General features: G+C 40.3%; 1 protein-coding gene across 1 annotated transcript; it reads right to left on the bottom strand.

Annotated features, from left to right (window-relative positions):
• Nucleotides 1-1,255: 1,255 nt before the first annotated feature.
• DARS1 (aspartyl-tRNA synthetase 1) lies at nucleotides 1,256-68,887 on the bottom strand (the record flags this gene model as incomplete). The annotated part of the gene is made up of 16 exons (XM_080689910.1): nucleotides 1,256-1,445; nucleotides 4,766-4,837; nucleotides 4,989-5,100; nucleotides 6,745-6,825; nucleotides 9,015-9,057; nucleotides 12,448-12,594; nucleotides 18,179-18,326; nucleotides 20,367-20,501; nucleotides 22,975-23,086; nucleotides 29,636-29,695; nucleotides 32,199-32,279; nucleotides 34,492-34,594; nucleotides 48,218-48,320; nucleotides 60,739-60,831; nucleotides 66,903-66,960; nucleotides 68,822-68,887. The coding sequence occupies 16 exons, from the start codon at nucleotides 68,885-68,887 to the stop codon at nucleotides 1,354-1,356; spliced, it is 1,506 nt and encodes a 501-aa protein (XP_080546036.1). The 3' UTR covers nucleotides 1,256-1,353.
• Between the last annotated feature and the right edge of the window lie 36,224 nt (nucleotides 68,888-105,111).

The raw sequence follows: 105,111 nt of genomic DNA, 5'->3' as shown, positions 1-105,111 counted from the left end.
GCTACTGGGGATTGAACCCAGAAGCATTCTATCTCTGAGCTATACTCCAAGACCTATTTTATTTTGAAATAGGGTCTTTTTAGGTTGATGAGTCTCACTACTTGTTGAGGCTGCCTTGGAACCTGTGATCCTCCTGTCTCAGCCTTCCAAGTACTGGGATTACAAGTATGTGCCACCACACTTGGCTAAAAGATAATATATGAAAACTGTCTTGTGGTTACTGGTCTCAGGTTTCAAATCATCCTTACATACCTCTCCCTACCTATTCCTCATCAAAGTCTCCTATAAAGGAGACATTGAAGTTGGACATGGTGGCGCATGCTTGTAACCCCAGCATTTGGGAGGCTGAGACAGGATTGCGGTTCACAGCAAGCCTCAGCTACTTAGTGAGTCCCTTTGCAACTCAGTGAGACCCTGTTTCAAAATAAAGAATAAAAATCAGGACTGGGGGTGTAGCTTGGAGGTAGAATGCCCCTGTGGTTCCACCCCCAGTACTATAAACAAAACAAAACAAAACACCCAAAAACAAGAGTTATGGACCCCCAATACATCTCTGAGTTTTGAGGTGGCCTGCATTTTTCCGTAAATGTGTATTTCTTGCTTCTACAAATAAAAAGCCCTGTGTCTCTGACTGACAGTGCTGAAATCCTCTCCCTTCACGTAAGCCAAAGACCTCACTGGTCCTGAGTTGAGTTCTCCTCACCTCCCCATTGGCAAATCCTCACACCTTTCACAAAATTATTCCTTCTCTTATGATGGATATTAAATCAGACTGTCAAAGTTACACAAAGACAAACTAAAATTACCTTTCAATTTTTATTGAAATTCAGGTTTAGAATTTAACAATTTAATACAATATTGATTTAACATTTTCTAACTAATATTTGCACCTGCTTTACATGATTCCTGGATATAACTTTCAAGAATTGATACTTTCTAATTGTCTGTGGAATACTAATGACATACTTGTTAAAATCTTAGATATTTCTCTAATTGTTCTCATATCAATGTCAAAAGTTAAAAAAGTTCAAATGTTGAAAATTTAAGATATTTGTATTCTGGCTACTGTAATATGGAAAAAAATTGAATTAATATTAGCTGCTTAAAACTCTCAAGAACATTTAGTGTAGTAACAGCATTTTAGTTTTTAACATAACCATATGAACTTCTCATTAAAATGTTCAAGCACTTCCTACTGAAGCATGTTCAGTTATAAAATTTCTTTTAATCTATACTGAATTAAAAATAACGGTGGCACTTTAGATCAGACATTTACTCTATTGCATATTTCCATACCTAAAGTACAGCCTGATCAATAGCAAGTTATCTGGAAAGAACACAACGCAGTTTTTTTCAAGGAGTCAGTCGTTTGGGGTCACGAGGGAACATTGAGGTCTGACGCACATTATGCAACCCCAAAAACAGCATGGTCACCCGTTCCAACCCTAAGGGAAAAAAAGTAATCATTAGTTCTTTTCTAAAAACCTCTCAGAGTCTTACTTACTTAGAACTACTAATATAATAATACTGTTCAACAAAATACTTTTTCTTGCTAGGAAAAAAAGTTTGTTATTTTGAGCTTATCTAAAATTGAATGTTTTGATTCAGAAATAGAGATGCTGCTCTATGTGGGAAGGACTAAATGAGATACTCAATATGGAGTCTTAAATGTTAACTATAAAAATCTATAAACTATCTGGGCATGGTGGTGCATGTTTGTAATCACAGTATTTGGGAGGCTGAGACAAGATCACAGGTTTGAGGCCAGCCTCAGTAAGTAGTGTGACTCATCAACTTAGTAAGACCTTGTTTCAAAATAAAAATAAAATAAGGCCGGGCATGGGGGTGCATGCTTGTAATCCCCGCGCTTGGGAGGCTGAGACAGGAGGATCGCGCAGGTTCGAAGCCAGCGTCAGCTACTTAGTGAGGCTCTCAGCAACTTAGTGAGATCCTGTTTCCAAATAAAATATAAATGGGCCTGGGAGTATAGCCCGGAGGTAGAAAGTCTTTGGGTTCCACCCCCAGTACCACCAAAAAAAAAAAAAAAAAAAAAAAAAAGGGCTGAGGGTATAGCTCAGAGATAGAATGCCCCTGGATTTAATCCCCAGTTCCACATACATACATACATACATACACACACACACATACACACACACAAAAAAAAAAACAACTATAAATAAACAAAATCTATGATTTAAATAAGAAAAACTCTGGCCAAGTATGGTAGAGTACACCTGTACTTTAGAGGCTGAGACAAGAGGATTGTAGGTACAAGGCCAGCCTCAAAAATTTAATGAGGCCTTCTGCAACTGAGTGAGATCTATTTCAAACTAAAAAAATTGGGATGAGGGTATAGCTCAGAGGTAGAATGAACCTGGGTTCAATTCCTAGTAAACACACACACACACACACGCACGCACGCACGCATGCCTGGCAACAACATACAAATCTACTAATACAAAGTTGGTTAGCAAAATTATGGTGTAACAAGCTTGGTGTGGTGGCCCACGCTTGTAATTCCAGTATGTAGGAGGCTGAGACGGGAGGATAATGGTTCAAAGATAGCCTCAGCTACTACTTAGTGAGGTCCTTTGCAATTTAGTGAGATCCTGGTTTCAAAATAAACAATAAAAAATAGGAGCTGGTGGTGCATGCTTGTAATCTCAGCATTGGGGAGGCTGAGTCAGAAGGATCACAGTTGGAAGACAGCCTCGGCTACTACTTAGTGAGGAGGCCCTTTGCAACTCAGTGAGACCGTGTTTCAAAATAAAGAATAAAAAAGAGGGTTGGGAGTGAAGCTTGGAGGTAACATGCCCCTGGGTTCCATCCCCAGGACCACCAAAAAAAAAAAAAAAAAAAAAAAAAAAAGGCTGGGGCAGCTCTGAGGTAGAATGCCCCTGGGTTCTATCCCCAGTACCCACTAAAAAAGGTATGTCCAATGCACCTCAGTTTATAGACAGACTTACAGAAAAAAAAAAAAAAAAAAAAAAAGCTACTTGGGAGGTTGAAAAAGGAGGATTACAGGTTCAAGAACAGCCTCAGCAAGTAATGAGGCTCTCATTATCCTAGTAAGACCCTGTTTCAATATAAAAAAATAGGGCTAGGGATGTAGCTCAGAAGTAGTATGCTCCTGTGTTTAATTACCAGTACAAGAAAAGAAGTTGTGTAGTCATTCTCATTATCCATCTCTGTAACTCTTTTAAGACTTCATAAAACAAAACTTACCTTTTTTTTTGTTGAACTGGAGACTGAACCCAGGATATTCTACCTCTAAGCCACACCCCAGACCTACTTTATTTGCAGAAAGCTTTACTAAGTTGCTGAGGCTGGCTGCAAACTTGCCAGCCTCCTATCTCAGCCTCCCTAGTACTGGAATTACAAGTACGTGCTATGCCAGGCTAAAATTTATGAGCTTTACTAGGGAGATAGGCAGACAGAGACATACATACATATGTACAATTTTAGGTGGTAATGGGGATTGAACCCAGGGAACTCTGCCTCTGAGCCATACGTCTTTGTTCTTTTTTGTTTTGAAACAGGATCTCACTAAGTTGTTGAGTCTCACTAAGTTTCTGAGGCTGGTCTCAAACCTTCAATCCTCCTGTCTCAGCTTCCCAAGCACTAGGATTACAGGCATGTATCACCATGCCCAGCTTACTGGTGATTTTTGTGTGTGTGTGGTAATGGGATGGAACCCAGGGGCATTCTACCTCTGAGCTATGCCCCAGCCCTATTTTTTATTCTTTATTTTGAAACAGGGTCTCACGAGTCACAAACGGCCTAAAGTAGTAGCTGAGGCTGTCTGTGAACTGTGATCCTCCTGTCTCAGCCTCCCAAATGCTGGGATTACAATCATGCGCCACCACACCCAGCCTTCTTTTATTCTTTATTTTGAAACAGGGTCTCACTGAATCACAAAGGGCCTCGCCAAGTAGCTGAGGCTGTCCGTGAACTACGATCTTCCTATCTCAGCTTCCTAAATGCTGGGATTACAAGCATGTGCCACCATGCCTGGCTTTTGAGCATTTAAAATTCACTTTCTCAGCAATTTTCAAGTATGCGCTATTATTATAACTGTAGTCATAATGCTGTGCTGTTTTGTTTCTAACTAAAATTCTGTTTCCTTTGACCAACATCTCTCATTCTGCTTTCCCCATTTCCAAACTTTGGTACCAACCATTTTTCTCTGCTTCTGAGTACAACTTTTTTTCTTGGTACTGGGGAATAAGCCCAGGGGTATTCTACCTTTGAGCTACATCCCAGCTCTATTTTATTTTTAATTGTGAAACAGGGTCTTGCTAAATCCCAGTTTTGGTAAGCTGTTTCAGGAGTGCACACAGCTGGCATACTTAACATCTTTTTCATGTGCCTTGTGGCTTTTGTATATCTTCTTTGGAACAATGTCTATTCAATTTCTTTGCCCATTTTCAAACTGAGTTTTTATTAATTGTTGGGTTTTTGTGTTCTTTATATGTTAAGAATATTTCATCTCTTATCAGGTACATATGTGCAAATATTCGCTCCCGTTCTGTGGGTTGTGCCTTTTTACTCTATTGATAATGGCCTTTCTTCCCCTCTTTCTGTAGTGTTGGAGATCAAAATCCAGGGCTAGGAGCTTGCTAGGCAAGTACTCTACCACTGCGACACCCTTAGTTTTACAATACTTTGGAAATCAAATTTTCACTCAGTCATAATTCGCTTTAACTCAAATTTGTATTACACATAGCACTTAGAGAGTTATTTGTAAGCAATAACAGAGCATTACCAATGCCTCCACCAGCATGAGGAGGGGCTCCAAAGCGGAAGGAGTCAATGTAAGCCTTAATTTTCTCCAAATCTACAAAAACAAACACAACATAATTTGTCATAAAAAGTTACAAATCAATAGTGTTCAATGAGGATTAAAAAGATTTTGGGAAGTGTTTAAAATCTTTACAAAGTATTATTTTCAGAATAAACATATCCTAAATATATTTTAAATTGTTTACCAATTCCATGATGTAAAGCTCTCTCTGTTAGCAGTTGAGGATCATGTATTCTTTGGGCTCCTGATAATATTTCTTCTCCTCTCATGAACATATCATAAGAGTTGGATTGTTTCTGTAGTAAAAATAGCAAACACCACTGATCAAGTGCCGTTTCAAATTATAAGTGTGTGAGCAAAAGAAAAATCCATGTTGCATGAAAAACAAGTCCATATTTTCCTACAACTAATGATGCAACTTTCTTCAATGAAAATAATTTGCTTTTTAAAGGAGAACTACTGTGGGTTGAATAATTTCTTTCTTGCCTATATCAGATTGTCCTCTCCTCTCACACACCCCCAAAACAAATAAAAAAACACATCTAAAATTAAGTAGTGCTGATTTTTATTTCAGCTTATTACCTAAAATGTTATAAAGTGTGGAAGAATTTTTGGAACTCAAATTATCAACAGGTATCTATTCTTTTAATTAAGAAATTTATTTTTACTTTTTTTTTCTACCTTCGAGTTATACCCGCAGCCCTTTTTATTTTGAAACAGGGTCTCCCTAAGATGCAGAGGCTGATTTCGAACCTATGATTCTCTTGTCTCATCCTCCCAAGTACTGGGATTAAAGGTGTGGATAACCAAGTTTCAGCTTCTTTCTACTTTTCAAGCTGGGGGTGGTGGTGCACGCTTGTAATCCCAGTACTGGGAGGCTGAGACAGGAGGATTGCACAGGTTCAAAGCCAGCCTCAGCTACTTAGTGAGGCTCAGCAACTTAGTGAGACCCGGTTTCCAAATAAAATATAAAATAGGTCTGGGAGTATAGCCTGGAGGTAGAAGGCCCCTGGATTTCATCCCCAGCAAACCCCCCCCCCCCACGGTAAACTCACAATCAATTTATCAATGCTTTATCTATTTCCTATCAGGTATTTGATAATATCAGTTTTAACTTATTTCTACTGTCTTTCCATAAAATAATGGTTCTCAAAGTGTGATTCTTAGATCAGTAGTTTCAGTATTACCTGGGACTTGTTAGATGTGCAAATTATCAGGCCTTTTCTCAGACCAACTAATCAGAAATACTGAGTCTGGGGCTTGGCAATGTGTGTTTTAAAAAGCCCTCCAGGTGAGGAGGGCATGCTTGTAATCTCAGGGCTTGGGAGGCTGAGACAGGAAGATTACACAGGTTTGAAACCAGCCTCAGCTACTTAGTGAGGCTCTCAGCAACTTACTGAGACTCTGTTTCCAAAAAAGTATAAAATAGGTCTGGAAGTATAGCCTGAGGTAGAAAAGCCTCTGGGTTCACCCTTAGTAACACACATACACAAAACACACACACACACACACACACACACACACACACACACACGCCTGAGGTAGAAAAGCCTTTGGGTTCCACCCCTAGTGCCTGCCTGCCTGCCTGCCTGCCTGCCTGCCTGCCTGCCTGCCTGCCTGCCTGTCTCTCTCTCTCTCTCTCTCTCTCTCTCTCTCTCTCTCTCTCTCTCTCTCTCTCACACACACACACACACACACACACACACACACACACAACTGAGTTACTAAGGCTGGTTTTGAACTTGCAATTTTCCTGTCTCAGCCTGCCAAGCACTGGGCCTGGCTTACAATTTATTTACTGAAACTGAAAATTATTAATAAAGATCATTACTCTTATTACAAACTTGACATAGTGGCAATAAACTTTCCTTTTCTCCCCAATCAGTTTATTTAAAATCAAATGACTTAAAAATTAAAAAAAGAAACATCGAATTACTCACAGGATTCCTTGGGTCCGGCATGGTATAAAAAGGTCTTACAGCCAATGGATATTTATCAAGAATGTAAAAATCTGTATCATACTATAAAAAGAATAACAGCATTTAAATTATTTTTAAAAGAGGCTTTTTGTTAATTAACTTTTAAAAATATTGTTATATTACATTTATTTACATAGTTTAAAGCTGAATACTCCAATTAACAAGTGTGTCAAAATACTGCTACTCCTTATCTTCTTCTGAGGCACAATATTAATAGTAACTACTCCCATTAACTTAACTATATTTGATAAAAATTAACTCTGAAGTCATCTGTTATGCATGCTTGTAATCCCCGCGCTTGGGAGGCGGAGACAGGAGGATCACACAGGTTTGAAGCCAGTGGCGCTGGCTTAAGAGACCCTGCTTCCAAATAAAAATATAAAAATAGGTCTGGGAGTGTAGCCCAGAGGTGGGTTTCCAGGAACCCCAGTAACACACACATACACACACAAACACACACACACACACACACACACACACACACACACACACAAAAGCCATCAAATTAGAAAATGTAATTTCACCAAAATATCAGTATTACAGAAATTAATCTGTGAATTTTATCATTTATATTTAGTAATATTCTGTCATCAGATTAGACTTCCAGATAACATTTTAATATATAAATGTTTGATTTTAAGAATTACTGTAAGCCGGGTGTGGTGGTGCACGCTTGTAATCCCAGCATTTGGGAGGCTGAGACCAGAAGATTGTGGTTTGTGGAAAGCCTCAGCTACTTAGTGACCCTTTGCAACTCAGTGAGACTCTGTTTCAAAATAAAGAATAAAGAATAGGGCTAAGGGTGTAGCTCAGGAGTAGAATGCTCCTGGGTTCCATCCCCAGTATCACAAAAAGAGAGAGAAAAAGATAACATTAACATGAAACTAGCCGGGCGTGGTGGCGCATGCTTGTAATCCCGGTGCTTGGGAGGCGGAAACAGGAGGATCCCGCAGGTTCGAAGCCAGCCCCGCGCTGGCTTAGGAGACCCTGTTTCCAAATAAAAATGTAAAAAGAGGTCTGGGAGTGTAGCCCGGAGGTAGAAGGGCTTCCAGGAACCCCAGTACCACAAAAAAAAACAAAAACAAAACAAAAAAAAAAACAAGAAACTATGACACAGAATACTCTGTGACCAAGATTTAAAAAGGAATGAATTACATCTCAACTGTTTTTTTTTCTTCCCCCCAGTATTGGGGATTGAATCCAGGGACATTCTACCTCTGAGCTATACAACCAGCCCTATTTTTTATTCTTTATTTTGAAGCAGGGTCCCATTGAGTTGCAAAGGCCTCACTAAGTAGCGGGGGCTGGCCATGAACCACGATCCTCCTGTTTCAGCCTCCCAAATGCTGGAATACAAGTGTGTGCCACCATGCCTGGCTCATCTCAACCGTTTTTTTTTTTTTTTTTTTTAATTGGTGGTACTGGGGGTGGAACCCAGGGGCTTTCTACCTCCAGCCTATACTTCCAGATCTATTTTATATTTTATTTGGAAACAGGGTCTCACTAAGTTGCTGAGAGCCTCACTAAGCTGAGGTTCGCTTCGAACCTGTGCAATACTCCTGTCTCAGACTCCCAAGCGTGGGGATTACAAGAGTGTGCCACCATGCCCGGCATCTCAACTTTTTGGACTTTAAACATTTTTGCTAAAAATGGGGAGCAGAGAGAATGTCAAAGAGCTGACAAACTATAATAGGGTCTGTTGAAAAAACATTTCAAGGTATACATTCACTATTGTATGGTTTCAGAGATATCTGAGTTCTCTAGTCAGTTTTTACCGTTTTAAGTGCAACCATCAGGAGGAGCTCAAGGACTTTTAAATTTCTTTACATCATTGTCTTAATTCTTTGAGAAAACCCCTATTAAAGTTTAGCTTCTATTCTCTTTGGTGTTTTTTTAGGAAATGAGATAATAAGCAGAAAGGATGCCCATTTATCTTCAAGTTTCATTAAGAGTGTAGGGATACTGAGGAAAGACCTTTTAAAAATAATTGCAAGTAATTTTGAGGTCTTTTTAAACTAATCTGACACAGTTCTCACTTTTAGAGAAACCTCAATATAACTTAGTACAAATGTCAAATAATAAGCTTATCAAACTGCGCAGAGCCTATTTTTCATTTTCTGAAAGCATACCACTGTAGGAAGAGTTCTAGAATCTTCTGCAATTGTTCTCTTATATCAGGATATATTTCAGATATAGAAAACAAAATTCAGCCATGTACAAGAGAGTCATACCTTTTCCTTTACCAAACGACCCAACAATTTTTCATTTGGTGTACTGAAAAAAAAACAACAACATGAGACTGGAATATTAAACAACCTACCAAGTTCTAAGTTAATAAGGTACTTCTCCATTGAAGTACTTAAAGGATAAAAGATTTAGCTAAAACACATAGTTGTCTATCAAGTTTCTTTTTCAAAAGGCATGTACTATAGAAAATCACCTATGAATGTGATTTAGAAAGTTTTAAGTTAGTAAGGTACTTTTTTTTCTTGGTGGTACTGGGGATATATTCCAGGGGGCCTTCTACCTCCAGTCTATACCCCCAGACCTATTTTTATATTTTATTTGGAAACAGGGTCTAAATAAGTTGCTAAGAGCCTCACTAAGCTGAGGAGGCTGGCTTTGAACCTGCATGATTCCTCCTGTCTCAGCCCCCCAAGTACTGGGATATAAGTGTGTGCCACCATGCCCAGCTAGTAAGGTACTTTTTCATTTTGGGTACTTAAAGAATAAAATATTTGGTCAAGCTCAGCGTGGTGGCACATGCTTGTAATCCTAGCATTCGGGAGGCTGAGACCAAAGGATTGTGGTTTGCGGACAGCCTCAGCTACTTAGTGAGGCCCTTTGCAACTCAGTGAGACCCGGTTTCAAAATAAAGAATAAAAAATAGGGCAGGGGGTGTAGCTTGGAGGTTGAATGCCTCTGGGTTCCATCCCCAGACAAGCAAAAAAAAAAAAAAAAAAAAAAAAAAAAAGGTCAAAACACACACTGAAGCTGGTGTGGTGGAGCATGTTTGTAATCCAGTAGTTGAGACGCTGAGACAGGAGGCTCACAGGTTCAAAGCCAGGCTCAGTTACTTAGTGAGACCTTGTTTCCAAATAAGAAAATCCAGCAGGGAGTATAGTTTGGAAGTAGAATGCTTCTGGGTTCAAACCCTAGTACCACAAAAACAAACACATAATTGTCTCTCTAGCTTCCTTTTCAAAAGACATGTACTACAGAAAATCACCTATGAATGTGATTTAGAAAAAAGTAGTTGCTACTCCAACATTTAATTAAGATAAACAGAATTCAGCAATTCATTGATTCAGAAATTCCATGGATGGAATTTGCAATGCCAGTACTTGTGAGGCTGAGACAGGAGGATCGCAGGTTTGAGACCAGCCTCAGCAACTTAGTAAGGCCCTCTGCAACTTATTGAGACCCTCTTTCCAAATAAGTAAAATAAGTAAACAAAATAGGGTTGGGGGTATAGCTCAGAGGTAGAGTGCCCCCTGGGTTCAATCTGTAGGACCAAACAAAACCAAAAAAAAAAAAAAAAAAAAAAAAAAAAGAAGGAAAGAAAAAAGGCATGCCATTAAAATGGCCTGATTTCCCTTTTTGTGGTACTGGGAATTGAACCCAGTTGAGTTCTGCCTCTGAGATAACTCCCAGACCTATTTTAATTTTTATTCTGAAACAGGATCTAGCTAAGTTGCCGAGGCTATCCTCAAATCTGCAATCCTCCTGTTTCAGCCTTCCAAGCACCGTGATTATAGATGTGTGCCACCAATTCTGGTGATCTGTCCCCTTTCATTTTGTGGTACTGGGAATTGAACCCAGGCCCTCATACAAACTAGAAAAGTACTCTACCATTGAGCTATATCTGCAGCTCTGATCTCCACTTTTTATTCTTTACTGAAGGTTCATCAAATAAAAAGCAATATATCCAGGTTATTAAAACATACTAGTGTTTATATAGGTAAGTAAAATTTCTTTCTTTCTTTTTTTTTTGGTACTAGGGATAAACTCCAGGGGCTTTTCTACCTGTGGGCAACACTCCCAGACCTATTTTATATTTTATTTAGAAACAGTGTCTCACTAAGTTGCTGAGAGCTTCACTAAGTAGCTGAGGCTGGCTTCGAAACTGCACAATCTTCCTGTCTCAGCCTCCCAAGTGGGTAAGTAAAATTCCTATAGTCAAGAGATAGCTTCTATCTTACTTCAGGACAGTTTTGAAAATACTGCCCAACTAAAAATAATTATAAAATTACCTAGGCGTGGTGGTGCACGCTTGTTATCTCAGTACTTGGGAGTAGGATCACAAGTTTGTAGCCAACCTAAGCAACTTAGGGAGGTTCTCAACACACACACACACACACACACACACACACACACACACACACGCACGCACGTTTGCTTAAAATGCCATCAGCAATAAAGGGGATGTTGAAAACCATATGTATTATGATTATTATTATTTTTTTATGAAGTTCTTTCTTTCTTTTTCTTGTTCTGGAGACTAAACCCAGAGGCATTCTACCCCCTCCCCTTTTTTTTTTGCGGGTCTGGGGATGGAACCCAGGGGCATCTGACCTCCGAGCTACACCCCCTGCCCTATTTTTTATTCTTTATTTTTTATTTTTATGTATTTATTGTGCTACTGTGGTTCCTGGAAACCCTTCTACCTCTGGGCTACACTCTCAGACCTATTTTATTTTATTTATTTATTTGGAAATGGGGTCTCTTAAGTCAGCAACGCTGGCTTAAACCTGTGCGATCCTCTTGTCTCCGCCTCCCAAGCGCGGGGATTACAAGCAAGCACTGCCACGTCTGGCTTATTCTTTATTTTTGAAACAGAGTCTCACTGAGTTGCAGAGGGCCTCACTAAGTAGCTGAGGTTGTCTGCAAACTGCGATCCTCCGGTCTCATCCTCCCAAATTCTGGGATTACAAGCATGTGCCACCACACCTGGCAGCATTCTACCTTTTTAAACTTTATTTTGAAACAGGGTCTCACTAAGTTGTAGAGGGCTTCACTAAGTAGCTGAGGCTGACCTTGAACCTGCAATCCTCCTGTCTTAGACTCCCAAGTACCAAGATTACAAGTGTGAGCCACCATGCCTGGCTGTGATATTTTTTTGGACAACAAAAACACAAAAACAAAACCCCAACCCTAAAACACAACAACAATTATTTCCTTTCCCTTCCACATATATATGTGAACTGCTGTGAGGGCTTGACAGTAATTTTTGATCTTTATTCAACTACATAATTTGTTTCAAAATTATAATTTGCATGATCTGTATTTAGAAACTTTTGGAGATGTTAATATTTTCATGCCCTAATTCTGTATGGGAGTGGATTAGACTGGTCTCTATCCTAACCCCAATGATTTGGAAAGAGAAGTAGTGTTTTGATAAAATCACAGGCAAAACTTTCTATGCTTTTTACAGGGTTACAAATATGAGAGGAGAAAGTGAAATTTATAAACAATTACTGAAGCTTGGGCAAATTATTTAAACAAAATATTTTTGTTTCAGCTCATACATTACATAAAACTGTATCATATTACATACCAAAGTTAATAAAACTTATGTTAGGTGAAAAAAGTGATTTATTAGTATATTCATTTTCTTATACCTTAAGCCTATTTACTATTATTTTAAAAAGCATGCAGACAAACCTCAGATCTTCTTCATCTCCCATTTCAACACCAGCTTCTTTAAGCATAGCCAATGCTTCACAGTACTCTAGTCTTAAAGTTGGCTCCAAAAATTTGAATGGCTCAGATGGGTATTGCTTATTCACTGTTTGAATTTCAGTCTGAAACCTGTATGCAAAGATTTAGTTAACAAAAAGTGTATGTTTTTCCCCCACAAGAGGTCACTGTGGTAATATACAAAACTCACTTGAATCCGTCTGAACCAGGTAAAAGCACTTAGTTACATAATAAAATTTATTCACTTAAAAATTTAATACCAAGTTCTGGGAAGATGGCGACGGAGAAAAGCAGGGCTTACGAACCCCGCTAACAACCAATCTCTATTACCACAAAATCAGCGCCTTTCATAGCCAGAAAACACCATCAGCAGAGAAACAAAAAAATGTAATTTCAAGGGACAGAGAAAAAGAGGGCTGAAAAAACGAGACACTAGAAACCAGACCGCAGTGCTGCAGCCGGAGCCACGGCACAAAGCGGTGGGCGCCATTTTCCCTTCCAGCACCAGGCCTCAGAGAGGAGGGGAACTCATAACGAAGCTCAGAACCAGAGAGGAGATACGCCGGCCTCACGCCCAAGGACGCAGCAGCAGCACCTTACTGCCGGCGGCAGCGGCGAACTCACCGGACGGCACCAGACCAACGCACTCAACAGCCCACTAGGCTCCAGAGAGGAGCGGCAGGCAGCAGCCGAGGTGAGCCACTGCGGATCAGCTGGGAGGAATTCAGCAAATTTCTCGGCACAGGGAGCATCTAAAGCTCCCAGAGGCTGGGCTCAGCACACCCTGCAGGGACTCAGAGCAGAGCTCATAAACAGAAAAGAAATACACCAGCCTCACAGCCGAGGGCGTGGCAGCGGTGCCATATTGCCAGCAGTGAATTCAATGAGCCCACGACAGCTCCATCTGCGCACTCAACAACAGTGAGTCAAATTGTGGCCCCTAGAGGAGAAATCCCAGTACTGTACTCCAAGGGACTTGACCCAGTGGGGGAGTGGCGGTGGCAAAGATATCACACCATAGGAGAACGCACAACTTGGCACCCCCCATGGTCTAAAGCAGCCTCGATTGACTCCCAGGGTCTGAGACTCTGCGATACAACCCAGTAAAGGAGTAGTGGTGACTGAGATACCACAGACTCGAGATCCAGAGCACCTTAAGTGAAGTCGTAGTGACCAAGGGAAGAACCCAGAGAAGGCACAAACTTCTGTAATCATGGAAAAGAGGAATAAAAATGGAGCAATGAATGCTCACAACCCCACAACATCAGAACCCAATAAAACAGAAATTCAGAGATTTCTAGAAGATCAAATCAGGAAAATAACTGTAGAAATAATAGAGGTGTTTCGAAAAGAATTCAGAGAGGGCCAAAGAGAGTTAAAGATGCAATTAATAAAGTAAAGGCCTCAATTCAAAGTACAAACAACCGATTAGACCACATGGAGAATAGAATCTCGCTCCTAGAAAAGGATCATTCAAAAAATGAACGCATAGTTCCTAATTTAGAAAAAAAAAATATCTGACATCAGGAATCTGACATTGAAGAAATATGGGCCCATTTTGAGAGGTAACCTAAGAATAATTGGAATAGAGGAGGGAAAAGAAGGTGAAACCAAAGGATCAACAATCTTTTCAAAGAAGTAATAGCAGAAAATTTTCCAAACATAGAGCAAGAGGTCAATACACAGGTCCAGGAAACTTAGAGAACTCCCTTAAGAGAGGATCAGAGAAGAGGATCCCCACGCCACATAATTGTCAAAATGACCAATGTGGAAGCCAAGCAGAGAATCTTAAAGGCAACAAAAACAAAGGGCCAAGTGACATTCAGAGGCAATCCAATTAGAATCACTCCAGACTTCCCAAACCAAGTCATGAGAGCCAGAAGGGCTTGGAGTAACATATTCCAAACTCTGAAAGAAAACAACTTCCAGCCAAAAATTTCCTACCCAGCAAAACTTTCTATCAAATTAGATGGGGAAATAAGAAGCTTCCATGACAAACAGAAACTGAAGGAATTTATGTCTTCAAAACCAGCGCTAGAGAAAATACTCAAGGAGATTAACTACAAAGAAGAAATAGGTAACACACACCAGAACCAGAGAAACAAGATTTTCCATCCAACAGACAATTAAGATTGGTTATCTGTGGAGATTCATTATTTGTTAGTCTTTTACCTATCGCTAAATTGTATTGTTTGCTTTTATTGTTGCTAATTTTTAGGATTTCTAGTTGGAATATTAATATACCTTCAGATATAGCATTTGGAAATATTTTATCCCATTCTATCAGTAACTTTTAACTCTGTTTACAATGTCTTTGGATATACAATATTTTTTTATTTTTTAGGGAGTTTATTTACCCTTTTGTTGCCTGTGCCATTGAAATCATATCCAAGAAATCACTGCCAATTTCAATGTTGTGAGGTTTTATGACCCAGATTTTCTCCTAAAAGTTTATAGTCTTAAGATTTATATTTAGGTCTTTTATCTATTTTGAGTTAATATTTGTATATGGTGTTAGGTAAGGGTCCAATTTTATTCTTTTTCATGTAATTATTATTTTTCAACAATATTTAGTTAAAAGATTAGTATTTCCTCCACCAAATATTCGTGGAAACCTTGTCAAAAATAACTTGACAATATATGGAAGAATTTATCTCTAGGCTTTTATTTAAATCCAATGGTTTATATATCTGCCTTTAGAATAGTACTACACTGTTTCAATTATTGTAGCTTTATATGGTTTGAAATCAGAAAATATACATTTTCTAGCTTTGTTCTTCGAGATTGTTTTGGGTATCTAGAGTCCATATTCCATATCAGGATAGATTTTTTCTGAAAAATAAATAAATAAACGTATGATAGTTTCACCTAAAAAAAAAAAAGAAAAAAATATTCTCTGGTAAGAAAGAAAGCAAAAAGAAATATTGAAATGTTATCTTTAAGTCATCAAAAGCTTGGTATCAGACAAATGAAACTGTTATGTGAGATTATCATCGTTAATATTGGATAAGTTGCTATAATACTAGATGTCAACCACTAAGCCAAGCATGGGAAGGAGGAATGGGGAGGGAACGGGGTGGGGATCGGGTAGGGGCTAACTGGGCGATGTGTGCATGTATGTCTACAAAAGTATTTTCTTTATACCATTATGATGTATGAATACATTGCACCAATAAAAAATAAATAAAAAAAAACTGCTAACAAAAAAAATTTAATACCATTTTTAGTCTCATGTTCTTATAATTAGAGTAGAATTAAAGGATAAAGGATAAAAAGTTTCCTTGTAACTTGTGTTAGGTAATGTTAGAAACATAAAACACTTGTTTTATGAAGCATTAAAAAACTAGCTTTCTAACCCTTTAGCAACACTTATGATTCTCAAGGAAGACCAAATTAATGGTCTTGTTCCCATTATACTGTTGTAAATTAATTTAGGGGAGTGCCAATTTCTTTCCTATTTTGATAATCCCTATGGAATAACGCCTACCTATATATAGAAGGTCCAAATGTTAACTGAATTGAACTGAATTTTTGCTGTAGAAGATGATATTTATTTTTGTTTGAGTTTTTTTTTTTTTTTTTTTTTTGTGGTACTGGGGTGGTACCCAGGGGCTTTTCTACCTCCGGGATATACTCCCAGACCTATTTTTTATACTTTATTTGGAAACAGAGTCTCACTAAGTTGCTGAGAGCCTCACTAAGTAGCTGAGGCTGGCTTCAAACCTGTGCGATCCTCCTGTCTCAGCCTCCCATGTGCTGGGATTACAAACATGCGCCACCACGCCTGGCTTAAGAGTATACTTTTTACTAAAGCACTTATGGATGAAAAGACAGTGGAGTTTTGCTTAAAACTTAAAAAAAAAAAAAAAAAAAAACACATTAAAAAAATAGGTCTAGGGATGTAGCCCAGAGATAGAAGGCCCCTTGGTTCAATCTCTAGTACTACAAAACACAAAACAAAACAAAAAAAAAACCCCACTCCTGACATGGGCTTAATTTACATGCAGACAGATTCAGTAAGAATTACAATTGGTAGACTGAAGGAATATTTTACCTCTGAGGTGATAAGTAATACTATTTACATTTAGTAGCTCAAAAAACTATAGACATAGAGACAACAAATTTGTATAGGGTTACACAAATGAGTAGCAGAGCTGGTATCTGAACTCAGTTTATCTGAATGTAGCTGATCTTTAGTTTTTTTTTTAATTTATTATTTGCAGTACTGGGAACCCAGGGGCATTCAACCTCCGAGCTACACCCCCTGCCCTATTTTTTTTTTTAATTCTTTATTTTGAAACTGGGTCTCACTGTGTTGCAAAGGAACTCACTAAGTAGCCGAGGCTGTCCACAAACTGTGATCCTTCCGTCTCAGCCTACCAAGTGCTGGGATTACAAGCATGTGCTACCACACCTGGCTTGAACCTTAGCTTTTAACTATTACATACTACCTCTCAAATAATAAACTGCTATAGAAGCAACACATGTTCCATCTTTTCAGACATTCAGGATGTCAGTATATATATATATATAGTAAATATATTGAGCTGTTCACAATCTGGTGGACTTTATCACCAAACTAAAGTTAACTCATTAAGGTCCCAATTGACTTAGATCTAAAAGTATCATTAATATTGCTTTTGGGGTGGAAGACTGAAGAATTGAACCCAGGGGTGTTCTATCACTGAGCTATATCCCTAGCCACTTTATATATATTTTTAGTTAACAGGATCTAAGTTACTACATGCTGGCCTCAAATCTGTGATCCTTCTATCTTAGTCTCCCAACTACTGGGATTACAGGCATGTATCACTATGTCTGGCCCATATGCATTATTTTGTTTTTGCGGTAATGGGAATAGAACCCAGCAGCATTCTACTTCTGAGTGGTATCCCAAACCTATTTTTTATTCTTTATTTTGAAACAGGGTCTCACTGAGTTGCAAAGGGCCTCATGAAGTAGCTGAGGCTGTCCTTGAACCGCAACCCTCTTGTCTCAGCCTCCCAAATGCTGGGATTACAAGCATGCTCCACCATGTCCAGCCAAATATGATTATTTAAAAAGAACCTAGCAGGGCCTGGTGGCGCACACTCTTAATCCCAGCATTTGGGAGGCCGAGACGGGAGGATCGCAATTCCCAGACAGCCTCAGCTACTTAGTAAGACCCTGTTTCAAAATAAAGAATAAAAAAATAGGGCAGGGGATGTAGTTTGGAGGTCGAATGCCCCTGGGTTCCATCCCCAGAAAAAAAAAAAAAAAAAAAAAAAAAAGGGCTGTGGGTGTAGCTTGGAGGTAGAATACCCCTGGATTCTATCCCCAGTGCTGCAAAACAACAAAAACACCCCAAATCCCAAACTGAGTTGACATTAAGGCCATTTAGGGCTATTGTTTATTATAATACATATTTTTATATATATCTCATATATATATGTGTGTGTGTGTGTGTGTGTGTGTGTGTGTGTGTATAAATGGTGTTGTTATTATTATTTTGGTACTAGGGATTGAACTCAAATGCATTCTACTTCCAAACTATACCCCTAGCCCTGAGTTTTAAATTATTTTGAAACAATATCATGCTAGTTTGATGAGTCTCACTATTTGCTGAGGCTGCCCTTAAACCTGTGATCCTCTTATCTCAGCCTCCCAAGTACTGAGATTACAAGTGCATGCCACCACGCTTGGTTAAATATTTTACCTTTCTTGAAGTCCTTTGAATATCTGTACGAAGGTGTCAGCAATATTTTCCAAAACTTCATGGTAATGATAGTTAAAAGCCATTTCAATGTCCAAACCAACAAATTCAGTTAGATGTCTGTGGGTATTGGAGTCTTCAGCTCTAAAAACTGTGAAGTTAATAAAAAAGAAAAGAGCAAATATTGTTTTAAATTTTCGATTAAGTTTTGTTTGGCTTTTTTTTTTTTTGCAGGTCAGGGGATGGAACCCAGGGCATTCAACCTCTGAGCTACACCCGCTGCCCTATTTTTTTATTCTTTATTTTGAAACAGGATCTCACTGAGTTGCAGAGGGCCTCACTAAGTAGCTGAGGCTGTGAACTGTGATTCTCCTATCTCAGCCTCCTGAATGTTGGGATTACAAGCGTGCACTACCATGCCTGGCTAAGTTGGGGTTTAAACACAAAATTCAACTTAGTAGTGCTTAAGTGGTACTACTTCCATACATTATTATAGGACTAGAAGGACCTTTGATAAACCATCTGCCAGCATTCTCTTGGGCAGCAAGTTCATTATAAACTCTTACAGTCACAGAGTAAAGGCTGTACCATATGTATAAATAAACGAGGCTCATGAGAACCACAAGGGAATTCATGATCCTGAGATACCTCTTCAATAATTAAAAATAGATTCAATTATGACCTATATAGTGTGCTCCTTTCAATTTTATTAAAATGTGACTCGAGCTAAGTGAGACTGTACAAGTGAATTAACATTATACACATTCCAGCCATTAATTCCGCCCAGCTCTCATTATCCTCGCTGTTTTCCTTTCTAGGCTTCCTGACTCTGGCTCAGCTCATCTTTCACATCACAATCAGATTAATATTCCTATAATACATCCCTGTTCAGAAACTTGCAATGGTTCCCCAAGGACCATGTAATAAGAAATAAAATGATAGGCTGGGCATAGTAGTGCATGCTTGTATTCCTAGTACTTGGGAGGCTGAAACAGGAGGATTAAAGGTTCTTAGTGAGGCCCTCTTGCAACTGACTGAGACCCTCTTTCAAAATAAATAAAATATAGAGCTGGGGTGTAGCTCAGAATGCCCTTGGGTTCAAGTTCAATTCCCAGTTAAAAAAAAAAATGATAAAAGCCTAAAATCTTTATGCTTCTACAATTTAATCTTAACCTGTTTCTTTTCTCCTCTTCTGTGGTACTGGAGGTTGAACTCAGTGACATTCTACCTTTGAGGCACACCTTCTGATTGATTGATTGATTGATTGATTTTTATGGTGCTGGGGATGGAACCCAGGGGCATTCTACCTCTGAGCTATGCCCCTAGCCTTTTTATTCTTTATTTTGAAACAGTGATACTTTATTCTGAAACAGATTCTCACTGAGTCCTGAAGGGCCTCACTAAGTAGTAGCTGAGGCTGTCCACAAACCACGATCCTCCTGTTTCAGTCTCTCAAATGCTGGAATTACAAGTGTATGCCACCAGGCCTGGCTTAAAGCACGTGTTTTTAGAATGAGATGGTCTCAGCCAGGACTGGTGGCACATACTTGTAATCCTAGTACCTGGGAGGAGGTTGAGACAGGAATATCACAGGTTCAAGGACAGCCTCAACTACTTAATGAGGCCCTCTGCAACTCAGTGAGACCCTGTTTCAAAATAAAGAATAAAAAATAGGGCAGGGGGTACTGCTCGGAGGTTGAATGCCCCTGGGTTCTATCCCCAGACCCGCAAAACAAAACAAAACAAAAAAAACCAAAATATAATAGGGCTGGACGTGTAGCTTGGAGATAGAATGCCCTCAAGTTCAATCCCTAGTACTCTTCCCCAAAAGTGTTTGTAGAATTAGTAGATAAAAGACTTTAAGCATTCCTCAGGGCGTGGTGGTGCATGCTTGTAATCCCAGTGCTTGGGAAGCAAAGACAGGAAGATCATGCAGGTTCTGCAGGTTCGAAGCCAGCCTTGCTGGCTTAAGAGATCCTGTTTTCAAATAAAATATAAAAAATAGGTCTGGGAGTGTAGCCTGGAGGTAGAAGAGTTCCATCCCCAGTACTACAAACAAACAAACAAACAAACAAAAAAAAACCTTAAGCATTCAAAATGCCTGTACATTATTAATGTAAAATGTGATCTAACATCACAATTATTATATAATTAATGAACTCGAAAAAAACCATAACTAACAAAATCTTACCTGGTCCAATACAGAAAACCTTCTCAAAATCAGCACAAATACACATTTGCTTATACAGCTGTGGAGACTGAGCAAGGTATGCATTATTCTTAAAATATGACACAGTAAATACATTGGCTCCTCCTTCACTGGCAGCTGAAATGTAAACATTTATATTATCATCAATTTTAAGTTTATTAGTATAAACTGTGAATCAAAAACAACATGTACTTTAAATTCAAATAGTTAACTTGGAAAATCAAGAGTTGCAAAAAATCAGTGTACTTACATCTTCTTGTACATATGTGATTTAATAAATGTGAGATTCTACATAGCATATGTGTGCATGTATATATATTATATATATATATATATTTTAAAAATTTTAATTCTTTTATGTTTTTGCAGTACTAGGGTTGGAGCCCAGGAGCATTCTACCTCTGAGCTACACTCCCAGCCCTATTTTTTATTCTTTATTTTGAAATAGGGTCTCACTGAATTGGGTCTCACTAAATAGTAGCTGAGGCTGTCTTCAAACTTGGATCCTCCTGTTTCAGCCTCCCAAATGCTGGGATTACAAGCCTACACTACCATGCCCAGCTCTACATAGTATATTTTTAAGCCAGAGCTTTACTTCATTGATATAAATACTCCATTTCTGCACTAATTTCAAATGTACCACAGCTACTTTAAAGTTGTAAAAAAGGAAGGAAAAATGAAGAAGAAAGATAACCACTGCATTATTAAGAATGCAATGCTCCTTGGGCACGGTAGCTTATGTTTGTAATCCTAGTACTTGGGAGGCTGAGATAGGAGGATTGTAGGTTCACTGCAGTCAATCTCAGAAACTTAGTGAGGCCTTCTGTAATTTAATGAGAGACTTTGTTTCAAAATAAAAAAGATTCTGCTTAGAGGCAGAATGTCCCTGGATTCAATCCCCCAGTATCACATTAAAAAAAAAGCAATGTTTATTAATTTTTCATTTGTACTGCGATCCTCCCGTCTCAGCCTCCCAAATGCTGGGACTACAAGCGTGTGCCACCATACCTGGCTAAACATCATTTATAACACATATTTTAAAAGAATTACCTTAGCAACTTTTATAGGGGTAAATTTTTATTTTATTTTATTTTATTTTAGCAGGTCTGGGGATGGAACAGAGGGGCATTTGACCTCCGAGATATACGCCCGTCCTATTTTTTATTCTTTATTTTGAAAAAGGGTCTTACTGAGTTGCAGAGGGCCTCGCTAAATAGCTGAGGCTATCCGCGAACAACGATCTTCCAGTCTCAACCTCCAGAATGCTGGGATTATAAGCATGCGCCACCATGCCCGACTTAGGGGTAAAATCTTAAGAAAAAATTCTCATATAAGAATGAGAATTGAGCTGGACATGGTGGCATATGCTTGTAATCCCAGTATTTGGGAGGCTGAGACAGGAGGATCATGGGTCAGTGTGACCCTGTTTTAAAAGTAAAGAATAAAAAATAGGTCTGCGGGTGTATATTGTTTTTCTTTTTTTTGGTGGTACTGGGGTTCCTGGAAGCCCTTTTATCTCCGGGCTACACTCCCAGACCTATTTTTACATTTTTTTTATTTGGAAACAGGGTCTACTAAGCCAGCACGCGCGGCTGGCTTCGAACCTGCGCGATCCTCCTGTCTCTGCCTCCCAAGCGCGGGGATTACAAGCGTGCGCCACCACACCTGGCTGCAGGTGTATATTGGAGGTCAAATGTCCCTGGGTTCCATCCCTAGTACTGCCAAAAAAAGAAAAAAAAAAGTAAAAAAAAATTCGAGAATGAGAATTGGGGCTGGGATGTAGGCAGCTCAGTGGCCAAACAAAGCACATGACTTACAAGTACAGTGCTCTGGGTTTATTCCCATTTCAAAAAAGACCCCCTAAAAAAGAATGAGAATTAATGTGATTTCCCCAATAATAAGTATTTAGCAATTGTACAGTGCAATTTCTACAAGACAAAATTACATTAGAAAGAAACTTATAAGAAAATAGTCTCAAGTCTAACCTATATAATAACAATCATACTACGTGTCATTGCCTCATTTTAATCATTATCATAAAACCTGGGGTAAGGCCGGACGTGGTGGCGCACGCTTGTAATCCCTGCGCTTGGGAGGTGGAGACAGGAGGATCGTGCAGGTTCAGAGGCAGCCTCGCTGGCTTAAGAGACCCTGTTTCCAAATAAAAATGTAAAAATAGGTCTGGGAGTGTAGCCCGGAGGTAGAAGGGCTTCCAGGAACCCCAGTACCACCAAAAAAAAAAAAAAAATAAAAATAAATAAATAAATAAATAAATAAATAAAAATAATAAAATAAAGAATAAAAAATAGGGCAGGGGGTATAGCTCGGAGGTCAAATGCCTCTGGGTTCCATCCCCAGACCCGCAAAACAAAAAACAAAACAAAAAACCCTGGGATAAGGAGATATAGTATTACTGATATAGTGATACATGACTGTTGGCACATAGCATGGGCTTTGAAATAAGGAGTCCCATGACAATAAACCTTAAAGGATACCTGATATTCTTCAGTATTAAGAAAAAATTAGTATAAGCAACTTTGGGGAAAACAAATTTATTCCTTAGGTTTAAGGAAAATATTTTGGCTCATACCTGAAATAATTTTAGGAGTCTGGATTTCCACAAAATCTTTGTTAATTAAAGTTTCTCGGAAGAGCTGGCAAATGCCAGACTGGAGTCGGAAGATTGCCTGACTAGTTGATGTCTGCAAGACAATAACAAAAGCTAATTAAATCAATTTTGACACATTTATTGAGTACTTACCATGTGTAGTCAACAATGCTGGAAACCTAAAGGTAAATAAAAATACTCTTGCTCTTGTCATTTTTTAAATTTACAAGTAGGAGAGAATCAAACACATACACACAAGGCAGAAGGTGATAAAGATGTTGGATGTCAGGACTATATATGATCATATAAAGTTATTCTCACTAGATATTAGTGAGCAGATTTATCTATCTAAATATCTTCCATCCATCCATCCATCCATCCATCCATCCATCCATCCATCCATTCATCCATCTGTGGTACTGAGGATTGAATCCAGGGGCATTCTACCTCCAAGGTACACCCCCAGACCTGTATTTTATTCTTTACTTTGAAATACGATCTCCCTAAGTTGCAGAGGGGTCCCTAAGTAGCTGAGGCTGGCTGTGAACTGGCAATCTTCCAGTATCAGACTCCCAAGTACTGGAATTACAAGCATGTACTACCACACTTTTATTTTGTTTGTTTATTTATTTTTTTTTGCAGGTCTGGGGATGGAATCCAGGGACATTCGACCTCCAAGCTACACCCCCTCCCCTATTTTTTATCCTTTATTTTGAAACTGGGTCTCACTGAGTTGCAGAGGGCCTCACTAAGTAGCTGAGGCTGTCCGCGAACCGCGATCCTCCGGTCTCAACCTCCCGAATGCTGGGATTACAAGCGTGTGCCACCACGCCCGGCCATACTTTTAATTTGTAAGAATTCCATAAACAAAAAATATTTCTTAACAATTAATGGCAACATCTTGTGAATTCTCTTAGTACATTTATTTATTTATTTACTTACTTACTTATTTAGTGGTACAAGGGATTGAACCCAGGGCCATTCTACCTCCAAAAACAACCCCAGCCCTATTTTCTTCTATTTTTTTGGGAGGGGCAGGTCTGGGGATGGAACCCAGGGGCACTTGACCTCCAAGCCACACCCCCTGCCCTATTTTTATTCTTTATTTTGAAACAGGGTCTCACTAAGTTGCGGAGGCCTCACTAAGTAGCTGAGGCTGTCTGCGAACTGTGATCCTCCGGTTTTAGCCACCCGAATGCTGGGATCACAAGAGTGTGCCACCATGCCCGGCTCCTATTTTTTCTTTATTATCATTATTATTATTATTGTTTTATGGTATTGGGGATGAAACCCTGGGGCATTCCACACCCCAGCCATATATTTTAATCGTTGTAATTTTTTTTTTTTTTTTTTTTTGGTGGTACTGGGGTTCCTGGAAGCCCTTCTACCTCCGGGCTACGCTCCCAGACCTATTTTATATTTTTGAAACAGGGTCTCTTAGGCCAGCGCGGCTGGCTTCGAACCTGCGCGATCCTCCTGTCTCCGCCTCCCAAGCGCGGGGATTACAAGTGTGCGCCACCACGCCCGGCTAATCGTTGTATTTTTTTGAAATAGGGTCTTACAGAGTTGTGAAGAGGGCCTTGCTAAGTACTGAAAAAAAAAAAATCACTGCAAAAACAATCACACTATGCTACTGAATTCAGATCAGGTATCTCTGCTGGTTGGAAAGCAAAAATTTAAGCTGTAAGTAATCCCAGTACTTGGGAGGCTGAAACAGGAGAATCACTGGCTTGAGGCCAATCTCAGCAATTTAGATTCTATTTTAAAATAAAAAATAAAAAGGTCTGTGGGTGTTGCTCAGAGGCAGAACATTTCTGGGTTGCATCCTGAACACAAAAATAAATAAACAAATAAATAAGATTAAAAAATGTAGTATCAGGTGATTTGACTATCCCTTTAGGGATATTTATCCAGAGGAAAATGCTATCCTCAAACCTAAGTTGGTCAATTAATTTAACAAAGGAAAAGTGCTCAGTTTGAGTCAGAGTCTAAGGAACTTTTTGTATCTATTGCAGAGTCATCTTCAAACATTTGGCCTTCTTTCAAAAAATATCATTAGAGAACAACCAGAGTACTTGAAAGGAAATTTTCCCTTCTTTGGTCAAATTAGCTTATTCTGGGTAGACTATATCTAAAGAGAAAGAAATAAATGTTTTTAAATAGACTCATTTAAAATGGTTTCCTAATTGCATGCTGATTATAACAATCGATTTTTACATGTGTATAAAAATTTGATGGTTAAGGTAAAAGTTAATTATCTCAAATAAGATTTCAGAGTGTTTTAACAAGAAAATGTATGCTTAATATACTTAAACCCATTTTAAATAAATGTGATTGAACCCAATGTGCTTAAACCCATTTCAAATAAAGTGCACCTAAAACACAGCACGTAAAGTATAAACGTGTGTGGGGGGGACTGGGGTTATTTATTTACTTATTTTGTGTGATGCCTGGGATTGTACCCAAGGGTGTTCTATCTCTGAGCTACAATCCAGCCCTATTTTTTTTTTTTTTTTTAATTTGGAAATAGGGTCTTGCTAAGTTGCCCGAAGCCTTGTTAAACTGTCAAGGCTAGTTTCAAATCTGCGATCCTCCTGTCTCGGCTTCCCATGTATGGGATTACAGGTGTGTGCTACCATACCCAGCTGGTTCTGAGGACTGAACCCAGGAGCTTTCTACCTCTGACCTACACCCTTAACCTGATTTTAGTTTTTGTTTTGAAACTTGGCCTAACTAAATTGTGGAGGCTGGTCTCAAATCTGTGATAGTCTAGTCTAGCCTCCCACATACTGGAATTAAAGGCATGCACCACTGTGCCCAGCTATGTCAATTTTTTTTGGTGCTAGGGTATGATCCCAGGGGCATTATACCTCTGAGCTATACCATCCATCCCTATTTTTATTTATTTACTTTTGGTACTGGGGATTGAAATCAGGGACATTTTACTTCTGAGCTATACCTCTGGCTCTACTTTATTTTTATTTTGAAACAGGATCTCAGTAGGTTGATGAGAGTTTCAATACTTACTGAGGCTGTCCTTAAAACTGCCATCCTCACCAGACGAGGTGATGCACGCTTGTAATCCCCGCGCTTGGGAGGCAGAGACAGGAGGATCGCGCAGGTTCGAAGCCAGCCGCGCACTGGCTTAGGAGACCCTGTTTCCAAATAAAAATGTAAAAATAGGTCTGAGAGTGTAGCCCAGAGGTAGAAGGGCTTCCAGGAACCCCAGTACCACCAAAAACAAAACAAAACAAAACAAAACTGACATCCTCCTGTCTCAGCCTTCCAAACACTGAGATTACAAGTATACACCACCATGACCAGCTAATTAAAAAAAAAATTAAACAAGTTCTCACTAAATTGCAGAGAGCCTCACAAAGTTGCTGAGGCTGGCCTTGAACCTGTGATTTCCCGTTTCAGCCTCAAATTCTAAGATTATAGCCATGTGCATTACTCCTGGCTCAACCACATTTTCAATTGGCTAGGAATATGTAAATACTTCGTATACAGTTTGACTATCCATTCTCTTAAATGCTTTGGATCAGAAGGTTTATGGATTTTGAATTTTTTTTCCAGAATTTGGAATATATATGTGTACATATGTGAGATATCTTGGAGGTGGCATCCAAGTCTAAACATGAAATTCATTATGTTGTATATACAGTTTTTTATTTGTATGTATGGTACTGGGATTGAACCCAGGGCCTCATGCATGCTAGACAAGCATTGAATTACCTCTCTAGCCCCATTTTATTTTGAGACAGGGTCTTGCTTAGTTGCCCAGGTTGGCCTTAAACTTGCAATCCTCCTGCCTTAGCCTCCCATGTAGGTGAGATTACAGATGCGTGTTGCCATGCCTAGCTAATATACACATAGCTTGAAGGTACTTTTACATAGTATTTTATACTAAGGATTTTTTTTGTGTGCGAGGACTGTATACTGCAGCACAAATCAAAAAGCTTTCTGGCTGTCTGCTAGTTATGCAGAGTGCCATCATATACTAAGGTTTTTTTTTTGCTTTTACATAGTATTTTAAATAATTTTGTGCATGAAGCAAAACTTCATTGTAAAAATTTCCACTTGTGGTAATCCTGTTGGTATTCAAAAAGTTTTATATTTAGGCTCTTTTCAGATTCTTGGATGAGGGATACTCTATTGATACTTAATTTACCTTTATTATACTTACTCCTTTAAGATATATAAATGAAAGAGAAAAAAGGAGCTATGGGTTCATAGACAGACTCAGCTACTTAGTGAGGCCCTCTGCAACTTAATGAAAACTTAGAACAATAGTCGGGCGTGGTGGCGCACACTTGTAATCCCAGTACTTGGGAGGCTGAGACAGAAGGATCACACAGGTTTGAAACCAGTCTCAGCTACTTAGGGAGGCTCTCAGCAGCTTAGTGAGACCCTGTTTCCAAATAATATATAAAATAGTCTGGGAGTGTAACCTAAAGGTAGAAAGCCTCCCGGTTCCATCCCTAGCAACACACACACACACACACACACACACACACACACACACACACACACACAAAAGGGCTGGGGGGTGTAGATCAGATTTCATCCCCAGTACTGCAAAAACAAAACAAAATAAAACAACACAAAACTATGGATGCTAGTTGGGCATGGTGGCACACATCTGTAATCCTAGCACTTGGAAGTTTGATATTATAGGTCTGTGGCCAGCCTCAGCAACTTGGTGAAACCCTGTTTCATATAAAAACAAACAAACAAACAAACAAACAACAACAAAACAACCAAAGAAAATGTGGCTGCTTATAAGGACCAAATAACATGAATGAAATAAAAGATACTTCGTGAATGGACAAAGCATATACATCTAGCACAAAAGCTTGTATAGATCCAGTACTGCCAGATTGTCTCCAACTTTTCAAGAAATGCCATTCAGACTTTAATGTAAAAACTCTTTCCTTCCTCCCCTCCCTTTCTTGAGACTGGTACTCACTATATTGCCCAGGTTGACCCTCCTGAGTAGCTGGGACTCTACGTGCATATAACACTGTCCCTGGTAAAACTCCCATTTTTTCAATGGTGGCAATTAATTAAAATTAAAAAAAGAACAACAACAAACAACCCAAAACTCGTTGGGCTAAACGTTAGAGGCACAAACCATTAAGAAGTGTGTGGACAAATAGCATGAGCAAACATAGGATGATGTCTACCTTTTGTGGTCAAAACATGAAAAACCTGAGGTTTCTTGGTAATATCAAGAAGACTTTTGATTACTGCTTGCTTTTTTCTAAATAAATTAAAATGGAGATGGTAATAGAAGGCAAAAAGCAAATAATCAGGAGTAACACTGATTGTATTATATGGGCAGATTTACACGACTGCAGACGAGTTGAGAACTCTTATGGTGACAAAGAATTTTGATGTTAGGCGCATTATTTAAGTAAACGAGGAAGATGTGGTCAGGCATTGAGAAAGATGACATTGGTTTTACAACAATGATGAAACCACTGAAATCTTTCACTTACAACCAAACCAAAAGAAAAAAAAAGACTCATGAGGCTATCATATAAACCACCAAGTCAATTACTTCTTTAATTTTATGCTCAGATCAAATTCAAAAGATTAAGGCATGTGCCGGGCGTGGTGGCGCACGCTTGTAATCCCCGCGCTTGGGAGGCGGAGACAGGAGGATCGCGCAGGTTCGAAGCCAGCCGCGTGCGCTGGCTTAGGAGACCCTGTTTCTAAATAAAAAATATAAAATAGGTCTGGGAGTGTAGCCTGGAGGTAGAAGGGCTTCCAGGAACCCCAGTACCACCAAAAAAAAAAAAAAAAAAAAAAAAAAAAAAGATTAAGGCATCAATTACTCATCCGCACTTACTTGCTCTTTTTAAATTAATTAATTATTTTTTTTCAGTATTGGAGATGGGACACAAGGACATTCTACATCTGCGCGACACCCCCAGCCCTATTTTTTCTTCTTTATTTTGAAACTGGGTCTCACTAAGTTGTAGAGGGCCTAAGTAGCTAAGGCTGTCCTTGAACTGCGATCCTCCCATCTTAGCCTCCCAAATACTGGGATTACAAGTGTGCACCACAACGCTTGGCTTTTTATTTTATTTTATTATTTTTATGGTACTAGGGCTTGAACACAGGGGCATTCTACCTCTGAGCTAGACCTCCAGCCCTATTTTATTTTTTATTTGAAAAGTAAAGTAACCACTCACTGCCTTAGAACCTGAATCCTCCTGTCTCAGCCTCATAAGTACTGGGATTCCAGGCAGATGCCATTGCACCTGGCTGTACACGGTTGTTCTAAAATGTGCTTATAATCCCTTTCACAATTTTGAAGCAATATTGGTAGCATTTCCAATTGTTGACTAAGCCTTTCCCAAACAGCTACTATCTGAAAGTGAAGCCATCTATTTGCTTCATGATCACTGTCATTTTAAAACAAAGCAAAGTCAGTATCCTGTGAACTAATAATACTTGACTGTTCTTATTGCTGATTATTCTTTTTAGGTAGAGGGTCAATCAGAAAGGTAAATTGATTATACTTACACATAGGCAAATGCCAATTAGCTTTATAAGCCTGAAATAATAAGTATGGTATCCCTTCTCATGTCGATTTCAGCATAATTACATTACTTAATAAATAAATCAAGCATACCCTAAGATCAATCACTCTGTTGTCTAATCTTGTATCTTGGTTGACAGTAGCTCTTCCTTCCTAAAAGAAAAAAAAAAGAATAGAAAAAATTCATTTTACTAATTTTCTGGAGAAAATATATATATTTTTTTGGTGTGTGTGTGTGTGTGTGTGTGTGTGTGTGTGTGTGTGTGTGTGTGTTGCTGGGACTGAACTCAGGGGCATTCTCCCTCCAAGCTACACCCCTAGCACTATTTTTATTTTTAAATAGGGTCTCACTAGGTTGATGAAAGTCTCAGAACTTGCTTAGGCTTTCCTTGAACCTGTAATCCTCCTGTTTCAGCCTCCTAAATACTGGGATTACAGGCTTGCACCACCATGTCCAGCTTCACAAAAAACACTGTTAGAAGCTATGCCTACATTTTAGTGATATGTATGTGTTAATTATGTATGTGTTAATATGTTAATGTTATATATGTGTTAATGTGTTATTATTATTTATGTGTTAATATTACGCATGAAAAACAGAGATACAAGATAAGAGAAATAAGAGGCAGGGCCAGAGAGAAATTAGTGTTAAAAGATAGAAGGATGAAGAGAAATGAGAATGAACAGATGCTAATGCTTTCTTTTCCTCCTCCGCTCCCTAAAGCCCTGCCTCATTATTGGAACATCAGAAGAATTAACCACCCGCACCTTTATTGATTCCTGGATTTACGCTGTGAGCCCTGGGTTGATGCAACAGATAAAAGCTGACACACAGTAGTGGGCCTCAAAAATCAGGGAATTCATGAAGTCAAACCTATTTTTGCATAATAATACTTTTTTGTTCTCATTCTTCATGAGTGTACTGAGGAGCTCTCTAAAGGTTAAATGAGAAAACTATCAGAACACTGAATTCTAAGGCAAATATCAGAATCTAGTTGTTACATATTAAGACAGACATTACAAAGATTTGTAGATATATAAAACAATGTCAACTCTTTTTTTGTTTTGGAAAATACAAAATGTTCTTTATTGTGATTTTATTATTTACACAAAACATGCAAACTTATAGCACATTTATGTTGTTTTTAATAAGTTAATACTATAAAATGTTTTAGCTTCTAACATTATAAATACTATAGACATACCAATAAAACAAAAGCTTGGGAGATGTCTTTAGTTTTGTGTGTATGTGCGGGGATGGAATCCAGGGGCACACTACCTCTGAGCTATGCCCCCAGCCCTATTTTATTCTTTTATTTTGAAACAGGTTTCAGTTAAGTCTCAGAAGGCCTCACTAAGTTGCTGAGGCTGGATGCAAACCTGCAGCCTCAGCCTCTCAAGTACTGGGATTACAAGAGTTTGCTACCACGCCCAGCTTCAATTATTTTTATTTGTTAATTATTATTTCTGCAGTACTGGGGATGGAACTCAGGGACATTTTACTTCCAAGCTCCATCCCCAGACCTATTTTTTATTCTTTATTTTGAAACAGGGGCTAAGTTGCGGAGGGCCTCACTAAGTAGCTAAGGGTGGCCAAGAACCTGCAATACTACTGTCTCAGCCTCCCAAGCACTGGGATTACAAGCATGTGCCACCACGCCCGGCAGCTTCAATTATTTTAAAGGCTATAAAAAAACTAGCATCACGTATAGTGGCACATACTATGATCCTAGTACTTGAGAGGTTGAGAAAGGAGGATCCATGTTCATGGCCAGCTTCAGTAATTTAGTGAGGCCCTTTGTAACTTAATACCTTGTTTAAAAAAAAAAAAAAATAGGGCTGGGGGGGGGTGTTCAAACTCCCTAACACCCTCACCCCCTGCAAGAAAAAAAAAAAAAAAAAAAAAAAACAACAACAACAAAAAAAAACCTAACAAGTGCAAGGCCTGGGATCAATCCCTGGTGCTGCAAGGGGAAAAAAATAAATACATAAACGAAAAAGAACCAGAAGGAGCTCTCAAGATCAAAAAGTTTGAGAATTGTGGGTTTAAGAGCAAATTAATTAATTAATTTATTTTGTGGTATTGGGGATTGAACCCAGAGGCTCATGCATACTATCAAGCAGTATATTACTAAACTGTATCTTCAATATCTATAACAGTTCTTTTATTTTTGAGATCAACCAGTCTCAGAAAGTCAAGAGTAATATGTATTCTTTCATATGTGAAAGTTAGAAAATAGAAAACCAAAGGGCCTCCAGAAAATGAGGAGAGAGACCAGTAGAATAGTGGTAGGAGATTGCGGGAAGGAGGAAGGGAAAAATGAGGATTGAGGAAGGAACAGTTCAGAAAGTTATGTCCATATATGAAGGTATCACTGACTAGTCTCATTAACATGCATAGGAGAAAAAGGAGGAGTAGGGCTGGATACAGCAGGGAATACACTAAGTGATGTGAGTATGTATGTTTCTATCACTTTGAATCTCATTATGATGCACAAATGTAATATGCCAATAAAAGTATATTTAAAAGGTAAATTAAAAAAATTAGCTCAAATCAATTTATATGCACATATAACACAAAAGTAGGATATCAGGTTTTCATTATTTTTCAAACTAAATATATAGAGAAAGCATATTTCATAAACCTAAATTGTACCTCTTCTCCTTCCACCTCAGGCCGACTGGCATCATCCAGCTGCAGGGGCAGGCGGGGCTCAGCCAAACTGATCACGTAAATCTGAAAGTGAGATATTGCCAAAATAACCCAAAATAGCAGGAAGCATACAAAACTTGGTATCTTTTGCTTAAAAAACAAATCTACAGTTGACTTAAATGTGAAGCAATATTTGCATATATCTTTAACTGAAACCGCTTGCTGAAATAAAAGATGATGACGTGCATTTTTCATTTATAAAGTGGGTTATAAAAATGCCTGTATGAGTTGTTAAAACAGTCAAATTATATATACATATATATGAACACACACACACATATACATACACACTTTATATATCTTAAGGTACATACCATAGTAATAAATAATTATGGTCTAGTTTTGTCATACAAAAGCTGTTAGCAGAATCACTTAATCTCAGACCTTCAATGAAAATGAAGTCTCTGTAGGAATTAACCATTAACATATGAATTGCTATTATTGTTAGCAGCTTTTGACCACCATCTCTAGGACCAAATCCAATTTAGCTCTCTACATATCTCTTTCGCTTTCTCATTCTTTCTTTTTCCAAGTATCCTTCATTGTCTCCTCTTGTCAAACATGTCACAAGTGTTTCATACTTTTCCTTATGTCACTGTGGCACTGAAAAAATGGCTGCAATAATTCCTCCTGCCTCTCCTCTCACCAAGAACTGAAATCCATTTCTCCACCCTTTATATCTGAGTTTTGCCATGCAAGACTTTGACCAATGAGATTTCTTTCTTTCTTCTTTTTTTTTTTTGGCACTAGGGATTGAACCCAGAGGCATTCTGCTTCTGACCTCTCAGCCGGATTTTATTTCTTATTTGGAAATAGGGTCTCACTAAGTTGTGGAAGGCCTCGGTAAATTGTTGAGGCTGGCTTCGAACCTGCGATCCTCCTGTCTAGCCTCCCAAGTGCTGGGATTACAAGTGTACGCCACCACACCCAGCTCAACCAATGGGATATTTAACAAAAGGGACACAAATAGAAGCCTGAAAAGTGTGTGCCCACATGGCTTTCCTCACTTGCCTCTGGGAACCATCCTGGTTTCATATCAACATGGTCGAGTTACCCTGCTGGATGAGGAAAGGCCACAGGAAGAGATGCTGGGATACAGTAGTGAGCCCAGTAATTACCATGTAGAGCACATGACCCAACCCAACTTGCTCAAGAAGTCACAAGCAAATTGATGTGCGTTGTACCAAGTCACCAAATATTGAGGTATTTTCTTTCTTTCTTTTTTTTTTTTTGTGGTACTGGGGTGGAACCCAGAGGCTTTCTACTTCTGAGCTATACTCCCAGACCTATTTTATATTTTATTTGGAAACAGGGTCTCACTAAGTTGCTGAGAGCCTAAGTAGCTGAGGCTGGCTTCGAACCTGCGCGATCCTCCTGTCTCAGCCTCCCAAGTGCAGGGATTACAAGCGTGCGCCACCACGCCTGGCCTTGAGGTATTTTCTTATATAATTTAAGCTAATTGTTATGAATCTCTGTATTTTTTCTTATGGTGCTGGGTACTAAACTCAGGAGCATTCTACCTCTGAGCCACACTCCCAGCCCTATTTTATTTTTCATTTTGAAACAAAGTCTTCCTAGGTTGCTGGGAGCCTTGATAAGCTGCTGAGGCTGGCCTTGAACTCCTGATCCTCCTGTCTCAGACTTCCAAGTACTGCAATTACAGGCATGTGTCACCACATTGGCTGAAATCTCAGTATTTTACATGAACTCAAATTATTAAAAACATATAGAGCTGGGCGTGGTGGTGCACACTTGTAATCCCTGCATTCGGGAGGCGGAGACTGGAGGATCACAGTTCAAGGACAGCCTCAGCTATTTAGGCCCTTTGCGACTCAGTGAGAGCCTGTTTCAAAAAATATAAAAAAAGACTAAAAAATATAAAAAAAGACTAAAAATAGGACCAGGGGTGTAGCTCCGAGGTAGAATGCCCCTAGGTTCCATCCATCCCCAGGACCACTTAAAAACAAAACAAAAAACAATATATATATATATATATATATATATATATATATATATATATATATATGAATGACATGGAAAGGTTTAACAACTACTCAGATGTGTGTGTCTATATGTGTGCATATATATATATATATATGCACATACATATAAAATGTGTTTATTCCGTTTAATTTTTGAGGTGCTGGGGACCCAAGCCAGGACCTTGTACATGGCTAGGGAAGTGCTAGACCACTGCGCTACCCAAGCCCTCACAATTTTATAATTTGAAAGTTACCTTCTGAACATGTAACTCAATATCCTGCTGTGTACAGCTTCCAACTTTCTGATTCACTTTTCTCACAACGCCTTCTACATCTACGATGCTTTCTTTGTTGATGCTGTCAAGAGATAAAATTTCCAACTTGAATCATCTTATTAGAAGTCAGAAATCATTTGATGTTTAAGCACTAGAGCTGAATATGCTAAACTTTTCTTTAATACAGTAGCCATTTGAGATAAAGCCAATCTATTTAACCTACTTACAATAAGTTATTAGGTAGCATACTTTTAAAGAATCCTTGAAGAGATGATTTTTTAAATGTTATAGTTTGGTTACCACTTATACTCTGGGCATAAAAGGCAACAGAACCAAACTGAATTGTGAAAAGCAGTAAAGTCTTTCAATTATTTATGAAAGAACATTTTCCTCCCTATGCTCGAGATTCACTAAGATCAGCATTTTCTATAACGAGAAACACTGGCTTCAATAAATGCAATTACTGGTATGTAATGGAATTAAATAATAGAAGAAGGTCAACTGAAAAGATCTCAAGGTAATAAAAGGACATTAGGGTGCTGTTTTGCAATTAAATCTTTACTGCCTAGAGTTTCTGAGTACACTTTGTCACTGGGGTGTATGACAGCCTACTGGATTATATACTTCCACATACAACAATGCTCATTTGAATGAAGTTTAATATATGATACATGTACAATAAATACATCTTCTAGGTAGTTTATTCTTTAAGAAACCCGAGTTTTAAACACCAGACACTCAAATTCTGGAATATGAATTCATGAAGTTGCTTATTTAATAGCTAATTAATTTTTTATCTCTAGGATGAAATGGTAGACATTTTTAAATCTCTGGATAAAATTTAAATTTCTGGATAAAATTTTTTAATCCAAGGATGAAATGGTAATTCTCATACAAAATATGCTAGTTATACTTTTATATATATTCTTGTTTTCACAATATATATAAAGAAAAGGGCAATATTTAATTTTCATGGAAAAATTCTATTCATTCTAATAAGGAACTGATTTCATGCTGAAGACTGAATTTAGGGGCATTTTATCTCTGAGCTATAACTCCAACATTCATTCATTCATTCATTCATTCATTCATTGGTGGTACTGGGGATGAAACCCAGAGGCCTTCTACCTCCGGGCTACACTCCCAGACCTATATTTTTTATGTGGAAACAGGGTCTCTTAAGTCAGCTGAGGCTGGCTTTGAACCTGCGCAATCCTCCTGTCTCAGCCTCCCAAGTGCTGGGATTATAAGTGTGCGCCACTACACGCGGCAACCCTTTTTATTTTGAAACAGGGTCTTGCTAAGTTGCTGAGGAAGGCATCAAATCTGTCACCTTTCTGTCTCAGACTCCCAAGTACTAGGATTATAGGTGTATACCACCACACTTGGCTTGAATTGAGTCTTTAGTAGTTGTAGCGCTATTGGATATATTCTAGAAACCCACAGGACACTTATTTTACATAAGAAGACACCATAATTCATTTCAATGAACATTTGCTTAAGGTTGGAAAGGAGTCAAAATGAGAAAAATAAAGAGTGGTAAAGTAAAAAAGAAAATTTTTTGCCTCATTTTGCTACACTGTCTAGAATTCTCTGTTACCAACTATCTTTAAAAAAAAGCTTCAAGCTGGGTGTGGGGGTGCACACTTGTAATCCCCGCACTTGGGAGGTGGAGACAGGAGGATCGCACAGGTTTGAAGCCAGTTGCGCTGGCTTAAGAGACCATACTTCCAAATAAAAATAGGTCTGGGAGTGTAGCCCGGAGGTAGAAGGGTTTCCAGAAACCCCAGTACCATCAAAAACAAAACAAAACAAAACAAAATAAAAAACTTCAAAAGTACACATTTCTTTTATTCCTAGTTAAAATGTTGTACACTGAAGAAACTCACAATTTATTACTGCAGAAATAGGCTCCTCTGAGACTTGAAGAGATCAAGAGGCTTTAGTTTACTGTTAAAAAGGCTTCCCAGTATTGGCAATCTAGTGTCACTGAATCTGTCTCCAAGAAGACTTCCACTTACCAGCTGCTTCATCTTTTTTTTTTTTTTTTTTTTTTTTGGCAGTACTGGGGATGGAACCACCCAGGGGCATTCTGCCTCCGAGCTACACCCCCAGTCCTATTTTTTATTCCTTATTTTGAAACAGGGTCTCAGTGAATTTCAAAGGGCCTCACTGAGTAGCTGAGGCTGTCCAAAAACCTGGATCCTTCTACCTCCTGTCTCAGCCTCCCAAATGCTGGTAAGTACAAGCGGCGCCACCATGCCCAGCTCCGCTTCATCTCTTTACGTGAGTAAGCTTCATGCCTGATATTATGATGCAGCTCTTGTGAGCATTCTATTGTTGGTCATATGTCTTCATGAGGGAAGTTTATTCCTCCTCCTGGTTCAGTCACCTGCCCTATCCCAACAAGAGCTCCATAGGCTACCTTTCCACTATGACTCCAGTCCCTTGAGTTCTTTTACTTTACTCCTTTTGACTCCCTTGTGGAAGGCAATTAATTGACCTCTAGACTTTTCATTACCAGATAGTCTTTCTCAAGCCAACTCAGGTTAAATATATCTACTCTTCAGGATTGAGTTTCATGTTAGTTTCCTTCCAGAAAGAAGATAGAATGTAGGTTGTGTGTGGTGGTACATGCTTGAAGTCCTAGCATTTGGTAGGCTGAGACTTGAGGATCGCAGGTTTGAAGACAGCCTAAGCTACTTAGGGAGACCTTGTTTCAAAATAAATGATAAAAAAAATAGGAGCCAGGCATGGTGGCACATGCTTGTAATCCCAGCATTCAGGAGGCTGAGACTGGAGGATCATGGTTCACAGAGAGCCTCAGCTACTTAGTGAGGCTCTGCAATTCAGTGAGACCCTGTTTCAAAATAAAGAATAAAAAATAGGGCAAGGGGTGCAGCTCAGAGGTAGAATGCTCCTGAGTTCCATCCCAGACCCCCCCCCCCCACACACACACACAAAGAGGGGATAGAGATGCAGCTTAGCTCAGCTCAGAGGTAGAATGGCCCTGGGTTCCATTCCCAGTACCACCACCACCACCACCACCACCACCACCACCAACACACACACACACACACACACACACACACACACACACACCCAACAACAACAAAAATAAAAGGTTGTAATGGTTGTAATGTTGTCCAAGATACTCTGCTCAAGACTGGCTAGAGAGCCAATGAATGAAAAAAAACAAACTTTCTCTCCCCTCACTCAAAAATACCAGATGACTTCATTCATTCATTTATCGGTACTGAGGACTGAACACAGGGCATTCTACCTCCAAGCTATGGCCAGCCCTATTTTTTATAATTTTATTTATACTCCCAGACCTATTTTATGTTTTTATTTGGAAACAGGGTCTCTTATGCCAGCTGAGGCTGGCTTCGAACCTGCATGATCCTCCTGTCTCCGCCTCCCAAGCGCGGGGATTACGAGCATGTACCACCACGCCTGGCTATTTTTATTTTTTACTTTTATTTTTTTGGGGGGGTCTGAGGATGGAACCCAGGGGCACTTGACCTCTGAGCCACACCCCCTGCCCTATTTTTTATTCTTTATTTTGAAATAGGGTCTCACTAGGTTGCAGAGGTCTTAGGTAGCTGAGGCTGTCCGCAAACCATGATCCTTAGGTCTCAGCCTCCCAAATGCAGGGATTACAAGTGTGCACCACCATGCCCGGTTGTTTATTTTTTAAACCTTGTATAATTTAGTTCTAATATCTCCACATACCTAAATCTATGTCTCTGTCCCAATTTGTAGAAATGAGTGAATTCGGGCTGATACAGAAGGACTGTAGATTCGAGGATAGCTTCAACAAGTACTGAAACTGTCAGCAACCCAGTGAGATAAAATAAAAATAAAATAGCCGGGCATGGTGGCGCATGCTTGTAATCCCCACGCTTGGGAGGCGGAGACAAGAGGATCACACAGGTTCAAAGCCAGCCGTCCTGGCTTAAGAGACCCTGTTTCCAAACAAATAAAAAAATAAAAAATAAAATAGGGCTGAGGTAGGATACCTCTGGGTTCAATCTTCAGTATGAAAGAGAGAAAGAGAAGAAAAAGAAATGAGTGAATTCAGAAATTAAAACAACAAAAAGCCAGATTTGTAAAACTGCTAAAATTAAAACCTGCTAGGTAGAACTAGTAAAAGGCTATGAGGGTTTTATGTGTGTATATATGTGTATATTTATAGACACAAACACACAGAATCAAAGAAGGATAGGAATACTTAGGTATGTTTCTCCCAGTAGGATAAGATTCTACTTTGATTGTAGAAATAGTCTAATTAATGTGACTGAAACTGACTTATTTGTGAAAATGGCAGAATGTTTAGTGTACATGTTATAGTTTGACTGCTATCATAAAGAGATTATTAAGGTTTCAGTTTTACATTTTGAAATTAATATGCTAATAGGCAACTAGCAGCCTTGGGTTTTTACGGAGGATGTAGCAAAGAAAACTATCATTGGTGGAAAGTAAAGGAACTCCTGGGAACTATTTTATTGCAGAAAAAAATGTATGAAGTAAATTAAACATGTCCTTTCAAGAACTAAGTCAGCTATTTTTATTATTAATCCTTCCCCCCAAACACACTATCACTGCACTGCGTTTCATATCTGTCATTTTCCAACCACCTTCCTGACCTTCCATATAATTAATCACTCAACGAGAAAGATAAATTATTATAGCCTTAATATTAAAATGCCCTAGCTAATAGGTACAACAGATTTTGTGTCATACATTAGGAACTGTCAACCATCCATTTAATACTTTAGTTCTAACTAAAACTGTCTTTATAGAATACAACAGTATCAAGCACCATCCTTTGTGTATTTTATGAAAATATTTTGAATTGGTTATCAAGCTTTTAAAAATATAAATGATACAATGTATGGTTAATTTAAATAATTATAAGACATAAAGCCTGGGAGAAAACAAACAGTACCTAGTTAACTGAAGGAAAAGAATGTGGGATATATATTCCAACATATATCTATATACATATATATCTATATATACACTATATTTATCTATAAATTATGTACATGATTACTAACTTAGGTATTATGTTTAGATAATTATAAAATTGGAATAAACTCATAGTTAGCAATAATGAATGTATGCAAATTTATATTTAACATGGTCTTCTCAATAATATAAAATATAAAGGATACTGACATCTCAAATCAAATTGTCTTTTTTTTTTTTTGCGGTACTGGGGATTGAACCCAGGGACATTCTAACTCTGAGCTATGCCCCAGCCCTATTTTTATATTCTTTATTTTGAAACAGGTTCTCACTAAGTTTCAGAGGGCCTTACTAAGTAGCTGAGGCTGGCTGTGAACTTGTGATCTTCCTCTTAGCCTCCTAAGTACTGGGATTATAGGTGGGTAGGTGTGTGGCCAGCTCGATTTATTTTGAAATAATGTCTTTCCCCAAGTTTTTAATGTTGAATTGGACAGGGCTAAATATAGCTTCTTCTTTTCTAACAGATATATATATATATATATATATATATATCCTATTCTAACAGAGGCATAAACCACATATGTACAGCTGTTCACGGAGCTGCAATACACAGCTCCTTGAAGAGTTTAATGGCCTATCCTATGTTGAATAACTTATCTATATAAATACCTTTTTTGGACCTCAACTAACATGTCTCTGCATCCTACCCTTTCCTTTTTCCAAAATTAAGTTTCTCATATAATATAGGCGTCTTATGTAAATATATGTATACTTAAGTACAGCAGAGTGCATGGGACCAGAGCAGGTACTAAATAAAATTTTTCTATATCAATGACATTTTAGAGTATTATTTTTTGCCAATTTCCAAATCAGTTAATGTAGCAAACTCAAATTTAACCTACCAATTTGTGAAATACCTATTTTTTGGATGAAAGATCTAGAAAGGAAAGAAAATAAACAAAACTAGTATGTAACTAGGTGACTCAGAAGAGAATGAGAAACATACTGTGACTCATCAGCTATCAATATATCACTTGACCACAATGACTAATACAAAGAAATTAAATAAAATATATGTACACAAATAATGGTATGAAAATAAAGCTTTCAGAATCAAAACCACTATGGTGTGTGAAGGGGTGTCATAAGCACAAATAGCAATATATAAAAAAACTGAACTTTTTTTTTGCAGTACTGATGATGAAATCCCAGGGGCATTCTACCTCCAAGCTACACCTCCAGCCCTATTTTTTATTCTCTTTATTTTTATTTTTTTGGTCATACTGAGGTTCCTGGAAACCCTTCTACCTCTGGGCTACACTCCCAGACCTACTTTATACTTTTTTTTTTTTGAAACAAGGTCTCTTAAGCCAGAGAGGCTGGCTTCGAACCTGTACCTGCGTGATCCTCCTGTTTTCGCCTCCAAAGCATGGGGATTACAAGTGTGCGCCACCACAACAGGCTATTCTCTTTATTTTGAAACACTGAGTTGTGGAGGTCCTCACTAAGTACCTGATACTGGCCGCAAACCATGATCCTCCTGTCTCAGCCTCCCAAATGCTGGGATTACAAGTGTGCGCCACCACACCTGGCTTAAAAACTGAAATTTATATTAAGTGTAATGCTTTATAGTGGCCACTTCAATGTCAGCCTTAAAGCTTTTTTTTTTTTTTTTTTTTTTTTTTTACTAGGGATGGAACCCAGGGGCATTCGACCTCCGAGTTACACCCCCTGCCCTATTTTTTATTCTTTAGTTTGAAACCGGGTCTCACTGAGTTGCGGAGGGCCTCACTAAGTAGCTGAGGCTGTCCGCGAACTGCAATCTTTTGGTCTCAGCCTCCCAAATGCTGGGATTACAAACGTGCGCCACCACACACGGCCTTATTCTTTTACTCTGAAACAGGGTCTAAATTGCAGAGGACCTCACTAAGTTGCTATGGTGGCTGTGAACCAAGCATATGTCACTCTGCCTGGCTAGCCTTAAGCTTTAAATTAAACTGTGTTTATGTCCATGTTGTTTTCTACAGAAATTATACAAAAAGGTTTCCACAACCGCCTTAAAATAATCTCCCTTTATAATACTCAACCATAACTAATACAAGCTACTCTGTGACTTTCAAATGGCACTAAATAAACAATAATTTTAAACTGAGTATGGTGGTATATGCTTGTAATCCCAGTATTTGGTAGGTGGAGACAGGAAGATTGCAGGTTTGTGGCTAGCCTCAGCTACTTAGTGAGGCCTTCCACAACTTAGTGAGCCCCTGTTTCAAGATAAAGAATAAAAATTAGGAAGCCAGGCGTGTTGGTGCACACTTGTAATCCTAGCATTCGGGAGGCAGAGACCAGAGGATAGTGGTTTGCAGACAGCCTCAGCTATACAGCAAGTTGGCAAGGCCCTGTGCAACTCAGTGAGACCCGTTTTCAAAAATAAAAAGACTAAAAGATAGGACTGGGGGTGTAGCTTGGAGGTAGAATGCCCCTGGGTTCCATTCCCAGTACTGCAAAAAAAAAAAAAAAAAAAAAAAAAAAAAAAAAAAAAAAAAGGGCTGAGGGTGTAGCTCGGAGGTAGAATGCCCCTGGGTTCAACCCTCAGAACCGCAATAAATAAATAAATAAATAAATAAATAAATAAATAAATAAATAAATAAATAAACTTCTTGCCTTAACTCCAGTATTAGCTAATAAATCAGATAATTAATGTGAATATTAGATGGTGATCCAGAAACATTGGCCTAGATAAGTGTTACAGCTTCCTGCTTTCAAATAAATTTCTCTTTTGGGATCCTGGAGATTGAACTCAGGAACATTCTATCTCTGAGCTATCTGCCCAGTCCTATTTTTATTTATTTATTAACTTTTGTACTGGGATTGAATCCAGAGGCAGTCCACCTATGAGCTAACACATGCAGCCCTTTTAATTTTTTATTTTGAAACAGGCTTGCTAAGTTGCAGAGGCTATCCTCTAATACATGATCCTCCTGTCTCAGCCTTCCAAGTACTGGAATTACAGGCACATATCATTATGATCATATTTTTTTATTTTGAAACAGGGTCTTGCTAAGTTGCTGAAAGCCTTGCTCAATTGTAGAGACTAGCTTTAAATCTGGTCCTCCTGTTTCAGCCTCTTAAGTACTGGGATTACAGGCATGTGCCACTACACCCAGCCAAATGTCAAAGCATTTCAGACATAAAATTAACAATCTGTTCTTAAAATCTCCATGGAATTGATTGTGACAACCCCCAACATAACTCATTCAGTTGCTTCATTTTTATATGCATTCAGCCACAAGAAAATTGATCTTTCCAACAAACTGATTAATATAATGTGTTGAAGAATCCTGTGGTACCTAAATCCAATTAGTGAGTCAACTTTTTAGATTAGTATACCAACAAATTGGATATTCCAAAGATAGATAATTTTTGGGAAAACAAATGATCCCATATCAAACGCTAATGTTTCTTTTTAAGGAAAGAACTCAAAGCTAAAAATGGCCAGCAATATAGTCTAGTAAATAAGGCAAAAGATAAGCACTTCAAATTTAATATCTTAAGTAAATGCTAAGATCATTATCTACCTAAAACATTAAAAGTGACCTCATATTTTGCCTTTTAAATGATTTGGAAACCCCAGCTGGAACTATCTGATTTGATATTTTTAATAGTGAAGTACTAGCTTTTTTCCACCTGGTATATGGCCAGAGGGAATAGAGTTAAATGTAAGGCCTCATGGAATTAACATATAAATACCATTATTTTTCTCACTTTGTTGTGTATGAGTTCACATGCTCAGTGTCTTTGAGTAGTAACATTCAAAATGGCCACAATTTGAGACTAAACAGTCCTTAGGTACTCCCCTAGCAGTAAAGACAGGATCACAAGCATTCCATTAAAAAAAAAAAAAAAAGATCCGAGGTTGAAGGAGGACTATAAGTTTGAGACAAACCTCAGAAACTTAGTGAGGCCCTGTCTCAAAATAAAAATAACAAGGGCTAGGGATATAGCTAAGTGGTAGAGCACCCCTAGGTTCAATACCTCCCCCACCCCCAAAAAAGATCCAAAACAGAATAAAAACTAAAGTGATCAAAATGGCCTTTTCCTCGAGAACATATTTACATCCACACCATGTCCCAAACCACATTCTAACAGAATAGTTGGCTCACTAAGCAACTGGCTTCCCAAGGAAAATGTGTTACAAAATATTATTTTCAATTACCTCATGCTTCACTGGTCCTCAAATTTCTAACATAAGCTAAAAACATTTATAAGGGAGAAATTTCATTTTATTTAATAACGGAATCAACCAGAACTGGTTTAGATGTAGTGGGCTATATGCTGTTTTTTTTTTTTTTTTTTTTTTTTTAACAGTATGGGGGTTGGAACCCAGGGGCATTCTACCTCTGAGCTACACCCAGCCTCTATTTTTTATTATTTAATTAATTAATTTACTTATTTATTTTTGTGGTACGGGGGATGGAACCCAGGGGCCTTCTACCTCTGGGCTACACTCCCAGACCTATTAGTTTATATTTTATTTGGAAACAGGGTCTCACTAAGTTGCTGAAAGCCTCACTAAATAGCTGAAGCTGGCTTCAAACCCGCGTGATCCACCTCTCAGCCTCCCAAGTACTGGAATTACAAGCATGTGCCACGACGCCCGGCTATTCTTTTTATTTTGAAACAGGGTCTCACTGAGTTGCAAAGGTCCTAAGTAGGCTGAGGTTGTCGGTGAATCGCCATCCTCCTGTCTCAGCCTCCCAAATGCTGGGGATTACAAGCATGTGCCACCACGCCTGGCTTATGCTGTTTTTAATAATAGAAGGCTACTAAAATATTAAGCAGTGGACTCAGAGTTGTCTAAATTTTTCCTTTGTAGTTATACTTAGGAAATAAAGAATAAAGAGGATCCTGAAGAGTTCAGTAAAACAACGAACCGATAGTCCACAAACCTTTATTTTCATTATAAGGTAGAATATACAGTATTGGGCCCAGGTGAGGAATGGAAATCAATTACTATGCCGCAAATCCTACACAATACACTCACATCTCAGTGTGAGACATGGAAACAGCCAAAGACGACCACAGGAGGGGGAATTTGTAGCAAGGCAGGAGAAACAAGAGATGGACAACAATGGATAAAGGTACAGAGACAGTAGTTCTAGAAATGGAATATGGAGTTGCATGAGGTCTGAAGGAGGCTGAAAATACTTGGGGAAAAGGGAAAAAAACCTCATAAAAAGGCTAGAAGTCTTGATGAAGTCCATTAGAAGGCCCAGAAGAGGTAGAATGATAGAATAGTCAGAGGATGCCACTGGAGTTTAAAACGATGAATGAAGTTCTGGGAGGTGAAATTCAAGCTGTGGCTAAAGGAACTGTTAAAATGGAGTGATGGTAAAGACAGTGGAGAAAACACTTGAACTTAAAAACTGAACCTTGCCTTAGTTACTCAACACATAGATAAGCTTTGGAGAGCCTGCTGCTTATTCAGTCAATGCCCAGCCCTGCTCGGTATCCAGTCTATTTGGCCAAGTGCTCTAAGAGAGATGAGCTCATCCCATGCCCAAAGAGTGGGTCATGTTTAGTCCCAGTCCATCCTGACAACTTACTCCAGATTAAGTGTCATTTCCACTTAACTTTCTCAAATTAGAAATTTAATTTTCCACTTTATTTCTTTCATTCCTACACATGGAGCAGTCAGCAACAACAGAGAAGACCCATGCTTTTAACACAGCCATTGAGGAAACACCATTATCTCTTTCAAGAGGAAATCAATTTTGGTATAGCATTTGTTTAAAAATGTGACTTTGTCCAATACATTTGGTATACTAACAATAATGTGAGCAAGAGAATGTTCTACTTATCCATGGCAGATTTCATCAGTGAGAAACACTAGGGCAATGCCATAGTAGAAACATTAGACAATGGTACTTGAGTGAACTGAGCCACATGGGAATATTCAAAACACATACTTCAGCTGGGCGTGGTGGGGCACACTTGTAATCAATCCCAGCACTTGGGAGGCTGAGACAGGAGGATCACACAGGTTCAAAGCCAGCCTCTGCTACTTAGTGAGGCTCTCAGCAACTTAGTGAGACCCTGTTTCCAAATAAAATATAAAAAATAGGTCTGAGAGTGTAGCCCAGAGGTAGAAAAGCCCCGGGGTTCCACCCCCAGCACCACACACACACACATAAACACACAAAAACCCCACATACTTCAAACATCTATCTGTGGTCTGAGGTATGAGCCACAACCATCCACCTGGTGCTACAACTTTCCCTTCAATTTCAGACAGCCTTCTTTCTACTACTTCACAATAATTCACAAACTGCATTTCTTTTAAAACAAAGTAAACAGGAGATATTTTTAAAGGTAAAGCAAGCTGGGCATGGCGGCGCACGCTTGTAATATCAGCATTTGGGAGGTGGAGACAGGAGGATCGCGCAGGTTCGAAGGCAGCCACGCTGGCTTAAGAGACCCTGTTTCCAAATACAAAGTATAAAATAGGCCAGGGAGTATAGCCCGGAGGTAGAAGGGCTTCCAGGAACCCCAGTACCACCAAAAAAAAAAAAAAAAAAAGTGTAGTTGTTTTTAGTTCCCTAAAAATTGGACTTTATACAGTTAGCAATATGTGGGAAAAGGTTGAGCTATTGCAAAATATAAAGCATTTGATTGGTTATATACAAGTGAATGGAGCCAATTTTATACAATAGGTTTAACATGTGGTACTTAGATTATAAAAATTTTGGCACTAATATGCTAAGGAATCAAACCAGAGGAATTAAGAGAGGTTGTGTTAGTAGCTTTTGTTACCTTATGAAAAAGGATAATTCTCATGACTAAGGCTGAAATAAATGATAAGTTTTGAGTTTCGGGGAGAAAGTTTTCTTAGTAACATTGGTTCAAGCTCCAGAAAAGTCATCACCGTATCTTTTTCATGTGCTTTTGGACTACAAAGTAGTTCAGAAATCTTGATCCTTGGTGGAAGACTAAGGTCCATGTCTTGTCTGGCAGAAAGTATAATAATATAAGTAATATAAGTATATTCCACAAGCATACTCACTGTGTATGAAATCAAATGTCATGGGAGTGGCAGTGTCTGGGCTGCAGGTCTAGCAGAAAGGAACAGATGTGGCTTCTAGACTAGTAATACTAAACCTACTGAATCTTTAGTGAGTTATGTTTTTCATGGTCCCGAAATTTTTAAACCTGGGTACAGGTGTTACTATGAAGTAATAAAACTGAATTTGATAAATCTATAAACCCAAACAGTATATTTAAAATATTGTGCTTGGGGGTCAAGGAAGGCCCAAACATAAATTAGGATGATAAATTAGATCAGTTTTAGTTTCTTCCTAATTCTAGAGTTCATAATTCCATCTATATTAACCCATCTTTGAAAGCATATACCTAAAGAACAGAGATTTTTTAAAAAATCAGTAGAAAAACTTTGGTATTTACTCTAAATATAATTTTCTTTTAAAAGACATATGTATGAGGTACTCTATTACTTAAAAAGTAAAGACCAGCCAAGTGTGGTGGCCCATGCTTGTAATCCCAGTCCTTGGGAATCCGAGACAGAAGGATCCAGGTTCATGGCCAGCCTCAGCTACTTGGTGAAGCCCTCCTCTACTTAGTAAGACTCTATTTCCAAATAAAGGATAAAACATTAGACTGGAGGTATAGTTCAGAGGTAGAATGCACTTGGGTTCAATCCCCAACACCACTACCACCAAAAAAAACAAAAAACAAAAAACTGAGACCATCTATTTTCCTATGTCTTCTCTGATTATGATCACGGGCATAAAATTCCAATTAAATTGAGAAAAACTTATAAGCTAAACTGGCCATGTCACCTGGCTTGGTGGTGCATGCTTGTAATCCCAGCATTTGGGAGGCTGAGACCGGAGGCTCGAGGTTCGTGGACAGCCTCAGCTACTCAGTGAGACCCTGTTTCAAAATAATGAACAAAAAATAGGGCTAAGGGTGTATGTAGCTCAGAGGTAGAATGACCCCGGGTTCCACCCCTAGTACCTCAAAACAAAAACAAAAAAAACCTAGCCATGTAACCAACTACCAAGTAAAACTCCTCTCATACCCAACAGCCATGGCATGCACAACCACCTTGCTTTTCTATTTTTATATCCTGTCTCCTGCAAAATGAACAAAACAATGCACTTCTGCAGGAACTCTGAGCCATACAGCAAAACTTTTTCAGCTTGGGGAAAAAACAAGTTTTACCATTTTCCCTCTAACCCTTTTAGTGTGGTCATAACACATTGTAATATGTGCTTTATTTCCTTCAAGAAGAAATGATTTGTAAAACTACTTTCTTTTATAAACTTTTATTATTCAGTTAAGAAACTTGTTGCTTAATATGCATATCTCAAACTGGGGGAGGGAGAAGGAAATGAAACTCAACAAACAAAACAAAATAAAGTTACTCTGCTGCGTTGAGGCTGCCAGGCTTTTTGTAACTCTACTTGAAAGTAAATGTGACTTGTCTGTAAAGAGTGCTGCTTCAGCAGTTCCAAATGAATTTCAAGCCTGTGCTCCATATTTTCTCTTTTGTAAGTTTAATGTATTCAGCAACACTGAACTGACAATTTAAATAACTACATTTTTAAACAAACGAAGCATTGATGTTAATGTATGAAAATGGTCCAAACCCCTGGGAGTCTTGGTTCCCACCATTGTTTATTCTGACAACAGGATATAATTGCTTACTTACTTGGCAGCAAACTTAACCATCTGCTTGCTTGCATGGTCTCCCACTGCCACAAGAGCCTGGACATTAAACTGCTGCTGACGTAGGACTAAGAAGCACTGCTTCCCTGAACAAGAGAGAAAGAACACAAGTGTATCAAGGACACACTACTTCAGGTTATAAAAAGAAGAAAAATACTTCTCTACTTTAAAATTGGGCCAAAATTTACTCTACTCAGCAGGCATATACACACAAATACCCATCCAGCTTCCAAAGCCAAAATATTCACATTCAGCTGACAACTTTTATAGAAACCCAAGTTCCTATGATAAGTAACAAAAAATGTTTTTAGCTGTTTGCTATGAGAACATATGCAAATCACTAATTAAAAAAAGCAAATCTACAAGATTTGTCCTATTGAACAAATTTCAAATACCTTCAGGTCGTTTCCAACATTCATTCACTATATTTTACAGGCAAAGGTACCTCACTAACTACCATGGAAGCTTCAACGGTGCAACCACAGAAGTGCCAACCAAGTGCTTAAGAACACAAGAACAAGAATAAGCATTCCATACAGGTGGTCAGTTCTTCCCATTTAGAGGCATTTTAAAGAACATTTGGATTGACAGGCCAGTTCCTTTCATGTTCTATATTCCTTTATCACCTTTCCAATCCTTCATAATAGTCTCACATTTTTGAACTTCAAATAATTACCTTCTGTTTATAAAAGATTATTCACTTGAAGCCCTATAATAAGATTTGTTATAGTAATGGGGATTGAACTTGGGGACATTTTACCTCTGAGCTATACCCCCAGCTAGCTTGCTTTCTCTCTTTCTTTCTTTTTTTCCTCATGGTACTGGTGATGGAATCCAGAGGCATTCTATCTCTGAGCTACACTCCCTATCCTATTTTTTTTTATTCTTTATTTTGAAACAGGGTCTCACTAAGTTGCAAAGGGCCTCACTCAGTAGCTGAGGCTGTCCGCAAACCGCGATCCTCCTGTTTCAGCCTCCCAAATGCTGAGTTTACAAATGTGTGCCACCATGCCTGGCTATTTTTGTTTTTGAAACAGGATCTTTCTAGGTTGACAAGAATCTTATTATCTGTTAAGGCTGTTCTTGAATTTGGGATTCTTTTGTCTCAGTCCCCTGAGTACTGGTATTATAGGCTTATACCACTATGCTCATCACATATTTTTACATATCTGACACCTCTTGATTTCTCCTTCTTTAAGAGCTGTCATTCCTTATTCTTAACCTGAAAAATATTACTCATAATAAATTTCTGTCATTTGTACCCTTGTGACTCACATCCCTTTTCCTCCAAAGCAGAAAGCACATCCTTTTTAAGTTTCTAATCAAATTCTAGGGAACTACTTCCTCATAAAAATGAGTTAAATCTTTTCAATACTACTTTTCTCATTAGACTGTCTTATGAAACACCAAGAGTTTTATTTTTAAACTGAGAATCATCTGGCTGGGAGTGGTGGCATGCAATAGCAATCCCATTACTTAGGAGGCTGAGACCAAAAAATTGCAAGACATCGAATGAAAGCTTCAGCAACTTAGCAAAACTCTTTATCAGGCTAGGGAGTCCCCGTTTCAAAACAAAATAAGAAAGAGCGGGTGTGGTGGCTCAGGCTTGTAATCCTAGCATTCAGGAGGCTGAGACCGTTTGCAGACAGCCTCAGCTACCTTTGCAACTCAGTGAGACCTGGTTTCAAAACATAGGGCTAGGGGTGTAGCTTGGAGGTAGAATGCCCCTGGGTTCCATTCCCAGACCCGTAAAAACAAACAAACAAACAAACACCAAACCAACCAAACAAACAAAAAACAAAAACAAAACAAAGAAAGGGCTGAAGTGCAGCTCAGAAGTAGGATGCCCCTGGGTTCAAATCCCAGTACCTAGCTACTCTGGAAGCTGAAGCAGGATATTGCAAGTTTGAGGTCAGTGTAGGCAACTTAGCAAGACCCTGTTTCAAAATAAAAAGGGCTAGGGACATAGCTCAGTAGTAGAACATCCCTGGGTTCAATCCCTAATAACTCAAAAAAATAAATTTTTTTTTTTTTATACTTTGTGACTGGATTATACTCCAAAAGGAAAAATTAGTGTCCTATTAGTGATAAAACCTGTCAATCATATATGACTCCAGAGCCAATAGATTATATCCATGTTAACACTATCATGCAACCTTTTTTAAAATTCATGATTACTATCTGATTTGTATTTTAAAAATACTGTCTTTCAGCCTGGCGTGGTGGAGCACACTTGTAATCCCAGCGCTTGGGAGGCAGACAGGAGGATGGCACAGGCTCGAAGCCAGCCTCCGCTACTTAGTGAGGCTCTCAGCAACTTAGTTAGACCCTGTTTCCAAATAAAGTATAAAATACATCTGGGAGTATAGCCCAGAGATAGAAAGCCCCTGGGTTCCACCCCCAGTACCACCAAACACCGCCCCCCAAAAAAAACAACAACCGCCCCCCTGTGTTTGAGGTTATGTACATATGTGAGAATACAATGCCAACCTCAATATCATGTATCAACTTCATGTATGGGGAAGTGGGGAAGGATGGGATCACCAAGCATGTATGTCACTATCAATCTGATCTATATTATGATGTGAGATGAGACACTACAATATACCACTAAAAGTATATAAAAAAAGGAAAAATAAAGTACTGTGATGAAAGTAATTTTAGTCTGCTTACATTTTTCTTTGTTTTGATTATTTTTTCTTTTAGCAAGGATAGTTCTTTAGTATTGGTGGTGAAACCCAGGGTGGGGGGGTTCTACCTCCAGGCTATACACCCAGATGTATTTTATACTTTATTTGGAAACAGGGCCTAAGTTGCAAAAGACCTCACTAAGTAAGTAGCTGAGGCTGTCCACAAACCACGATCCTCCTGTCTCAGCCTCCCAAATGCTGGGATTACAAGTGTGTGCCACCACGCCTGGCTTATTTTTTTTATATTGAAACAGGCTCTCATGAGTTGCAAAGGGCCTCACTAAGTAGCTGAGGCTGTTGTGAATTAGTGCCTCCTGACTCAGTCTCCTAAATGCTGGGATTACAAGTGTGTGCCACCACACCCAGAGCAAAGACAGTTTTTCTGTGTGTGTGTGTGTGTGTGTGTGTGTGTGTGTGTGTGTGTGTGTTACTGTGTGTGTGTGGAACCCAGGGGCTTTTCTACCTCCGGGCTATACTCCCAGACCTTATTTATACTTTATTTGGAAACAGAGTCTCACTAAGTTGCTGAAAGCCTCACTAAGTAGCCGAGGCTGGCTTTGAGGCTGGCTTTGAGGCTGGCTTTGAGGCTGGCTTTGAACCTGTGCGATCCTCCTGTCTCATTCTCCCAAGCGCTGGGACTATAAGCGTACACCACCACGCCCGGCGCAAAGATAGTTTTTAATGGGAAAGTTAATTCTCAATTTTGTTTTTTTTTGTCTTGATTTTTTATATTGGGGATTGAACTCAGGAGTATTCTATCTCCAGTCACACCCCGGCCCTTTTTTGTTTTGTTTTGAAACAAGGTCTCACTAAAGTGTCAAGGGCCTCACTAAATTGCTGAAGTTGGCCTTAAACCTGTGATCCTCCTGTTTCAGCCTCCCAAGTACTGAGATTACAAATGTGCTCCACCACTTCATACTCTTAGTGATAATTTTTACCAAATCCCTTTGAGTTTGTTTAGTTTGAACAATTTTTTAAATTTATTTATTTATTTATTTTTTATTTATTTATTTTGCGGGTCTGGGAATGGAGCACAGGGGCATTCGACCTCTGAGCTACACCCCCTTGCCCTATTTTTTATTTTTTTATTTTTTATTTTTGGTGGTACTGGGGTTCCTGGAAGTCCTTCTACCTCCAGGATACACTCCCACGGGCTACACTCCCAGACCTATTTTTTTTTTTAACATTTTTATGTGGAAACAGAGTCTCTTAAGCCGGTGAGGCTGGCTCTGAACCAGCGCGATCCTCCTGTCTCTGCCTCCCAAGCGCGGGGATTACAAGCGTGCGCCACCACGCCCGGCTGTATTTTTTATTCTTTATTTTGAAACCTGGTCTCACTGAATTCCAGAGGGCCTCACTAAGTAGCTGAGGCTGTCTGGGAACTGTGATCCTCTGGTCTCAGCCTCCCGAATGCTGAGATTACAAGCATGCGCCACCACGCCCGGCTGAACAACTTTCATTTTTAAGGTTCTGCTTTGCCCTGGGCGTGGTGATGCAAGACAGGAGGATTGCAAGTTCGAGGACAGCCTCAACACATAGTGAGACTCATTAACCTAGTGAGACCTTGTTTCCAAATAAATAAAATCAGGTTGGAGGCATAGCTGAAGGTAGAATGCCCCTGGGTTAAATCCCCAGTACCACAAAAACAAAACAAAAACTATCACAAAGAAACTTGTGGGTGGATTAAAATGACATTATTCTAAGAGCTACTCATGAAAATATAGCCAAGCCGGGTATGGTAGCACATGCCCAATCCCAGTACTTGGAAGTCTAAGATAGGAGGAGTATAGGTTTGTGGCCAGTTTCAGCTACTTAGTGAGGCCCTCTGCAACTTAGTGAGACCCTCTTTCAAGATAAAGAATAAAAAAAGGGCTGGGGTGTAGCTCAGAGGTAGAATGCCTGTGGGTTCAATCCTCACACTGCAAAAAAAAAAAAAAAAAAAAAAAAAGAAAGAAAGAAAAGAAAAGAATGGCCAGACACTATCCCATTTAGAACAAAATGTGAGTGAGAATGTTAGATAATGTGTATATTAGCAGTGCTAGACAAAGCCAGGATTCGGAGTATTTTCTCTAGTATATCAGAGAGAAACACCCAGACCTAGCTGTCTTTCACAGCAACCCCCCAGTGATGATAACACTGAGGAACTCCAACAAAGACCTTGAGAGAGAACAGAGAGGAGAGCTCTACAGGATCTAAACAGGGGAAGCACAGGGAAATGTCTACGGCCCAGCACTAGGAGTAACATTTAGCTTAATGATTTGGTAGAGTAAAAGCTTTGAAATAAAAAAGCCTGGGCTCGCTGGCGTGGTGGCGCACGCTTGTAATCCCTGCACTTGGGAGGTGGACACAGGAGGATCGCACAGGTTCGAAGCCAGCCTTGCTGGCTTAAGAGACCCTGTTTCCAAATAAAAATATAAAATAGGTCTGGGAGTGTAGCCCGGAGGTAGAAGGATTCCATCCCCAGTACAAAAAAAAAAAAAAAAAAAAAAAAAAGCCTGGGCTCATATCCTCTCGCCTTTTATGAAAGGGCCTATGGAAAAATTATTAAACCACTTCATATCTCAGTTCTTCATCTATAAAATAGGGACAATAATAGCATCGTATCGACAGGGTTTTCTTTTATAATCTTGAGGATGTTTAAAGTTGAGAAAGAGTCCCATTAATGTTAACTATTAATGTTTATTATTTTGTGGTACTGAAGATTAAATTGAGGCATTCTACTTTTGAGCTACATCCCCAGCCCTATTCTTAAACTTTTTATTTTGAACTATTGTGGGCTTATGGCCAGCCTTAGCAACTTAGCAAGACCCTCAGCTACTTAGGTGAGACCCTATTTATGTATGTATGTATGTATTTATTTATTTATTTATTTATTTATTTATTTATTTATTTATTTATTTGGTGGTACTGGGGTTCCTGGAAGCCCTTCTTCCTCCGGGCTACACTCCCAGACCTATTTTTACATTTTTATTTGGAAACGGGATCTCCTAAGCCAGCGCACGTGGCTGGCTTCATACCTGCACAATCCTCCTGTCTCTGCCTCCCAAGTGCGGGGATTACAAGCGTGCGCCACCACACCCGGCATGTGAGACCTTATTTAAAAAAAAAACGGGGGGGGGGGCTGTAGGTGTAGCTCAGAGGTGGTAGGATGCCCAAGGGTTCAATCCCCAGTACCAAAAACTAAAAATAAATATCTAAAAAAGAAAGGAAGAAACAAAGAAAAGCCTATTTGTCACACGTGTGTGTGTGTGTGTGTGTGTGTGTGTGTGTGTGTGTGTGTGTGTGTTACTGGGAACTGAACTCAAGGGCATTCTACTGCTAAGCTAAATCCCCAGCCCTTTTATTTTTTGTTTTGAAATAGACTTGCTAGGTTGTTCAGCATCTCCCTACATTGCTGAGGCTGGCCTTCAAACCTGTGATCCTCCTGTCTCACCCTCCCAAGTACTGGGATTACAGATGTGCACCCTCACACCTGGCTTTGTCATACTTTGACACTTCAATTTCCTTACTCATGCTTTCCTAGAACTTTGCTCTACATGAAATTGGCAGTTATTTCCCTCCAAGTCCAGCTTTAATGTGTCTCTAATTTCTGGCTTTACAGTATACAAATGATTCCAAATAAGTCACATTTATTGTTATAATTGTTCCTATGTAAAATACAGGAATAAGGAAACAGTAGCAATTTGGGTTTTGTGAATTCAAAGTAGAATATTTATTTTTTAGATAATCTGCATTGTCAGAAATAAAAAAATGACAACCACTATTGCTATAGATATAAAAAATGGTACTGTGACATACTTATGAGAACATAATTGAGGAAGTAATCTGGTATTAGAAATTCTAAATAAGTGTATGCATACCCTTCAAACTAGCAATTTCATTTCTAGATAACTATTTTGGAGAAATACTGGCCCAAGTTATTCTATAAATAGAAGCATAGGAAGATTTCTAAGAAACGTCAATTGACAGTAAAATGTTGAAACATGTAAAGTACAAGAAAACTAAAAACACAAAACAGAACAAAACTACAAAACTCTAGTTGTGTGCTTGAACACATGCATTAAAAACAAAATTTAAAATATTAATAAATGGAAGCCAAGTGCGGTGGTCCAAGCCTGTAATTCCAGTACTTGGGAGGCTAGAAAAGGAAGATTGCAGGTTTGAGGACAGCCTCATCTTGTAGTGAGATTCTCAACACTCTAACAAGACTATGTTTCTAAATAAAAGTAAAAGAGGGCTGGGCATGGTGGCACACGCTAGTAATTCTAGTACTTGGGAGGCTGAGAAAGGAGGATTGCAGATTTGTAGCCACTCTCAGTACTTAGTGAGGCCTTCAGCAACTTAGTGAGGCCCTGTTTCAAAATAAAGAATAAAAAAAGAAATAGGCTGGGTATGTAGCTTGGAGGTAGAATGCCTCTGGGTTCCATCCCTGGTATAAAAAAAAAAAAAAAAAAGGGGGGGGGGGCTATAGCTCAGAATTAGAAGGTTCCTGGGTTCAGTACCTTCCCTCCTCACACACAAAAAATCCAAGTTTCAGATTTTATAGCATTTTGTATTTTGGGATAGGGATGCTTGGTTTATATTATTACTTAAAAACCAAATATGATTTTCCAGTTAGAAATGATGAATCATAGGTATAAAATTCCAAAAACCTAAGACTAAAGTATAACTAACACATTAAAAGATTACCACTCAAACCTTTACCAAATTGTGTTTATTCTAAAAATCCAAATGTGGAAAAAAAAATCCAAATGTGGTTTAACATTAAGAAATTCATTATTATAAATCACTACAAGCCAGGTGTGATGGCTTGTAATTCCAGTACTTGGGAGGCTGAGACAGGAGGATCACAGGTTTGAGGTCACCCTCAGCTACTTAGTGAGGCCCTCTGCAAATAAGTAGACCATGTTTCAAAAGAATAAAAAACAGGGCTGGGGGTGTGGCTCAGAGGTAGAATGCCTCTGGGTTCAATCCTTAGTACAATAAAAACAACAACAAAACTATAATTCAAAAAGTTGATTTTTGTTATTTATGGTAGTTCTGTTGCCACAATGCTGAGTTAGCAAATAATGACTCACTGCTTCTTGGAGAAAGACAGGATTAGGTACCTTTATGCCTATGGTCACAAGATTTTTGTCAACTGATCAATATATATGCTTATTTTTAAAGTGCTTCTTAAAGTTATCTTATTTAATATATATCAACATTAACACTAATATATGATATATTAATATAATTAATATAAAAATTACATATTATATACAATACATTAATATATAACATATTATAAATTAATATTATATATCAATTCGTATATTAACATTATTAACACTAACATTAAACTCAAGTCAAAGAGCACTGATTTTATCTCATGGCTGAAGAAGTGTATCTGACACAGGTATTTTCTCTGGAGGGTACAGTCCAGCCTTCTCATGTGCAGGAACACTAAAGAACAGTTCAGCAATATGCTTGGGACCATTTTTTTTTTTAACATGCTTTTACTGGAGTTTCAATTTCTCGGGGACCATTTTAAAGAGTAAATCACTAACAAAAGGCACAAGACTGTAGAAAACATGGCATAAAATATCAACTTTGAAAAGAATATGTGTTTATAGTATGAGAAATTGAAACAAGAAGGCTGAGCACAATTGTGTTTGACTTTAGTTGGGGATGCATGCACTGGGTAGCTCAGCTTTTCTTTGCTGCTCTGTATATGGACAGATCTGGCATGACTGAGAATGATCATGAAAGTGTAGCAAATACATAGCCTGTGGGCTTGCAAATATTCAATCCATAAATAATCAATATGAACTGTATTTTTGTTCTCTAATATATGGAAAACTTCAAACACAAAAGCTGAGCAAATAGTATAATGAACCTCTATAAACAGTAATCCCTCAGGATGTGAGAGGGATGGGTTCCAGTACTCCTGTGGACACCAATATTCAGATACTCAAGTCCCTTACCAAAAACGGTGTACTATTGGCATATACTCTCTCAATCTCCTCCATTGTACTTTAAACATCTCTCAGGTATAACATCCAATTCAGTGCAAATGCTATTTAGTTGTTATACTGTATTGTTTATAGAGAATGACATGAAAAAAATCTATATAAGTTCAGTACAGATGCAATTATTTTTCTTGAATATTTTCAAACCATGTTACTTGAATTGACAGAGGCACAACTCATAGACAAGGAGGGCTGAATGTATAGACATCACTCAACACAATCATATTTTGAGGAAAAAAATGCTGGAATAAAGTCTGATAATTAACATCTGTTACTAATAAACCAAAAACTTTGACTAGAAGTATCTTTTAAGCCGGGCTGGTGGCACACGCTTGTAATCCCAGCACTTAGGAGGTTGAGACAGGAGGATTGTAGGTTGACAACTAGCCTCAGATACTTAGTGAGGTACTCCACAATTTAGTGAGACCCTGTTTCAAAATAAAGAATAAAAAAATTGGGCTAGGAGCTAGGCGTGGTGGCGCACGCTTGTAATCCCAGCAATTGGGAGACTGGGACAGAAGGATCAGGGTTCGTGGCCAGCCTCAGCTATTTAGTGAGACCCACTGCAACTCAGTTGAGACCCTATTTCAAAATAAAGAATAAAAAACAGGGCTGGGGTTGTACCTCGGAGGTAGAATGCCCCTGGGTTCCATCCCCAGTATCACACACACACACACAAAGAATCTTTAATTTACTTATTAACTTTTGGCTGTGTGTGTGTGTGTGTGTGTGTGTGTTGTGTGTTTTATAGGGGAATGAACCCAAGGCCTCACTCAAATATGCTAGGCAAGTGCTCTACCACTGAACTACATCTCTAGCTTTTTTTTTTTTTTTGCGGGTCTGGGATGGAATTCAGGGGCATTCAACCTCCGAGCTACACTCCCTGCCCTATTTTTTATTCTTTATTTTGAAACCGGGTCTCGCTGAGTTGCAGAGGGCCTCACTAAGTAGATGAGGCTGTCTGTCCGCAAACTGCGATCCTCCAGTCTCAGCCTCCCGAATGCCTCTTTTAATTTTACTTTGAGACAGGTCTTGCTAGTTGTCCATGCTGACCTCGAACTTCCAATGGTCCAGCTTCAACCTTGTGAGTAGCTGGGATTACAGGCATGTAATACCATGCCTAGCTCTAATGACATTTTTATATAATCTCATAAATCTTAAAATAACTGATCAGGAGGTTGAAGTTTCTACTGTTTCTCTGTCCTGTGTTTTTCTTTCTTTCTTTTTTTTTTTTTTTGGTGGTACTGGGGTTCCTGGAAGCCCTTCTACCTCCGGGCTACACTCCCATACCTATTTTTACATTTTCATTTTGGAAACAGGGTCTCCTAAGCCAGCGCGCGGCTGGCTTCGAACCTGCGCCATCCTCCTGTCTCCGCCTCCCAAGCGCGGGGATTACAAGCGTGCGCCACCACGCCCGGCTATCTGTCCTGTGTTTTTCATGTAGGTTGGTAATTAGACTTACAGGCTTATTAAAATTTGGGAACAGGGTGAATTCATTTGAAACACCCCCACCCCCATGCCACTCCTGAATGGCATGGGGCTGTAACTGTCTTCTGTATTTCTTTTTAATAAACTCCTTTAAATCTTCAAAAAACAAAAACAAAATTTGGGCACAATATTTAGGGTAAGACTTTTTTAGAGGTGGTAGTGTGTGCTTCCATGAATAGACATAAAATGTTTCTGGTTGTTTCTCTTTTGTGACGGTAGCAATCATTGATAACCAATGCCTAAATCATACACTAAAGGCAAAATGGTGATGTTCTAACATTCCTTTGTCATTGATGGAATATTTTTGGGTTTTTTTTTTTTTTTTTTTAGTTCTTTTACTTATTTATTTATTTTTCCTGGTACTAGGAATTGAACCTAGGAGCATTGTACTGACTAGCTACACCACCAGCCCTTTTTATTTTTTTTTTCTTTGTGGTATTGGGGAATGAATCCAGGGGCATTCTACCTCTGAGCTACACCTCCAGCTCTATTTTATTTTTTATTTGAAAACAGGGTTTTCTTAAAATTGCAGCAGGCATTGCTAAGTTGATGAGATTGGCTTCAAACTTGTGATCCGTCTATCTCAGCCTCCCAAGTACTGGGATTACAGGTGTGAGCTACCACACCTGGCCTAGAAGAGACACATTAATACTGTAGAAGTAAAGAACTCTGCCAAAAAGACAGAATCTTAGAAGTTCTGGATTCTGTTCATGCCTCACCAGTTACTATGTGACTTTAGGCAAGTAGCTTTATCATTCTGAGCTTGTCTCACTTGTAAAGTGAAATAGCAATGCTTCTGACTACTTCACACATCTGTAGGGATGATCAAATGTGAAAAGTATGTGAGAAATATAAAGTTGCGAACTAACAGTGGCTTCTATTTTTAGACAATGCTCAACACTAAGCCAGGTCAACTCTCCACAAGAAACTGAGGCTTGCTTCAACCACCCTAATGTTTCTTCTATTGTAAATGTTAAATTCTTAGCACTGTTCCAAACAACTTTCTACAATGATCAAAATAATCTGAGCCAGGGGTGGTGGTGTGTGCCTATAATCCCATTACTTGGGAGGCTGAGACAGAAGGATCACAGGGTCCAGGAAAGCCTTGGCAAGTAGTGGGACTCTCATCAACCTAGTGAGAACCTGTTTCAGAAATAAAAATAAAATAGGTTGGGGAAAAAATAAAAAAGAAAGAAAAAATCATCTGTATTTATGTTGTCTGTACAAAAATAGCCAATGGCCACATATTAAGCACTTTTAACAGAGCTAGAATGAATGGCCTACTAAATTGTTTTGGGGGACACTGGGGATTGAACTCAGGGCATTCTACCTCTGAGCTACACCCCCAGCCCCATTTTATTTATTTCTTAAAGTTTTTTTTTTTTTTATTTTTTGTGGTGCTGGTGCTGGGGAATGAATCTAGGGACCTTCTACCTCTGAACTATATCCCCAGTTCTACTTTTATTCTTTTTTTTTTTTTTTTTTTTTTTTTTGTGGGTCTGGGGATGGAACCCAGGGGCATTTGACCTCCGAGCTACACCTCCTGCCTTATTATTTTTATTCTTTATTTTGAAACCGGGTCTCACTGAGTTGCAAAGGGCCTCACTAAGTAGCTGAGGCTGTCCGCGAACCGCGATCCTCCAGGTCTCAGCCTCCCGAATGCTGGGATTACAAGCGTGTGCCACCATGCCCGGCTTTTATTTTTAAAGGGTCTCACTAAGTTGCTGAAGGTCTTCGCTGGCCTCAATCCTCCTGTCTCAGCCTCCCAAGCGCTAGGATTACAAGGTGTGCGCCACCATGCCAAGCCTATTCTTTATTTTGAAACAGAGTCTCATCAAGTTGTAGAGGGCCTCACTAAGTAGCTGAGGCTATGAGTGTCCTGTCTCAGCCTCCCAAGTACTGCGATTACAACTTGTGTGAGCCATCATACTGGGCTTCTGAATTATAGTTTAAATAGCTACATGAAGCCAGTGGCTACCATATTGGACACCCTGATCTTAGCCTTATCTTTCTCCCACTTCCCATCCAAGTAATTACAAATGTAATATATGAGAAGAGTCTTAAAAACTCTTCACTTAAATAATTAAACTTTTGAGATGCTAGAAAATACTTTGAAATCTTAAGATTTCAATGACGTCTTTAGCCTTTAAAGATGGCTTATATGAGTCTAAAACTGATTAACATGATGAGTATTTTAGTTATTTAAGAAGAAAGGCTACTTGTTTTTATAGATTTACTTTGGTCTATGAGGAATTTGCAAGACAAAAAATTTAATATCCTTATCAAAAAAGCTATAACCATTAAATCAATCTTACCTTTAGCTCTGCTTGTATGAACTCTAGCACGTACCCAAACAACTTGATCTGCTTTTTGTACTGTCAAGTCTCTAACCAGAACCAAAATTCGATCTGCAACAAAGAGTAAGCAGTTTTTAAATTCAGAACTTACAAAGAGATCATAATTATTTTTCTGACAGGAAGTCTAAAAACTTGGTATCAAATTAAATAGTTCTCAATCTTTGATAACACTCAATCTTTGAAAATACTTTCTTCCATATGAAATTTGTCTCAAGTTTTGTGAATTTTACTTTTAAAATATATCTCCAGCCCAGGCATGGTGGCGCACGCTTGTAATCCTCGCGCTTGGGAGGCAGAGACAGGAGAATCGCGCAGGTTCGAAGCCAGCCATGCTGGCTTAAGAGACCCTGTTCCCCCCACCCCCCCAAAAAAAAGTATAAAAAAAATAGGTCTGGGAGTGTAGCCTGGAGGTAGAAGGGTTTCCAGGAACCCCAGTACCACCAAATACACACACACACACACACACACACACACACACACACAGAGATATGTATCTATTTATCTATATATACATCTCCAAAATCCATCCAATTCTCTACCCTTTTTCACTACCACCATTATAAAATAAGCCATTACCTTTTGCTTAAACAGCAACAGCTTCCTCATTGTCTCCTACATCAGTCTACACGCAGTCAGTCAGTTTCAAAATGCAAATCTGCGGAACACTTCAATGACTTCAAAGCCCTAACACAGTCCTCACCTACTTATCCTAAATGAAATGACATTTTGCCATTGTATGTAAATCAGCTAGCCATAAAGGAGAATAAGTGGACATTATTCCATAGTGGTACCTTATTCCCCAGAAAAGTGACATCCAGGGAACAAAGGTATGTTACTCAAGCTGAGCTAATCAAAGTCCTTCTTTAGAAGGACTTATTGGCTGCTAGTGAGCCCTGATGATTATGTATCCTTAAATAGAGCATTCTAGAGTTGCCCCAATAAAAAAATGTTACTTAAACAGACCTAAGTAGTCCTCCTCTAGAATTTAATAAACAGATGCTGGGAATAAAACTTCTGAAATGCTGTTCCCTGGGCTGAGATGGTCTTTCCCACCAGCATAAATATGTAGGAGGAGAATATGAGGCCAAATCCTACAGGAATTAGAGCTAAGAGGTAGAGAAAATCCCGAAGTTTCTTGAACCACTAAATCCAATGCTGCTTGAGGGCCATTCTCATACTTTGTTTCCTATAATTCCGTGAGCCTTTTGGTTGCAAGTGAGCCCCAATGATTCTGTATCCTTAAATACAGCATTCTAGAGTTGCTCCAGCAGAAAAATAATGACAACTATTATGTAGATATCACTACGAGGCAAGGTATGTATTTTAACTATTTAGCTTAAATGTGTTTCTTTTTTTTTGTGTGTGTGGCACTGGGTATTGAACCCAGAGGCATTCTACCTCTGAGCTAAACTGCCAGCCTGATTTTATTTATTTGGAATCAGGGTTTCACTAAGTTGCAGAGGGCCTCGCTAAGTTGTTGAGATTATCTTTGAACCTGTGATCCTCCTCTCTCAGCCTCCCAAGTACTGGGATTACAAGCATGTGCCACCACACCTGGCTTTATTCTTTTTTATGAAACAGGGTCTCGCTAACTTGGAGAAGGTCTTACAAGTAGCTGAGGCTGGCCTTGGACTTAAGACCCTCCTGTCTCAGCCGTCCATGTACTGGGATTACAAGTGTGCGCCACCACACGGGGAGCTTAAATGTGTTTCTAACTTGTCTCTTGAAACAAAGATGCAACTGTATAACTACAGGAGAATACCATGAGCAAAAGCAAAGAGAATGAAAGAGGAGTTTCAAATCACTGGAAGTCATAAGAAGACTGCAGCAAAACACTGCCTGTATGAGGCAAGACAGCTTCCAAGACTGCTGTGTAAACTTAGGCAAAAAAAGAAAGAAAAGAAAAAAGTGTGAAAAGACAAAGCAGCAAAAGATTTGAAAATGCCAAGACTCAAAAAGTAAAAGGAGCTTTGGGAGGCTGAGACAGGAGGATTGCAGTTCAAGGACAGCCTCAGCTACTTAGTGAGGCCCTTTGCAGCTCTTTGAGACGAGACCATTTCAAAATAAAGAATAAAAATTAGGGTTGAGGGTGTAGCTGGGAGGTAGAATATCCTTGGGTTCCATCCTCAGTACCGTGAAAAACAAAAAAACCCCAAATGGCTCACTAACTAGGTAGTCACAACACAAAACTAAACAAAACAAAAGCATAAATCTTCAAGAGTGCGACTACTTTCAATAGTAATTTGGAAAAAAAGGGTAACGGCTCTTCTTTCTTATAGCATACCAATTAATTAATGCAAGGGTTTTCAACCTTTAATACACCTCAACATACTTGAGACACATCACACACCTATTAGTATGATTAGCTAACTGAAGCAATGATCAGCAGTAGTAGATTTTAGTTTAAAAAAAAAAAAAGCCTATCACAGTATTTTATGAGTCACTATAGTAAAGGAATGTGGAGAAACAGAAGCAAAAGGGAATCCTAATACGCTATCTTGAGCACAATATATTGATTTTTATAGGTGCCAAAGGAGTCAGAGATCAAAAGACCCCTGGTCTGTAAAGTCAAATGACTACGGTTTCAATTCCTGGCTCAGCCTGGTAGACTCTTGCTGTAGAAGGTAAGGTTCTTATCTTTCAACTTTGGCTCCTTTCAGTTTTTAAGGACATTTTCAGCTCTGAATAAAAAATAAATGCTTGGAGGACTTCCGGGAAGATGGCGACCGAGAAAAGCGGGGCTTAAGAGCCCGCTAACAACAAATCTCCATTACCACAAAATCAGAGCCTTTCATAGCCAGAAAACACCATCACCAGTGAAACAAAAAATCACCAGGCTCCAGAGAGAAAGCGGACTAAGAACAGAGCCACAGAGGAGATACACAGGCCTCACGCCCGAGGACGCGGCAGACGCGGCAGCAGTGCCATACTGCCGGAGGCACCAGCGAATTCACAGGACTGCTACAGCAAACCGAGGTGAGCCACTGCAGAACAGCCAGGCGGGATTTCTCCACGCAGAGAGCATCTAAAGCTCCCAGTGGCCGAGCTCAGCACACGCTGCAGGGATTCAGAGTGAAAATAAAAACCAAGAAGAAAAACGCCAGCCCCACAGCCGAGGGCGTAGCAGCGGCGCCATATTGCCACCGGCGGCAGCAGCAGCGAATTCAGCGAGGCCAGTACAGCTACATCTGCATACTCAAGAACAGTGAGTCAAATTGTGGGCCACAGAGGAGAAATCCCAGTACTGTACTCACTGGGACTTGACCCAGTGGGGGAGGGGTGGTGGCAGAGATATCACACCATAGGAGAACGCCCAACCTGGCACCCCCCCACAGTCTAAAGCAGCCTCTATCGACTCTCTGGGTCGGAGACTCTGTGATACAACCCAGTAAAGGAGTAGTGGGGTCTGAGATACTATTGACTCGAGATCCAGAACACCTTAAGTGAAGTCATAGTGACCCAAGGGAAGAACCCAGAGAAGGCACAAACTTCCGAAATCATGGGAAAGAGGAATAATACTGGAGCAATTAATGCCCACAACCCCACAACATCAGAACCCGATAAAACTAAAAATCAGAGATTTCTAGAAGATCAAATCAGGAAAATAACTGTAGAAATAATAGAGGTGCTTCGAAAAGAACTCAGAGAGAGCCAAAAAGAGATAAAGGATGCAATTAATGAAGTAAAGGCCTCAATTCAAAGCACAAACAACCCATTAGAACACATGGAGAACAGAATCTCGCTCTTAGAAGATGAGCAATCCAAAAATGAACGCATAGTTTCTAATCTAGAAAAAAATATCCGACAGCAGGAATCTGACATTGAAGAAATATGGGCCCATTTTAAGAGAGCTAACCTAAGAATAATTGGAATAGAGGAGGGAAAAGAAAGTGAAACCAAAGGGATCAACAATCTCTTCAAGGAAGTAATAGCAGAAAAATTTCCAGACATAGAGCAAGAGGTTGATACACAGGTCCAGGAAACTTATAGAACTCCCTTTAGACAGGATCGGAGAAGAGGATCCCCACGCCACATAATTGTCAAAATGACCAATGTGGAAGCCAAGCAGAGAATCTTAAAGGCAACAAAAGCAAAGGGCCAAGTGACATTCAGAGGCAAACCAATTAGAATCACTCCAGACTTCCCAAACCAAGTTATGAGAGCCAGAAGGGCTTGGAGTAACATATTCCAAACTCTGAAAGAAAACAACTTCCAGCCAAAAATTTCCTATCCAGCAAAACTTTCTATCAAATTAGATGGAGAAATAAGAAACTTCCATGACAAACAGAAACTGAAGGAATTTATGTCTTCAAAACCAGCACTAGAGAAAATACTCAAAGAGATTAACTACAAAGAAGAAATAGGTAACACACTCCAGAACTAGAGAAACAAGATTTTCCATCCAACAGACAACTAAGATTGGTTATCTGTGGAGATTCATTATTTGTTAGTCTTTTACCTATCTCTAAATGGTATTGTTTGCCTTTATTGTTGTTAATTTTTAGGATTTCTAGTTGGAATATTAATATACCTTCAGATATAGCAATTGGAAATATTTTATCCCATTCTATTACTAACTGTTAACTCTGTTTACATTGTCTTTGGATATACAATATATTTTTTTTTTTTTTAGGGAGTTTGTATACTCTTCTGTTGCCTGTGCCATTGAAATCATAACCAAAAAATCACTGCCAATTTCAATGTTGTGAGGTTTAATGACCCAGATTTTCTCCTAAAAGTTTATAGTCTTAAGATTTATATTTAGGTCTATTATCTATTTTGAGTTAATATTTGTATATGGGATTAGGTAAGGGTCCAATTTTATTCTTTTCCATGTAATTATCATTTTCTAACAATATTTAGTTAAAAGATTAATATTTCCACCACCAAATATTCGTGGAAACCTTGTCAAAAATAACTTGACAATATAGGGAAGAATTTAGCTCTAGGCTTTTATTTAACTCCAATGGTTTATATATCTGCCTTTAGAATAGTACTACACTGTTTCAATTATTGTAGCTTTATATGGCTTGAAATCAGAAAATATATATCTTCTAGCTTTGTTCTTTTTCAAGATCGTTTTGGGTACCTAGAGTCCATATTCCATATTAGGATAGATTTTTTTCTGAAAAATAAATATATAAATATATGATAGTTTCACCTAAAAAATAGAAAAAAAATATTCTCTGGTAAGAAAGAAAGCAAAAAGAAATATTGAAATGTTATCTTTAAGTCATCAAAAGCTTGGTATCAGACAAATGAAACTGTTATGTGAGATTATCATTTTTAATTTTAGATAAATTGCCATAATACTAGATGTCAACTACTAAGCCAAGCATGGGAGGGAGGGATAGGGAGAGAATGGGGTGGGGACTGGGTGGGGGCTGACTGGGAAAAGTGTGCATGTATGTCTACAAAAGTATGTATCCTACTATGATGTATGAATACAGTGCACCAATAAAAAAAAAATACTGACTCATAGCCAGGTTTAAAAAAAATAATAAAAAAATAAATGCTTGGAAACAACTGAACAGAGCAAGACTTTAATAAAAAATAGCGAGGCGTGGTGGTGCACGCTTATAATCCCCGCATTTGGGAGGCTGAGACAGGAGGACCACACAGGTTTGAAGCCAGCCTCAGCTACTTAGTGAGGCTCTCAGTAACTTAGTGAGACCCTGTTTCCAAAAATAGGTCTGGGTGTATAGCCCAGAGGTAGAAAGCCTCTGGGTTCCACCCCCAGTACCACAAAAAAAAAAATAAATAAATAAATAAATAAAAATAAAAAATAGACAAATGTAAGTAAGTAGAATAATGAAAGTAACAGCTTCACTAAAGCATGCAAAAAAAAAAAAAGGCTGCATGTGTTAAAGGCTGTTATTAACCACTCTTCTTAGAGTTAATTCTTATCTAATCATTTCAAAAATTTAAAAATACCATTTAATCTACAATACTGATTTAATGTATTTTCTCTTTTCTAGATTAAGAACCCTAAACTGACAATGTTTACACAGGGTGATGACATCTACTTGGTTTGAATGTCACTTAAGATTTTCAAAGTTGTTTCTTTAGAGTTAGGCCTTTAGTTACATCAACCCTACTAAAAACTTCATATAGCTACTAACCTGGTTTTTCCTGGGACTGTATCATTGAAGATATTCCATATCTTTCTTTAGCATAATCCTACAAAAAAAGTTTTATATCATGACTTTTTACTTAGACATGTAAATACAAACAACCAAATATAAAAACAAGGGCCAGGTGTGGTGGTACACGTCTGTAATCCCAGATAATAGGAGGTTGAGACTGGTTTCAGTAACTTAGCGAGATTCTCAGCAACCTAGTGAGACCCTGTTTCAAAACAGAAAATAAAATAAAAAAGGCTGGTAGTATATCTCAGAGGTAGAACACCCCTGGGTTCAATCCCTAGTATATCCCTTTCCCCCACCCCTGACTGTTTTAACTTTCAAGATCATTTAATTCAGTCAGCAATTTTAATATGGAAACCTGCCATTTATTTACATATGTCTATAGAAAAACAAAAAACACCTAATTTCTGGTAAGCTTGTTTTGGAGATCACAAATCTTGGATGAATATGCCATACATAATAGCACTCTCAGATAAAATTTACATACATGTACAACACATCCTAACTACCTTCTTCAAAAAGATCAAACTACTTCAAAGCAGAGATATAAGTTTCATTTGTGAAGGGAATAGGATAAAGACCCAGTTTTATTAACTTCCTATTATAGGAAGAGATGTTCAGAGTGAACCAATGCTTTGGGTAAGCATTCTGAACATCAGATGTCCAGTTTTTAGAAATGTGAGATGTTGGATACAAGCAAACTACAACTCTTGTTTTATTAAACATCATCATAAAAAAAAAATTCACTGTCTTGTTTCTAAAAACCAACTTCAGGACAACTGGTTATAAGGGTCAGACATGAAAATATAATGCCAAATTTCTTGCTATAGATTTAGAGTTAGGAACAGGAATAAGGAAATGTAGGGTCCAGGATATTAATAAACTATACTCATTAAATATGGAAGTAGCCTTCACCTCTAAAAAATTTGGTATGTTAAGGTGCTTATTTTATTTTTTAATAAAAAAAGTACACTTGAAAGACAAAATGTCACCAGGGAAACAGTAGATGCTGTCACATGAAGATGCCTGAAGGTAGCATACATAGGTGAAAGTGTGAAGACAAAGGTGTCACCCCTCCTGTAATTGTATTAATCATATCTCAGCAATCTTCTTTCATTTATTACTGAGATGGTTTACGACAAACTCAGAATTCCTCCAATACAAAAAGCAGGAGTCAGGCATGGTTGGCTTAATACTACTGCAGCACACAGAACTTGTGAGATGGTTTAAAACTTTGACTTCTGAAAAGCCTTAATGGTTCCCTGAATGTTCACCTAAAAGGCATCTTCTGGCCGGGCATGGTAGGGCACACTTGTAATCCCAGTAAATGGGTGGCCAAGACAGGAGAATTACAGGTTCGTGGCCAGCCTACTTAGTAAGGACTTCAGCAAGTTAGTGAGACCTTGTTTCAAAATAAAGAATAAAAAATAGGGATGGGGATGTAGCTTAGAGGTAAAATGCCCCGGAGTTCAATCCCAAGTACTGCCCCCCCAAAACAAAAAAAGCATCTGCAAACTTCACTGGGTCATTGGGAGGGAAAGCAGCTAAAATGACGTGCGTGTTAAAGCTGTCACAAGGAAAAATGGGCACTAAACCTATCGCTAGGTGATTCTGCCAAGTACTGTCATGAACTTTCCCGGGGAGTAGGTGGAGCGGGGCGTGCAATCCGTGCCCAGCCCAGAGGCTGGCGGTGGCGCCGCCCTCCTCTCCTCGCGGGCCGGGACTCCCGGGCGGCCCCGTGACAGTGAGGCGCGCACGGGGCTGGCCTCGCTGCCGGGCGGCTGCCCCGGAGGCCGGTGGGCGCCGGGACCCCGACGACCAGCCCCGCTCGCCCTACCCCTCCGCGGCGCTGCGCGGCCGGGCCTGCCCCCAGGCCCGCGGAGGAGGACACCCACTTCCGCCGCGTCCATGATCTCCCGCGGCCTCTCCTGACTCTTGCGGTTGGCGCTGGCGCTGGGCATCGCGACACTGAACCGGGCGCGGACACCACCCTTCCTCGCAGGCTCCGTGAGGCAGGCCAAGGGGCTTCTCCCTCCTGCCTGGTCCACGCGCGGACGCCGCGTGCAAGGCCGGCTCCGGAAGGATCGCGAGACCCGCGGCTCTCGCGAGATCTCGAGTTCTCCTGCCCCGCCCCCACGGGGTGGGAGGAATTCCCGGGAATGTGGCGTAGTCTCGCGAGATTGGCGTTGAGGGGCGGGGCCCTAGCGAACTTGTTGGCCAGCCTGCGAGGTCCAACCTCATTCCTCTTCAGCTTCCTGCCACCTGTCACGTCCTTTCTCTTCTCCCGACAGCGCTCCTCTCCAGGCTTTAATCACAGACCAGTCACCAACACACCCACCCAAGCTCAGGCCAGGGCTTTCCCCCCTACATCCTTGTACTGCGCCCCGCGAGGTGGCCCCCTGGGGTCCAGGAGCCTTTTGGCCTACCTTCTCTGTGGTGCCTAAGCGATGAGTGAGGGAGAAGACGGTGACAACAGCAAAACCCACGCAATTGTGCTGATCGCCTGGACTTGTTGCATCGGCACAGGTAGTGCCACTGTAGCTTGTTCTATGGATGAATCTCCCCAAGTTGTTAAGGAGTTCAGATAGACTTCAGAGCAAACGAAATGCCACTGTATGCTCCCTTAGATCTTGTAGCCTACTGTCTAATAGTAGGTGGGGTACATTTTGTTCTCTTTTAATTGATTGGTTATTATTTATAAGCATCTACTTTGTCCTAGGCAGTATGTCAGGCATTGGCAATGCAATAATTAGTCACAAGTCACCATTTCTGTTTTTAAACACTACACCAGGATCTACGTTAAAAAATTCACCATCTGGAGCAGGACGTGGTGTCCCATGCTTGTAATCCCAGTACTTGGGAGGCTGAGACAGGAGGATCCGGGTTCACAGCCAGCCTCAGCTACTTAGGCCCTCCGCAACTTAGTGAGACCCTGTTTCAAAATAAAGAATAAAAACTAGAAGTAGGGGTGTAATTCAGAGGTAGAATGTCCCCGGGTTCTATCCCCAACTCCGTTAAAAAAAAGAAATTCACCATGTTGAAAAGCTTCATCTTTCCAGGATCTCAGACAACTAGCTCTCAAAGTGGCTGTCTAGAATCCACACATTTCATTCTGCTCCTATTTCATTGGCCAGCGTCATGTGGCCATTCTTGATTCCACAGGGCAGGAAAATTTATTCATTCTTTAAGGAGCGACACTGGATATTTGTGATCAATAGTATGTTTCATTAAAAAATACATTTCATTATTATCATGGAATCCCAAAATAGAAGGAGTTGTGAAGTTGACTGTTTTTTAAAAAGCTTTTAGCTGGGCAAAGTGGCGCACGCCTCAGTGAGACCCTGTTTCAAAATACTTAAAAAAAAGACTAAAAATAGGGCTGAGGGTGTAGCTCAGAGGTACAGTGCTCCTGGATTCCATCCCTGGTATGGCAAAAAAAAGTTTTTATGCGGGGCATGGAGATACACACCTGTAATCCCCATACTTCTTGGGAGGTGGAGACAGGAGGATTGCAGGTTCAAGGCTAGCCTCAACAACTTTGTGAGACCCTGTTTCAGAATGAGAAATAAGAAGGGCTCGGGTATAGCTTGGAGGTAGAATGAGTTAAATCCCCAGCAGTATTGCTAAATAAATAAATAAATAAATAAAGTGTTTATTTCCTCATTTAGATATGGTACTAATGTATGAACTGGGTTAATTTCAAGCACCACAAAAATAAATAAATAAATAAAAGTAGGGGCTAGCTAAAGACTTTGAGCTGTTGTGTGGAGTCTGTCAGTTTCAGGTTTTGCTGTATGATGATCTGGTTGGACCAGTGAGGGCAACCTCAACCTTTGGATGGTCCGATTGTTCAGGAAAAATTTCTTCTGCTGAGACTGAAGAGTAACTGACTGCCAGTGTTCTGAGAAGACTCAGAATTTAATATGCATTTCGTCTCTGCATCCCCCTTTTTTGGTACAGTGCCTAGCCCCTGAAGGCAAAGGTCCCACCCTTTTACCCTCTCCAGACAAGACGTGTCAGAATGAGAGAGGATTCTTGCCAAATGGAAGGATTGGGGATCCATCTTCTCATATAGAACTCCCCCCAAATTTTTTTGCAAACTCCCACTCCTCACTTCTGTTTCCAGAGGTACTTGGTGCTGCTTGTCCTGAGTCTTCTGACATTTCTATGGCATAAATTAGGTTGTTTCTTAGTCTTCCTGAGTGCTACTTTAGGATTTAGCTTGTCATAATTGCTAAGTAGATTACCGCTGGTTTGTCTGGTTTTTTTTTTATGTCTGAGCTGTACCCCCACCCTATTTTTTATTCTTTATTTTGAAACAGGGTCTTACTGGGTTGCAAAGGGCCTCACTAAGTAGCTGAGGCTGTCTGTGAACAGCAATCCTCCTGTCTCAGCTTCCCAAATGCTGGGATTACAAGCGTGCGCCATCACATCCAGCTTGGTTTGTCTGCTTTTTAGCATCCCATACTTGGCTTCTCTTCTGTTCTTTCATCCTCTTGATTGCAGTTTTTAGTGAGATTAGGGGTGGGAGAAAATTAGATCTGCCATCTTAGCCTAGACATCTTTTTTTTAAGTTTTATAACGTTAGTTTTTTTTTTTTTTTGGTGTGGGGTACTAGAGGGTTGATCTAGCAGATAATTTATAGTTAATATCATTAACCATAATAAACACCAATGTTAGTTCATTCTTTCGGTGAGTATATATTGAGTGCTAACTATGTGCCAGGCATTACTTAGTCTCCACATTTGGAATAGAGAATATAGAAGCTGAAGGCCCTTATTCGTGTGGGTCTATGTTTTGGCAGCTGCTAATAAATATAACAAGCAAATGATATAACATGTTAGAAAGTGATAATAACCCAAGTGTGGTGGTGCGTGCTTGTAATCCCAGTACTTGTGAGGCTGAGACAGGAGGATGGCAGGTTTGAGGACAGCCTCAGGAAGTAGTGAGACTTTTATCAACCTAGCAAGACACTGTTTGAAAATAAAATAATAAAATAGGTCTGAGGGTATAGCTTGGAGGGAAAATGCTCCTGGGTTCAATCCCCAGTGCCACAAAAAAAAAAGAAAGAAAGAGAGAGAGGAAGAAAGAAAGAAAGAGAAGGTGATAATAAGGGTAGAAAAATTAGAGCAAGGTAAAGGGAATGGGGAGTAGTTCTGGGGGGCAGTGGGGCGGGTGGGCCTTGCTGAGAAAGTGACATCTGAAGCTTTGAAGGCAGTGAAAGATGCAGCCATGTATACATCTGGGGTGAGAAAATTCCAGGAAGGGGTGGGAGGAACAAGGAGGCTGATGTTTTATATATAATGTCTTTAAGGCATCTAAAGTATTTAGGGTTCCTTGTCTGTCCCAAGTGACTCCAGTTGCCAAGTCATTTTTTAAAAACTGTGGTAAAATACACATAATATAAAATTCCTTTTTCTTTTAAAAGTGTAAGTACCGCAAAAATGGTGTACAATTCAGACATGCTAACTATATTCACACTGTTGAGTAAAATATCTAGCACTTTTTCCTCTTGTAGAACTAAAACCATGTGCCTATGGTTTGGATGGGGTTTGTCCTCAGAGGCTCATGTGTTAGAAGCTTGCTTCCCAGTGTAGTGGTGGGACCTTTAAGAGGTGGGGCCTAGTGGAAGGCAATGGGATCCCAGACACTGCCTTGGAAGGGAGTCCTGACAGGACAGGGTTAGTTCTTGTAAGGGGGATGTTATAAAACAATGAGTTTGGTCCCTCCCCATTTCCTTGTTTTCGTGTTCCCACATCTATATTTTCTGCCTGTGGCCAATTTTCTTTTCTCTTCTCTGCCATGTTGTGATATAACCAGATGTCAAACATTATGCTATTTGGACTTTCCAGATACCAGAATTGTAAGCCAAATAAATCTTTTTGTTATAAAATATCCAGCATTGGACATTTTGTTATAACAACACAAAACAGGCTAAGACACCATGAAACAACTTCCCATCCCCCCTCCAATCCTCTACAACCACTATTCTACTTTGTTTCTATGAATTTAACTACTCCAGACATCTCATGTAAGTGGAATCATGCAGCATTTGTCTTGTGGTAAATTGCCAAGCTTTTTGAGTTCTTATACTGCCAATTCATTCTGGCTCCAGCCTTGCTGTCATGCTGAATTTAGCTATTTCTTTACCAGTGCCTGCATATAATTCAAATCTTAGCATTCCTCCTTACCAGCTGAAACAGATAGTGTGCCTTTGGCCGAGAGGGAGAGGAACTCTAAGTTTCAAATCGTAAAGGAAACTAATGCTTACGTAGTAGGAAGTTTGTAAGACAGGAGAGACGGGTTAGTGGATGTAGCCATTCAGCAATATCATGAAGGACTGAGTGGTCTATTCCTTCTTTCATCTCTGTAGGCTTCACTCTCAGGTTTATGTTTATGGCTAATTCAGGCATCGTATCCAGTCATGACAATATCAGGGAAGGAGAGAGATCACCTACCTCCTTGGGCCACTCTCTTTGACAAAGAAACCTTTCCTCAAAAATCTCTACAGCAAGCCAGGCATGGTGGTGAACAATTGTAATCTCAGTACTTGTGAGGCTGAGACAGGAGGATCACAGGTTTGAGACCAGCCTCAGCAACCCAGTGAGATATTGTTTCAAAATAAAAAAGAGGGCTGGGGGTGTAGTTTGGAAGCAGAATAACACTGAGTTCAATCCTCGGTACCAAAAATAAAAGAGAAAAAAATATCCCTGCAGCAAGCTTTTCTTCACATTTCCTGGGCTAGAATTGGATCATATGTCAGTACTTAGACCAGTTACTGATAAGGGAAAAAGGATCAATTGGTTAATCAGGTGTACCCCAGGATTTTGGTGATGAGATAGAGGTGTTGCCTCTTCTGAGCTACATGGGAAAATTGGGAGAGGGATAGACACAATGCTGAACAGCAGCCAATAGTGTTTACCACTTCAGCTGTGTGATTTTAGGGAAGTCACTTACAATCTCTAACCCTTGTTTTTTGTCTTTCTTTCTTTCTTTCTTTCTTTCTTTCTTTCTTTCTTTCTTTCTTTCTTTCTTTCTTTTGGTGGTACTGGGGTTCCTGGAGGCCCTTCTACCTCCAGGATATACTCCCAGACCTATTTTATATTTTTGAAACAGGGTCTCTTAAACCAGTGTGGCTGGCTATGAACCTGCGCGATCCTTCTGTCTCTGCCTCCCAAGTGCAGGTATTACAAGTGTGCGCCACCACACCCGGCTTTTTTCTTTCTTTTTCTTTCCAGTACTGGGGAATGAACCCAGAAGTTTCTACCTCCAAGCTACACTCCCAACCCTAATTTTTATTCTTTGTTTTGAAACAGAGTCTCACCAAGTTGTGGAGGGCCTCACTAAGTATGAGGCTGGCTGTGAACCTGTGATTCTCTTGTCTCAACCTCCCAAGTACTGAGATTACAAGCAGGTGCCACCATGACCGATGGTTTTATTTTATTTTTAATGGAGGAAATGAGGATAGTGGTATTTTTGTCATGTAAAAATTTTAAATAATGTTATTTTATATGTAATACTTGAAATTAGAAAACATGGATTAAAAATATCCAGGCTAGTGCCAGGCATGGTGACGCACACTTGTAATCCCCGCACTTGGGAGGCGGAGACAGGAGGATAGCGCAGGTTTGAAGCCAGTCTTGCTGGCTTAAGAGACCCTGTTTCCAAATAAAAAAAATCAAAATAGGTCTGGGAGTGTAGCCCAGAGGTATAAGGGTTTCCAGGAATCCCAGTACCACACACACACGCACACACACACACACACACACACACACACACACACTATCCAGGCTAGTCCATAGCACACAGTATTGCTTAGTTCAGTGGTCCTCAAATTGTGATCCCTGGACCAACAGTATCAAAACCAGCATCACCTGGTCTTATGAGTGGAACTGTTTTCTTCCCACCTCTACCCTTTATATGTTGAGATCTTAACCCCCAATACCTCAGATTGTTGTTGTATCTGGAAGTAGGTTTTTCCTTCCTTCTTCCTTCCTTCCTTTCCTTTTTCTTTTCTTTCTTTCTTTTTCTTTTTTTTCTTTTTTTTTTTTTGGTATGGGGGATTGAACCCAGGGACATTCTACCTCTGAGCTACACCCCTCAACCCTATTTTGATCCTATTTTGATTTTTATTTTGAAGCAGGGTCTTCCTAAATTGCAAAGGGTCTTGCTAAGTTGCTGAGGCTGGCCTCCAACCTAAAACCCTCTTGTCTCAACCTCCCAAGAAATAGTCTTAAAATATGTAATTAAGTTAAAATAAAATAATTGGTGTGGACCTTAATCCAACATGGTTGGTGTCCTTATAACAAGAGTAGACAGGACACAGACACACAAAGAGGTAAAGACCATCTAAAGGCTTGGGAAGAAGATAGCCATTTACAAAACAATGAGAGAAGCCTCAGAAGAGACCAACCCTGCCAGCCCTTGGCCAAGGACTTCTATTTTTCAGAACCCCAAAGAAATAATTGTCTGTTGTTTAAGCCACTTCACCTGTAGTACCTCTTGAGGCAGCCTGGTAAACCAATACATGAGGGAACTTGTTAGAACTGTGAAGTAATCCTAGTAATCACGCTAGTACTCCTAGTCCTTGGGAGACTGAGACAGGAGGATCACAGGTTTGCAGCCAGACTCAGCTACTCAGTGAGGCCCTCTGTAACTTTGTGAGACCCTGTTTCAAAATATAGACAAAAAATAGGGCTGGGGTAGTATCTTGGAGGTAGAACCCCACCCCCACCCCCACGGTTCAATCCCTAGCACCTAAAAAAAAAAAAAAAAGAACAGAAACTGGCTCCTCTCCCCTCTCCCTCCCTCTCTCTCCCCCTCTCTCCCTCCCCTCTCTCTCTCCCTCTCTCCCCCTCTCCCTCCCTCTCCCTCTCTCCCCCTCTCCCTCCCTCTCTCTCCCTCTCTCCCCCTCTCCCTCCCTCTCTTTCCCTTTCTCCCCCTCTTTCCCTCCCTCCCCCTCTCTCCCTCTCTCCCTCTCTCCCTCTCTCTAATAGTATTTGGGATTGAACTTCAGGACCTTTACATGCTAGGTAAGTACTCTACCAACTGAGCTACATCCTAGCCCTGTAATCTATGTTTTAAAAGCCCATTAGATGATTATTAGACACACTCAAGTTTTTTAAAGTGTTTACCTAGCTGTTATGGCTACAGGAATCTAACTAGCCTGGCTCCATATCCCGACTAGCTGTATACATTTGGATATTTAAAAAAAAAAAAACCTCTCTGTGTTTAATTTCCTCATTTGCAAAGTAGGAATAACCTAGTCCTTATCTCTTAGGTTGTATGGTGACCAATGAATCCATCTAGACAGAGTTTAGAGCAGAGCTTGATATATAGTTAATGCCTCACAAGTATAACCTATTACTAAAGTAGAAACATGTAAATATTGAATATGAATCTCTAAATGTTTGAGTTTGTCAAAACAGATAACCAAGCTTATTGGAATTATTAGTAAACGGTGACCTGAGGATTCCCTTGAGTGAACTTGAATATCCTAGCCCCTATTTTGGCTGCTTGGAATCCTGTTTTTTTTTTTTTCCCCTCTTTCTTCCTGCTTTATGATTGTGATGTGGAAAATGTAGATGGTGCCAAGTTCTTTGGAGTTTATGCAAATAATCCATAGCACACATTGTTCCATGGCTCTTCGTCCTCTATGGAGGCCTATTGTCACCAATTTTATATCCTGTTCCCATGAGAACGTCACCCTTTTCTCCTCCTTGCATTCTATTCTTGATGGATTGTCGAGTTTCTCACTTGGACAACTTACCCTCTTTCTGTGGGGGCCTGTTTAAGCCCACCTCCTTTTAGAACAAGTTTTCCATCCAGACATTCAGATACTCGTTTCTCTTGGTTTTCATCTATCTTCTGAGATGACTCCAGTTGTTTTACTGTACACAGCTGCCACTAGACCAGTAATGACATTTTCACTGGGCAAGTTGCATTTCCCAGCCTTGTTTCTGGATATTTGATTGTCTTCAGCATTTTATGTGAGTTGTAAACACACTGGGTAGAAACAACTCAATAAATGACAAATAGTAAAATGAATAATAAAAAGTTATAGTCTCATAAAATGAGAATGAGGAGGCCCCTTTCTGAAACAGAAGTAAACCAGGGATATCAGGATGTCTGAAAATGCTGGATGGCTGATATTTCCTCTGAAAATATTCTTTCTGTCCCAAACTTGTTTTTGTAATTCTCCTTTGCAATATATAATTCTTTTTCCCTTTCATTTATCTTCTTAATCACTGTAAGAAACATAATCATTCATTTATCATCCAGGCCCCAAATCTTGATGCTATTTCTTATTGCTTTCTCTTTTCCTCGGTACTCAAAATTCTTCCAAAATCTTTTTGCTTTTTTCCTTTTTATTGTTCTCCATCTCTAATTTATCTCAAAGACCAGACTTTATACAATTGTGGGCAACTGGAGAGTTCAATGTAAATAATTCATTGGCTAGATTATTGCCAATCTTATTATGTAATTTCATATATAACTGAGACAATATCCAGAAATTCTGCCAATATCTAGAAATTCTGCCAATATCCAGAAATTGCTGACAGTAATTTGAAATGTAAAATACAAAGTAAAAATGCGTCATCCTTTTTACGGAATTGTACACAGAAGAGGTGGGGAAAACAAAAAATCTTGCTAATAGTGATTACAGGATTCTCATGGCCTCTTGTCTTTTTTCCTTATTCATTATTCAGGTCCCCTTTACTGTTTTCTGTTTTGCTAAGTTTAATATAATACCCTTCAGTTTTTCCCTATAAACTCACCATTGCCATTATTCAGGGCTAACTTCTTTGAAATGTACTTTATTGCTAATTATTTCCTGTAACCTAATGTCCTTCATCTATTTTCTTTCTTTCTTTCTTTCTTTCTTTCTTTCTTTCTTTCTTTCTTTCTTTCTTTTTTTTTTTTTTTTTTTTTTGGTGGTACTGGGTTTCCTGGAAGCCCTTCTACCTCTTGGATACACTCCCACGGGCTACGTTCCCAGACCTATTTTTATACATTTTTATTTGGAAACAGGGTCTGTTAAGCCAGCATGGCTGGCTTCAAACCTGCGCGATCCTCCTGTTTCCGCCTCCCAAGAGCGGGGATTACAAGGGTGCGCCACCACGCCCGGCCTTCATCTATTTTCAATAATGGATCTGATATGATTTAGACCTGAAAGAACTACTTTCTATAGTCTGAAGAATTGCCCTAAGTCATGTATATGTATGCTATGATAAATTTAAAAACATTTAGTTTCATTTACTTCTGCGTTTTAGTAGGTACTTCTGTGGTTCTGTCTCAGATTGGTTTTCTTAATTAAGTCACCCAATCCAAACATTATTGAGACAGTCTAGTTACTCACTAATCCCTTTTCTGTGTCAGATCAGGTTTCCAAAGATGGCTGCAAAGTATCTCCCAGACCATATGTTCTCTTGCAATGTGACCATGCTACAGCCTCCTCAAGAAATAGAGTTTAAGCCTGGTGTGGTGGCACCCACTTGCAATCCCAGTACTTGGCGTGTTAAGACAGGAGGACTTCAGGTTTGTAGCCAGCCTCAGCTACTTCCTGAGGCTCCCCACAACTAGTGAGACACTGTTTCAAATAAAGAATAAAAACAGTAGGGCTGGGGATGTAGCTCAGATGTAGAATGTCCCTGAGTTCAATTCCTAGTACTTCAAGGAAAGAGGAAGGAGAAGGAGAAGGAGAGAAGGAGGAGGAGGAGGAGGAGGAGAAAGAAGAAAGAAGAGGAAGAAAAAGAAGAAGAAAGGAGTCTAGACTGGTGTGGTGACACATGCCCGTGACCCCAGTATTTGGGAGGCTGAGACAATAGGATTGTGGGTTTGAGGCCAGCCTCAGCAACTTAGTGAGACTCTGTTTCAAAATAAAAAATAAAAAAGGCTGTGGGTATAGTTAACAGATAGAATGCCCCTAGGTTCAATCACAAGGACAAAACAAACAAACAAACAAACAAAAAAAACCCCCAAAAAACAAGAACAACAAAGCAAAACCCCAAAACAAAGTAACTGGCCTATGACCTATTTTGTTCAATACAATGAAATTGTTAAGGCCGAGCCATAAGAAATCTGCCTTCCTTTCTTGGAATGTTCTTTCTTGAAACCATCTACCATGTTGTGAGGAAGCTCAAGAGGCCACATGAATAGACTCATGAAGGAAAACCAAGGCTTGGCCAACAATCACAGCGGAGTGTCAGCTGGAATGTGAAGGAGGCCATCGTGGACGTTCCCTGTGACTCAGAGCTCTGGCCAACAGTCTGTACTAGAACTACCTGATCAACTCAGATAAGCATGAGATATAATAAACTGCTATTGGCTAAAACCACCACGTTCTGCAGGTCTTCACAGTGCGTTCAGAGCTGGCGCCGGGGCTCCACCTATCTGTGTGTGTGTGTGTGTGTGTGTGTGCGCGCGCGCCTGGTACTGGGGATGGAACCCAGGGGCATTCTACCTCCGAGCTACACCCCCAGCCCTATTTTTTATTTTTTATTTTGAAACATAGTCTCACTGTGTTGCAGAGGGCCTCACTAAGTAGCTGAGACTGTCCACCAACCTGGATCCTTCTGGTTCAGCCTCCCAAATGCTGGGATTACAAGCGTGCGCCATCACGCTCAGCTCCACCATTTGGTTTTTGAGGCCTTGCCAAGTTCAGCTGACCATCTCTTCACCCTCAGCCCTCTGCAAGGGAGAATACATGCTGTGTGTCTTCACAATCACCTTTAGCTCTATGTGCAAAGCCGCTCCCCTTTTAGTGATCATGACAATGGGCAATAGTAATCACAATACTATTTAAAATGTGTTGGGGGTTTATAATGTGTCAGGGACTATTATAAGTGTCTTACATAGGGTAATATATTTCATTTTCAGAACAGTGTGCTATTATTATCCCCATTTCACAGATGGAAAAACTAAGGCACAGAGAATTGGGAGTAATTTACCCAAAGTCAAACGGTAAGAGGTATAATCACCACCAGAGCCATGTCACACCATGTGATGTACTGCCTCCCATAAGTAAGACCTCAAGCTTGCCGGGTTACTCCTCAGTGGCTTAGGTGACTGGAGTGTTACTTCTTTAATTTCTTTCTTTCTTTAAGAGAGTCCTAGAAGGCGCAGATTCCCGGCTGTATCCCACCCTACTAACTACATTTAGAAGAGTCTAAATATTTGACAATCCCTGTGTTCACAGTCCAGTGGAGGCTAGAGCCTTCCTTGGCCCAGTTTTCCCAGGCTCCTCACCCCTGTTTGGTCACCGCAGAGGGCAGCAGAGTGAAGGGCTGGTGGCGCCCCTGCAGGGCCAAGGTGGGTGTAGCTCCTCAGCATGCTCTGAGGCTAGTGCCAGAGGGCAAGGCTCCAGGACCCCTGCCATCCATCCACTCAGTTGGAGGAGGGGTAGCTTCTTTTTCTAATAATGGGGCCAGGGCAGCTAAAGCTGTGCCAATCAGCTTGCAGCAGAGCACCTCTGTGTTTCCAGGCATTCCTCAGGGCCACTTGCCTTCAGGTCCCCTCAGAGCAAACGTTCTGGAGCTGTCACTGCAAAGGGTGGTGGATTTGCTTGCAGTCCATCTGCTTCCTATTGGTCTGATAACTGCCTCAAGGACTCTGAAGTACATAAAGAACTTAATAGAAGTTAATTGTAAAATGTGGAAGGCCTACATTCCCATAGGTTTTTTTTTTTTTTTTTTTTTTTGTACTGGGATGGAACCCACTGGCCTTCTACCTCCGGGCTATATTCCCAGATCTATTTTATATTTTATTTGGAAACAGGGTCTCACTAAGTTGCTTAGAGCCTCACTATGTAGCCGATGAACCCACTATGTAGCTTTGAACCCATGCGATCTTCCTGTCTCAGCCTCTCAAGTATTGGGATTACAAGTGTGTACCACCGTGCCAGGCTCACATTCTCATAGTATTTTAAGAGCAAGGCCTTTGGAGACAAGCAGCCCTGAGCTGGGGGCCCCATCTCTGCTACTTAATTGCTGTGTGGCTTTGGGAAAGCTGCTTTCTTCTCTGAGCCTTAGTGTCCTTAGAAATATTTACCTCATGTGCTAGTTGTGGAGATAGTCAAAGCCCTTGGCTTCATAAGCAGCCCGCAGCCATCGGTAGCTATTACTACACAGAGTATGTGTGTCTGTGGGACCTTTAACGTGCAGTGTGGTTTGAGAATGCGCGTAGCGAGCCAGGCGTGGTGTGATCACATCACCATTTTGTAATCCAAGTGCTTGGGAGGCTGAGACAGGAGGGCCACAGGCTGTAGGACAGACTTCAAGAAGCGAGACTCTCATAAACCCAGTGAGACCCTGTTTCAAGACAAAAATAAAATAGGGCTTTCCTGCGCCAGGCGTGATGGCGCACACTTGGAATCCCAGTACTTAGGAGGCTGAGACAAGAGGATCTGGGTTTACAGACAGTCTCAGCTACTTAGTGAGGCTCTCTGCAATTTAGTGAGATTCTGTTTAAAAATAAGGAATAAAAAATTGGGCTGGGGATATAGCTTGGACGTAGAATGCCCCTGGGTTCAATCCCCAGCACCGAAAAAAAAAAAAAAAATAGGGCTTTTCGGCTCCTCAGAAAGAAAACCATCACAATCTAGTATGGAAAAGTACCATCTTTTAAACTCTTCTGTTTCCTCTTTTTATTTTTATTTTATTTATTTAATTTTTGGTGGTACTGGGGTTCCTGGAAGCCCTTCTACTTCCGGACTACACTCCCAGACCTACTTTTACATTTTATATTTGGAAACAGGGTCTCCTAAGCCAGTGCCCATGGCTGGCTTCGAACCTGCGCGATCCTCCTGTCTCTGCCTCCCAAGCGCGGGGATTACAAGCGTGCACCACCACGCCCGGCCTGTTTCTCTTTTTAAAATTTTTGTTTATCCTTAAATGCTTTGGAGATGTATGGTATCTAATGAACTTCTATAAGTTTAAAAACTGCCCACGTCCAGATCAAATGCTCATTTTATTTTTGTAGTGCTATGCATTAAACCCAGGGGCATCCTACCTCTGACCTGCACTCCCAGCCCCCTTCTTTTATTTATTTTGTTTTGAAACAAGGTCTCACTAAGGTGCTGAGGTTGGTCTCGAACCTGTGATCAAATGCTCTTAATCTGAGATTTATAGTTTACAGGAATCCATGAACCACCTCAATATTGTATGCTACATTGTGTCTACAGATATGTGCATTGTGTGTGTGTGTGTGTGTGTGTGTGTATGTGTGTGTGTGTGTGTGTGTGTGTGTGTGTGTGTGTGTGGTACTGGGGATTGAATCCAGGAGTGTTCTGTCTCTGAGCTACTCCCCAGCCACTTTTATTTTTTTATTTTTGAAACAGGGTCTTGGTGACTTACCACATGCTGGCCACAAACTGCAATCCTTCTGTCTCAGCCTTCTAAGCACAAGGATTTCAGGCGTGTACCACTATGTCTACACGTGTGTGCATTTTTTGAGGGGAGATGATTCATAATTATCAACAGACTCTCAGAGGGATCTGTCCTTAGCCAAAAGACTAAACAGCCCTAATATAAGAACATCCTTTTAAATCTTCTTCTACTGGAAGTGATTTCCCTGACCTAAGACAAAGCAGGCCCAGCTTTGGAAGATGCTGGACATGGATCCTATCTTTCTCAGCCAAGAACCAGTCTCTTTTTCCAAAGTGTGTCCCTGACAAAGTGGCAAGGCTGGCCTCCCGCTGGCACAGGCAATGCTGTGTGGACAGACCGCGTGGATGGGGAGGCACTGACTGCACTAATTAGGGCTAACAAAGACCAAAGCCTCACCTCGGCTGCACCTTCTGTCTCTGGGAAGTCACTTATACAGTACACCCATAATTAGGATTTTCTACCTGAAACATAATTCTCTGGATGACGAATATCTAAATTATGCCCCCCAGATCCATACCTGAGGCAAAACACTCAGGACAGCCATAAGGGAGTCCTTGTGGTAGTTAGTGGGGATTAAGAAACAGGGATGATATCACTTAGAATCTCGAAAGGGCAGGTGTCCAAGAGGCCCTTTCAACTTCTGCAGTGGGGCCTGGCAGCCTGTGCACTGAGATCCAGCATTTACGCCTGAAGCGTGCAATCTGCACAAGAAGGAATGGCCACAGCAGCATCTTGGGATTTAGAGCCAGCATCTTTTATCTGTAGAACCTTTCCACCAAGTCTGTAGGGATGATTCAGCTCACTTTCCTTTCTCTCTCTGTCTCTCTCTGTCTCTCTGTCTCTCTCTCTCTCTCTCTGTGTCTCTCTCTGTCTCTGTCTCTGTCTCTATCTCTCTCTGTCTCTCTCTGTCTGTCTCTCTCTCTGTCTCTCTCTGTCTCTCTGTCTCTCTCTGTCTCTCTCTCTCTGTCTCTCTCTGTCTCTCTCTGTCTCTGTCTCTGTCTGTCTGTCTGTCTCTCTGTCTGTCTGTCTCTCTCTCTGTCTCTCTGTGTGTGTGTGTGTGTGTGTGTGTGTGTGTGTGTGTGTGTGTGTACTGAGGATTGAACCCAGGGGCATTCTACCTCTGAGCTATAGCCCCAGCTCTTTTTATTTTTTACTTTGAAACAGGGTCTTCATAAGTTTCCAAGGATCTCAAACCTGTGATCCTCCTGTCTCAGGCCCTCAAGTACTAGGATTACAGGCCTGTCCCATCACCCCCAGCTATTTCACTTGCTTTTTAAAGAAAATCATTGCCTGTGTGTGAAGTAAATAAAAATTCAGTAGGAGTGAGGGAGGGAAGTGTAATTTGAAGTAATTTAAGAGTTCAATGGGTGATGACCGTCTTTGCAATTGTTATTATTGCATCTCTTTAATTAACAGCTACTCCAATTAACAGCTAATTCATGCATTAAGGAGTATAAAATATAAGTCTTGTGGGATATATTAGGGAAATATTTTTGATCTGTAGAAATAAACTGTGGGTGCACCTGTTCCTAGTCATGTCCTGTGAATATGTGAAACTCCAGCACAGGATGAATGACTGTGGATATCAATGTAACAATAACAAAACAAAGTTGGCAATGAGATAGGGAAGTCTCTGGTGCGCAGGGAGCCACTGTCTGTAGCCACTGGCTGTGTGTTCGGCTGCCCATCAACCAGGAAAGGGAGTTGAAGGCTTCCAAGTCATTTTCCCCCTCACAAAGCTGTTGTAAAATAAAACACAAATCCTTCCTGAATGTTCCTAGCTTTCCTTCCTTGAGGAAATTTTCGGTCAATGGGAAACAAAGCCTTATTCAAAGGATTAAAGCCATAGCCATTCTATTGTTTACAGCTTCAATGTAGTGGTTTTCCTTCCACTGACAAAATTTTCAATTCATGAATCATCTAAAAAACAGGAAATTTTGAGGAAACACATGCTTATGATAACAAACAAGGGCTCTATCACATGATATAGAAGTTTATGCAAAGAGGCATCCAATTTTACTTGAGATTTTTTTTTTTTTTTGTCACTGTTCTGGGCTTGGGTGTCTGGATGCATTCTAGGAAGATTATTCCTTAAAGGAAAAAGCCATATGGCTTCTAACATAAAATGATTCCTGCCTGCAGAAAGGCATGGAGGAAGAGAAGCAGCTCTATTCTCATGGCTGTGCTCCAGGTAGTACTGTAGAGGCAGTAAGCAGGTCTCTGAAATGTTCTCTTTTCCTGCTATCCTGCTGTCCTTGGACCTGCAATCCTCTATCTCAGCCTCCCAAATACAGGGATTACAGGTGTGTGCCACCATGCCTGGTGACCAGAAACTTTTCACTTCCTAGTAGAAAACATAGCCCCCCCCCCCCCCCGTCCAACTTTTTATTCTTTCTTTCTTTATTCTTTTTGTGGTACTGAGGATGGAACCCAGGGGCCTACACTCCCAGACCTGGCTTTTATTCTTATTTTGAAACAGGGTCTCCCTGAGTGGTGCTGTATACTTATTTTTTTTTTTACAATGATTAAAACATTTTAATGGTTTATTTATTTATTTATTTATTTTTATGTGGAATGTATTGAGAATGGCATACGTTCAGACTATGCTTGGCATCCTCCCCTCCACTTCCCCTCCCCCCTCACAATGAGTGTCCAGGTTAACCATGCTATATTTATATTTTTACACAAATTTGGATGTAGCACCTTCATTAATCAACCTCAGTCTTCTTCCTCTCCTCTCCTTCCATTCTAGCTTTGGTGAGGTTTCTCTTCCATTGTCTGGAGTCCCTCTGGTATCCCTAATACTCCCTAGTTTGGCCATATGAGAGAAAACACAAGTCCCTTCTCTTTCTGTGCTTGGCTGATCTCACTTAACATAATGTTCTCCAGGTCTTTTCATCTTCTTGCAAATGATTTTGTTCTTCTTTATAGCTGAGTAGAATTCCATTGTGTGTATGACACTTCACAAAAGAAGAGATACGAATGGCCAATAGATACACGAAAAGATGTTCAACATCATTAGCCATCAGGGAGATGCAAATCAACACTACCCTGAGATTCCATCTAACCCCAAACAGAGTGGCAAGCATAAAGAAATCAAATAACAACAAATGCTGGCGAGGATGTGGGGAAAGGAATTCTTACACTGTTGGTGGGAGTGCATACTAGTTCAGCAGCTATGGAGATCAGTGTGGAGATTCCTTAGAAAACTGGGAATAGGTCTACCATATGATCCGGCTATTCCTCTCCTGGATATTTGTCCAAAAGGGTTGGAATCAGAGAACTACAGTAATATATTCATATCCATGTTCATAGCAGCACAATTCATAATAGCCAAAATGTGGAACCAACCTAGATCTCCATCAACAGATGAATGGATTGCAAAATAATCTCAGTACCTGGGAGTTAAGACAGGAGGACCTGAGGCAGCTTCAGCAATTTAGTGAAACCCTGTTTCAAAATAAATTAAAAGGTCTGAATGTAGACATTTGTAGACATTTCTGATGTAGCTCAGAGGGAGAATGCCCATGGGTTCAGTCTTCAGTATTCAAAACACACTCACACACACACACACACACACACACACACACACCCCTCAAAAAACTTAACATCAAAACCAATTTTCATTTTATAAATGAAGAAATGGAATCCCAAGAAACATTTTGGTCTGCCTATGGTCATATTGTTTTATTAAAATTACCTGGGATGCTTGTTAAAATTATAGATACCTGAGCTCTATCCCAGACCTACTGAATCAAAATCAATGGGGAAAAGAAGAAAGAAAGAAAGTTAGATCCTTGGGAAATTCTGAAGCTTCCAAAGTTTGAAAACCAATTATGGTAGAAAGTAATGGAATGGGAATTAGAACTCATAGGCCCTCATTCCTAGGGGATGCTTTGTAGAAGTTCTTTAAAAGCATAAATACAAATGATGCTAATCTTTAATGAAAATGTTTTTTTTTGTTGTGTTTTGTTTTTTGTTTTGGTGGTACTGGAGGTGGAACCCAGAGGCTTTCTATCTCTGGGCTACACTCCCAGACCCATTTTATATTTTATTTGGAAACAGGGTCTCACTAAGTTGCTGAGAGCCTCACTAAGTAGCTGAGGCTGGATTCGAACCTGCATGATCCTCCTGTCTCAGCCTCCCAAGCGCGGGGATTACAAGCGTGGGCCACCACGCCCGGCTCTAATGAAAATGTTTAAACCAAGCTGGGCGTGGTGGTGCATGCTTGTAATCCCAGCATTTGGGAGGTTGAGACCAGAGGATTGCAGTTCATGGCCAGGAATTGAAAGGATGAGGAAAGGACCACGTCGCACAGTACCCTGCAAAAGCACATCGCCCAGAGACCCGAAGACCTTCCACTAGCCCCCTCTAAATGTTTCTACCACCTTCCAGTAGCATCAAGCTGGGGACCAAGCCTTTAGGGGACAGTCAGGATCCAAACAGCAGATATCAGCTAAGGTTTTGTGTCCTAGTGTATGATATAGGGACTTTTATTCACTATGTTTCTGCTGGGAACTGTAAGGTATTCAAGCTGTTATCTGTATTTCTGCAGCCCCTTTCTGACTGCTATACTTTTTTCCTTTACTTGCATATTCTCATTTAAAAGACAATTTTAGAAAAAGAAAAACACTCTTTAAATTCAGTATCTACGGCTGTTTAAGCAATCATTACAACGACAGACATCATTAATTTACCTGGCTATCCTGGAAAATATTCACTTTTAAAAAGACGGTTCCAAATTGGCAGGTAACTCCAAAACCTCTCTCTCCTGTTCTACCAACTCCCCCAGACTCCAGGCCCATAAATTCAGCTGTGTGGATGTTCTCCACACAGAACATCTCTCTTCTAGCTGTCCTGCAGACATCTTAATCTTGGTGGCTCCAAAACCCAATTAATTATCTCCTTCCCTCATTCCCTCTATCCATTCTTCCTCGAGCATATACTCCACAAGTTAATGACAATACCATCCGTTGCATCAGCTTAGCCAGAAATCCAAGCATGGTCTCTGGGCTCTTTCCATCCTCTTTGGAAAGCCAACCAGCCCTTTCATTCACTCCTTCCCTCGCTCGGCTCCTCCCCCTCCGTCTCTCCTTAGCTCTATCTCAAGGCCTCAGCATCTCCTGCTTAGCCACCAGGATGGGTTTCAAAGCAACCCCATGTCTTTGCTTTCAGTTGACTTCTTTTCCCCTCCTCCCTACTTCTCACCCTGCACTTCAGCACTACCAAACTGCTTTCACTTCTTCTTTTTAAAAAGTTTTCCATTTTAATTTCTGAGACACATTACACATCTACCCTCAAAGTCAGGTCTCTGAAAGTTTCCATTACCTTTGCAGGGCACACAGGACCCTCCTCTCCTAGAAGTGGAAAATTCAGATCAAAAGAAGAGAGCTTCAGGGAGCTCAGCTGCTGCCCAGCAGAGCTTCAGTTTCTAACTGCTTGGGACACTGAAGACCACCAGCACTCCCTGCACGCCTGGGCTTGCATGTTGGTCTGTTTATTTGGGCTGCAGGTCCACATCTTCATCAACTTCACAACTCCTCTTGTGACAACTGGGAGTGGAGGATGTTGACAGCCTGGCTCGAGCTTGGTTTGCCTTAACACAGGCTTCTCTTACCCACGTGGCTTCCCTGGGCACTGGACCACAATGAAGAGTCTGTCTTTCCGAGGTACTAGTTGGTGGAGAGTCCAAACTGACTTCTTAATGAGGTTTACACTTTGCTACAACTCTATATTTTGTGTGTTTCAGTTAACCATTTCATGAACTCTTATGTAAAACTCAGATCAAACATAAAATTTCACAAAACTGTTACATTTTCTATAAGGAAGGGAAATTTTAATCAGTAACAGTACTCTTTAGGAGCATTATTTTCCTTTTTATTTTCTTAAAATGTCCACTTACATTCTTATGGTCAGGGTTAATTCCATTTTGGGCTTGCCCACCATTTTTTTCTTAAACTTTTTTTTTTTTTTTTTTTTTTTTTTTTTTTAGCCAGGAGTGGTGGTGCACACCTATAATAATCCCAGTACTTCCAGTACTTGGGAGGCTGAGACAAGAGAATCACAGGTTTGAGGACAGCCTCAGCAAGTGGTAAAACTCTCATTGACTTAGTGAGACCCTGTTTCAAATTAAAAATAAAATAGGGTTAGAGATGTAGCTCACAGAAAGAATGCCCCTGGGTTCAATCCCCAGTGCCACAAAAATTTTTCTTTTTGGGGGGCTCTTTTTAAGGAAGAAACTCTCTCTCTCTCTCTCTCTCTCTCTCTCTCTCTCTCTCTCTCCTCCCTCCCTGAGTCTAAGGTTTGTAATTATTTTGCCTTTGTGCATTTGCACATGCTAATCTGCTCTGTTGCTTTTCCTCTCCCTACTTTGTGTGTATGAAAAACTGCTAGTTTTTCTTTATTTTTGCAGTGCTGGCAGTTGAGCCCAGGGCCCTGTCATGCTAGGTAAGTGCTGTGCCACTTAAAGTCTTTCTGGGGGCTCCTCTATAGAGGGGACTGTTTCCTCTTTTGGGCTCCCAAACTGACATGTCATCTGTCTTGGTGATACTTCACTCACTAGGTTGCATGATTTGTTTATATTTTCTTCTCCTTAGAACATAAGGTCCTTGAAGGAAGGGAACCTGTCTTATTAATGCTCGATGAATGTTTTGGTACAGAACCTGGGTGACCAGAGACATTCAACATGTATCTACAGAATACCTGTGCAGAGGTCTGGATTCCAGAGATGGACGAGGGGAAGAGGAACTAGATCATATGGAGCAATTAATAGGTACAAAAGCATAATACCCGCTACTTCTGTCATTTTTAGAGAAAGTACCTCGAAGTGGATGTTATTCTACTTACCTGCATATCAAATCTCAGGCTTAAAATAATTAAATTGCTTGAGATCTCATAGCTAATACACAATAATGGAGTTAAATTCAAGCTTTTTAAATTAAATTAAATTAAATTAAAAAATATTTTGGTGGTACTGGGGGTGGAACCCAGAGGCCTTCTACCTCTGGGCTATACTCCCAGACCTATTTTATATTTTTATTTGGAAACAGGGTCTCACTAAGTTGCTGAGAACCTCACTAAGTAGCTGAGGCTGGCTTCGAACCTGCATGATCCTCCTGTCTCAGCCTCCCAAGTGCGGGGATTACAAGCGTGCACCACCACGCCCTGCTCAAGCTTTTTTAATTTTAAATTTCAAGCTTCATGTTTTTCTGTTCATCCCATGCTGACTCCTACCACACATGCCTTAAGTTGTTTTTGTTTATTTTTTGTTTATTTTTTATTTTTTATTTTTTGGTGGTACTGGGGATGGAACCCAGAGGACTTCTACCTCCGAGCTACACTCCCAGACCTATTTTATATTTTATATGGAAACAGAGTCTCACTAAGTTGCTGAGAGCCTCACTATGTAGCTGAGGCTGGCTTCGAACCTGTGCAATCCTCCTGTCTCAGCCTCCCAAGGGTGGGGATTACAAGCATGTGCCACCATGCCCGGCTCACACGCCTTATTTTTTAGAACGATTGCCTACACTTTGTAAAATGATAAAGCTTTGTTTGTTTACATATTTGTGTGGTCCTGGGGATTGAACCCAGGGGCATTCTACTTCTGAACTATACTCCCAGCCTGATTTTATTATTTAAGTTCTCACTAAGTCCAGAGGGCCTCACTAAGTGGCTGAGACTGGCCACCTACCTGTCATCCTCCTGCCTCAGCCTCCCAGTGGGATCACAGGTGTCCCTGCCACACCCTGCTGTTTTATCTTTAAAGGCCACTATTGATGTGTATAGTAGGTAGCTTCAAAAGGGGGTCTTCAATGAGTCCTGTCTCTTGGCATTCATGTTTTTTATTTTATTTTTTTTCGGGTCTGGGGATGGAACCCAGGGGCATTCGACCTTCGAGCTACACCCCCCGCCCTATTTTTTATTCTTTATTTTGAAACCTGGTTTCACTGAGTTGCGGAGGGCCTCACTAAGTAGCTGAGGCTGACTGCGAACCGCGATCCTCCGGCCTCAGCCTCCCGAAGGCTGGGATTTCAAGCGTGCGCCACCAGACCCGGCTTCATTCATGCCTTTTTAATAGTCTCTCTCTCATGTATCCAGGTGAGTCCTGTGTAGCTGTTGGGATGTAGCAGAAGTGATTCAGATGGATTTACAAGGTTGGGTCACCTGGGACAACGTCTACTTGGGCCATTGACCCTGGAGGAAGCCAGCTGCCATCTGACTTCCTGCCACCACCATGTTGTGAGGAAACCCAAGCTGTTCTTGTGGAGGGACATCTGACCAGCTTCTGACTTCCTAGCATCTGTCCCAGCTCGGGTACCAGACAGGGAAATGATGAGACCATCTATGATGCCCAGCCCCAGCCACCATCCGACCGCAATGCGTATGATACCCCAAAAGAGAACCGTCTAGAGAAGCCTCATGTTATTCTCTCTTTCAGAACCATAACACAGCAACAGGAAATGGTTCTCTGAAGGCCCTTAGTTTTTGTTAGGTGACAATAAGAAACTAGAACAGCATGACTTAGTATTATTTTTAAAAAACCTGATACTCACGAAGCTTCTTTTATTAGTTTTTCTTTTACATCACAAGCACACTCTGTCTGCTACACAAAGACATCTCTAGCTCAGCCCTTAGCAAGGCTGACGACCTTGCTCTAGTCTCTTTAAACTAATGTCACTGACCTTCACTTGCTTCAGTTCTAAAACGAAGGGTCAAACTAGTTAATTGCCAAGGTCCATTCTAGTCCCCGGTTCAAAGCATTCCCTAAAAACCCTCAAGGAAAAATTGGGTCCTTGTCCGGTAAGTTTTAACTCGGAGTAAAATCTTGGGGGCACAAGAATGTTAAGGGAAGCAGTGCATGCAGGGAAGTGCTGATCCAGCACAGGGCTCTGTCCACAGGGGAAAACGCCCGTCAGGAGCAAGTATAAAGCTGATCCTTTAGCTCTTTTTCCCTTCGGAGAAATAATTCAAAGCAATGATTATTGTGACAAAAATCTTGAAGGAGGATTGTCACCGGTCCCCGTACAATCTGTTACTCACGCCCGTGGGCAACTTCAGGATCTCTGACAGACTTTTTAGATTTGTAGAGTTGACTCAGTCTCCGGAAGATCCCTACACACAAATGCTAAGTTTAGGGCAAGTGAGCTGGATGATTCCTAGAGGAAATAAACTCTCGCCTGAGAACAACAGCTGAAGTAAAATCCCATAAGCCAGGAAAACGGCCACACAATCACAGTAACAGGTGGTCGGTTTCAAAACAGATTTCAAGGTCTGACTCGCCAGCACCTGCTGCAGAGACGCAGACCGACCGCAGTGTAATTCTGTCTGTGTCCGAGTCAGGGCAGCCCTGCCACACCGCAAGGAAGATTGACGACCTTTATTAGCAGAACGAAGTCATGGTTGGGTAGAGGTCTGCTGTCTGTGGTGGTCACCTTTGTACTCTGTCCAAGAGGAGGAGGGAATGGGAGAATTTAGAAGGGATCTTGGTGATTATTCAGTCTCCCTTATGGCTGAGTAAAGTGAAGTCCAGATAAGCTAAGTGGACACTCACTCAAGGTCACAGGAACCACAGGAACAGGACATGACCCCTCCTCCTATTTTACTATAAAAAATTTCAAGCACACTGCAAAGTTGAAAGAATTTAGGTGGGAGTTGTGGCATATATCCACAATCCCAGCACTTGGAAGGCTGAGACAGGAGGACTGTGGGTTTGAGGCCAGTCTCAGCAACTTAGTGAGACTCTGTCTCAAAAAACAAAACAAGCCGGGTGGTGGTGGTGCATGCTTGTAATCCTTGCGCTTGGGAGGCGGAGACAGGAGGATCACGCAGGTTCAAAGCTAGCGGCGCTGGCTTAAGAGATCCTGTTTCCAAATAAAAATATGAAATAGGTCTGGGAGTGTAGCCCGGAGGTAGAAGGGTTTCCAGGAAACCCAGTACCACTAAAAAAAAAAAAAAAAAAAAAGTGCTGGGAGTGTAGCTCAGAGGTAGAATACCCCCTAGGCTCATTCTAATAGGGAATATCCATATATCCACTTTGTGGATTCTACTGAATATTTTATTAAACTTATTTATCTATCTAGCTATCTACCCAGTCCTAGGTCATTTTACCTCCCTGTTTGTCTGCCTTTCAAAATGAACTATTGACATTTATACTTGTTCCCTTAAAGCAGCATCAATTATTTAATACCTTAATTTCATAATATTATAGAACCAGAAAAAGTTAACCTGAAAGAAAACTCAGTTTTTTTTTTCTTTATGTGTATATGGTACTAGAGATCGAACCCAGGGGCATTCTACCTCCAAGCTACACCTCCAGCCCTTTATTTTATTTTATTTTTGTTTTGAAATTGGGTCTTGCTAGGTTGCTGAGAGTCTTGCTATGTTGCTGAGACTGTCCTTGAACTGTGATCTTCCTGTCTCAGCCTCCCAAGTACAGGAATTGGAGGCTGAGAACTCAGCTTCTTAAGATCTTATCTCCAAGGCTCTTGAGGATTCTTCCCAAGAGCAAGTTCCAGAGATGGTAGAAATACTAGTCAACACGTCATTGCTCAGCCCTTCCCCATCCTGGAACCTGTTCTTTCCCATCCTACTCCACCTGTTGAAGTCCTCTTTATTCTCCCAAGAAAGACTACTAGGATGCATGCCTTAGAGTTTTAAGAAAAAGGCTAAGAACTGTGAAATGCTACCTCCTTCCCAATGCCTTTCCTAAACTCAGGGTTTTTTCTTTCTCCTGTGAATGCCACAGGCCTTTACTTCTCCTTTTCCTATTTCATACAATTCGTTACAGCAACATGTAGTTGTTCAGTAGTACCACAGCTAGTACTTAAGGCCAATAGATAACTCTTTGTAAGGGATTCTAACTTGCGACTTGTTCCTGCAGTTCCTATAGTTCCTCCTATAAAGTCAATGTTGAATGTGAAGTAACTTCAAATTTCAAATCAACAAAAATATCTGCAGATTTCTGATGGTGAGTTCTTATTAAAAAAACCTTTTTTTTTTTTGATACTAAGTATTGAACCCAGGGGCATTCTACCTCCCAGGTACACCTCAGCCCTTTAATTTTTTAAAAATATTCTTTTGTGATACTGGGGATGGAACCCAGGGGCATTTTACCTCTGAGCTGCACCCCCAGCCCTATTTTTAATTCTTTATTTAGAAACAGGTTTTCACTGAGTTGGAAAGGGCCTAAGTAGCTGAGGCTGGCTGTGAACTGTGTCCTCCTGTCTCAGCCTCCCAAATGCTGGGATTACAAGTATGCACCACCACGCCCGGCATCTTTTTATTTTTTTTGAAACAGGGTCTCACTGAGTTGCGAAGGGCCTGGCTAAGTAAATGAGGCTGTCTGTGAACCACAATACTCCAGTCTCTGCTGGGATTACAAGCATGGGTCACCATGCCCGGCTTTTTAAAATTTTGTAACAGAGTCTTGCTAGGTTTTTGAGAGTCTTTGCTAAGTTGTGGAGGCTGGTCTTGAACTGGTAATCTTCCAGTTGCAGCCTTCCAAATACTGAGATTACAGGCATAGACCACGGTTCCCAGCTTGAAATTGAAATCTTAAGGACCACTTGTATCAAAGCCCCCTGAGGGGCTTGTTTAGTGTATGTATTTCTGGACCTCCCGTCCTTGAAAATGCCAGTTCAGTATATTTGGGGCGGGGGTCCAGGAGGTTGCAGCATTAGCAAGGGTTTTGGTGATTCCCACCCCATTTAGCAACGCAGGGCGGAACAGCTTTGTATCACCAACCTGACTTTATGTTAAGCCTTCAATCACTTTTAAACCAGCAGCACTCACCTGTCTGTCCCTTGAAAGGATCTGGGTTAGAGGGTGGCCGAGAAGGAGGCAGTCCCAGTGGGGGTGACCATCACCCTCTCACCACAGCATGTGCTGCCAGTCACCACTTCTGCTGTTGCGCCCACCCCAGGTTTCCCTTTATCACTTCCCCCTTGCCACCACCAACTGCCACTAGCCTCTTGCTCCTCACCCACCAAGGCTGAGTCAGATCCAGTGTTGGGGACCTGAGGAAGGAGAAGTCTTAGGAAGATGGGAGGAGATGATCCCTCCTATATTCACAATCTCATGACTCAGAGCATGGGGACACCACCTTCTGCCCTGGCTCCTTAAGAAGGTCTGCAGAGCTGGTTAGAAAGTTGGGCCCAGGGTTTGAAGTTGCTGCCACCTTTGATTTTACAACGAGTGGAAAGTGAAGTTGAGTAACAGGTCTCTTGCCCAAGCATTAAGGGCCACCACAAAGCCGAGTGCAGAAGCTTGTTGTTGGTCTGTCCTTTGGACAAGTGTCTCTACGCAGGGAATGCCTACCGCAGCCACCTCACTGCCTGATCTTAGCCAAGTGGGTTTTTTTTTTTTTAACATATGCTGAAGTTTGCTTTTTGTCAGGTGCCAAAAGGAGTGCACTACAAACAACCAGCTTCTAGAGAGTTCTTTCCTAAAGCACAACCTGCTTTATGTTTTGAGCTTAATATACTTGAAATCAGTATCTCTAAGACATTTATAGCCTTGCCATTTTTAATCCAACATAGATTTCTCTGTTGCAGTGGTTCCTAAATGTTAGCAGACATCACATTTATGTGGAGGGCTTGTTAAAACACTGCCTTTTGGACCTTACCCACAGAGTTTTGGGTTCTCTAGATTGGAAAGGTGCCCAATAATTTGTGGGTTTTTTTTTTTTTGGTGTGTGTGTGTGTGTGTGTGTGTGTGTGTGTGTGTGTGTTTCTGGGACTTGAACCCAGGGCATTTTACCTCTGAGCTACAATGCTAGCCCTTCTTATTTTGAAGCAGAGGGACTTCCTAGGTTGTTGAAGATCTTGCTATATTGAAGCTGTTCTTGAACCTGTGATCCTCCTGCCTCAGCATCAGAAGTGCTAGGTTTATAGATGTGTGCATTCACGCCTGGCTAAGAATTTGCATTTCTAACAAGTGGCTAGGTACTACTAATGCTGCTGGTCCAGAGACCACACTTTGGAACCCCTAAAAGAAGCAAAATGGTGAAACTTACTAGACATTTCTATGCTGCCTGCACCACCATACAGCAGTGTTTCTATACCTGGCTGTCCTTTGTACTACCATAAAACAGCTGTCCTCAGCTCTTAACTGTTCATTAGAATAGTCTATGAAGTGTTTATAACATGGTATCTCAGTAGAATGTCCAGATCCTACATTAAACCCAATTAAATCCGCAGCTTTGGTGAAGAGGCCATGGGAATTTTGACAAAGATTCCCTCAATAGCCAGGTGTGGCGGTGCATGCTTGTAATCCCAGCATTTGGGAGGCTGAGACCAGAGGACTGCGGTTCGCAGACAGCCTCAGCTACTTAGGCCGTTTGCAACTCAATGAGACCCTGTTTCAAAATAAAGAATAAAAAATAGGGCTGGGAGTGTAGCTCGGAGGTAGAATGTCCTTGGGTTCTGTCCGCAGTATCAAAAAAAAAAAAAAAAAAAAGAGTCCCTCAATAATGCTATAATGCTATGGGGCGTTTAGGATGCAGAATCACAGGCACTGAGCAAACTCTGGCTCTATTCTGTGTTAACATATAATTCTCACTTGACAAATACATATTGACCACTTAATATTTGTCCTAGAAAATGATAAAGTGTATATATAAAAAATGGTCCCTGGCCTCAGGCAGAGATAGATCACATGCCCACATATTTAAACAAAAGGCCCCTGTGTGGCGAGAGCCAATTAGAGGAATAAACCATTACTGAAAACAGGGCTAGACGACCCACAGTGAGTCGACACAGCACTTGGTCCTCATATTGTTTGTGATAAGTTATGTATGTTTCTGCCACACATGAGACATGTCCCTTTGGTAGGGAAATTGCTCATTTACTGGTTCATTGAGGATGCTCCAACTGATGCACCATGGTAGGTATGACTGAACCATGGAAATGATGGAACGTTAAATCAATAGCTAGTCAGCTGGCCACTATTTCTTTGCTAAGTATGCTATTAAGGTCCTGGTTCAGAAGTCCTGTGCTCAACGGAGGCAAACCTTTTCTGTGGAGAAATAAAACATAGATTTAAAAAATATTTTAATCTGAGGTTTCGAGTAAACATTTCTTAAATATGTAATAAAATGTGTCCAAAAGTCAGGCCATATTTAACTTGCTAAAAATATTTTTACTTGCATCCATGAATATACAAAATAATTTAGTGATTCAACAACAGCTGGCCTTTGAAGGGGAGAGTTTCTAGAAAGAAGGAAATATTATTTTCGGGTGTTGCTTATGTATTAAGGGCAGTATCTAATTCATTGTCTATTATTTAGCTAGGTTATATCTTTTTGTGAGATTTTGTTTCTGTCTCAGGGAGTTTTTTCCAAGATTAAGAAATCCCAATAATAACAAAATATTTGTGTGTATGTGTGTGTGTGTAGTACTGAGGCTTGAACCCAAGGGAGTTCTACCATTAAGCCTACACCTCAGCCCTATTTTATTTATTTTATTTTTATTTACTTTTTGGTGGTACTGGGGGTGGAACCCAGAGGCTTTCTATCTCCGGGCTTTGCTCCCAGACCTATTTCATATTTTATTTGGAAACAGGGTCTCACTAAGTTGCTTGAGAGTCTCACTCAGTAGCTGAGGCTGGCTTCAAACCTGTGCGATCCTCCTGTCTCAGCCTCCCAAGCACGGGGATTACAAGCGTGAGCCACTGCGCCCGGCCCTATTTTATTATTTTATTTTGGAACAGTCTCACTAAGTTACTGTGAGATGGCCTTGAACCTGTGGTCCTTCTGTCTCAGCCTTCCCAAGTACTGGGATTACAGGTATGCACCACCATGCCCAGCTGAGAATTTTCTTTTCTTTTTCTTTTTCTTTTTTTTTAAAGGAATACTTTTTAAACTCTTACATTTATTCTCATTCAAAAATACTGGAAAAATCATGTGAGTCACTGCCAGAGATAACTTGATAAGACAAAGTTGCCTTAAAAGAAACTTAGAACTTAGTAGAAGGGAAGATAAATATCTACTTGACACAAAAATATTTCACATGCCTTTAGAGAGAAATAAATTTTAATGAGGCTTCAAAGAGCAGAAAGAAGAGCAGGTCAAGGTTCAAAGAGCCCAAGATAAGGCGCAGAACTGGAGTTCTGGCACAATGCATTACTGCACAGCCAATTTCCAAAGGCCAGCTGTTCCCAGTCAAACGAAGACTGAAGATGAGCGTTAGGTGCAATCAATAGGAAAACCAGGCCACCCTTCCCTTTTTTCCTGGAGATGCAGTTTTGGGATCAATAGTTTTACAATCTCATTTCAGGATGCAAAACGAAAATAAATCGGATGCATCCTTTTTAGTTCTCTCCTAAATACAACCCAACTTAAAGGATTTTATATGTTGGCTAGATGGCCAGTAATACTTGATAAAAATGTTTAGCCTTATTCATGATCAAACAAATAAAAATTGAATAAAGATTTAAAATGACTGCTAAGTGTTGGGGAGGTTAGGAGGAACAGAGCTTCTTCTGACTGTGGGGTATTCCTTGGTTCACCACAGCCAAAAGATTAGCCACAAACCATAGATCATCAAGTCTCCTTTTAGGAATATATTCCAAGAGAATGGTAAGGATATGTGCAAAAATTCCTGGACAAACATATTCCTTAGAGCTTTGCTTATTATTAGAAAGAATAAATTCCCAAGAATAGGTTCATTCTGCTAGGAAGAGAACATCGGTGGCCCACTATCCCTAGAAACCATGCCATGTGAACAGTTCTAAGTCCTTTTATTATCTCAACATCTGTTTTAATCAGCAGGTCTAAAAGACAGAATATATGTCTTTGAGATGGAGAGATGAGCATTATCCAGATAGTTTGAAGGGCAAAATAAAAATAAGATGTTTTCAGTGAAAAGAAAAAGGAACTTGGCTATTTAACGATGCAGACTGATTTACACGTTGCCACATTCGATAAACAGCAATCACTGCATTTATGTTGATGGTGCAAATACGTTGATGCCGTCAGTAAGGAAGTTATTAAGCTGAACCGTTGAAGTACTATTCAAAATAATCAAGGTTAAGCCTCGGATGGGCGATTTCTGTTGCCACCTGGTGCAACCCTTACCTACATATCTGACTAGACTTTGCAATACACCTGCTGGCTTTTGTGGTCTTTCAGGAAATGCTTCACTTCCTAAAGAATGCAACAAACTAGAACACAAAATACCACCCCCGCCAGATGCTGCTGCACCAGTGAGCTGTGGTCCTGTCTTGCACAGTTAGAATCACTTGGGTGATTAATATTTGTGGACAAGTTCACAAAAGAAATTTTAATGTAATTTTGAAGATTCTACCTCGTTTGGATTCTACTGTATTGATATGCATAAATCCTTTTATGTTTCTATAGTTTCTGGGGTGGGATTTTTAATTTTTATTTTAAGGTTCTCTAGGGTGGTGATAAAAATAAACCTCAAATGAGTTTTTGAAGTAAACAACAACAAAAACTGCTTCTCACCAAAGTTCCCCTCCTGCCAAGCAGCAGCAATCTGCGGACCCGGCACTTGAGTGAGTGGGAAATACTCTATTTCCAGCCTCAGGTAATGAATAACCTCTGAGGGCTTGAACTTTTCTCCGTTCCCACAGACTGCATCCACAGAGCGGTGCTCTTGCCCTGAAAGGAAGGATTTGCCCCGGTTTGGAAGGAAGTGGAATAAATAGAACTGGAAGTGGCAAGGTCACCTTTAATATCAGACGAACAGCCTCTTAACAAGCTTCACAATTGCTTTGTTTCTTCCTCCTCCAGTGCTATAAACAGGCAGAGTCAAAGCCAGCTCTCAGAGCCCACAGTGTGTGCGGAGGAAGCTCCCAGAGCGGTGAGGACCCAGCCCGTTAGGCACGCCAGGATGACAATTGTATCATGCAGTGGTTGCCAGAAGGGAAAATGGCTTGTTTTTAAAGGAAGGAGTTATATTGTCCTAAATTCCTGTGTATAAAATACAGGGCAAACAAGTTACAGTGGGAATCTTTAACTAGAGTATGTAGAATAGATGGACTATCTGCCTTTCCCTACATGGTGGTTACATGCATACAGAAATGTTATTTAAAAAGCCCTTCTCCTTGGGACACCGTTCAGTTGGTGTTCCAAACCCAGGGCAAGCTTTTCACTGGCCTTCTGCTTCACAGAAAGATCTTTTCTTTTTTTCCAGTCGCCTTCATGCACATCTGTATGGGCTTCCCTGTTATCACTCCACACTGTTGGTTTTAGCCCTTTAAGAAATGTCTCCCTCTTGAAGGGAGAGACAACTAGCTAGGAGGTATGGAGAAAGTGCTAAAAAGTTTGGATGCCATTGTACTGGACAACAGCCCTGGAATTTCAGTGTCCCACCTTTCAGGAATTCTTAGAAATTCCAATGTATTATAAATCTCTGAAGACCATTTGAGAACAGCACTGCCATTATAAGCAGAAAAACCCAATAACTAACAATTTAGACTGGGCTTTGGGTCAAAGAGAGATGACTTCATATGGCTTAATTGTTGGTAATCAAAGGTAAGATAAGAGCCGGGCATGGTGGCGCACACTTGTAATCCCCTCGCTTGGGAGGCTGAGACAGGAGGATCGCACAGGTTCGAAGCCAGCCTCAGCTACTTAGCGAGGCTCTCAGCAACTTAATGAGACCCTGTTTCCAAATAAAATATAAAATAAGTCTGGGAGTATAGCCTGGAGGTAGAAAGCCTCTGGATTTCACCCCCAGTAGCGCGCGCAAGTGCAGGCGTGCACACGCACACACACACACACACACACACGGTAATATAAGCCAAACAGAATAGAATTGGTATTTGTGATTTTTTTTCTTATCTCTCCATAAGAATTCTCCACGTTCAGCAAGGGTGTTTAGGAAAACTTAGTAACTTGAAAGTGCTATAGTGCTATGAACTGTTGTAATTTCAAAGAGCATGATTAAAAGACCATGAGAAAGAATCTCTAAGGCGTAGGATGAGAAATCTAAAGAGTAGCTTCTGTCTTATCTGAATTTTGGGCACTTATTTCCAATTCTAAAATGATATTCATCCTCAGCATTGCAAACTACTGTGAAAACTGCTAGAAGGAGGTAGAAGTGTTATGTGACCAACTGTTTTGTCTGAGAATAACACCTAATATCAAGAGATTCTGCTCTCTTTCTGATAGGTGTGTTAAATTATCTGGGGAGCAGGCACTCAGGATCAGTTTAGAAATTCTAACAGATGTGCTGTACTAAAATGCTAGGAGGGGCCTAACAGGCCAGTTATCCTCTAACATGCCAGTACCCTACAGTGGCCAGACGACATTTTCTCCCTGTGTGAGGGGTGGGGTGGCAGGAGGATGAGCTCTTTCCTTTGTCCTCTGACCACCTAGAAGAGCACAGCTAGTTTGCTTTGCACAGCAACAAGAAGGCTCACATTGTATCTAGCATGAGGCTGATAACACACATACTTTACATCTTAACATTTTCTTTGCCTTCTAAAAAAATATGAACTTGGTCAATCCAGATTGAGAAACTTGACACACCTTGCAATCATTTTCTCTGAGGACAGCAGGACCTCATCCAGAGGTGTTGGCTATGCACTCGGACTGTCATTTCTTTTCAGGTGCCAAAACAGCAACTTGTTCTCCTATGACGATGAGTCCCACTTTTACTTTTCCCCTTTCCCTTGTGGTTCTGTTTTTAGCAGGAATGCAACACCACGTGCTCTTTGGGCAGAAACTGCCCCAAGTCTGAACGATGTGCGTGCACGAGCCCTGTGCTGTGTTCATTAAGAGGGCCTCTGTGAAATGGAATTGATGAGTGCTCAGCAGCCATTTGTAGCCTTTGAGGTCCATGGACAGCAGGGTTTGATGCATGGCCCTCATCTCCTTGCATCTCCAATATAGCACATTGCTCCTGTGCAATGATTCTCATCTGTCTTAGTTACAAAGTGAATTAATCTTGACCTTGGCCCCTGGGGTGTGGCTCTCTGCCCTCTCATGCATCTTCCACTCACTCCTTTATCAGAAGAACTTGTTCCAGGCCCAGGCTTACCCAATTTCAATCATGTGTAGCCATTTGTCTTGAAATCATATTGCTTTGACTTTAAACAAAATCTGTATTTCTAGTATTATGTATTTCCAGAAAGTTCTCATTCTGAGTTGTAATTTAATTATAAGGATCATTAAGGCTTTGAAGGATGCTATTGGGTAGAAAGGGACTTAACAAAAGTTATTATTAAGAATTACAAATCACTTAGCATTTCAACATCACTCCTCGGATGTGGGTATTTTGTTGAAAGAGACTTTGTTTTGAACAGTGACAGTGCAGAAGACCTATGGAAGAAACAAGCTTCTAATTTGATTTCTGTTGTCACAGCGTACAGAGCAAATCATCAATTATTCCTTACATTAATAAGGTAATAGATTTAGAAACACTATTAGAACGCCTGATGTATTAGGCAGCGCTACACACCATTTCAGCCCAATCGCTCAACCACACTTATTTCATCCTTACTTTCTTTGGATGCAAATGAAGTTGGTATTTCACCATGAAAGTAAAATTGCCAGATATTCTTGTTTATGCCTTCAGTGGGCTGAAGAGTTAAACCCCAGTGACGACCCTGTTAATTAGGAAGACAATGAAAAACTCAGATTAGGATTATTTTTTATCTTTTGGTGCTGGATTCAACTGAACCCAGAGGCATTCTACCTCTGAGCTATACCCCCAGACCCTTATATTTTGAAAAAGGGTTTCTATAAGTTGCTGAGGTTCTCGCTAAATTGCTGAGGCTGGCCTTGAACCTACAATTCCCCCGTTTCAGCCCTCCCCCAAGCACTGGGATTACAGGTGTGCACCACTGCGCCCAGATAGATTAGGATAATTCTTATTAGCAAACATTAAGCGTTAAATTTGGGAAGCAGTTACCCAGGTATTACAAAAGTATTTGAACCAGTCATATTGGATGAGGCTAATAATGAAACATTTCCCGGCGTGGTGGCGCATACTGGTAATCCCAGTACTTGGGAAGCTGAGACAGGAGGATCGCTCAGGTTCAAAGCCAGCCTCAGCTACTTAAGTGAGGCTCTCAGCAATTTAGTGAGATCCTGTTTCCAAATAAAACATAAAATAGTTCTGGGAGTATAACCCAGAGATAGAAAAGTCTCTGGGTTCCATCCCTAGTACCACCAAAAAAAAAAAAAAAAAAAAAAAAGTAAAAGAAAAAAGAAACATTGTATGAATGACTGCCAGTTTTCATTAAGTGCACATGTTCATTGTGTGTGTGTGTGTGTGTGTGTGTGTGTGTGTGTGTGTATGCCTTAGGCACATTGAAAGTAATGCTTGTTTGGAATCAGGAACAGAAAAATATTTCAGTTACACAGAAAGTAGCCATGGTTGGGAAATTGCCAAGTGGTTAGTTATTCATGTCTAGTTTATAGCGCTCAGGTTCTGCTAACAGGCCATGCAGAGCAAATGTGGGCAACGGAATGGTTTCTAACAAGCACAGCGCCCCAGCCCATTCCCGCTCAGCGTGCCCTAACTCAGGCAGCTGCCTTAACTCAACCACTGCAGCGAAGGCTGCTGAACAAGGAGGAGAGAATACACACCACTTTCTAAGGCTGCACGCTGGCCATCAATTCCATTTCATATGGCTACAAACTGCTATATGTCGGAAACAACAGGACTGAGGTGATTGTTAATATTGAGCTGCAAGTCATTGGTAGCATTGCCCAAGGAATGACCAAATTCTACAGGGAGAAGAGGATGCAGATTCATGAATGGCACATGGGAAAACACCCTCACCACCTACCACTCAGGCATCGGAGACGGAGGGAGATGGGATCGGTTGCCTTGTGGGGGAAGTAAGCAAACAAGGAGAAGAGAAGCAGAGAATCTGGGAGGGGCCGGGGGAGAAGAGGGAGAGAAGGGGGTGCAGCCAAACCCCACGGGATAAGTAGAGTCATGGGAGAAGAGATTTTCTTCTGAATAAAAAATCACAGGCAGCTTCTAAGTATAAAAGGAAGAAGGAAGGAGTAATAAAAGAAAACACCGATAAGTAGTTATCCAAAAAGGGAGGCAGGGAGTTGAAAGAGGCCAAGTGCATAGAGCCCATATCAAGCAATGTTTCACTTAGTGGAAGGTTTCTTTTATTTTACTTCTTAAGACTTATCCCTTAGAAAAATAGTCCCAGTTTTATTGATCCAGTCAGTGACTAAAGAGCTAATTAAATATGGCCACCAAAAAGACAGGAATTAAATGGTATCTTCTCTTTTCAAACTTAACTGGTCTAATCGAGTTATTTAAAAGATGCGCCAGAATGTATAATTTCCCTCCAATTCCATTCTGTTAAATGACTTCGAGGAACTGAGAGCACATCTGTATGTGATCTGCACACTAGAGTAATTTGTGGAGCCCTGGAAAGGAAATGTGAGTTGTGATAGTATCTCAGCTTGAAACACGTGAAGCGGAACCAGAGGTCACACTCATAACCTATCAGGAATTAAAGGAAGTGATTCCACTTGAAAGGCCAGAATATACATTGAGCCTGGAGGACCGAGGTCCCTCCCTAGAGGGTAAAAAAGGAGAATAAAAGTAGGGGGATGACGGAGATGGAAAACAGTTGCCTGCACTGTGCCTGAGCAAGTGATCATCCTGTTGTGCCCTAAATTCTGAATCTGGATGTCACTCCATCCTGCTCCAACTTCCTCCGAAGCCATTGCAATGTTGAGGCCCAAGCTCCCTGTGAAGGTTTAGATGTGTTTCTATTGAACTGGGATCTCTGTTGCTACGAGGACTGAGAAGAGCAAGCGGAGGAGAGTGAGACTGACTGGATGGTGCACCCACAGGAGAGCACCGTATTCTCTGCTACCTGGACCTTCTTCCCAAGGAATTCTTTACCAGCCACAGTGCTTTCTTTGGTTGTTTGAAGAGCACAGGCTGGGTTGGATCCAGTTGTGCTTTCCCTGCTTCCTTAGATCCTGTGTGTACCTCTCTGGTCACTTCTCATGGCATCAGGTCCCTGCTGGCTTATTAGGGGGGAAAAAGTCTCCAGAGTGCCCTCCTTATTAAGAGTATGGCTCTTGGAACCAGACTGCCTGCGCCCACACACAGGTCCTCCTGATACTAAATGTGTGCTATGGGGCAAGTTACTTCTCTGTCTCAGTTTCTATATCTGCAGAAGATATCAATGAGTTACTATGTATAATATTATTGACTACAATATTAGCAATTAGCATGATTCTAGATCTACCTTTTCCACTGGAATGTGAGATTCTAAAAGGAAGGGCAAATTTGTCTGTCTAATCCCTAGCATAATAGAATAGTCAATGTTTATTGAATGTTACAAAGCAGTCCAGATAGGTTTGGCTTTTGAGCTACATAGTACTTACTCAGTTGATCATTTAGTCAATCACATAACAAATGTTTCTTGAACTCCTACTAGGCATTGAGATCAAGCTAAATGCTAGGTATAGATAACAAACCAGATGGAGAAGAGGCATTTAAGGAGCTTAGCGGTGGGGAATATCACAAAGCAATACATCCCAAGATAAATGTATAATTACAATTTGTCTTAAATATCTTGAAGGGAAAGACTAGAGAGCTATGAAAGAGAAGAACTCTTTGTCTTCAAATCTCTGATCTCAGTACAATGGGGAAAAGATACTGAAAGATAGAAGAGAATTACTATATGTGCTCCATATATATATATATCTATTGTGTGTGTGTGTGTGTGTGTGTGTGTGTGTGTGTGTGTGTGTGTCAGGGGGATTACTGTTACTGGAGGTTGAAACAAGGGATGCTCTACCACTGGCTGAGATACACCCCCAGTCCTTTTCATTATTTTGAAAC

This window comes from Muscardinus avellanarius (assembly GCF_963383645.1).
Source record: "Muscardinus avellanarius genome assembly, chromosome: 2".
In the NCBI taxonomy this organism is placed as follows: Eukaryota; Metazoa; Chordata; class Mammalia; order Rodentia; family Gliridae; genus Muscardinus; species Muscardinus avellanarius.
The sequence above is the reverse complement of the archived record's forward strand: the minus strand, read 5'-3'. Positions and strand labels throughout refer to the sequence as shown.